Source organism: Natator depressus, chromosome 10, assembly GCF_965152275.1.
Source record: "Natator depressus isolate rNatDep1 chromosome 10, rNatDep2.hap1, whole genome shotgun sequence".
NCBI classification, from domain to species: domain Eukaryota; kingdom Metazoa; phylum Chordata; order Testudines; family Cheloniidae; genus Natator; species Natator depressus.
In genome coordinates, this window is record NC_134243.1 from 57812645 (window position 1) to 57953670 (window position 141026).

Sequence of the window (141026 nt, forward strand, 5' to 3'; positions counted from 1 at the left end):
CAGTATAGTCTAGTGGACAGAGCACTATTAAAAGATTAGCCCAGATTGCATTAACTGTATGAGACTCCAGTGAGGACCATGGAGAAGGAGGCACATGCTACATATTCTTTCAGTCTCCTGCTCGCTGCACCACAGAAGCACAAAGCTGAAAAGGCTCCTCTCACCTTTGTAAAGCATTCCACTGAACAAACAAGCACTGCAAGTCTTCCAGGGTCTTTCTGCTGACTCCTAGGAGATTCCATTTTGAATCAGGGGAGCAAACTGGGCCATGTTCTTCAGGGATAGCCTCTCACAGCACTTACTAGTGGCAGAATTGCAGGACTGCAATTTTCCATTGAAATTAATAGGAAACTGCAAAAAGCACCGTATGTTTGTTCTAGTTTATTTTTTTCTGCTCATTTCTGCTGCGGACTCGTCACTTTTTCTCTTTAGAAGTTGAGGCAGCTGGTATCCCCTTGTTTCCTGCTGGCCAAACCGTATTAGCTGGTTTGAGTGAGCATTCAATAAACAAAGCTCATGGGGGAGGAGGGAAGCATAGAAAAGCTAAGGGGATTAAATGGCTGAGACCAACAGGAGACAGAGGCCAACGAAGCTGGATTGTGGGGTCTTGTGGGCCTACTTCAAGGGCTTGAGAGAGATCTTGAGCAAACGGCCAGTCTTATTAAAGTGCTACTAGGAGATACCCTGGCTGCTACTAGCACACTGATCACGCTTGCTTATTCCTCCCGCCCGTTTGAATTAGTGGAAGTGTAATCTAAAAACTGCTATTTTTTTAAAAGTTAAAATACCCTTTTATATATCTTATAAAATACCCTTTTTTAATATCACGACTGGCCTCTGTTCTTCCTCCTCACACTGAACCAGTGCAAGTGCCCAGCCCATGGCTCCCACACATAGCTGTCACGCAACAAAGAGACAGAGTTGATGCTAATACTGTCCCTACTACATTCCAGTCTAGGTGTTACTTGCAGAGCGATGAGACGATATCACTACTAGGAATGTGCAAACATTACAGGCATAGATAGGCCCCTTAGGGTCATCCCTAAGCTCTGCTGCAATCAGTTTGATGATTAGAGTTTTAAGACAGTGCTATGGGTATACAAGGACCCTGCAGAGATCAGAAGCATATAAAATACCCCAGCTACTTCCAGACTAGGAATGTACAGAGTTACACAGTAATGTATTATATTGTGAAACAATTCCAACCAAAGGGAGCAGCATGACAGAAAGTGGGAGGATAATGAGCTTGAAGATGATGAAGAGAAAGACAGGAAGCTGGTGGAGGGGTCTGAGAAGTAGGCTGACAAGGTCTGAAGAATGGGAGAGGAAGATTATTTTAGCAATAGCATTTGAATAGATTGTTAATGAGACAGACAAGAAGGTAGGCCAAAGAGAAGGAGTCCAGAGAAAATAAGGCCAAAGTTAAGGCCTTTAGACTGGTAGGGTAACTCTTCCGGCCTGCTGCAGATTTAGAGCTCTTGGGTTAAAGTATATTTATCAGAGTTAAAAGCAGAGTCAGTGTTTCAATTAGGTAGGGCATTTCCACTCAGGAAATTCATAACCACAGCTTTCTCAATCAACTGAGAGGGAGAAAGTGTGATAACATTCTTTAAAGATTGCGCTAATGTACCAATGATCTCAGGAGCTGATTTTTTCCAGGTTGGTTTAAATTGAGGGACGAATGAACACTCTAAAGAGCATTTTCAGGCATCCTTTGGTTTTAAATCAGCAAAAGAAAGAAATAAGAGCTATTTTAAAAGGTCTTTAACATATGGACTTCCCATATCCTGACAGGAATATAACACTAAAAAACAAAAGAAAAATGCTAATGAACTACACAGGCTCCTTCTTCATTGGGCAGTTCATACCTACCTAGACCTATCCTTCATTCAGTGGCTACAGCTTTTTCATTGGAGTGAAGGTATTTGGAGTTACATTCTTTTAACTTAAAGGAACAAATTAAAACTTGAGCTGTGTCGAACCCCCAGCCAGTTCTGAGATTGTAGCTCAAATGGATTTCCATGACCCAATTTGCCATTTACAGTTAGCATGATTCTATACCCATTCAGTCTTGATTCCTTCAGAACCCATCTGTCAAAGGTGAAACCCAAAACAGAAACATGTGCACAACTCTGTTGATTTATTTTGCTAACAGTTGTTGACTATTTAATTCTTGAGCTTGGCTAAGCAACAACTAAAGGAGCCCATACCATTCTACCAGTACATCAAAGAGGAACAGGTACTATTTAGTGATACAAAGAGGATGAAAATCCTGGCCTCATTGAAATCAATGAGAATAATAATCAGGAGAAATGAGATGAATGTAAGAAACAGAATACTTAGGTTGAATATTCAGTGAGGAAATATTACCACACATCTGCACGAAAATACTCAAGGTACACACACAAATCTGTGTACACAGATGTGTATGCATTGGTCAGTTTAGGACCCAAGTGGGGAGATGTATGTAGAAACAGCAGATTGCATAAGACTGCATTGTGCATAAGTTAGGTACATATAAATATGAGGACATAGTTGTATGCATATAACTTTGATAATCTGGCCAATAGCGTAATGCCCACTTATCTGGGTGCACAACTTCCTTCTGTAAGTTCGAAAACGTTTATTTTTCACCATCCTGTACTTCTCAAGCCTGCAGCACCCACACACAAGAGAAATCTCACATATAAAGATGTTCCTGTGCTCAGCCAATATGTAAACTTTGTGACAGTGGGTTCCACAAGTGCTGTAAAAAGAGGTAGCGTTATGAAAACCATTGCCATCCTCCCTCTGAGTTAGTAGCATGCTCAGGTCCATGAACAAAAGCCCCTCTTTCCAGTGGAGTCCTCCCAAAACCACAAGGAGCATGGAAATATATCTTAAGTAATGCATCTTAAAATTTTCAGGGTATATTATAAACACAGCTGCGCAAACATTAGCATATGAAAAAAAGAATTTCAGCCAATTAGCACGCACTCCACCATTTAAAAGCCCCCCGGTGTCATTTTTGTTTCAGTAGGAAGAACTTAAATTTCAATTGTAACTACTCCAGAATTTTTCTTTCATGGTAATCTGCTTTTCCATAACTCTAATCTATTTTATTTTCATTGCAATAGATGTTTCTAAAATGTAACATCTGGCTAAAAACAAAGAGTCTGAGCACTGTTTGGCTTTGTCTTCTGTTTATGAACCCAAGGTGAAGTACATATCAAAAGGAGAAAAGTTGTCATTGGTTTAATTATACCTGCAAAGTAATTTTTTTCTGAGGTAGAAATATTGCACTAGTTTTCTGTGGGATTCAAAGGCACAACTCATCCTGAACAAATAACATAAAACATTGATTGATGTATATATACATTTTCACGCAGCATATTTATTTTCATACACTGCTGAATTCCGCTATTACAAATTAGGAAATATTTATTGTAAGTTCCTCTTTGAATAATATTTCATTCTGATTTCACTAGTAACATGTTGACATTTTATCAACAAGATTTTCACCATGTGTATGTTACGAAAGTCTTTTTAACAAAAACTATCATAGTTTATGAAAGATGTCTCCCTTGGTTGAGTGTTCAGAGTGGAAAGCAAATGATAAGGGGACTTTAAAAGGGTTTTAATAAATGTGTTTGTGGGAATGTTAATAAGAATGAATTAAACTGCAACTGTCAAATATTCTCTTTATTTAGGCAGTGCCTGGTCCATCTAAATGCTTTATTCAGAATATTTATGTAATTTCTGCTTAACTGTGGAATAAATTGATGCTAAAGGAATTAGAAAAATAAATATAAAAAGATTATGTGAAAATAGCATTGGCAGTTTGAAATAAATGGAAAAACTAAAGCGACAGCTGGCACTTTGCCCTTGCATCTAGTTCTATAGTTGATTTATTACAGTCTTGCAGAGATGGTAGCGATAGATGCCCTTTAATGGGATGTCAGTGCTTCCACTTCCAAAAATATGGAGAGCTATAAAACTTTACAGGTATCTAGAAAACACATTTTTTCCCTAGTGCATCAGGGATTGATCTACTGCAGTAGAAATATCCGAAAGCATCATGGGGTTTTAAATTAAGCCTGTTGAATCAAAAACACCACTTTATGCAGCACTTTGGTGTTCTTTAAAAGACTCCCGTTCCAGTTCTGACCAAGGTCAAGCATGTGATAGGATCACAAAAAAATGATAACGCTAACCTCTTCTTGTATGAGGATATCACCAGTGCTTGGCTGCAATGAATGTGTTTCCTCCATACACGCAGGATGTTTAAGGTTTTGAAGTTAAAACAAGCCTCATGTCTCGGATTAGAGATGCCACAAGAAAACTCAGCACTAGTAGAAAAATCTGATGGAGGCCTAGTAGAAGCAGTGGATGCCTTTATACTAGCCAGAGGCCCCGATAACTAAATAGAATGGTACTTTATGGCCATAAAGAAATCCTTTACTAATCTGGGGAGCTTTCCTTGCTGATTCTCAATGCCACTTTAGGCTTGGTCAGAGAAAGCTGCACTTCTTGGGCTCTGAAAACTGCTAGATGCTCAAGTCCAGATTCTTTCTAGAAGGGTGAGCTCCTCAGGAGAGACCGGGGAACTTTGTCTGAGATCCTGCACTGTATTCCTTCAGATCAGCTACTGACTTTCTTTTGCACTGCACCAAAGTCAGATTCTTCATTCTTGCTTTTGAGGCCCTAAATAATCTTGCCACACCCACCTCTCTGCTTTTATTTCTTCCTGCTCCCCCTCTACACTCCTCTGTGTTCCTCTCATTTTACTGCTCCCTTAGTCTCTGTCTCCCGCTTTGTTCCTTCAAGCCTACTGACCACTATATTATGTGAGTACAAAGCACCCATCTTCTGAAAATCAGGACCCTTTACAGTGTCTCAAACTGGACACCCAGAATAACTTGTCATTTTTGAAAATTTAGGCTGTCAGAATCTCCCCTTTTCCTGAAATACCCATTCTCCCTTTCTTGAACTATTGTCCCATGTCTTGCACAGGTTTGTCTTTGTCCTGTCTACTGTAAACTGTTTAAGGCAGAAAACGTCTTACCCTGTGATTGTTAAGGGCTATTTATATTTACAGTGCTCTACAAGTGGATCTTATTTATAAATAGTTACATAGAATAGCCTATTTGCTCCAGAAGATGCTGCAGCTACGTGAATATGAAAGCACATTGTTACCGTACAATGGGTGTGGGGCATGGTGAAGGAATCATATCCCTTATGAAATGCCACTTGACCTATGAGGAGAGCTACTAAACAGGCACCAGCAGACACAACAGTTGAGCCCGATTTGAAGACAGAGTAATTTTTCCACTTTTTTTCTTGTTCTCTGCTTGTGTACAAGCAGCTGTTCCTATTCATCATTTGAGAGCCCAGTGAGCATTTCGAAGAGATTGTTGAACCTTTTTCTAACTTGATGGAGGTCAGCTGGTGAGGATCTTTACCTGTAGAGCATTATTGATCAGGACATCGAATATGGATAATTTATCAGATGACCTCCAATTATAATATTCATTTCTATAAATGGACCTCAGGGCACACCTTCTGTATATAGAGACCACCACTTCAAAGGTAACAGACCATGTTTCCCTACCTTGCTTACCTATTCACATAAAATGCTAGAAGGCTACAGAAGCTTGTCTGGCAGAAAATGAAGACTACTTTATAGTGCCTTTCTCTCAACAGCTCGCTCCAGCCTCCACTGCACTGGGTCCCACATTCACCTCACACAGCCTGAGAAGTACAGTTTACTTTTAGATTTGCTCCACACTGGCTTCTTCTTTGCTGAGGTCATTCTGCGTCCACACTGATGGTATGAAATAAAGAAATCTTAGGAGGCAGCTGAAGCAGAGTTGTCTGGGCTGTTATGGAAAATAAGATCAGTGAGTCGGGGGTTCTTTTGATTGATCACAGCCCCTGGGTGTCTGAGCCCAATAAAGTCCTCTATTCCTCCTGATTTTTAGGGAATACCTACAAACATAGCTGGCCTCACATCTGTCCAGCATGCACAGCTTTGCACCATTCATAAACTATGCGCAGTGGCTGCATACAGCACTGACAAAGCGACACCTACCTCCCTGTACCACGGACGCATCTGTTCTGTCCTCTCTCACTCTGTTTATCTTGTGTTGTGTTTCAGGCCCTACAGATGCCTATATCTACAGTACAGTAAATAGGGCCCCTGCAGGTAGATCACTGCAGGAACAAACACATCTTTATTTTTCCTTAAAGGAAAAGTTCTTGGAGTGGTACTTTAAACTCCTGAGCAGCTAGTTAGCTCCACCTTCAAGACCCTGGCTGCTTCACCTACATAAACTGCTCTTGTCACAGCTCTGCAGAGCTTCCGTAGGAGAAAGAGTGAAGGGAACCACTGGAGCAGCCCTGGTTTAAAACATTACAAAATAAGAAAATAACTTCCTGGACTGGGCATGATGGGTCACATTCACCCACATGCATAGTGCCCACATAAGGCCCACATCCAGCAAAGTCCCTCTGAAACCCTTCCAACAGGCTTTGTGCAAGCTCGCTACATGAGGTGATCTTCCCCTTATTCACATATTGCTGTAAGCCACTAACATGGTGTTATTTCAGCATGGATTTCTCACCCAACGCTAGCTCATTCAAATGAATTAACAGTGAGCTTGGCCATTACCCCTAATAACACATATCAAACAGGCATACATCTCATACGTCCTGGCTCAGTTCTTTGCCATGATGTTTGCCCACCCTGAACAGTAGATTTACTTTCTCAATGTATTTCATCAAATGGTGGACGAACATCAAGCTGCTGGCCCTCTCTGGCTCCTCCAGTGGGACTGGGGATTGAGCTCATGGCCCCATTCTGGCTTCCTGGGTAGCTAAGGCAGTAGGAATCATAACTATACCACCATGAGCATATGACTTGTATGCAGCCACACAACTGAGTTTGCATGTTAGCCTGGATTCTGTCACAACACCTGCATTATATAGAAACACCAGCTGTCCACAAGAAAAGCCCGGGCTGGTTCATGAGGAAGAACTGAACAAGTGAAAGGAGGGGGATAAATCCTCTGGCAACATTAGTGGCAACCTTACAGCTTTCTACAGATAAAGCTGAGAAATTTTGGCTTAAGAAAATGGCTTTCTAGTGCTCCCCTGAAAGGGAGGGCTGGGCGGAGGCACTCCTGTCAGAACGAGGCCTCAATATTCTCCACAGCTTGCATGCTGAATTTCTTTGCTTTTCAGAGTTGCAATTCATGGTGGCCTTTTAACACTTGTCAATTTGCTTAATATACAGCACTTTAGGTGACCTTACTGTATTATTTTGATCATTAATAATAGTCATGCTTATTACTTTAGTGCTTAGGGGGCAATCAAGGTCAGGACCCCACTGTGCGATGCACCCTACAAATGCAGACCAGAAGACAGGCCCTGCACTGAGGAGTTAAGTAGACAGACAAAGGATAGAGGGGAAAGATATAACAGATACACAGAGCGATCAGTGTAATGGTGGCAAGTGTCACGCTCGTTCCACTAATTCGGGGGGGAGGAGGGCTAGGGAGGTGGGATTTAATTAAGAGAGAATGAGCTAAACAGAAAGACAAGGGATTGTCTTGCCTTCCCTACACTTACTACACAGAATACCTTGAATACGACAAATACTAAGGTTATCTAATTACAATACTTATTTAACCATCAGGGACATTTGTCAAGTTTGTAAGTGTAGCAACAGTATATTGCACAAGATGGGTGAAGTCCTGGTTCCTTTGGCGTGAATGATAGAACTCCCACTGATTTCAATGGAGCCAGGATTTCCCCTGTGAGTTCACAAGAGTGCAAATAGTGCTAAGCAGGATACAAACAGCGTATATCACAAACCCTTAAACTTGCACTTCCCCTCATTTGCATGTGGTGGTTTTATAGTGTTGCAGATCAAGACGCCACCACGGCGTTCTGGAGTTCGTTTAGCTCATGCAGCAATGAGGCACACTCACTGTTTGGTTTTCAACCAAAAACACTTCAGGGGTTGAAATTAGATAAAACCTCATAATTCCCCAAGTTTTTCCCCTCAGTCTCTATTGTAATTACCTGTTTGTTGCAGCTCAGTTAGCAATATTTTTCTCAGTTCCAAAAAGGTTTCAAACTCTGTTTCCTCAGCTTCAGTTACACACACAGTACAAGACCTGAAATTCTGTCTCCCTTATCGGTAGAGCTTAAACTGCTTCCCCCCGCAATATGTAAGCAATCTTTCAAACCTGTTTATGGATAGATTGCACCCCAGATAAATACAGCAGCATCTCCCAGTGTTAAACATGGGAGGGCTTCATTAATTTTCTTGGGGCAGCACACCTGATTGACATCAAATTCAGGCCCTCTGAGCCCCAGCTACATAGCAAAGAGAAGGAGAAGAATAATTCTGCCTATGGACTGTGTGGATGGGCAGAGCCTAGCCAGGAGCTGTGAGAAATCTCACACATGTTTGGTTTTCAGGGGTTCATGTGAACCTTTCCTTTGATTCTCGATTTTACGTGGTTTTGTCCTCCCTGAGTTTCACTTTGAGTTTGAGGTTTGAACAAAAAATTTAAAAGCTCAAATTGAAACTCAATTGAAACCACCACGTTTCATTTTCAAAACCATAAATGGGCTCCAGGTTGATTGAAAGGTGCAGATTAAGGAATTTAAGTGGAACCTTCAACAGCTCTGGGTTCATTTTTGAGTTTATAACAAAACTTGAAAGCAGGCAAGTTTCATGTGGTTCTGTCAGGAACATTTCACACAGCAGTTCTCTGGGCTTATTTTTGGCAGTGGGGGGACGAATTTTCTCCCCTCTCTTGCCAAAGATGTTGCAATCCCCTAATTTGCCAAATTATTTTCCTTTAAAATTTCTGCTCAGTGGATCTCCTCCTTGCTCTCTCTGGAACAGGAAAAGCATAAGACCTTGAGGCCACAGATCTTTAAAATTCAGCCCTCAGAACTCAGTTTTAGAACATCAGTGACTCCTTGCACATACTAACACGTCATGTTGTCATCGCCAAAGGTCTCATTGCAGAAGATGGCAATCAGTTGGGGGCAGAGTTGGAGACTGCCACTCAGAACAGGGTGCTACAGGGTGCCTGGTTTAGCATTCTCTAGGCACAGGAGATTCGTACGCTCAGAACAGGGAACAGCCTCCACAGCTGCAGAGCACAGGAGGCCCAGAGAACTTCCTAAGGCCAGCAGCTGTGGAAGGAAATTTTGGCTGGATTGATCCATTATTGTTGATGCACACGAGGCATGAAACTCATATTCAGGAAACGGTGCATAAGCTGGAAAGACTTGCTGACTTAAATCATATGTTTAGTTATGCAACTGTATAGAGTTGGACCTAGCTTTGATGTGGAAACTGTTATATCAGTATTGTTGGTATAAGTAAAAGCTTATGCCAGCCTTTCCACTGAAATCGTCCAGTACATATATACATACACACATAAATATACACACACACACACACTCTCCTCACAGCGGCCAGAGCAATTTCCCACATCATCTACATTAAGCCATTCGTCCAGTAGTCACTACTTGCAAAAGTTGTTACAACCATAACCTATGTAAAGTTAAAGATTTCTCCTTTTCATATTATGAATGAAGCAGACATGGTCCAGCATTTACTCTCACATGTAAACTATTTACCATTCCAGACTACCCACCAATCTGGCAGTCTGCCTAGCAACATAGCCAAAGTCTATCTTCCAGAGGTATCTTAGGTGAGCAACATGCAGATATCGAGACAGAACCAAAACTGTGCAGCATCTTTGCACTTTTCAGTACTTTTGTTTCAGTCATGAAGTGCAATGCTGGGGACCAGGAGATCTGTTACTACTCTGCTTCTGGCTTACTGTGATTTCTTGTGACACCTGGGCTAACTCACCTAATCTCTCTGTGCCTTGGTTTCTCCTTCTGTAAAACAGGAATAATCCTTACCAACTTCATAGGGGTTGTATGGTTTAATTAATTAAAGCCTGCAAACTACTTTAATATCCTCCGATGAAAAGTGGTATGGAAATTCAAAGCATTAATGGCATCAGCACAGACACTGGGAAGGGTGGGAGGATATTTGACCCACAGCTTTCAGCAGTGTCTTTTCCCCCCTTCATCTATGATGAAGAAATAAAATAAAGTCAGTTCCAGTCCTATATGAACTGCTGTGTGAAGCAGCAGACTCGACACTCTCCATTCCCTTCCCTGAGGAGCCACCCACCAGTTCATGAGCAGAGTTGCTCACCAGCTGAAAGACAGCAGTAGCACCAGACACCCAGCAGACAGCGCCAAGGAGGAAGAGCCAGCTTCCTTCCTGCTGGCTACAAAGGAAGGTGGAAGAAGAGTCCTCTCCTCACAACCCTACAGCACCTTGTCAGAGGCAAAGAACACCCATCAGACCCACTTCCAGTGAGGATGAGGAAGGAACTGCTGGGAAGATGACAGATACGCCCTATTGGGAGACTGTGAACTCCCCCCCACACAAAAAAAGAAAGGGGAGTGGGACAAAGAGCACTGGGGAGAGATGGGAACAGAGGACACTAATGGGGGAGACCCAATATTAGGTACCACGGGAGACAGGACGCCGGAGATGTCAGAACTCCAGGGAATGGGGATGCAGAGCACAGGGGAGGGCAGAGCACTATGGGAACAGCCGAGGGTCACCAAGCACGGGGAACTAACACAGGAAGGGACAGCGAACAGAGAGATCTTGGGATACAGCCCTGATACAGGGCACTGGATGACACTATAACAGAAAGATATCCACATGTGCACACACAGGTGCGTATGACTTTATGGTGTAAATATATACAAGGTGCTAAGGGGGGGCTTTTGGGAGGACAGGAACTGAGCTCAGCTGTGGAGGCAGTTCTTTGTATATTTGCGGTCAGAATTACTCCATTTGTTCACTGTCCCCCCAAACATTCTTTGTGGTTCCACCCACGGTTAGTGGGATCTGGAGCAATTTGACCCAAGGTCACCAGTTTGGCTCTATCCCCATCCCTAATGAACAAAGGCTGTTACAATCTGATGGTTTGGGGATGGCCAGTGGGAGGTGAATTTGGTGAGACAGGTGGTCTCAGCCCACTTCCCAGTGAACAAGTGTCCACATCACAAGAAACAAGCAAGCAAACACCACCAATGGACTAATTAGCAACCCTGCACAATTGCGAGCAAGGTGTAAACAAGCCATGGAGACTCAGCTATTGTTCATTCATAGAGGTGATTTCTCCAGGGTATGGTTGAGGGGACACATTGGCAGGGCAGTGTAGGGAAGCTTTCAGTGCTGCTGCCTTTGCTATACCTGTTCTGTGACAGAATAAGATTTCGTTTTCCAGAACTACCAATCCAGTTCTTCATCTCACCTTTCAAAACCTCTAAAGGGGAGTGGGAAAGAGAGAAATGTCCGAACCAAAGAACACAGAAACACACAGTGTCAAAAGAGGGTCGGAATCCAGCTGGATCACATGTGAAGGAAGGTACTATATTCAGGCAGTCCAGGAAACAATGGGACCCTTCCAGTCACTCACTCAAGCAAGTAAATATCAAAGCAAGAGCTCTCTCCTTCCCATTTAATATAAAATGTACATTTCTGAATATTTTTGCTTATCTCATAAAACTTAAAGTGGAATTAAATGCTTCTGTTAAGCAGGAAAAAAATTCTACCGAAAGGATTTCATTCCATGTCCTTCCTTTGCAATTGTGTAGTCCTGAGGGCCCAATCCTATTCCCAATGGAGTCAACAGGATGCTTGCCACTGACTTCACTGGGAATAGGATTGGGCCCCTTTTTTGTAGCAGAGAGTTAACTAAATGTAGTTGAAGCTATATTGTAGGAGACAGGAGTAAATCAAATTATGTGAAAACATTCCCACGGTTTTGATTTACTTCACAGAAAGAAGCAAAATATTAGACATCTTATATTACTTCACATTTGCCTTGGGGGCAGTATGTGAGGTAAACTTGCTGAAAATTCTAAAAATGTAGCAATAAGCCCTTTCCACCAAGTTCTGTATGATTGTTGCTTTATGGAGAATACATTTTTTCTTTTACAATGCCAAATTGTAATTTCTAATCCCATCTCTATTATAGACAGAGGCCAATAGATTTGACTGGTTTAGATTGCTACTCCTATGCAAAAGTGAAATTGTAAAAATAATTAAAATTGTAAACAGGACTTGCTTGAAGCAAGAATACTTGGAATGGTTGTAGTGTTGCTGACATCTACTGAGGAAAAGTGAAATAGCACCTCTTGAAGAGTTGATTAGAGGGAGGGAGTTGGACTCTGCTCTTGTTTTTCAAAAAATCTGCATTATATTATTTATCATCATGTATTTATTTAATATTTATACTCTGAGCACGCAGATGTATCAATCAGGATAAGGTCCCATATAAACACATACTAAGAAATGGCACTTACCCTGAAGAAATTACAATCTAAGTCCGTGATCCTGCAAATTGTTCTTGTGTGGGTACAGAAGTCTGAGTGCATGGAACAACTTAACTTGCAGGGAAAGGGCTTAAAAAGACTAGTGCAAATGAAGGCAGAATCTGGCCCTGAGAGCAAAAGAGTGAATGCCCATGCTGCACAGCTGATAATACCTGTAGAACATGATGGACATTCAAATATAATTTGCCTCATTGTGAAAAGGGAATTTCAGATAAACTACACCAGAAACTAAGAAGGATAAAAATATCCTCATTGTGAAAATGTTAATTCAAATAATGATACAAAGGGGACCTTTTGGGTAGAAGATAATTGTCTGCTGCTGTAACTGCTGCTCATGATGCATGATCATTAAATGCTTTCAGTCAATTCAGGAATGTAGTAATATTTTTGCTAGGATTATGCATCTCATAAAGTTCATTTTTCCCAGTCTGAACATGGAACAATTTAGTATTATCCATTATTACAGCGCTTATCTAGTTATGAATTTTATTTACCAAAAAATAAAACAAAAGGTCTATATATCTATCTCAGTATATGATAATGATTATGAACCCTTGTTTTAAAAAAATGACAGCTACATCATGCAAAGGTGTAATAGCTCTAAGAATTCTTTGAGAATCTTGATGACTGTGATCAAACTTGTGTATATCCCTTCTACTGGGCAAAATTCTCATCACTGAAGTTATTATAAATTTACAGGAGCATAGATGAAATTAGAATTTGATCCAGTAAGTGTTTGCAGAACAGAGTGACACAGTCACATTGTTAACAAAACAGCTTAATTAATTTACCTTTTATAACACACACACATGCACACACTAATTTGAATGTGTGATTATTACATTCATTAGGAAAAAACCTAACATTCAATAGGGCCAGGATTTCACTCACTGCCTCCAGTATATATTTCTCTATATGTGTAATTCTCTTTTGTTCCTGCATATTGTTTAATGGAAATATACATTAATGGAGATCCATATCCTGCATATCCTATTTGCATAAATGTATCACTCAGAGATTTTTAGTTATGCAGAACCAAATATTGCTTGCCTTTTTCACATATGTAGTTCCAGTGACTGATGGAAAGCCTCTTAAAGAAATATTATACATTTATACTCTTAAATCCATCCAATTTTAAAGGACAGCCCTTACATTCCAGAGCACCTAAGTATTTAGTGGAGTGAAATCCTACAGCCTGGCCTTTTAGCTTCTATAACATTCCAATATAATGTCTCAAATAAGAATTACATTGATTAAAAATTAAAGGAGGAGAAGGAGGAGGAAGACACAGCTGAGCAGCCCTTCATTATAAACTGAACAAAAATGACTTCCTTATTGAATTATAAATCAATTTCAAATTACCTAAAGAGAATGTTGAAACATTTGGCTTGTTAGAAATAACCCAGTTCCAAAGATGAGTCCCTGAAAGAGCTTGTTCTGGATTGGGCTCAGATTAATATCAACATTTTGGAGATTCTAATAACAAAAGACTGCCAGAAATATGTTATCTATCAAATGTACACAGAAGAAACATGTGAGAATATTAAGACCAGATGTCACAGATATCTTAGAAAATACTTATACTCTCTAAGTACTGCGCAAGGCTAGACGTATGAAAAGTTATACAAGATAAAATTAATGTAGCTTTTTTCAGATTCCTTCCAAATACCTATAAATTGTTATAGAACAATTTATGCTTGATGACACCATGGTGGAAAAAAAGGTTTGTATGTTTTCTTGCCAGTGGCTCTAACCCTTCAGAGTCCTGAGCGGCAACAGTTCAAATAAATAAATAAAGTCACCTTTCCTTGTCTGTTATTCAAAACATCAAGCTCTGTTTTAGAGAAAATGTATCAGACTGTTCAACTATCCATCACCATCCAGCTGTTTAAATTCTAATTCCTCCTCTAATGACCGGGAGACATTTTTTTTCTACATACCTAAGTGAAAGGGGCCCAGTAGAAGAGTGACTGCAAATCTTACTCAAAGTAATTAGTGCATTAAAAAAAAAAAAAAAAAGAGGCTAAAAACAAAAGGCCATTTAGATCAGGGTTTTGTGACACAAAATTGGATCACCAGAATGCATCAAGGGGTCGCAGTATTGGCTGGGCTCATCTCTCCACCCCAGGCATTGTAATCTGGTGCACGGGGTCATAGCACCACTCAGATTTAGTCAAGCTGCCCCTCCATCAGGGGCTAAATTTGAGTGAGTGGTGCTGCAATCCCATGTACCAGGTCACAGTGTCACTTACATAAATGTGGCCTGGCCAGCGTCGCCGTCCCCCAACAGGAAGGCTGGGCCAAACCTGAATAGCAGTGCAGCCTCGGAGGTCACAACACCAGGGGCAGAGAGCCAAGCCCAGCCAGGCCCACAGGACAGGAACCCCATCTTCCATATTCCGACACTGCAAGACAGTAAAATCACCAGAGTTGGCAGTACTGTATCTCTCATTGGAGGAGTTTTTTAAAGTCAATAACCAATAAATAAACCCAACACAACAACTTGGCATGCATGGATTTGAGCACATTCTTAAAATTAAACACATGAATCAAGGCCGAAAATATTACAAGTGAAAAAATATGCATCCTCTTCACAATTATAAGATGTGAAGGCACACATGGCATGTATTAATGGCTTAGTGTCTTCTTTTTGAATAATCTGATATCCAGTTTCTGTAGCAAGTGGAATAGGGTTTACATTGTTTTTTTAATTTCCTTTGTTTACTAATAAATGTCTTATTTACCTCATGGAATATAGCAGAGCAAGAAGGGATGCTTCAGTCTCCATCAGTGGAATGTGCTGATGGGAGTAGAAGGAGGTGCTGAGGTTTTATTTACTTATTTTGTTAGTATCTTTAGGCCCCAGGGCCCCATTCCTGCTCACCTTGGCTGAAATTCAGATCAGGGCTGTCAGCTTGGGAGAGCATAATACCTTCAGGTTATGGGCTATTTAGAAGTTTTTCTCAGCTCTCACTGAAATTTTTTCCTTGGCTCAGTTAGCCAGTGAAGGACCCAGTGGTTCCCCAGGTCCCTCCAGTCATTCCCTATTAATTCAGTTGCCACCTATGGTGTCAACTTCAGAGACTGCACCCTAAGAAAGAAGCTGTGCTTGAATGCCTCATGTGGGATATGATCCTGCAACCCTTCCTCACAGATATAGTCCTCCACTACGAGCCTTCCTGTGAGTAAAGGTGGCAGGACTTGGGTCCTTCGTGTTCCACAGATGTATTTCCCTCTCATGCTGGCATAAGTCCATTGACATCAGTGGACTTTCACTCATGTAAAACTGGTGTATAACATTCAGCCTCTTAGTTGGGTGCCTGATCCCAGGCAGCCCCAGGACATACATTATTACTATAAACATTTAATCACCATAGCTTTCTAGGTGACAATGCATGAATTTCATATCAAGTTCCATGATGAAGAGCAAATTGACTCAGTGCTCCTGAACCTCAGCAATAAAGCTACTTACTTAGACCTTGATTCAGCAAGGACCTTAAGCAAATACTTAACTTTAAGCACGTGAGCCGTCCCATTACTTATTCATGCCCCTAACATAGGTTAAGAGAACGCCAGCTAGACGAGATGCCCCAAAGATTGCCTTACTCAGGCATAGGCTGGTCTCTGGCAGTACTAAATTGCACAACATCATCAGAACCTTTTGGAGTTGCCCTTTCCTGCACCTTGATTTATCGACAGCTTTAGAATTAAAAAGAAAAGAAAAGATACTTTTCTGCTTGTTACGTTTCATATAATCAGACATATCAGACCGTAACCTCCTTCCCTTTGCAGGCGGACTCTGGCATCTGTGGAATGCCGTGGTCATATAAGGTTAGAACCTGAGCTGCTGTTCTCTTCTCCCCCAACTGAAGGACTTCAACTGACCCTCCATGTGCCTAGAACCAGGAATTGCATTTGGGAGCTGGAAGAGCTGCAAGTTGAGGTTACAGTCTATGTGATATCACCATTTGGATCCCCTCACAAATGCCAGAGTCCTCCAGCAAAAGGGGGGTCTGATATTTCTAATGAGAAAGAAGAAGCAGACAGGAAAAACATTTTTGTGGAAGAAAAGAGTGATACTTCATAAAAGAACACTAGTGGGCAAACCTTGTAATGTAAAACTTTGCAGATTCCCTTTATGATAATGGCAATAGACTTTATGGGTCAAATCCTCAGCTGGTGAAATGGGATACAGCTCAACTGAAGATCCAACTGAGGATCTGGCCCACTTTATTTTATATAAGAACTGTGGTATCTTAAGTATAATATCTGTTTACTACTATGATTTTATAAGACAAACATATTTTAAGTTGTATTTAAACACTGCAAAACTTTAGAACTGTCTCTTGTTAATACTGATGTAAATCAGGGATTTAATCAAGGTTAAGATTTTTTCTGCATCTTAACTTATACTATTGTATAATGACAGGTTTCAGAGTAGCAGCCGTGTTAGTCTGTATCCGCAAAAAGAAAAGGAGTACTTGTGGCACCTTAGAGACTAACAAATTTATTTGAGCATAAGCTTTCATGAGCTATTCACGAAAGCTTATGCTCAGACAAATTTGTTAGTCTCTAAGGTGCCACAAGTACTCCTTTTCTTTTTATACTGTATGTCAAGCAGCTTTTAAAAGGCATATATTGAATAGATTGCTGCGTATTTTTAAAATAGTTAATTAAAATTACACCCCTGCAAAACTTTAAATATCACTTTAGAAATGAAAAATAAAGACACCACATTTAGGAATGATTTAAAAATGTAAATATGCTGGTATTAAGTATCTAATATTCATCAGGCTAAAACCATAAAGCACCATTGAACGGACCTTCACTATACTACGTGGGAGTTTGCAAGTCAAAAGAGGGGTCAAGGCAACCAATATGAACACTTTTCACCTATATACAAAGAACGCATTAAAAGAAATGTAGGCATGTAAATTATTTGTGCTAAAAACAGCTTGAAGTGGGTTTTACTACTGTTTTCCATCAGCACTTTTCAGTGAGTTATCTTCCTTTTCTTCAGGAATGAGTAAATTAACACTTGGGGAGAATGCTATTAATAAATAAGAAAACTACCCAGAGAATCCAGTCCCTGTGGTGAGATTGGATGGCAAAGATGGCCAGGGTAACTCTGACAGTCAATTTTCAGAGTAGCAGCCGTGTTAGTCTGTATTCGCAAAAAGAAAAGGAGTACTAGTGGCACCTTAGAGACTAACCAATTTATTTGAGCATAAGCTTTCGTTAGCTACAGCTCACTTCATCAGATCTCTAAGGTGCCACTAGTACTCCTTTTCTTTTGACAGTCAATGCATTTCAAATTAAGGGCCTAGATGGCAGTCCTCATTGAAGTACAACTTCCGTTAATTTCAGTGGGAGTTACAAGACAGCATAATCAGGCCTTAAGTTTTTCCCCACATATAGAAGTGAAGAGTATTGGTGCCTCATAAGAGAGGAGTATTTTTCAAATATGGAATGAGACAGTGCAACATATATAGAATTATAGACATCAGTAATAGGAAACATTGGTTAGCTCCTCCAGTCCTACCCTTTACCAATGCAGAATTGTTCTCTATAGTGCATTTATTAGCACTTTGTCCAATTTAGTTTTAAATATCCTGCCTCTGCACAGGGGGCTGGACTGACCTCTCAAGGTCTCTTCCATTCTTACATTTCTATGATTCTATGAAAAATGGGACTTTCCCTTAGGAGACTATTCAACAGCTAACATACCTTAGAGTTAGGAAGTAATGCTTGATATTCAATCTATATTTTCCTTTTCCTAATTTCATCCTCTTGCTCTTATTTATTCCTCCTCACACCCCAAATACACCACTCTCAATACTTCCTTTCCCTCATCAGTGTTTATACAAGAGTGAAATAAATTACATTGCATCAGCTACAATGCTGACAGCTTATGGTGCACAGTTTTAGCAGTAAGAAATCAAGTATTCTAATAAATATAAGGTTTATAATTAATTTCCCCTACTTATAAGCTATAGATCAATTAGCAAGATATGAAATTGCAAGAGTGAAGCTTTTAGATTATCATACTTAAGGTTGATTTGTAGCTTTCTCTATACTTCCCTACCCATCATTTTTATAGTATATAGAAAAGGCCTAAAAAGTACAAATTGCATTTTGTTTAATTAACATGGAAATTTTAAACACAGATTCAGATGAGAATAACCAGGATAAGTTACTGGTTATTTTTAGGATATCAAAGCAGAAAATGTATTTTACAGATTTCAGAGTTGTGATAACATAGAATAAATTCTCTACATCGTACATACACCTGCAAACCTGCATCTCACTAATTCACTCCGCCCACCCCCCATGATTGGCACACACAAGACAGCAGACTTTTCCCTCTTTTCAGCACACTTTTGATGGCAGAGGGCCACTTTGGGCATCGCTACAATGCAGCTGAGAGGCATGATTCCCAGCATGGGTAGACAGACTAGCTAGCCATGCGAGCACAGACCATATTCTTAACACAATTACTTTTACAGAACTAAGCAAAATCAGAAAAGACCCTTTTAAAAAGATATTGGGAAACAGCTTTTTTTTTTTTTAAACTGTAATCTTCTTTCACCACTGTTTTAGTGGGCTGCATGGCTGGAATGAACTATAGTGCACGGCTCGGGTTTTCAGAAAAGGCCCTTCCACCCAAGGAAAAGTTCAGTTGCATTCTGCTTTAATAGCATTTGGCAAGCTTATGCTATTGTTTTTGTACAAACAGAAGTAAATTTGATATGAATAAAAAACTGCATTTAATGTGAATGAAACAAAAATCAAATTCTGTAACCTTCAAAAGAAATTATATACTTGAATGATTAACTATGATGTATTTATAAAACTAGAATAATTGAAAACAGGATTTTAAGGTGATTCATGTAGGCTGTGCTGAAATATTTATTATTGCAAGTCCAGAAGATCTGTCTGGGTTTTGTCACTGGAAATGTCTAAGCTCTGTGTCCAGATGTTTATTTAAGTTGCTCCCACATAGTTCTAATGTCAATTACCAGAGGTTATCAGAGAGCATCACTGTGTATCTTCCTTGACTAATATTCTCATTTCTTCTGCATCTTTGATGTTTTCTTTCATTAAAATTCCTGGCCTACAGCCACAAAAATCTGCTGTGCTAGCAAAAAAAATGGTCTGCCGGCATGACATATGATGATGCCCTATGTCTGTGCAAGGATAATATTTATCATCAGCTATCATTTAAGTAGTATTATAATCAGTACAGTGCCATTTTGGAACAGCTAAGATGAATAATATGAAACTAGGGGCTGAGAACTTATAACTAATATGAGACAACATAAGTCAGTAAAGAAAATATTATTTCACATAATGAGGATTTTGGGAATCCATATATTTATCTTTTTCCTTAAGTGGGAGGAAAAACCAACTGAAGACAAAGGCATTTCACACATAATTAGGAATAGATCTCATGGATCTGTAACTCCAGAAAACACAACTGCACCAAGAAGCTCTCCTGAGACATTTAGGAAACTGTGGAACTTTCATAGTAACCAGGAGGCAACAGAGCATTCATAATCTAACAGAGACTTGAACACGTCTGTCATCTTACACACAGACCTGAGGTCTTTCCTAAATTCAAATGAAAATATGAATAATTATTGTCTTGCAGGCTAACTGCTTTCTTTGAAAGCTCATTTATGCTCTTCATCCCCTTGGAGATCAGCAGTCTCCTTTGGCTCGTATTAGTTATGAATAGGGCCTTATCAAATTCACATCCGTGAAAAACACCTCACGGACCATGAAATCTGGTCTTTTGTGTACTATTACCCTATACTATACAGATCTCATAGGGGAGACCAGCGTTTCTCAAACTGGGGGTCCCGACCCAAAATCGGGCCATGGGGGTGTTGCAAGGTTATTATAGGGGAGTCATGTATTGCCACCCTTACTTCTGCACTGCCTTCAGAGCTGGGTGGCTAGAAAGTGGTGGCTGCTGGCCAGGCACCCAGCTCTGAAGGCAGCACTGTCAGCAGCAGTGCAGAAGTAAGGGTGGCAATGGGCGGCTGGAGAGTGGCAGCGGCTGGCCGAGCTCTGAAGGCAGCAGCACAGAAGTAAGGGTGGCAATACCATACCAGGCCATCCTTACTTCTGTGCTGCTGCTGGCAGTGGCTCTGCCTTCAGAGCTGGGCTCCTAATCAGCAGATGCCGCTTTCCAGCCGCCCAGCTTTGACGGCAACACTGCCACCAGCAGCAGGGCAGAAGTAAGGTAGGCAATACCACAACTCCCCTACAAGAACCTTGCAATCCTCCCACTTCCCTTTTTTGGGTCAGGACTCCTACAGTTACAACAGGGTGAAATTTTAGATTTAAATATCTGAAATAATGACATTTATGATTTTTAAAATCCTCTGACCATGAAATTGACCAAATGGGCTGTGAATTTGGAAGGGCCCTTGTTATGAAAAATGTATTACAATTAAGGCTGTCAAGCAATTTAAAAAAATTAAACACGCGATTAATCACGCTGTTAAACAATAATAGAATACCATTTATTTAAATATTTTTTGATGTTTTCTACATTTTCACATATATTGATTTCAATTACAACAGAATACAAAGTGTACAGTGTTCACTTTCTATTTATTTTGATTACAAATATTTGTACTGTAAAAATGATAAACAAAAGAAATAGTATTTTTCAATTGATCTATTACAAGTACTGTAGTACTCTCTCTTTACCCTGAAAGTGCAACTTACAAATGTTGAATTATGTACAAAAAAACCTGCATTCAAAAATAAAACAAACAATGTAAAACTTTAGAGCCTACAAATCCAATCAGTCCTACTTCTTGTTCAGCCAATTGCTCAGACAAACAAGTTCGTTTACATTTGCGGAAGATAATGTTGCCTGCTTCTTGTTTACGTCACCTGAAAGTGAGAACAGGCATTTGCATGGAACTGTTGTAACCGGGGGGCGTCACAAGATATTTACATGCCAGATACGCTAAAGATTCATATGTCCCTTGATGCTTCAACCACCATTCCAGAGGATATGCGTCCATGCTGATGACAGGTTCTGATCGATAACCATCCTAAGCAATACGGACCGATGCATGTTCATTTTAATCAGCTGAGTCAGATGCCACCAGCAGAAGATTGACTTTCTTTTTTGGTGGTTTGGGTTCTGTAGTTTCAACATCAGAGAGTTGCTCTTTTAAGACTTCTGAAAGCATGCTTCACACCTCAACCCTCTCAGATTTTGGAAGGCATTTCAGATTCTTAAATCTTGGGTCAAGTGCTGTAGCTATCTTCAGAAATTTCATATTGGTATCTTCTTTTCATTTTGTCAAATTTGCAGTGAAAGTGTTCTTAAAACAAACATGTACTGGGTCATCATCCGAGACTGCTTTAACATGAAATATATGGCAGAATGCAGGTAAAACAGAGCAGGAGACATACAATTCTCCTGTGTGCAGTCACAAATTTAATTAACCCCTTATTTTTTTTATTGAGCGTCATCAGCATGGAAGCATGTCCTCTGGAACGATGGCCAAAGCTTGAAGAGGCATATGAATCTTTAGCACATCTGGCACATAAATATCTTGTGACACTCGTAAATGTAAACAAACTTGTTTCTCTTAGTGATTGGCTGAGCAAGTAGGAGGACTGAGTGAACTTGTAGGCTCTAAAGTTTTACATTGTTTTCTTTTTGAGTGCAGTTATGTAACAAAAAAGCCTACATCTGTAAGTTGCACTTTCATGATAGAGACTGCACTACGGTACTTGTATGAGGTGAATTGAAAAATACTACTACTTTTGTTTACCATTTTTACAGGGCAAATATTTGTAATCAAAAATAATATAAAGTGAGCACTGTACACTTTGTCTAAGTCCCATTCAAATTCAACAGGATTTAGGCTCCTAAATCACTTCAGCACTTTTGAAAATTATATCCACAGTCCCTGTGACAAGGAGCTTACAATCCAAACCAAGTGACAACTGCAGGGCCAGGGATAACAATCACATATAATATTTTTTTGCTAAAAAAAGTTTGTAATAAAATATAGTCATCTGCCCCTCAATCTGGGCTCACCCACTTCACAATAGAAGCGGTATTGGAGCTCTACATGGTTACCACAGCACATCAGCTCAGCCCCTGGCTGCCACCAGCCTTCTGCAGTCTGGCTCAGACCCTCTCATCCCTGCCAGTCCTGGAAGGACAGAGCTTTACGCAGCTGCCACATACTCCCCCAGCAACTGGACGCTGTCTGTACAGGGAACCTGAACATCAAGCCTTAGTAGGCATACATTTCTCCTTACTCAGGCCTTTCACGCTGCACTTCCAGGGAGGACTCAGCAATGTATTATGAAAACAATCACCAACTCATAAATCTAAGTAACATTGTCATGGAATTGTGGGTTTCCTGCCACAGAATTTGAATTTGTGTCACAGATTAGATAGGGCCTGGGGTTTAAGATAGCAGTGGGGGAGATGGTAGAACTGCAGTTCAAATATTGGTGCAGCAGAGGAGATTATGTTATAACCAGCACGAGGCTAATCCTATCACTACTGGGCAGTCTTTTAAGTAAAAGATATCACTACCGTGAGGGTTTCTCTTAAAAGACATTTCTATGATCGACATCAAAAGAAAAGTATAAACAGAAATCTTTCAGCGAGATGGGCAGTCAGCAAAAGTATACAAAGGGAGTCTTATAAAGTGTTCATCTTTAGACTAAGACTAGACTTTGGATTGCAACAATTTAAGCCTGTTACAAATACACAATTATATTGGACACCTTGATCTAATAACTAACTACATTAATACCATCTGTGTACACAGAGAGGGAAGAAATATAAATATCTAAATTAAACATTATGGACTTCAATGACCTCAGTGATGACTTCAATGGATATGCACTGATTTACACTAGGTGATGACCCAGTCCATAATGTCAAATTTAAAATGTAAGCTGAAGGGATACTACTTAGTAGAAATTCCTGTAACTTCCCATGGTAAGAAATAACTCTCACCACATACTGGTATCAACTGCCAGTTGTATTTCACTGTTTTAATATGAGTGTTTCCATTTTCCTGGTGAATTTTCATCCTAAAGAGCCATGGTGGTTTCGGTAAAATCTTTTATTGGACCAACTTCTGTTGGTGAGACACAAGCTTTTGAGCTTACACAGAGCTCTTCTTCAGATCTGGGAAATGTACTCAGTGTCACAGCTAAATACAATGTGGAACAGATTGTTAGATTGTTGTAACAAGCCAGAAATCTAGTGTGTCTATTCAGTCCCTAATTTTTAGTATCTAGCAAAGTTATGCATTTAAGCTCCCAGGCTTGTCATTTGAAGGTGTAGTGCAGGTTTCCTCTGAGGACGAGGACTGAGAGGTCAGATGCAGAGTGATCGCTCTGTGAAAAGTGTTCACCCAAAGGTGATCACTCAAAATCTGGCCACTCAGACTCAGAGAATGAATCTGTAGGGGAGGAAGTCAGCCTGGTCATAGGATTTCAGCCAGGGACACACCACAGCACAAGAGCAGAAGCTGAGGAAGCAGATGTTGAGGGTAAACCAGGCTAGCAGTTGGCAGAACAGACCTTGTGATGGAAGAGAGAGGAGCAAAAGAGTCAAGGGTGGAGGAGAGTGAAACATGGAGAGAATCAACAACCATACTGACAAAAGACAGGGACAAGAGGACAAGGAGGAAAGGGCTGAAAGCAGATGAGAACTCATTAAAGCTGATGGACTGGATATTACAGAAAGGCCAAGACACAGGGCATGCTGGGGGAGCTCATGGGCAATGCTGAGACCAGATGATAGTCATGGGGGAAATCAGCTAGAGCGAGATCAGAGCAAGAGCACTGCTAGTTGAAGAGCTAGGCAAGTCAATGGCCTTTTTAGTGAATGAGAGAATTGAACCAGGGCTGCATGGTACAACAAAGAGATGAGGATGAGGAAACTTTCAGATAAGGGGTCCGGTGGGTCATCAGCGTGGAAGCTGAAGTCACTAGAGAGAGATAACAGGAGTCAAAATCAGAGAAGCAAGCTGATGGGGAGGAGTTGGGTGGATGGTAGATGACGGCAACACAGAGGGGAGAGGGAAGAGTCAGATGCAGGGTTGTTCAAAACACAGAGTGGGAAATAGCGAGAAGTTGGAAGCAGCAGGAACAGAAGAGGAGAAACTCAGCTCCCTCACCATGTCTGATCCAGGGCACGAAGTCAGAGAGAAGGACAGGCGTTTATGGCTATGTCTGCACTGCAGCTGTGAGGTGTGATTCCCAGTGCTGGTTGAGACTTGCGCTAGCTCAGCTCAAGCAGGTGCACTAAAAATAGCAGTGTGGATGTTGTGGCATGGGTGGCAGCTTCAGCTAGCTGCATGACCTTGGACCATGGGGGTCAGGTGAGCTTGGATCCGGGTGGATAGCCTGAGTTCTGGCCCAGGCTGCAACATCCACGCTGCTATTTTTAGCCACTTGCTGGAGAATGAGCTAGTGTGAGTTTGTCTACCTGCGCTGAAAATCCCAGCTGCAGTGTAGACATACTCTAAAAGAGAGGGCAGCTGCAGAGCCAGTGTCAGATGAAGGGATTCTAGTCTCTGTGAGGGACAAGAGCCTGGAGGGAACAAGATATGGAGTGGTCCTAGATGGCTGTGATCTTTTCAGAGATGGAGTGGGTGTTCCAGAAACAAGAAGAGGAGGAAAGGAGTAAGATAGATGGGAGGTTAGGAATGATTGACTAGAGGGGCAGAGGAAGTGGCATAGATGGGTGTGGGAGGTGGAGAGGATGAGGATGGAGGGAGGACCAGGGCTGGAGCAAATCTCACCAGAGATGAAGGGGAGGAGGTAGAGGAGTGTGTGGACGTGAGAACTGGATTGGTGCTGGGGGAAGAAGGCGAGCCTTTTGGGAGCTGCACAGCTGGGAGAGTCAGGGTGGGACAGTGGGGCTGAGGAGGATACTGGGACAGAAGCCTCTTCATAGTGGAAATACGTAATAGGGTGCAGCAACAGTACTTAAGCTGAGGACCTGAAGTGATGAATATTGTATCCAACTGAAACTGAAGGACTTTATATATGCAAAATCTAGTCTCCAGAGCATCCTTACTCTTAAGAGAGACCTGAGATCTACATTGACTAATAACTTGACATTTGGTGGCACTGAGCACCTGCCACTCCATTGACTTCAACTGAGGTTGCTAAGTTTTAACGTTCTGAAAAATCAGATGTTAAATGGTCAAGACTACGGGATGTCCCTCGTAAAAGATGAAAACTTCAACAGTATCCCTTAATAGCACAGTCAGACATTGATTCATGAATGAATGAATGCCACTTATGAGCTGCCAGCACTTCCTGCACCACCTGGCTTTGTCCTTGGGAGATTCTCTGCTTGCCCCTCCCAGTCAAGAACTGAGCTTAGAAGAGCAAACCAGATAGCAGTTTAAAGTGGTATGGTTGCAAGAATCACCAGTAACTAATGCATAAGAAGGTTTAAGATTAGTGTGGGTGGGACTTACATAATTAAACAGGAGCAAAATCCAAACTCTTCTGGCAAGCTTGCTCCTAAAACCCACAGGATCACAAATTAGACATACTTACACAGTTCCATCCCTTTAAACATGGGGCACTGAGGAGCAGAGTGTCTGCTATTCAATCTTTCAATATACAGGAAAGTTAGTTTATTGCAATTGTGTCAGAAAACTTGCAGGATTCCCAAACTTTTAAACAAATATAACCAATTTCCAGTCAGTTTGCATTCTAATATAATTTTTAAAACCTGAAGATTCAACATACGTTTTCCTAACCAGTTCAACTAAGTTATTTTTGTACTAAAGGTTAACTGTCACTAAACAGAATCAAATTTTAAAAGCATGCATAACAGAAGTCAAAATGCTGAAAGTTTTGGATCTAATCGGATGCTTCATTATTCCAGAATGTACAAAACAACTATTCTGACTACATCCTGCAAGCCAAGGCTTTTCTCCTTTTCGATTAGCATCCTCCAGTTCCCTAATACAGCAACACAATTTCAGAATTATCCTTTAGATCAGAGGTGGGCAAACTACGGCCACCGCAAGGCTGGCCCCCGGCCGCTCCCCGTTGTCTCCCCCTCCCCTGGAGTGATGCCACCGCACAGCGGCTTGCACCCGCCCACCTCCCAGGCTATCCAATAAGCCTGTCCTGCAGCTCTGAGCAGCATGGTAAGGGGCCAGGGGGGTTAGATAAGGTGCAGAAGGTCCCGGGGGGCAGTCAGGGGACATGAGGCGGTTGGATGGGGCGCAGGTTCAGGGAGGGGGGCGGTCAGGAGACAGGGAGCAGGGGGGGTTGGATGGGGGTGGGGTCCTGGGAGAGCGGGGGACAGGGAGCAGGGGAGGTTGGATAGGGGGTGGGGTCCTGGGGGGGGGCAGTTAGGGATGGGGGTCCTAGGAGGGGGCGGTCAGGGGACAAGGAATGGTGGGATGGATAGGTTGGGAGTCCCGGGGGGCCTGTCAGGGGGTGGGTGTGTCGATAGGGGGCGGGGCAGTCAGGGGATGGGGGGGTTGGATGGGGGTGGGGTCCCGGGGGTCGGTTATGGGAGGGGGTTCCCGGGAGGGGGCGGTCAGGGGACAAGGAGCTGGGGGGGGTTGGATGGATCAGAGGTTCTGAGGAGGGGAAGTCAGGGGGCAGGAAGAGGGAGGGGCGGATAGGGGTGGGGGCCAGGCTGTTTGGGGGGAACAGCCTTCCCTACCCAGCCCTCCATACCATTTCCCAACCCTGATGTGGCCCTTGGGCCAAAAAGTTTGCCCACCCCTGCTTTAGGCAATAACCTTGCTAGCTATGATTTAGCTTGTTACTTATGTTTGGAAGCTAGAAAGGAATCTGATGTTCAGGGTCACATATTTGAAGCACACAATGCTTGAGGCTTCAGAAACATGCATCTGTACACAAGACAGGTAGCTATGTATGATTTGCACAAAGCGTGTTTTATGGGTGTGAGCATACTTTTAAAAGTATGGCACTTCTATGGAAAGGCCCTTACGTTTCCAGGTGTCAATCATTCACAGCAGACTACACTATAGTATACTTAACGCTAGTGGACAAACGAAAGTCTTTTTACCTGCCATGGCTTGAGTTCTCCTACAACAGCTAATGCTATTCCCAATAACTAAGTCAGCAGCAGGGAACTGCATTCCTTATGCTGCAGAGGATCTTGGCAACCCAGATCTTGGCAAGGAAAATAAAGAATTTTCTATTATTTTTTATCTGAGCTGTATTTCTTTGCAATTAAGAAAAGCTTTTCACTGGCGCTCTCCACTGTCAAACGTCAGTTGAAGAAAAGAAAATGACGCTGTGTTTGAGAGATTTTTGTTCTTCAAGGGTTGGCTAGTTTGCATTACTGAAAAAAACACCCAAGACTTTATTTCTTCCAATGAAACTAGAGGAAGGATCTCTTCTATTAATTTCAGCAGACAATAGTATTCCAAAAGTTTAATCAATGTACAAAAATAGTATGAAGAAAAAGAACACTAAGGCCTTTAATAGAAAATATTAGTCTTCAAATTAATTAAATCTTTAGATTTGCTTAACAAGGGTCACCACAACTGGAGAGAATGTCCCTTAGAGCCTGAAGAGGATTTAAGTTATAACTCAGAGTTCTTATCTATTCACAATAGGTTTAAGGGTGGAAAAATATATTATTCCTTTTATGTTCATTTTCCCTCCAACTATAACCATCTTCTTGTAGACACTCTGTCACTGCTTGAACAGCTACTTTAGCTGAGTTATATAAAGCCCAATGGGCAATTTTCAGAGGCACTGAGCACACACTCTGCGTATGAAAATCAGGCCACAAACACCAATATCATTTGTACTCAAACTATTAATCCCTTCCCAGAGCTGCAGTGCCACATCTCCTCTAGCAAACACAGCAATCTACAAGGCCAAGAATCCTGGTTATCGAGTTTTTAAAAGGATAGCGCAAGAGATCAATTACACTGTCCATTGCCAGATATTTTCCTTTTTGAACTCAGTCTTCCAATGAATGGTAGTCTTCCTCATCCCTCACTTCTCTGTATTTCATTGAAGTTTCCCCCTCAGGTTCATACCTGACCATTTTAATATTCAACCTTTCTGCTAGCTTTTGTGCGGCAAGTTTTGCTTGCATTTCCTAAAAACAAACACACACAGGAAGGAAAGAGAGACAAGTTAAACTATAATTTGTTATTCATCCTGGATGTCAAAAATCTACTAGCTAAAAAATAGAAACATTACAGAGTAACTCGCATGATCACATTAAGTGTTAACCCAACTATTCCTAATATCTGCAAGAAACAGTGGACATTTCCTTAAATTTAAACAAAAAGATCTTTAATATTTTGATTTAGAAATGATTTCATTTTATTACTTGAGCAGCAGTTTCTCCATGCTGCAATTCTTACATAAGACCTGCTTCCACTTGAGCAAGATCAGGCTTATGTAGAGATGTTGCCTACCAGAGTCATGTGAGAAACAGAACTCCCAGCTCCAACAAAGACTGTGGCCTTTGGCAACTCCTATAATTTCTCCAGTTCTAATTTCTCCAGTTCCAATTTTTCCACCCCCCTGTAAAAAGTTCTTGTCTATTCACAATAGGTCTTAGGGCGGAAAAATATATTATTCCTTTAACATTCATTTTTCTTCCAACTAACACCATCTTCTTGTAGACACTCTGTTACTGCTTACTACAGTATGTTGAACAGCTACTTTAGCTGAGCTATTTACCTAACTCTCAGGAACGCTGAGATTATTCATTGGCAAGTGCTTGTAAAATATTAAGCAGCACCACATTGAAATTAAATAGCCCAACACCAATAAGTTTTTACTAGCTGTCCAGTTTTAAACGTTACCAGTCTGTCATCATATGGAATTCAATGCCAAAATCCAGTGCCACAGGAGATCTCTGTTCAAAATGAAATTTCCTTAACCTCCAGTGACTACAAAGAACTTGGTCATTGCCAGTCACAGTGCAAAGAAAATCAACGGTAATTACCTGCTCACATTTCAGATCTATAACACTGGATACTTCTTTTGCCTTTATTAGCATGAATGGGGCATCCAGCATACACTAGTGACTGGTATGCTCGTTACCGAGCGTACTTTTTGAGTTCAAAGCACAGAGGTGACAAGTGACACTGCAATGAATTGATCATTACTATATGCAAAGAATAATGCTAAATTTTATTTACTGCTTGATAAACAGCTCTGAAGACTGAATCTGAAAACACCACTGACAGAATCAAATAGAAAAATTAATCTGACCTTCTAAAGAGAGTCTGAGAGTCTCGACTAACATATGAAAGGCATACCCTTTATACCGTGGCTTTCCAGAATGGTCTCAGCAATATAATTACATTTTGCAGTCCAAACAGTAACACTGATTCATACCTCATATATTTCTTTTTGCTGTGTCTGAAGTGCTATTGATTCTTCTACAGATAACAGTTGGGTAGGTGCATGATGAAGTGGTGGCAGCCGGGCTGCTGTGATGTCATCCAGATGTTTCTTATCTCTAAGACGTCTTTCTTCTTCGGAAATTGAAGATCCAAGTCTCCTAGGTGAACGACTAGGTGAGGAATCATGAGATGAGCCACTCCACTCAGCTGGTAATCTAAAAAGAGATCAAATGTGAAGTTGCGACCCATATTTGCAATGTGAATTTAAGATGTAGTTTTTAATTCTAGAAATAGTCATTTCTGATACAGAAAGACTAAGAAAGAGACAGTATAAATCAGGTCATATTACAATGTACCACATAAGTGAACAATAAGTTGAACTTTCATAGTGCTTCTTCATGTAAAAAGGTAATTAATTGTCACGGCACTTTTACAAGGAAGGAAACTTTACCAATGAGAAAAAATTCATGGACAGGTTAAGTGACTTCCCCAAAGCCACACCATAAATCACTGCTTTCGCAAGGATTAGAATGGAAGAGTTCCCAGCTCAGCAATAAGTCCATTAGAATATGCTGCCTCTCTCAATCTACTGAACGCTATCTAGTTCAATTAACTTCGCTGAGGTTGAGGACATTCATTTTTTCACAGGAAATGCTCCAGCACATTGAAGGATCGTGCCCTACTTAAGTACAATCTCTCTCTACATACAGGTTTCTAATACTAACCATAAAATCACATACTACACAGACTCCTGGAGTCACTCTTTCCTGCCCTCCTCTGTGAATATCTGAAGTTTTTAATCAATGGAAAAAATGAACTAGTGATTTCATACAGCTTGTAATCTTCTAATGTAGTGATCTGCAGCTACAATAGGTTAATCTTTTCAATTATATGAAGGCACTATGATGATGCTCCATGATGCATATCAATTGTTTCCAGAATAGCACCTAGTAAAGGTGCAAAACGCTATCATGTCACCAACTTGTAGCAAATATTCTTTTCGGGGGGAAAAAATCTCTGCCAGAAGTTGTACTTCTAGTTCTATGTTTCTGTGTATTTTGTGCCCATAAAATAGCAATGGCTGGGAGTCAGGGAAACTTCAGGCAGTCACTGTTGAAGTTTCCAGACAATTTTGCCAATACAGAAATTAAAATTCAGAGTGATCCTGAAAAGCCACCTGCTATTACAGTTCAATTTTAGTCCTAAAGGAATATTTGCCAGTTAAGTAATAGCTTCGTAGCATGAACCAAAAAAACCTTTCAGGATTGATGATGATTATTTATTACTCGTGGAATCAGGAGACTAAGCGACACATTTTTTGATGATAACTTTTGAATCAGTATTTTAGCCCCAGTCTCCAGATGTGGGGGACTAGCACATTAAACTAGCATGACACTAAATGCCATACGTCTTTTTGATCCTCTAATTCTGTCAAAACAAAGCAAAAGCCAAAAGCATTTACAGTCGCCAATTTTATATAGATAATAGTTAGCCCTCCTATTTATGAGAAACTTCTATATTCTGCAATACTTACACGTTGGTTTTAAATTTATTTTTAGCTCTTGGGTTCTTAGCTCTTGATTCTAGAACTTCAATATAATGTGGCTTTTTTGATGCCACGGTGGGAAAACTTCCAAAGGGATTTTTCTTAAATTTAGCAATGTTCTGTTCTTTTTCTGATTTTCTTTCATTGTTATTCCCATCTCCAACTGCAACTCTTTCAAAGGCATCCACCAGCATGTCACCACTGCTGCCTGAAGCATCCACTGCACTTTCTGTTTCACCCAGAGAACTGTATTTAGGTATCTGCTGATCAATTTTCATCAGGCTGATTGTGGATGAATTTAAATTGGATTCACTTTCATGAGATTTTGCATGGTCTTCTATCATACTCTCTATTTGATCAAGTTTTTTATGGCCCTTTGAAGAAGCTGTACGTGTATCTCTTTTCTCGGTACATTCAGCTTCCTTGTCTTGCAAAACAGTTGTAGAAGTTTTGTTTACAAGAGTAGCAGAGTTTTCATAAACAGATGAGAAAACTTTATATGTTGATTTGTTCTCACTCAGGGCAACTCTTTGCTTGTTTGAATTAATCTCCTCTTGTTTTGTCTGAAACTCCAGTCTAACAACAGACAACAGTTCGGTTGTCCTCCTTAATTCTTCCTGCTGTGCTATGGCAAGCTTCAGCTTTTCAACAAAATCAGAGATCTTTTTACCTTTATCTGGAAGTCTATAAATAAATGTCCTAAAAATAAGAAAAATAGTTATGTGACAAGCCTCAGTCTTATTTCTGATATTCACATATGTAATATCAGATGGATAAAGTTAATAGTTTCATGAAAATATTAAAACATTGCTGGTTCCATGACATTAGAATTCTAATGTTTTCAGAATGTTTTAAGTTTGCATAAATGCATGACATCTGTAGTTTCATAAGTTCATGACAATAGCAGAAAAAAAGTAATCATTTTGCCAAACCAGTGAAGATTATTCTGAGCTGAAATAATGATTTGACAAATATTTTACGACGATTTCATTTAAAAGATCACAGAACTGGGAGGGGAAAATACAAGACTGAAGTGAACTGTGCTATGATTACTGAAGATATTTATCAATTGACTTTAGAACTGTGAATTTATAAAACGTGAGTATACTTCTAAAACTGTTGTCTTGACAGCCTTACCCAGAATAGTCTTCACAACTCTATTATGTTATCAAAGCTATCTGTAGCAAATTAATCACAGAAGTGTGTGCGTGTGAAATCCAACCTATAAAGTGATGTGATTCTGACACAAATGAGAAGCATTCACAACCAGTAAATTGGGTCCAAGAAAGTTTTACTAACTGATTTTATGGAAAAATCAAGTGAAGTATCAGTAAGTAGATCTCTTAGGTGTAGTCTACACTAGAAAAGGTTTGCTGGCAAACCCTCCTAGTGTATACACAACTTACACTGGCAAAAATCTGTTTTGCTAATATAGCTTATTTTGATATAAACTATAGTGGCAAAAAGCACTTCTATGCCAGTATAACTGCATCTTCACACGGGATGTTGCTGCTATAGAAATGTTGCAAAAAAACCACAATGCCCTGACCAACACCAGGAAAAGATTTCAGTGTAGACCAGACCTTAGAGAAGAGGGTTAAAATTGCACATTTGTGCAGGATGCATGTTTGTTCTAGTTCTTCCTTTTCCCCACTCTTTAGTTTTCCTTCACTGGAAGGAAAAAAAAATAAAAGATATGTCTTTATACTAAGTTAGCTACCTCACTGTACATTTTTTAGAGGGGACCAGGCACAGAAGTTTCTACCTCAGCATAGCTAGTTGTAATCAAAGCCCCACTGATTGGGGTTTACCTCAACTAGCTACACTGAGGTATAAAACTACTTGTGTCTTGTCTCCACTACAATTTTACATCAAACTTGCTATCTCAATGTGAAACAAGACATATCTTTTTTACAATGAAGACATAGCCTAAGTTTTAGACACCACCCCTCTATATTTCCCCCATAAATTGTGTTCCCCTCCCCACTTTGGCCTTTACTCATTAACTCTGTCTCTCACACACACTCTTTTTATTGAAAGAAGACTTGAAAGCCTCCTTAAAAACCACGTATTTCTGTAGATGACATATTATATTTGCAAATCATTAAAGCCCTGACCCCGCAAACATGTAAACACGTGGGGTGGTTTTACTCATGTGAGGAGCCCCACTGACTTTGAATAGAGTCACTCATGCTTAAGTGCTTGCAAGATCAGGCCCTACTAACGCAAAAGCATCACTTATTTATTGTTCTTCACTGGTTCTTGCTCCCAGACTCAAGATCTAAGTGATCACCATGTGTTGGGTCAGAAAGGAATTTTCCCTGAGGTTAAACTGGCAGTGACAAACTTTTTCACCTTCCTTTGCGGTGTGTGGGTGCAGGTTACTTGCTAGGATTAACTGGGTCTACCGAACAATCACTTTCCTGTCTTTGAGTGTTGATGTACCTCACTCCCACCTATTCTCTGCCTGTGGCACCTAACAGTCTAGTCTCCCGTAGACTGTAATACTTTGGTCATTGGGTTTAGCGTGTGGGTGCTGGGTGGCGTTGGTGGCCTGTAATATACAGGAATCAGACCAGATGACCCGGTCAGCCCTTCTGGCACTGAATTCTATGATTGTCTGATCCTGTATTGCTTGGACTCCCAAATCCTTCTGTCCTCTATCAGTGCACTCTCTGTGCTTGGCACAGCCCCCGTGAAGCGGCCCCTTCAATAGGGGAAAATTCTTACGGCTGTTGGGCCTGTTCTGCCCACCAAGTCCAGTCTGTGACCTGGTTGTTATCCCTCTCACAAGAACTCGGCTCCTGTCACTGTGGTATCCACCATCCAAAGTGACAGCAGACAGTGGGGGGGACAGGTGCTCCTGCAAAGTCACTGGCAAGATCAGGCTTCACTGTGTCATGTCTGCGTGCCTTGGAAATGGTGGTGGCTGTGGGTGAGTGAACAGGAGGAAGGCAGCTATGTGTGTGCGCACGCGTGTACGAGGGGGGGGGATGATAGCGGTGTGTTGGTCTTGCGGTAGTGGTACCTCTATTTGTGTGTGTGTGTGTTGGAGGTGGTGGAAGCTAGGGGACAGGACGCAGGGCAGCTCTGTGTGTGTGCGTGGTACGTGTGTGGGGGGGATGACAATACTGATGGGGTAGTGGTGTGTGTGTGTGTGCGTGCGTGCGTCTGTGTTTTAGGTGGTGGTGGTTGGGGGGGCAGGAGGCAGGTCAGCTCTGTGTGTGGAGCAGGGATGACAGCAATGTGTTGGGGTAGCAGTGCATATCTCCGTGTGTGGGGGCTGGGGGGGCCGGAAGCAGGGCAGCTCCGTCTGTGGGGCCAGGGGTGGGAATGAGAGCGGGGTGTTGGGGCAGCTCCGTGTGTGGGGCGGGGGGGGGGGAGAATGAGAGCGGGGTGTTGGGGCAGCTCCGTCCGTGGGGCGGGGGGGGGGGGGGAATGAGACCGGGGTGTTGGGGCAGCTCCGTCCGTGGGGCGGGGGAGGGGGGAATGTGAGCGAGGTGTTGGGGCAGCTCCGTGCGTGGGGCGGGGGAGGGGGGAATGAGAGCGGGGTGTTGGGGCAGCTCCGTGCGTGGGGGGAATGAGAGCGGGGTGTTGGGGCAGCTCCGTCCGTGGGGCGGGGGGGGGGAATGAGAGCGAGGTGTTGGGGCAGCTCCGTGCGTGGGGCAGGGGGGGAATGAGAGCGAGGTGCTGGGGCACCAGTGCATCTCTCGGTGTGTGCGGGGGGGGGGGGGATTAGGAGGCAGGGCACCGGGGGGGCGGGGATGGCAGCAGGGTGTTGGGTGGAACGTGCACGAGGGCAGCTGTGTGCGTACTGGGGGCGGGCAGCTGGTCCCCAGCGGGAAGCCGTTACGCCGGTTACCCGTCTCCGCCGCGCGGGCCCGTGGCCGGGGAAGGACGGGCTCAGCCCATCCCCGGGGTGGTAGCCGCGGGGCGCTATCCCGGGGTCTCGCTCCCGCCGGCCCCGCGCTCACCGAGCGGCCAGCAGCCTCTCCTGGCGCCTCAGCATCTCCTGCAGCTCTTGCAGGCTTCGGCCCCGCAGCTCCCCGCCTTCCCCTGGCGGCGATGACATGCTGCCAGCCGGCCGGGAATAGGCACCTGCCACTGCAGGGGGTTCCCCAGCGCCAGCTCCGCCAGCGGTTTCCGCCGCACACAGCAGGCCGCCATGTTACCGGAAGGGACGGTACGGCAGCAGAGTCAGACTTTGTTGAAAGGCGGAGGTGTGCACCACTGATCCCTGGGCCCTTAGCCGGTCGTCCCGCCCCTCTCTAGGTCCCGTTCTTCTACCAAGCGCACACCCACCCCAGGCCGGATGGGTCCCGCCCCCCCCCATCCGTCACGCCTCCATTTCCGTCCACACACTGTCACCCCACCCCACCCCCGTCTCTCCCGCGCCCCGATCCCAAACATGCTCAATCCCCCTCCTCTGCCCCTAAACCTCCGCCCACCTTCCCTCTGCCGGACCACTGACCAGACACCCCCCGCTCCATAAACCCCTGCATCCCCCACAGACATTATACCCCCATCAGTTCCCCCCCCCCGACGAGTCCCAGGCTCCTCCCTCCACACAACCCTTCTCCAAACCCTGATCACCTCCCGCTCTACATGACCCCTGCTGCATCCCATACACACAAATATACCAACTCATGACCAAACCTCACGCTCCTCCTCCCTCCATGCCCCCTTATCTCTACCCACAATGACTTTGGGGTCTAATATCCCACGGCCCTGCCAACTGCACTCCCACTTTGCACAGAACTCCACGCTCACCTTCCAGATAACCGTGTATACGGTCATACATTATAATGTTTTTCTCTACCATAGATAAAACTTTGTGAGGCACTGTGTCTTAAAAATAAACGGTGTCAAAGATGATGTTGGAGTTGCGGATACAGACTAACACAGCTGCTACTCTGAAACCAGTTGTGAATGCAATCCTCAGTCACCCAAGTGTGTTCTACCTGTTCAGACCAATGATGCGGCCAGCTTAGACTCTGCAATGTTTTCTCTACTGAGATCCTGATGTCTCATTAGATATTAATGCAGTGTTTTAATTCATTAGGGACAAATGCTATTCATTCCTCCCTCCATGACTGTAGGAACAAAGATGTAGAAGAATCAGTGTGGTGGTTTCACTGCTCCAAGGGCAGGATTAGGGTGGTTACTCAAGTCTGAATTGTGGGGACTTTTACAAAGTCCCTCCACCTCTCAAATTAGCTCCTGGTAATAGCTGAAAAAGCAAAAACGATGGGAAAGGACAGCATCTATACCCTTCGTTCAGCACCCTTAGCAGCCCGCATGTATCAAAGTGGAAAAGTTGTTCCTTTCGCTCCCCCAACCTTGGTGTTTCTGCGGTTAGAAAGCAGATGCCTCCAGCCAGATAGAAAATTTCCTCATTCCTGAAGCCAGTCATTTTGTTAAACTTTCTAGTAGTACTTTAAATAAACAAGAATAACAGAAAGTAGCTGTCTACCACCCCAAAAGCAACATTTATATAATGTTGTCATATTCACTCAATTATTGTGCAATGGGGCAACCCTTGTAAAGTGACTGGTGTAAAGAACAGATACCAGGATGAGACTCAAAATGGCAATTTTCAAATACATCTATATTCCCTCAAAATATTAACACAAGACAACCAGCAAAATAGGAGAAATGCACTCAAGACTACAGGGAGTGGGACTTAAACAGCAGGAACCAGGAAGAAAGGGTGGGTTAAGAGTAGAAGGAAGGGAATTGAATGAGGATGGTAGGGTGGCGCCAGTTTCCTATTTCAAGCTGAGTGGTGCAGATGTTTGAAAAGATCTGTGGCTTATGAACCACAGGTTGCTGACTTCTGCACTAAATAAATCAAGTGACCCAACTGAAGCAAAGGGCCCTCAGCCCATCAGAGTTCAACTCAAGATGGATCCCCATGTCACACAGTCTGCATTCTTGAACGTGGTTATTACGTTCATTGGAAGAAGCACATTTTGTAGTAAGCTGGATGAAAGAAAAAGTAGAGAACAGAAGCAGATACTTGTGTCTGGTGTTCAACAGTCAGTTTACTGAAAAAGTAGTGAGGGTCTAGATTTCTTACTAAAACTGATTTGCACTTTTCACTGGTAAAAAATCTAGCCACTTCCATTTGTTTAAATGGACATTATCTTTGAGCTGACCATAGGATCTTACTAGGACTCAAGATTTTTAATTGTCAGGGATTGCTCAAGTAAGGGTAAAGGTGGAGATTACAGGGATTTTTGCAAATTGACATTTTCTATTGACTATTTTTAGTTTGGCCACAAATTTACATTTTGAAAATACAGGTTTTTATAAAATGTAGTGACAATGAATACATTTCTACCTTTTTTAAAAAATTCCCAAGTGAGAACAGATGATTTGAAGTAAATAAACATTCCTCTTCACAATGCAAGAGCTAAACCTTGCAACACAAAAGAAACCAAAAGTGAAACTGACCCCATTGACTTTCATTGTCCAAACAGAGAAATGCAAAATCTAAACAAAGAACATAGATGAGACTTGTTATGTCAAACTTGTTTTAAAATATCTTTGTGGGTAATACACAAAGTAAATATAGAACTTCAGACTCTGTTGGTTTGCTTATTTTGTTTTTTCTCAACTGGTTGTTATGAGTGCCATGATCTTTATTAAACCCACTCCATCTAGTAGTAATAATAATAAAGCCATTAGCTGAATGGTGGTTCCCAGGTGGCAGATTTGGGTCTTTTAAAGTTTATCCCAATAGAGGCCGCTTGGTCCAAGTACTAGTAAAGAGACATTTCTCAGAGATTGTTAAAACAGTTGTTTTATGAACAGGATGAACTGAAGGCCAATCCCAGAGGGATTGAGAGAGGAAGCATGTTAAAATGACTATCCACCCCTTTGTTTGCTCAGCTGGAAGGTGAATGGAAAGGCTGAGGGCCAGGGGAAATGAGATTAATCAAGTCGGCAGCTACCCATTGGAAAAAAAAATACCATGATCAGGGTGAGAAAAACCCAACTAAGTGACTAGTGAGTGGATTGTATTAGTGCCTGCTGCCTCCAGCCCAGATCATCCCCTCCTGCAGAAAATCCTACAGGAGAAGGAAGAAATCTCTGTTTGCCCCATTTCTCCCTGATCATTCTGTCAGGGGAGGCAGGTTTTGCCTCTGACAAATAGGCAAGAATACTCCCCCTCCCCAATTTCGGTGATCCCAGGGAAGCTGTAATAGGCCAAATAAAGGCTCTATTCCCCTGCATCTGCTCTGAATTCTAGCCCCTCCTCTGGCCAACTCCCAAGCCCCAGTAACCCTTTAGACCTATAAGTGGAAGTTTTTTAACTTACTCTTCACACAGCCAGAGGCAGGATGATGCATATCCCTCAGCTCACCCCCTCCTGCCCTATATCTCCACCTCTTCTCCTTGTGCAAACCACAGAGGAAAAGGTGGCAATGTCATGGAAAGAGAATGCCCCCTTTTTCTGTAGGGGAACAGGGAGGCGCACATACAGAGGGTCCTTTTCATGCACAGGTCTACGCAGGATGATCTACAGCTCTATCACTATTATACTTTGAGTTGCTGCTGTGTAACTTCCGTTCAATCATTATTACATGCACAGAAAGGTAATAGCATTTACAATTTATATTTCTAACTCTGAACTGCAGCACCACCGTGCAACAGTAGGAGAAAAGGTGATGGGAATGAAATCTCATGTTGCAAATTACCAACATGAATCATCAGCGATGATGTGCTGGATACAAAACATGTGAGAGTTCCCCTATGGCATCACTCATAAGGACAATCACTCAGACTGTGACATTCACCTATCTTTAGCTAGCATCATTAGGAAGAATACTGAGTAGATGATGCCTGTATTAGGATAAGATTTAGAATTCCTTTTATGGTTTAAGTATGATCAGCAATTTAGGTGGAGGTCATCAAGTGATCCACCTATAGAAAAGAATGGGGGTGAATATACATTCCTGGTCAAATTTGATCTTGTCACTTATTCAGCAGAAGCCATTATGGATGCCTAGGCAGTGGAAAGCAGACGCTAATGCTCAAAGGTAGAAGTGGATCTGAAACACCCTCATCCTCCCAACCCCTACCCCTACCTCCCTGCTATGAACTGGCAGCCGGAGCAATTGCGGGGAAGGGGAAGGTCGTGCATTCTCAGGCCTTGCCAGCTGAGAGTACAGAGAACTGTTTTGCAGGAAGGAAACCCCCCAAACAGCCCTGTTTTGAAGACAAGTAGATCTCATCAGACAGAACGTGGTCAGCCTAATATAATCTAGGGACTTTGGCCACTTTTTCTACTGGGGTTCAGAAGTAACATATTTACATTGCACATCAGTAGGGTTGCCAATTTTGATATGATGAAATCTCCAGGAATACATCCAATGACAATCTTTAATTAAAGATTAATCTTTATTTCCTGGAGACTCCAGGCCAATCCTAGAGGGCTGGCAACCCTACACATCAATAGTATTTTCACAGCTTGTCTTGAAGAACATTCTCTTTGTATTAGAGCATGTTTTGCCTCCACATTAGAGGGGAATATTTCTTCCAGTCACCAACTGTTTTCTTGAACACTTTGTTCAGCACTCATATAAGGTGCTTATTATTTCACAGGATTGGTCCCTTTGTTTCTTATTGTAGTAGACTTTACTATGCTCCCCACTTTGGATATTGTCCCAAGAGAGGGTGCTATTAATAACAGCTGACCGAAGGCGATAGTCTGTTTTCTATCATGTCTGAAGTCAAATGCAATTTATTCCTCAATAGTATGAGAACAGTTGCTATGCAATTCAGCGTTATTTGTATGGCAAATATCTTGGAACCTACAAGAAGATCCAATTATAAGAAGAGCAGCAGAGAAGAAAATCCACTCTTCTGATAAATAAAATAGAATAAATGAGGTGACAGATGAGACAAGGATAGGAGAGAGGAATATTGCTCTTTATATAGGGAGATTAGGCTTTCAAGTAATTAGGCAATGTATCCAAAAGTATACTGTTTGACATATTATACAAGTCACTGGGGACATTCTGATAGAGATAGATGTTTGCATGTGTGAATTTTTAATACTTCTGGAAGGTACCAGAATGAAGCTTTCCATCCAAAGGATAGAAATAAGGATAGGAAAAAGGCCACAGGATTAAAGCTGGTCATTGTTTTTCAACTAAAAAGTTTTATTGGAAAAATGTGGATACATCAAAATTTTTGATTTACCAACTGGGAAGTTCTAAAAAAAAAAAATGAAAATCTTAATTTAAATTGATATTTCAAAGCAAAACTAAAAATGTTAAATTTTGACTCAAAATGCCATTGAATGCCATTGCCAAATTTCAGTTTTCCATTTATTTTTTTCTGGTATCTCCTACTTAAAAAAAATTAAAATAGATGTTTCCATTCTCTGCCCCTCCCCCCACTAGTGGTGTGTGTTCCTGCACTGATGATGGTGATATCTCCAGCACAGCCTATGGGTTTAGTAGAGGGCCAAATCCTACACTCCTAAGTTTCTACACTTTTTAACCTGCTTATCCACTCATAAAAACCCCCAATGTCAAAACCTCTCCAGCACATCAAGGATCTACAACCTATCCTGAAGGACGATCCCTCACTCTCACAGATCTTGGGAGACAGGCCAGTTCTTGCTTACAGACAGCCCCCCCAACCGGAAGCAAATACTCACCAGCAACCACACACCACACAACAAAACCACTAACCAAGGAACCTATCCTTGCAACAAAGCCCATTGCCAACTCTGTCCACATATCTATTCAGGGGACACCATCATAGGACCTAATCACATTGGGCACACTATCAGAGGCTCGTTCACCTGCAGATCTACCAATGTGATATATGCCATCATGTGCCACCAATGCCCCTCTGCCATGTACATTGGCCAAACTGGACAGTCTCTAGGTAAAAGAATAAATGAATCAGACGTCAAGAATTATAACATTCAAAAACCAGTCGGAGAACACTGGTTACTCACACCTTCTTGTCAACTGTTGGAAATGGGCCATCCTGATTATCACTACAAAAGGTTTTTTTTCTCCTGATGATAATAGCTCACCTTAACTGATCACTCTCGTTATAGTGGGTATGGCAACACCCATTTTTTCATGTTCTCTGTGTATATATCTTCCTACTGTATTTTCCACTGCATGCATCCGATGAAGTGGGTTTTAGCCCACGAAAGCTTATGCTCAAATAAATTTGTTAGTCTCTAAGGTGCCACAAGTACTCCTGTTCTTTTTAAGATTTTAGTAGTGCATTTTGGCAATTTACAGGAAAACCAGAGTCCACGTCTGAGATGCACACCAAAGCTATCAAAATTGCGCATACAAAAGGACATCTAAGACGGTATTAACTAAGCTATAACACTTTACAGAACTCATCTTAAGAAACCAAACTAATAACACTGCTCATCATTGATTAGTCACTGGTTCTAATCTTTGCTATTGCTTGCATATTTATAAGGCTCTTTGGATGCAACATATTATTTGCTTCATTTAAAATATGTTTTTAGAAGACAATATACACTCAATGTGTGTGATGAATAATGGAAATTTAAGTTATAAAAAATGGGCCAATTTATTCTAGTGGTATAATTCCAGTGAGGTCAATGGAGCATCCTCCCTGATGTACTTGGGAATCTGTCTTAATCTGTCCTTGCTTTAGACAACAGAACGGATAGTCATTTTTAGAACAGTTTTTTTGTGTTTGTTTGAGGGACAAGGGACCATTATGCCAGTTATTTTGTATACAAAACAAGTTCTCTTTTCTTTAATTAAGAGCCTCATCTATTTGATACTTAGCTCAAAGAGCAGTTTTCAGTCTTAAACAAGGGAGTGATTTCCTGTTCTCAAGAGTATCTGCCAAAGGAAACATTAACAAGAAATTCCAAGAGCCAAACAAATCACTTTCAAATTAATACATGTTTTGCACCTAGAAGGGTTTGTAGGATAAGTTGTTTCTATGATTTTTAATGGTAAGCTTATGCTATATTCAAATTAGTGTTGAGACACTAGAGTATAAAAATTCCTATAAAATACACAATATTTATTGCTGTTTATCCTTTTCAAATCCTACATACCATAGATATTAAAATGTACAATGTAACTATTATTTATACAGTGTATATGCAAACTGAATCCCCAAGTGCTTTCTTGATTTAAATACAAGACAGCTGACAACATGGTTTAAATTACAAAAGAATATGGGCTACAAACACTGTATTGTGATCTAAATAAAGTGATATAATTTACTCTTACATATTCAATGCACTTTATAGGACCTAGCTACATGGATCTCATTGACTATTTCCTAATTTCCAGTGCTGTAAGACACATTTATCCAAACCAGTGTTGACAAACAGGATATTGAAATATGAAAACATTTTTACAGTTTGACTTAGGTTCATATACTCAAAGGCCAGAAGGACCCACTGATCACCTAGTTTGACTCTTGACAGTGGAACTATGCTGATTTACACCAGCTCATGATCTGACCCTAAATCTTTAGCTGATCTCTGAATAACAAACTTTCTTCCCCCTCTCCCTCCTTCTCCACCTTCATCATCAAGACCACACAGTACCCATCAATCAAGTTTGAACAAAATTCAATTATAAAATCCTTGTCTGTTTTTAGTCAGTGATTTCTATGCAGCATATCAGATATCAAGATGTCCTTAACTAGGGCTGAAGAAACTATGTACTTCTCATTTAGTTTAGAAATTAATCCATATTTCAAATTATTCTTTAAATAATATATTTTTAAGAGGAAACTTCTACAAGGAAGACCCAAGACTCAGTTGCTCTGAAGCAAGCCCAGTGCAGTTTCACAGTCAGAGTGGTTGATTTTTTTGCTTTACTCAGAGTTAATGAGGCCTGTATGACATTTTCCAGAAGAGATTCCATTGAACCCTTTGAAAGCATAATGAATTTCCTTTTGATATTTATAATAAAATACTGCCCAACATTTCCCCCATTCTCTCACAATCTCCAAGCAAATGCCATTTGCTGAGAAACTCCCCAAAATGACTCTTGTTTCTGAACCTTTGCCTGTGTAACTTCATTGGGCTCCATTATGACTTAGGGGGGAAAAAGATTAACATCCTTTTTAACCATGCACCTTTCCCCCATCTTTTAATTCAGTCTTCATCCAGCCACCTGAAGTTTAAAGATTGCTCCCATATAATAAACCAGCCTCATCACGTGATCAAACTGCTTGTGGAGCCATCTTGCCATGTAAGATGTCAAGAGGTGCTTGTGTAATGAACTGTGACTGCGTACCCATGAGGACACCAGAATCACAAGTGCGGTTCAATTCAAAAATCCTCAACATCAAGAGCAGAAGCATCTATCCCTTGAACAAAGTAAAAACATAATGAGGGCCTATCAACGCTTGAAACACTACAGCGACATAGCTGCAGCGCTGTAGTATTTCAGTGTAGGCACTACCTGTGCGGATGGGAGGGGTTCTCCCATAGGCGATCCACTTCCCTGAGAGGGAGTAACTAGGTCGATGGAAGAATTCCATCAGCCTAGCACTGTCTACACTGGGGTTAGGTCAACTTAAATACATCTCTCAGGGGTGTGGATTATTCATACCCCTGAGTGACTTAGCTGGGTCGACATAACTTTTTAGTGTAAATCAGGCTAAGTTATGAAATAGTCTGAATGGTTGCTGCTATCAGCCACTAGAGGGAGTCATGATCACATGCACTAGGCAAGCCTACCATATATGCATTGGGTATAGAAAAATCAACCACCATTAGAAGAGTTCTGTGTAGCTCGAAAGCTTGTCTTTCACAAACCAAAGTTGGTCCAGTATAAGATATTACCTTACCCACCCTTTCTCTCACCATCATCTCTGGCACATATTAATGTATTTGAAGATCCTGCCAATAGTTTCATTTCTCATTTATAATTCTGATAAACTTCAAACTGGCTGTAAGATGGTGGAAGCCCAGTTCAGCCAGCTTAGTCTTTCAGAAACCACCAGGGCACCATGTCTCAGGCACCACAGTGTAGTTCAAGGAAAGATCCTCCACACAAGATTAAAACAACAGTTACCACTGATCTCAGGGTGTGAGTAGTTTCAGTGTACTTGCTACCTGGTCACAAGACAGTGCCTCTGGTTTGCAGTATAAATATAGCTCCTCATTTCAGGGGTCTATAGAAAGTAACCCATTTTAATAAAAAGTAGGGGGGCTTGTCCTCAGGCCCTTTCCCAGTGGAGTGATTTCTATGCCTTTTCACTATGAGAAACAGATTTATCCCTTCACTGGCATTAATGCGGAATCAGTATTTTAGGATTTTTTTTAAAAAAAAAAAACATTTAAGAGCTACTTCTATGGTAGCACAGATTAAAATAAAACACTTTAGATAAGCAGATATTATACAGATCTCCATCCAACTGTATTTGAAGTAATTTATACATTCCTTGATTTTTTTTTGTGTGGTGGGGGAGGAAACAAACACTTACTTTGAATTTTGAAGATAGTATAATAATACTGAACTTTGCTTTTTAGAAAATGAACACTTTCAGTGTTCAGAAGCTGAAGTCCAGGTTCACTAGGCCCTACCTCTGCAGATTCACACATACAGTGAGATCTACTGTGTATATGAACTTGCAGAACTGGTGCCTTAGTTGATATTCCATTCCATTGCTTTGGTCTCTTCGAACAATTAATGTTTCTGCAAGTGTTCCAAACTATCCACACCAATGCAGACACTTGTGATTCCATCCTGCAAAATGTGCTATTTTATTTGCCAGTTACAAAGTGCAATTTCAAGACAAACTTCTCTAACAAGCATCCAAAAACATGAAAAACTTGGGAGTAAGCAAGGCATTTATTACATGTAGATTATTGATAATTTTAATTAAAAACACGACCTCTTACTTTGTTTCTACAGCTGGTGCCAAAGTTTAAAATCTTGGGTTAAGGTTGGGGAACACATTCATTTTGTGAAACCCTGAGGCATGCCTATTGTCGTCCAGTAATAATATGAAATGCTGGAGCAACATTAAAGTAACAGTACATTTTTAAAAATAAAACGCAGCTGTGACTATAATATAAAGTTACTCTGTTTAAAAACTAATTTTAATAAAACCATAAGCAAACATTAAAAATAAAATTAGCATTGTTTTTTAAATTCTGGGATTATAAACAAGGTGTGAAAAATCATCTCTGTATTAAAATACTCGCAGGTAGAGCAGATGGAGTAATTTCTGCTGGTACATGGAAGCTGGGCATGAGATGTTAAGCCAGATTTTGAAGAAATGGTCTTCTGAATCAGAATTTGAATTATTCACATAATAATAGAATAATGCAGCTACTGCCCTTTGAAGGCAAAATTCTGCTCTGTAGTTATCATTCCTGTTTCTGGGGCAAAATGGACCAAGAACAAATCCAAATCCAAATGTAGGGCCTTGACTACAAGACTTGGTCCTGATTCTACAAACATTTATCACTGAATATAATTGCTTACAGTTAACTGTAGTAGAAACGGAGGTCTCAATCCAACAAAGCAGTGAAGCTTTAGTGCTTACTCCTGAGAGTAGTAAGCAATACGTTCACTAGCAAGTGTTTGTAGGATCAAGTTCTTTGATAGTTACCTAAGGTACACAGCTCCGCTGTAAACATTCTGCAAAAGAATGTTGGATACTGGTGAACCTTTTTTGGGCAAACAGAGCCCTTAGGACTGTAACAGGTGACCCATCCAAGAAGAAAAGAGGTGGCTTGCAAATCAACACCCTTTTGCAGGAGAATTATAGATTTTACACCTAATTATATTAGATTGAAAATAAAATAAATTACAGCTTCATTTTACAGAAAGATTTACAACACACAATCAGAAAAACTATACAACTGTACAACAGTCTTTCCTTCAATGTGTTTGAAATATGAAAAATTGCACTATACAGCTTCCTCTCAAGAAGCAATACAGATTGCATTTTCAATCTGCTCTTCTTCCAAAACCCCATGCAAAACACTAATGTCAGTAGCAACTTCAGATATGGAGCTACTAAAAAGCTGCACACAGAAAACGTTGAGCAAGACTCTCTGCGGCTGGTCTTCTCTGTGGCTGCTTAGCTTAATTCTTATCAGACGTCAAGCTGCACAAGGCACTTGCTTATTTGTAAGGAATGCATTGACTTGTGTGTTTAAGATGTATTATTCTTCACACTAAACTCCAGGACTCTCTTGAATGGGGTGTATGTCCTCACAGGTCTTGAAGTTTCAGGAGACCTTCTGCTGTCGATGTTTGTACTGCTAAGAGATGGAAAGACATTTTAACTGTCAAAGTCTGTGGGGTTCAACTTGTTTTGCTTGACATGTCAATTTGGGCAGCTAGACATAAACTTCACTGCAAAGAACTTGTGTCTTGAAGGTTCTTTTTGATACTAGCTCTAGAAGCTGTAATGCACATTAGATACACCCCAGATATCTTTTTAAATGTCACGAAGAACTCTTGGTAATCTTATGCCAGATAATAGCAAGTTTGGGATGTGAGCATCAACAAATCACATATTAGAATACATACCAACACAGGTGCTCTAATTTAGTATGCTTAAGTCTCCCTAAAGCCATAAAAACTAGTGACATGGAATTAAAAAATAAAATTGACTGTAAAAATGTAGTTTCATGAAAACTAAACTAGGTAGATGTCACAGATAAATTTAAAGAATGGGAGAAATCTGAGAGCTATGCAAAGGCTGCTTTGAGATCTAAAGGGGCCCCAAGAAGCACCACAAAGAAGGGTTTGTCAGCTTCATAGTGCCATTAAATTACACTCTAGGCTCAAAGTTGCCAAACAAGCTGAAAAACGGACATGGTAGTTTTTATATTATGAGGGCAAATTATATTATACAAGATAGTTTACTGATTTCATGTGCCTACTTGCATTCCTCAAAATTAAATATTTATTTTGCAGGGCTGTTAAAATGGATTATTGTACCGCTGGGTATTTTAAAAATGGCAACGCTATTGGGGTTTATTGTTCATGGACAATTACTACTTTTTATTTTAAGTGAGTTTTGAGCAAGTTCTATCCCCCTCCTGATGCAAGTGCACGGAGCCTTGGTTATAGAAGAACTAACATGGTTCCACTGGAGCATGTAAGAGAGAGAGTGTAGCCCATACAAATGGGCTGTGAAGACACCCTTCCCCTCAAAGAAAATAAAGCAGTTTAGGTGCAGGCTCAGGAGATAAAACAAAACTAAGCAGATCCAGTGGCGAATCCCCATGTAGGGCTGGGGGCATGTACAAGAACTACGGCAGCCTTCAAAGGAGCTCTACTTCTGAAGGTTGAGTAGTGGCAGGAGTTGCCACTTTTTCCTCCCACCCCTGAAGCTTGCATTAGTCAGGCTTGTAACAGGATTCACCTAGCTGCATGCACAGAGTCCAACAGTTAATATGTTAATAGTTATATTGTAATAGCTTTCAGAGGAGCTCTTACTGCAAACAGTGATCAACAATACGTTATTGCCTATATTAGGTTCCTGTAGTATCTCAAATAATATCTAGCAATTTTAAGCTAACACTGACTTTTTAAAATAGTGATGGACCATGAATGCTATGAATACACAACATTAGCCTAATCTGAATTATGGAGCAGCCAAATTCCAGTACTGCCTAACATACTGGATACTTTACGCAACCCAACTGAAGTGCTAAAGTTCTGCACCTATGTTCTGCTGCACTCACAGTAGGAAAACTTGAACACTATTTTTCCTATAGGTCACAAGAACAGTTCTTTGATATCCCCCCAAAAAGGTGGAACTCTAGGGGGCCTAGGTTTAACCCCCTGCTCATTTCACCCTTTTGTAGTTAAATACTCCAGGAGTCTCTACCATGCTCCATCATTTAAAGGAAAGAGACATGTTTGTTGTAGGTGTCAGAAATTAAGTCAATGGTAAATATCATTTCTATGCTACACACCACTCTGTATGCCATGAAGAAAAAGATCATTAAATAAAAGTACATTAACCATTAGGCTGCAGATAAGTTCTTGAGAAATTACTGTTGGTAGATATAAGTGCTGTTGTTCCAAATCCATATTCTGGATAGATTTATTGACAGTGATTTTCTGCGGAGAACCTTTCCAGTAAATTATCTGAAGCTCTGAATACCTGGATGGAAGATCACATCCTACTCCGATCTCTCTTGTTTCTACATTAGTCCTTGGCTGGGTTTCCATTAAGTAGTCCAACCTGTCTTGTAATTCTTTATTCTGGAAAAGAAGGATTTTCTGCATGACCTTTCAAGTTGCATTTTCCGAGAAGACAAATATGTTTTAATGATTTTAGCTCATTAGCATTGTATTTTCTCTTTTAAATTAATAAAGTCCAGCATAAGGCTTTCTTCATCAACATTCCAAAATTATTATTTAGAATACACAAAAATTTTGGAAAATAAAGTTACTGTGACCGTAAAACACAAGTCAATCAATGCCCTACATATAGAATGCTAGATTTTTTAAATGTCTCTATAGTGTAAATGCATAACTATGTTACAGAAGTTCAACATGAATGTGAAGATTATTTGTTTATTACATGCATTCATGATGATCCTGATGTTACAGATATTTCTGTTTCCATATTCAAGACCAGTTACTACATACAGTGAATTTACATAAAGAAAATATCAGACAGCATAGCTCCAACTCTAACAGTTCTTGTAAATCACATCAAAACAATTTTAACCCTTAAAAGAGTAAAGCTAATTTAAGTCCTTACCTCACATTCTAGGAAAGAGATTTTTTCTAGAAGCTGCATTATAAACAATTCCTTTTGCTTGATCTTTTTCTTTAGTATTTCGATCTATGAATGAAAAAAATCAGGAATATCTTAAGGCAAAGAGGTTAAAAAAAAAAAAAAAAGAAGAAACAAAAGACTATTCCACAAACCGAAACCAAAACTCACTGGATTTCAGTGTGCAGCCAATATTGTACTTTCTGTTCTAGAATGTGTATATATTCCAAAACAGTTTGAATTCAAAAGGGTCAGCTTGGGTGGTTTATACCATAATCACAGACATGCACTAACATGGCTTAATGCAGATGCCATGATCATACATGTGTACTAACATGGCTTCTGACACTTCATGCATTTTTAGTCTTTGGAAAGTAAACAAAAGTTTTCAAGTAACAACTAGCTGATATAAAAATATGTAAAAAAATAAAAAACTAAATTACAGGGTTCAGAGGACTCTGCTCTCAGATTTTAAGCTCACCCAAAACTTTTATTACATGGTGCTAATCTCTTGCCCTTTTTTGGCATTTATTTGGCATAGCATGAAAGATGGCCAGAGAAAGATGGACATGGCCAGGATGCCACAGAGCTCCCCAGTTGCAGTACCAGTCCCTTGGGGTCATTGGTAGATGGCTCAAGGCTGTTCTTAAACTGGGGGGCTGGTTTGCAGCATGTAGCCTCTGAAAGCCTCTATTGTCTCCACTTTTGTCCCCCTGCCAAGTTATGCTGATGCTGCTTGCCTGCAGCTGAGGTTCTGGCCCAGCATGTGCATTTCTGTCTCTTGTGAAGGAGTATTTTAAGAAACCTGTTAACTGATTGCTTAAGTGAGTTCCACTGAAGTCGATCTGTATGTTGTTTAGAACAGAACACTAGTATAACAGCTCAACACACAAAATGGAGTAGACAAGATTGAAGAGATGAACACTGAAGGCTTTGCAAAAGTACATTCTAAGAACCTAAAGGAGAAAAAGGGACGCTGCTTGTTGTGGGTGTGCGAATATGATGTAGTTTCAGGCACAGGAGAGAGATGCAGCACCAAGAGTGACAGAAAACAGCTCAGGTTACACCTACATTACAAAAACTACACTTTTCAAGAACAGTTTCAGGTTAACTAGTTGTGCCACTACAGTGGAACTGGTATAGCCTTAAAACGTTGTTTTAAAACTATACACAATACAACTAAGCCGTGCTAGCGGTGATGGTTTTTAGTATACATAAGCATAGGCTAGTACAAAGAGAGAATTTTGGAGGGAGGCTTGAGAGGAGCAGAAATGGACATTTTCCAGTACTTACTACATGTATGTAAGACGTGATACCTGAACACTTTACATAGAGTGCTGCAATGCAAAACCAATGCTACATTCAAAGTACATGAATTACTTGATTGTTCCAGATTTATATGTTGTATTAAAGGGCCATGGTCTAGTCAGACTTTAGACCTGAAATTTAGGTTATTAGTAATATACTAATATGTATTAGTAATAAATAACTTAATACACCAGACTGTACCCCTTTAAGAACAAAATGACACTACTCAGTTATTCATCCTATTAACAAATAAATATTTTAAAATTAGTTTTTAAGTTATTAATGGTATTTTCTAAACTGTTTAAGGATTCCTTAATGGTCTGCGTGAAGAGACGCTGACAAGTTTTATGTTACTAGAACCACTCCCCTAGATTATTAAAACGGAATTTTCTTTTAAATTTAGTTTTTATTTACTATATATACTTTGTTTACTTAATTTTTTTTTCCAGCCTGGACAATAATAATGAAGTCAGACTAACTTTCAGGTAAAGCTGGTAGAAATTTTTCAATGAAAAGATCTTGAGTGAAAAACAAAAACAAAAAAATTAGTGAAATTTTGATGGGCTTGGCTTTCAGCTTCTGAATGCTGTAATGTTTTGCTTCCACTGCCTGGAAATACTTAAGAACAACCTTTTCTAGTGGTTTTTTTGAAAGGTCACATTTCTGTTTACATCCCAACTATATTTTGGAATTTGAGTCAATGGTGCCTCTCTAATATAAAATACAATTGTTGGTATAAACATAGCTTTTAATCTAAAAATAATATATTTTAAAGGGTGCAGGTCATGTCCTAGGTGCAGAAAAAGGGAATAATAATAAAAAAGCCAATAATATTTACTGGATTCTGCACTCTGTATGAAGTTAAGTCATGTCAGGACTTAAACAGCTAAGTTCCAGTCCACCTTTACTGAATAATCAACCAACCATTTAAAAAAAAATCAGAAGATCACACTAACAACTGGATTCTGGTTTCACTGAAGTCAGGATGAATTCTGATGTTGGACTTCCATGGAAGCAGAATCAGACATCAAGTTAGAGTTTTAGCAAACCTAGGCCCCATTCCTGCCTACTTCTGCATGTAGGTATAACCTCCTGCTCATGGAGTACCCATTGACATAAGTGATTTTACTGTTATCCGTAGATGCTGGAATACAACATATGAAAAAAAAAAAAAAGTCATGCATGCAGATTCTTCTTTAGACCTGGTATACTAGTATACAACCTAGCACTGTGCAGATGAAGGAAGGGGAATGCTACAGGAGCTGCCACTCAGCAAACCTGGATATGCCATAGCACAAAAACCTGAACATTCACCCCCCACCCCAATTAAATTCAATAGTTTGGGCTGTGAGCCAAGAAAAATTTCATAAATGCCTATAACTGTTGCCACAAGAAAATTATAAAAATACTCATGAGCAATAAAAATAGGTATTTTCTATAAAATTCTCATTAAACTGAATGGATTTTATCCTGTCAGATTGCTGAATGGCTGTGACCTTTACATATAAAATTTTAAGGAAAAAAAAGTAAAAACTATTTATTCATAGAAGTGCTGTAAAATTTTATTTTAATTAATTAAATTTAAAAAACAGCCAATCAGAAGGCAACTGAAGTTCCAAATAATTCAATTTTCCACTTATAACTGTCACTGTGGTACACTGGAGAGATAAGGTGTTTGAGGTAATATCACTAATATGCATCAGAGTAAAACAAATTCCAAAAGCCTGTCCAGCTCTCTCTCCCTCTTAATTTCATCTCCCCCTCCTTTACTTTTTTTTTATTAAACTGTTTTTTGCTATTAAAAACCCCTTCTATGTAAAAGCTCTCCAGCATATCTGAAAATAATCAATAAAAAAAGTCTCAGAGAAAGAGGAAAAGAATCTGAAAAATTCAATTTAAATATTAAATACAATGGCCATCACTTTCACAAAATATCCATTGCAAACCAATATAAAAAAATTAATGAGTGCAAAAAACCCCAAAACAGTTCTAAAGAGAAAGACCTGGAAAAGGTTAGAGTAAAACACAGATGAATTAAAAAAAAGGCAAAGAATTTAAAACATAAGATTTGTGAAGACAATAATAAAAAGTAGTACAGCTAACATGGGTATTTATCTTAATAAAAGTGATGTGTCTAATTTGTATTTTTAATCATTTATTTTCAATACAAAGAGGTGGCAATTCAATTATTGAAAAAAGGCAAGTGTAAATTTCATACTGTAAACTTTTCAACTAGATGATAATGTTAAAATACACAGCAGTGAAGAAATGCTATGATCAACTCATCCATTTCTTTGCAAATTAGGGGTTTATTTTCAGTTCAAGCTGGTGCTCCTTCATCTGTCTTTCACTTTAAATAGCAGATTCTTCTCTGGCTAAAATATAGTTCCATTAGCATTGTCATTTAAAACTAGATTTTAAGTGATCTTTTCAGCTTTCATATCTTCATAGAAAAGTAATGTTTATAGCACCTGCAGACACTTGACAGCTATTGATCCTAGTCTTTAATTATTGCTATGTCTAACACTATAATTATAATTATAGTTCAGCCAGCGTTTTTGTTATAAGTGGGTTTAGTCTTCCACAATTTTGAAAGTGGAATATACTGACAGTATAAATTGTTTTCTTATGGTGGTATTTTGCATGAATATTCTGTTCCCCTGCCATGCACAGAAGGAAATCGTTTTGGTATCAGACATCTGTATGCGTAGTGAGAGCAGACTTTCAGGTTGAAACCAAGTACAGCTGTGTAATCAGAGGACAATTTTTCCCTTACTGAGGCAGATCCTGTTACTGGAGATATTACACAGTAGTTGTGCCAATTCTGATTTTTAAATTAATTTGGAAAACAAATGTTTTTATTTAGAGTAGTAAAATAATTAAACACCAATAAACATTTCTGAAAGCCAACTAGGGCCTTACACCTCTACCTTTTCATAACAGCTTATTTTACTGGTTCACAGAGTGTTTATAATTCAAAGCCTTTACACCATGAAAGTTAAAATTGAGCAAAGAAGATGGTTCAGTATCACACTGTCAGGTACAAGTAGATGTAGTCTGATTAAAATGGAATCTACGTATATATTCATATATATTCCACATCTACTCAGAGTTAACACTGTATATACAGATCTGAATGATCTGAAAATGGTCTAGGGAGATTATACCGAGAATAGCAATGAAAATGCTAGAATTAAAAGGAACATATTGAAATCCAGAACAGAACACTAAGATGGAAAGCCTGATGGATTCTTCCACCTCTCCCCAACATGGTATTGACTGATTTTCATTCAGCTGGTATTCTATGATTTGGCATCAGATTTACTGCATTTGTGTTCCAAGGCAGGAGCCACTAACGGCTCTGGAGTTCTGAACCATACACACCAACAGCAACATTTCTTGGCTCATTTTAACATGGCTTTATGGCTGCAGTGCAATTCTATTCATCCTTTTCTTCAGTTCCTTTGGAGGACTGTGCTAAAATTGTAATCTAGTAAGTATACAAGAGTGTAAGAAAAGCAAAGATTCCTATGGCCTAAAAGCGTATTTGTTTATATCAGTAAAAATAATATGGGGTAAGATCAATAGAGGATCTGGTTGGACCATGTGGATTACACTTGCAGTGAGTTGTTACACAAAATACCTGACTCCTCAAATCCTATAACACTGTTATTTTACATATTATATATAAGTGACACTTCATTCAATCCAAGATTTTAGCTATGTCGACTAAAATGATCCTAAATCCATTAGGGGTGAAACACACCCAGCAGTGGACAAGCCACAGACGTCTCTCCACTGTGCAGGGAGGAGGACAGAGGTGAAGAAAGACTTTGCACCCCCTGAATGTGGCAGAGCTATTCTCTGTGCCAAATGCACATAGGCCAGCATGGAGGATGAGCAGGAATGTAGCCAGTGAGCTTGCAGTTATTCTGACCCTTTGAAGGGGACAGTCAGGTTCTTGGCAACTGCTGCAGTCCAGGACCTGGAGGAGCCACCACAAAGGGGCTATAGAGCTGCTGAAGCCTTGTCCAGGAGCTGACAGTAGATTAGACCTCCACTAAGAGGCCATTCACTGCATCTTTGGATAAAAGGTGTTAAATTCCCACCCTATGGCCTTTCATGTTGGGAAAAGACATTAAGAAGCAATCAAACCTGATCGTATAAAAACTTTTAGGGTACTATGATACCCCTGATGAGGAGATGCTACATTTAAAGGAAACATGGGAAAGGAAGCAACAACTTTGGATGAGTATAAAAGATATATTAAATAAAGCATTAAATTAAACACAAAATATAGGTACAGTTCATTGATATAAGTAACATAGCATAAAGTGAAAGTGTGATCTTCACTATGTTAGGAATGTAACAAGGGTATTGGCTCAAATACGCATACTTTCTGGTAAAATGTTTTTAAAATAAACAGAAGGGATACTTCAATCTTCTATAGTGCTTTCCTTTTTGCAAAGAGCTAGACAAACATTAACTCATGGAATCTAATCTAAAACACACACAACATCCCAACACACAGAAAGAGATGGTCTCTGCCATGAGCACTGGCAGTGTAAAGCAGACACACACTATGTGGGGCAAAAGACCAAAAAGCCATGAAGTCAGAGTTTTCATGTAGGGATATCTTGCAGAAAGAAGTGGATTTTAAGCAGCCTGTTCAAGGCATAGGTGAATATGTATGGGGAGAGAAGGAGCATGACAAATTAAAGGTGATAATCAGGCTGAGAGCCTGACAGGAAGGATGGCAGAATTATCCACAATGAAAGATGTGGGTGAGAAGTGGAGCAGTTTGGGACAAAAAATAATCCTCCAACTCTTCTCAGACTCACTCCTGGATCCACTGCAGTCTGGCTTCTATCCTCTGCATTCCACTGAAAGTGTTATCACCATGGTCTAAAAGGACACCTTTCTGGCTAAGACTTAGAGCCTCTAATCCAGGGGTCGGCAACCTTTCAGAAGTGGTGTGCAGAGTCTTCATTTATTCACTCTAATTTAAGGTTTTTCGTGCCAGTAATACATTTTAATGTTTTTAGAAGGTCTCTTTCTATAAGTCTTTAATATAACACTAAACTATTGTTGTATGTAAAGTAAATAAGGTTTTTAAAATGTTTAAGAAGCTTCATTTAAAATTAAATTAAAATGCAGACCCCCCGGACCGGTGGCCAGGACCCAGGCAGTGTGAGTGCCACTGAAAATCAGCTCACATGCTGCCTTTGGCACGTGTGCCATAGGTTGGCTACCCCTGCTCTAATCCATTCTTATCCTTGATCTTTACTTAGCCTTCAGTACTGTTGGTCACTCCCTACTAGAAATCCTGTCCCCCCAGGTAGTTTTCATGGCATTGTCCTCTCACCATTCTCTTCCTCCTTCTCTGACTGCTATTTTGGTATATCCCATAGCCCCTCTCTGGGGGAGCCTCACAGGGCTCTAACCTAACACTCCCTTTACACCTTATCTCAGCTGTTCTTATCTTTTCTCACAGGTTCTACCAACATCTCTACATAGAGTCACAATTGTTCCTCTCTTCAGACCCATACTGACTATTTCTCTAACACTGTTATTTGTATTACAGTAGACCCTAGCGATCCTAATTAGAGCTGAAAGCCTCACTGGGTTAGGGGATGCACATCGTTCTGGATGGCTAGTCATCAGCTCAACTTTAAATATGGCCACCCTAAAGCCCTTTATTTTTCTTCAGTGCTCACCATCTTACCTCATTTTCTGTTGTCATTGAGCGCACCCCCATCCTCCCTGTCCTGCAATGTCATGGTCATCTTTCATTCTCAATCTCTCAGCACACATCCAGATCATCATCAAATCTTGTATTGTCTCTCTCTCCACAACACTTAGAAAATCCAACCCTTCCATTTCATCCCATCATTTAAGATACTTGACTATGCTCTTCTCTCTCACCTTGGATACAATGACCTCCTCAAATTCCCTTCCTTGCTAAAACAGACTATCAATCCTCTCTTTGAAAAACTGTTCCCCTGACATCTCCTGGCATAGTCACCCCAGTTTAAACCTTTCACTTTTTGTTTCAAAGCCCTACAAACCTTCATCCTGAACTACATCTTGGAACTCTACTTTGCTCTCTTGCATGTGAGCAAAGATGCTGGTTTTGACACCTACTTAATTTCTTTTACCCTCTCCTGTCCTCTTCTATACTGTCCTCTGTGCATGGAACAAACTCTCAAATTCAGAGCATCAGGCTCACACTCCTCTTCCCAATCTCTTTCGCAGACCCACTCTATCTGAAGCTCCAAACAAGATTGTTTCTTTTAAATTATTCTCAATCTAATACAACTCCTTCCCCTGGCTCTCCCAGAGTGTCCTGTCTGTACTGAAAAGTTAATATTAGTTTTATACAATTTGCTCTTGAGATGGTGAGACACATCTGAAAGGAAATAGCCAGAAATGAAAGGTTAATGGTAGAAAATTAGATTTGGGAGTCATCAGCATAAAGCTAGGACTCTGAACCCATAAGAGTGAATAAGATCATTAAAAGAAGAGGAGAAAGCAAAGGACACTGCCCTGGGACAAAGATGTAGGGAAGGAGCAGAAGAAAATCTGCCAAAAAAAAAATGCTGAAGGAGCGAACAGTGAAATTAGAGAAGAATCAGGAGAGTACAAAGAAATTCAAAGCCAAGGAAATGAGAAAGAGAATGACAAAAAAGAGAAAATATTTAAGAGAATGATAAAATCATGTCTATCTTTGCCTTTTTTAAAAAGGGGTTGTGTAAACGGCACAACCTTGACATATTGGTTTTTTGCTAAATATGATCCATTTCAGAGCTGGAGGCTTGAAAATGTGTATTGATTTATCAGGTTGGAGTAGATCCAGCAGTTATTTAAATTCACCCAAGATTTACCACACAATGATATCATCCAGTTGAAGTTATTTCTCAGTACATCACATTGTACATTTACATGAGTATTGTATATTATAAAAAAGACATTTATATTTTACTGTTCATCTGCCATTAGTGAATTTGACACCTGTAACATGGTGATACATGACAAACAAAAATGGACAAACCAGTTATAAACATGACTAAACTTATTACAAACACACAATGGACTAAACAATACAGGACAGACAAGACATCACAACATTGACTAGAATGCTCAGCCTTTGTCATCTTTTTAGGGAGACAGTTGCTGTACAGGAAAGACCAGATTTCATTCTAAAAGTCTAATGTTTCATTCAACTTTAATTTTTAAATAAGCCAAGTTTATTGTATTCTAGGCATTAGAGCTGAGATTTTTCCAAGGGGCTCTATCAAAAATCAATAAGAATGAGCATCTTATTCCCTTAGGCCCCATTAAAAACTCCAGACTCAGATAATATCTTCTACTTTTTTTTTTTTTAACGTCACAGTTTTCACACTCTCTCTCTCTCATATATATTATATACACACACATACATATACATACACATATACACACACATATCAGTAAAAACAGATTTAACATAGTTGTAGTAACAGATATTATTACTCAAACTAGGTTTAGAGTAAATTATTGCACTAATTTAAGGGACTTTCTAATCTGTCTAGTTCTAGTAATATTACACCAGTCTTTGATCTCAATCTACTGCTACAGTAGCTCTGAGGAATCACTGGTGTTCTACTGTGTAAGAAGTGTTTGTACAGTGTCTAGCATAACTGGGTACTGACCCCCCTGATTAGGAACTACCATAATACAATAATAACGTGGGTTTAAGTATGCTAGCTGGTTTGCTGCTCCAATCCAAGTTGCAGGCGTCAATGCTTTGCAAAGTGGACTCTATAGATGAAGCTGGACCAGAAATGACAGATTGCCTCTGCCACAAATACATGAATGAACGTTCCCACCAAAGATCTCTGGTGGTTCTATTTTTGTTGTCTGTAGAGGTCTAATACATTCCATGTAGGATATTGGACTGTATAGCTTTGTTTTTTAGATTCACTGAGGCATTCCACAAAAAGAAAAGGAGTACTTGTGGCATCTTAGAGACTAACAAATTTATCTGAGCATAAGCATTATGATTCTCTGCCATTTATGCTTTGAAGTTGCTCTTCTTAAGCCATGTTCCCATATGGCTTTTCTTTCTACATGTGGGCTCCTTTGTTGAAAAATATAGAGATGTTGTATCCCACACAAGTATAGAGTTTTGTTAGTAAAAATACAGCATCCCAGTTTGGATGGCGATTCCACAGTCCATGTTTCAGTGTTGCTTCTTTTACAGTTTTAAAAGTATTTTCATATTAAAACTGGCAATACCATATAATATGCCTGGAGTTTCTGAAATGTCTTGAGTAAGCAGTTTTCAGCTGGTCATATAGCGTTTTTTGTCAGGATTCCTTCTCTTTTCCATTTGTTCAATATAATGTGTATCTTCATTATTTGGGTTAGGATTCACTCCTTAGCAGATGGTATACAAATATTCTCTCTTTCATGCCAATATCTGCTACAATAAAAAAAGGATATAGCTTCTTTTTCTTATGTCTGGCCGCCACTTATCTTCCAATGAATCTGAGACTAAATGTGGAGAACAGCTCGTGTGCCATGACCTGGAGACAGTTCAATTCAGTAGGTTAGGGGAATGTCATTCTAAATTTCTATTCTGTAGATAATTTCTTGCCAAGTAAAAAAACCCCTTCTTTCCCCTTTAAATCTCTCTCTCTCCCAAAATGCTCAGTTTCAAATTTCAAATTCAATCCTCTCTCAGTGATGAAATGCTTTATTATGTCAAATAAAGTCCCTTGTGTAATGAAAATGTGATCTTGTTTTTACAGCATAATACTCAAAAGCAAAGGAAAGAAACTTCAAATCTTTTAAATGTCACCAGGCTGAAATTTAGCACATAGTCACTCAGCCTAGATGAATACTTTTGTTTGTTTAAAAAAACCCTAAAAATAATTTGATTTAAATTTTTGTGTTTCATTTTAAGTTCTTTTAACTTGTTGTTTTTCTTAACAAAGTCCCTGCAAAAGGTTTTTGGGGGACGGAGGCAATTACAGCTATCCTCCACCATGGCAAGAGAAGGAAAAGATCACTTTAAAGATTTCACCCATGTCCATGCATTTAAGTAGACAAAAAAAGTGAGGCAAAGGTTTGGCAGCAACACCATTACCAGGTCAGAAAGCACTGCTATCATCTTGCCTCAGGTCTCATAAGTCTGCATCTGCCTGTCCAGTTCTGTATCATCTTATTGGTGGCTGATCTCTCCAGTGAAAGTGTTTTGAAGAAAACATTTCTGCCCACTTCAATGTAACAGTTCTGCCTAAGAGTTTCACCATCTTTGACTTTCTTTCACTGCATTAGGCATTAGCCTGTCTGGTTAATAACCAAGTGGTTACTTTAAGATGTATACATAGGGAGAGCAAGAAGCAGACTATTGATAGTCTCTCAATTTCTCCCATATTAATGCTCACTTCGATTTATCCACTGAGATCCAGATGATCCACCTTCTCTGACACTTCCTTTCCTAAAAGAACCTGCACTGTAAACTTCCTAAAGTTGGCACAATTTCTTCTTAAAAATATAAATATGCCATGCCACCAGACATTGAGATTCTCCACCTACCATGGTGGTGGGGTCTTTCACATGCAGCCATTGGCATGGTAAGTAAAAAGGAAGTACAGTATATTGTGTAACAGGGCAGGGACAGATGACTATAGGAAAGTAATAAGAAACAGGTACATTAGCTCTAGGCTAAACAAATCCCTGTTACCATGGTAACCAAATGGCAGTTGCTCCAGGTTAATCAAGACACCTGGCTAATTAAGATCCTTCTAGAAAGCAGTGGAGACAGCTAGGTTGATTGGGACACATGAAGCCAATCAAGGGCTCACTGGAACTAGTTAAAGGCCTCGCAGTTAGTCAGTTAGAGGTGTATGTCAGGAGTAGTAGTAGGAAGTTGTGCTGCTGGAGAAACTGGGCAGGACCAACCCGATCAGGCACAAGGAAGGGGGCCCTGAGTTAAGGATGAAGTAGATGTTGAGGAAGTGGGGGCTGCTGTGGGGGAAGTGGCCCAGGGAACTGTACTTGTCCTGTTTCAAAAAGTCAGCTACAAATAGCTGCTACTATTAGGGTCACTGGGCTGGAGCCTGGAATAGAGAGTGGGCCCAGGCTCCCTCCCCCACCCCCACTCTCCCCGATTAATCACAGAGAGACAGTGACTGTGCGAGGGAAGGTTGCTTCTTCCCACCTCCCTTGCTGACTTATGATGAAAACGGCTGAGTAGGCTCTGACCCTTGCCTCTAGAGAGAGAAGGGCTATGAGGAAGGTCAGAGTTAGCCTCTGAGGCTAGCATAAATCTGCCTGGAAGCGTGGGACCCACTGAGACAAGGTTGGAGCTTTGTCACAATTGGGAACACATTTATTTAACAAGTAAGTTCTGCTTTGAGAAAATCTGTCAGTGTTAAATCATCTGCGGTTCTTCCCTACTTATAACACCAGACTTTATCATGCAACAACAACAGCTGGCAAGAAAGTTCTCTAACCAACTATTCTCTTTGTGTCTCACACAATAAAGAAACCCTATGAGGCTGCAAAATGGCTTTGTGTGGGGTCTAATGCAAAGAGATGTTGAAGGTCACAGATTCCAGTCAATTTCCATTTCATCTCTAATTTAAACATTTATTTTCCTCTGGCAGTTAGTTTCTGTCCTGAAATTACAACTAGTTTGTCTAGCTCAAGCTGACTAAACTTTTACTATAGCATGTAAGATGAGGGTTTCTTTTAAAATAGGGAGAACTTTGGCGAAAACACTCCTGGCATGTCGAACGCAGAAGGTTGATCTTGGGCTTGATTTTTGGTCCCATTGAAGGCAATGGCAAAACTACCATTGAATTCAATGCCAGCAAGATTGGGGCCTCTGTGAAGAGCAGGGTTTAATAGCATTATTTTAAAGTGACTCCTTCTGCATCAACTCTTAGTCACTCTGTTCATCTGTCCTCACTGCCTCCTACATCCATGCTTCACTTTGGACTGCTCCTTTTGGACATGTCTAGACTAGGGTTGACCACAACCTGCTAACACTTTTTTTAAAATGCTGGACACTGTCTACACTTGTGTTTAAAAACATATTAGTGAAAGTGTACTAGCTAGCATATTTCCTAATCTAGACAGTGTCTCCTTCAGCCCCTTCTAGTTTCATGCAACCCTTCTTGCTTGTAGCATCCCCTTAATTATTGTTTGCCACGTGCCCTCAGTCTCCTCCTATAACAGAACTGAAGATCCACCTATTATGTGGAGCACTCTAGCCATAAAAACTCATTTCCAGTCTGTGTTTGCTCAGTTTTGGATACTTCTGTATAGAACCTGTATTTGCTTCTAAATTATATAGACTCTCTGGGGCAGGGTCTCTTATTTATTTGGCACCTTCTACACATGGGATACATGAAATATATGGGATTTCACACAAACTCTTGGTACAAAGAAAGGTAAGGGCTAGCACAAAGCTGCCTCTATATAGGAATAAGTATTGCACTACAATGGAGCTAGGCTGAAAAACTGTTAAAAGGAAATATGTTAACTTTTTCATACAGGAAAATCTTATGGCAAAGGGAACAGGAATTGGGAAAATAGGCAAAGAAACTGGGTAGACGGGTCTAAGTTTTGATATTTGCTTCTCAAGGTCCCTCAAATCCTGGTGTGCACAGTGAAAACAGATCCCCACGGGGTTGACAGATCTGGTCCCAGGTGCCCCAAAGTTGGAGTGCAGTCTTGCCACCAGAGCTATATCCTATTAGAACCTATAGGAATTGGATCAGGCAGTGTCAAGGTTCTTTCCCCACTCTGAACTCTAGGGTACAGATGTGGGGACCTGCATGAAAAACCCCCTAAGCTTATTTTTACCAGCTTAGGTTAAAACTTCCCCAAGGTACAAACGTATTTTACCTTTTATTGCTGCCACCACCAAGTGTCTAACAAATATATAATAGGGAAAGAGCCCACTTGGAAACGTCTTTCCCCCCAAAATCCTCCCCAAACCCTACACCCCCTTTCCTGGGGAAGGCTTGATAAAAATCCTCACCAATTTGCATAGGTGAACACAGACCCAAACCCTTGGATCTTAAAAACAATGAAGAAGCAATCAGGTTCTTAAAAGAAGAATTTTAACTGAAGAAAAAGTAAAAAGAATCACCTCTGTAAAATCAGGATGGTAAATACCTTACAGGGTAATCAGATTCAAAAGATAGAGAATCCCTCTAGGCAAAACCTTAAGTTACAAAAAGACACAAAAACAGGAATATACATTCCATTCAGCACAGCTTATTTTATCAGCCATTTAAACAAAACAGAATCTAACGCATATCTAGCTAGATTACTGACTGAGTTCTAAGATTCCATTCCTTTTCTGTTCCTGGCAAAAGCAACACACAGACAGAGAGAGCCTTTGTTTCTCCCCCCTCCAGCTTTGAAAGTATCTTGTCTCCTCATTGGTCATTTTGGTCAGGTGCCAGCGAGGTTATCCTAGCTTCTTAACCTTTTACACATGACAGGGTTTTTCTTCTGGCCAGGAGGGATTTTAAAGGTGTTTACCCTTCCCTTTATATTTATGATAGGCAGAGATGATGCACTGCCTGTCTGACTAAACAGTACAGTCTCCTGGGATTTAACGATCATCCAGTTGGGACGGTACCATATTAAGATACTTATATGGCCCCCATTTCCCTGGTGTCTGAGCGCCCAACAAACTTTAATGTATTAATCCTCACAGAATCCGGTGATACTGTTGTAATAAAGATGTTCAATTCAGACCTCAACTATCCCTCATTTTAAAGAACGCCATTGATCTTAGCCTCTCGCCACTTATATTCCATACAGATTGTTGCTCCTTCACTTTTATTGCTGAAAATAATTTATATCAGAATAAATAATAAAAACTGAGTTTACAGTGTTATTTATACTGAAAGAATGAATCTCATAGCATTTAAGTCTACATTTAGGTTTTAACAGGTTGAGAGGTAACTAACAAAAGCTTATTCTGTAATCAAGCAAGCAGATGCTTACCTGAGCTTCTCACTTAGCTCTGTAGTTTAAAGCTTCTTGTTAAAAAAAAGCAAACGTTTTGCTTCACCTCATACAAGCATTGTTGATATTTCTAAATTTATACACCACATATTTCTGTTCTGGGGTTCCTAGAGTAACCTGTTTTCTCAAAGCCAGACCACAGTGATGCCAAACTGCATTATAAAATAATTTCCTACTTGTAAAATACTGTCACTCTTTTTCAATGATACTATTTAAAAGGATGTCGTCATTCTTCATAAGATGAACACATCCCTATGAACAGTAGGATGGGTTTTTGTTTTTGAATAGAGACAAGCCATGAATGTACTGCAATAATGATTAATAAGGTACCTTAATAAATTCTACCTCCCCAAGTTACAAGCTATTTCCTTTTGCATTATCTAAATAATTTAAAAGACTAACAGAAGGGGCAGTTCTGGGTATACTCTGTTGAACACTGAGTATACCCAAGTCTCTGAAGCTTACTTAACTGTGGAGCTCTAAAATCTCCCATGTTTAGGAGATACATGAAGCCATCATTTAATTTACTTTCAAATCAGTGGTGCCACTGTCTTCACAGACACCATTTCCAGGAGTACAGATTCCTTCACCCCACCAAAAGCAGAAATTCTGGTGTTGACATGAGTGTTAGCAGCACTCATTCACTTACGCAATGAATCCACTCCAAGAAATTCCGTTTGAAGCTTTGATTTCAGAATGGACATAAAAGCATGACCATCTATTGTGCTTTATCCATAGGTAAATCAAGTATTAAAGGGCGTGCACAAGCAAGGGGGGGGGGAACATTAACACTCACCTCTTCCCCATCATGGACTGTTCCTTTTTTGAAGGAGCTCTAGTTTCTATCATATATAAAAGACTGCTTTACTCTAGCCTTTTGAATAAATATAACCATTTGAATACACAGTTAAAAAAAAAAAAAAAGGCAGGCTGACATCAATTTAGATGTAGCCTGAAACAGAGTACTTCAGAATGCTGGGGAAAGCATAAATTAACCCATCCTCATGCAGTTAAGGAAACAGGGTTCCCAAACCCATTGCAGTATGATCATCATCTGCTGCAGAATCCATTATGAACTGCAGAAAGTAGAGAATGCAGTGCTAATTGTGCTCTGGGATCTGCACAGAACCCTGACTGTAATGGAACTCTATGTGGGCACAGCAATCCACACACACAGAGTTCATTGTAAGTTCAGGGCCCAAGCTTGTATTTGGCATTATCTGATCTGATGAGGGTTGACCAATCACAAACCCCTACCTTGAGAATGCCAAAAATGGTTAGTGGTGAAAAAGGAGAAAGAAGAAAGGGAAGTTAGTTCACCTTAAAAGAAAATGAAAAAGAAGGTGCCTCTGAAAAGGTCCATGAAGCTCATGATGAAATTGATTAACAAAGATGCCAATAGTTTCTTGTAGTTTTACATTCCTTATGGCTGTGTGACAATATGAATTTTCCCCAATTGCCATAATTAAAAAAAAAAAAAAAAACTATTCAAGGCACCAGCCTTTTATCTTAACTAAGTGGAGACTTGCACAAGGGCCAAGAAATGACTTGATAGGTGTCATATGACTTTCTATTCTCTAGGATGATGACAGTGATTAAGTTATACATATGAGCAGAAAGCTTGTTTTAAAGCTTTAGCAGTGATACAAAAAGGTATTCCAAGATGAATATACTCTTCTATATTATAAGGATCCAACCAGACAAACTCACCCTTCGGTTATTTTACTGAAGTTTATGAAGTTACACTAGGAATGAATTTGGTCCAATATTTTTGTATGCTTTTGCCAAAACACTCAATATGGAAAAACTGTAGTTGAAGAACCTCTAGTGAGCCAAGTAGGTACAACTATGTTGAGGCAAATTCCTAACAAGTTGCACCCATGCAATTTAGTACATATTTTGCAATAAAGAGCAAAAATTATCTCATCCTATTTAGCATTTCTTCACAAATATTCCTGGAATCACCTTGCCTGCCCTGCATGTCATGGCTGAAGAGAGAATTCTCGTAGTTTTGTGAAAGAAGAATCTGCAGGGTACTAGTTTGCTTATCTACACTGAAATGAAATTCTAGTAATAATTCTTAATATGTTCTGCCAGAAATCCATTAAATAAATGAGCACTGGAGAGAGAGAAAATGAATCCTGTCTATGCTGTGGTAGAAAGGTTTTAACAACAAGTTTGGAGTGGTTGGTTGACGTGTAGGTGGTGAAGCCATGAGTTAGGCAGGTCATCCAAGCGAAAGTGCCAATAAAACCTTTATACCACAGTGTTATGCACTCAGTATATGCCACAAATGTTACACCCAGAAATAGATATTTTTGTATCCCTCTGCCTCCTCATTTTCTTGCTACATATTTTTGTATCCCTCTGCCTGTAAAACTAGGCTCCCTTAATATTAAAATGTACAATTATTAAATGTACAGGAGAGGAAAATTACAACCAATAATTAAAACACCTCTAAAAATGGCCTAAAATATATCTTTTCCAAGTTTAACACTATCATGATTTTAAAATCAAACATCAAGACTAGAGTGGGTTGGAAATTTTCCAAATTTGCAATTTTGTCAAAATTTTTACTCCAAATACATTTTTGTGAAAATTGCATCAGAACCAGCTTTAGTTAGGGGCATTCAAGATTAGAATCAAGTGCTGCAGGGCTCAGCTGGTATAAATCATCATAGGCCCATGGAAATCAACCAAGGCTCATTCCACAGGGAATCATTTCCTCTTTCCAGTGGCAAAAAATCTTCCTGAAAAAGCACAAGATCAAATCCGCACAGACACACCCCTGGATACCCGACCTGGGATATTCTATCTACTACCCAAGATCCATAAACCTGGAAATCCTGGGCGCCCCCATCATCTCAGGCATTGGCACCCTGACAGCAGGATTGTCTGGCTATGTAGACTCCCTCCTCAGGCCCTACGCTACCAGCACTCCCAGCTACCTTCGAGACACCACTGACTTCCTGAGGAAACTACAATCCATCGGTGGTGATCTTCCTGATAACACCATCCTGGCCACTATGGATGTAGAAGCCCTCTACACCAACATTCCACACAAAGATGGACTACAAGCCGTCAAGAACACTATCCCCGATAATGTCACGGCTAACCTGGTGGCTGAACTTTGTGACTTTGTCCTTACCCATAACTACTTTGCATTTGGGGACAATGTATACCTTCAGATCAGCGGCACTGCTATGGGTACCCGCATGGCCCCACAGTATGCCAACATTTTTATGGCTGACTTAGAACAACGCTTCCTCAGCTCTCGTCCCCTAACGCCCCTACTCTACTTGCGCTATATTGATGGACATCTTCATCATCTGGACCCATGGAAAAGAAGCCCTTGAGGAATTCCACCATGATTTCAACAATTTCCATCCCACCATCAACCTCAGCCTGGTCCAGTCCACACAAGAGATCCACTTCCTGGACACTACAGTGCTAATAAACGATGGTCACATAACCACCACCCTATACCGGAAACCTACTGACCGCTATTCCTACCTACATGCCTCCAGCTTTCACCCTGACCACACCACACGATCCATCGTCTACAGCCAAGCTCTGCGATACAACCGCATTTGCTCCAACCCCTCAGACAGAGAAACACCTACAGGATCTCTATCAAGCATTCTTACAACTACAATACCCACCTGCGGAAGTGAAGAAACAGATTGATAGAGCCAGAAGAGTTCCCAGAAGTCACCTACTACAGGACAGGCCTAACCAAGAAAATAACAGAACGCCACTAGCTGTCACCTTCAACCCCCAACTAAAACCCCTCCAACGCATTATTAAGGATCTACAACCTATCCTGAAGGATGACCCAACACTCTCACAAATCTTGGGAGACAGGCCAGTCCTTGCCTACAGACAGCCCCCCAACCTGAAGCAAATACTCACCAACAACAGAACCACTAACCCAGGAACCTATCCTTGCAACAAAGCCCGTTGCCAACTGTGCCCACATATCTATTCAGGGGACACCATCACAGGGCCTAATCACATCAGCCACACTATCAGAGGCTCCTTCACCTGCACATCCACCAATGTGATATATGCCATCATGTGCCAGCAATGCCCCTCTGCCATGTACATTGGTCAAACTGGACAGTCTCTACGTAAAAGAATAAATGGACACAAATCAGATGTCAAGAATTATAACATTCATAAACCAGTCGGAGAACACTTCAATCTCTCTGGTCACGCAATCACAGACATGAAGGTCGCTATCTTACAACAAAAAAAACTTCAAATCCAGACTCCAGCGAGAAACTGCTGAATTGGAATTCATTTGCAAATTGGATACTATTAATTTAGGCTTAAATAGAGACTGGGAGTGGCTAAGTCATTATGCAAGGTAGCCTATTTCCCCTTGTTTTTTCCTACCCCACTTCCCCCAGATGTTCTGGTTAAACTTGGATTTATGCTGGAAATGGCCCACCTTGATTATCATACACATTGTAGGGAGAGTGGTCACTTTGGATAAGCTATTACCAGCAGGAGAGTGGGGTGGGAGGAGGTATTGTTTCATGGTCTCTGTGTATATAATGTCTTCTGCAGTTTCCACAGTATGCATCCGATGAAGTGAGCTGTAGCTCACAAAAGCTTATGCTCAAATAAATTGGTTAGTCTCTAAGGTGCCACAAGTACTCCTTTTCTTTTTGCGAATACAGACTAACACGGCTGTTACTCTGAAAAAAATCTTCCATACCTAGTCCTGTGAAATATTGGACCTTACACGTGTCACTGCTCAAGGACTGAACACTATCCACATTTCAGGGAAGGAGGGGACCCATTTATTTAGCAGCATGTTTTTTTAAAATGACAGCTTTTTGAAACTACTTTGAGGTTTGGAAGGTTAGAAGTAATCTGAGAAAAAGAGGAAATCGGTGAGAAGAGCACACGTGAAGCACTCAAAGGCACATGATAAATGCAAATGAGCATATTGCTCTACAATTTAGCACACAAGTATCACCACACCACATGCAGTGTATACATACGTATGCATATGTATGTTGTATATTAATGCCTTTTATTTGAAGATTTGAATGTAACATCAAAATATAAAAAATTCTATGTTTGATGTGAGGAAATTTTCAGACATTTAAAATTATGACTTGACAGCTGGCTAACATTCCAAGAACATGGGCAACACGTCCCTATCCAGAAACTTATGTAATCAGTGTGTGTCAACTCCTGATTAAAAAAAAAAAAACAAAAAACAAAAAACACACTTTTCTTCCCCCCCCCCCCCCCAAAAAAAAAAAGAGAGTGCTTAGTGCTGCTGCTAAAAACAAAAAACAAACAAACAAAAAACGTTAAAATGACTGTTCTCATCTTTGGAACTAGGAAAACAAACCAGGATACAGAAATTTTCATAGCAAAGCAGTAATACCACAATGCTGAATTAAGGGAAGAATTCCTATTCAGATCAGCAACAGCATCCATAATAATTCTCCACCATGATGAATGTTTGTCCAAATCTAATTGAAGGTGAATCTTCAGAGTCCTCCCTGACTACAATTTTTGGGCACAACACACTAGTGCAATTTGGCTCCCCTGTGTCACTCCAATTTAAAACCCAATTTCATGTCCAAAACCCTGTGCCATATCAGCCCAGCCTGCCCTGCCTGGACTCTAGCTGGCCTGGCTGCTGGAACAGCACTGGGGCACAGGCCGCTGGTAAATGAGAGCGGAATTCACATGGAAGACTGCTTTACCTTCCACTGGAGACCAACCCAGCCCCACGTGGTTCCAGGATTAGAGAAGTATAAGGGTAGATTAAAGCCACCTCTTCTGCACAGTATCTTTCATAGATATATTACTAAAAGCAAATAATCCTTCATCTTTTTCATTCCACAGACCACTTGTTTAGAGAAGGAACCAACCTCCTCACCCATCCACCCACCCACTCCACATCCCCAACCCCAACTATTTGTGTGCATCACGTCTCCATTACTCACTGCTTAATTCTGAAAGAGTTTCATTCCATGGACCACCAGGAAGGGATCCAGAGCTACCACTGATACAGACTATAGCCCGAGAACCACTGGTATAAACCATTTTAACTTCCTCTTTCTGCTTTGCAATATACAGATGCATAGCTCATCCACTATTGATGCTGTAAGCAACATGGTGTAAGAAGGTAACAGGCTAAATAAAGCAGCAAGCAACATGCAGAGCTTTTGGTAGTGGAACAGGCAGAAGGACTTAGAAGAGAGCTCCCTCCTGGGCTATGTATTCAGCTTTATGGTGTACAGTGTTAAAACCTTCAAAAAGTTGTTTATGGAATGTATTGTTTTACTAGAGCTCACCTCTTCAACCATATGTTTGACTTTCTTCTGTTGGCAATGGACCATGTCATCCAGATGTTTGATTCGTTCTCTAAGACCAGCTGCAACATCTTCCAGATGCTGTGACCTGGTATAAGTTATAAGAACTAAGTAAATATGTAGGAAGCCATGCAATGTAAATAAAAGAATAACCAAACAAAACAAAAATAATAAACACAACGCCAAAGTAGATCAAGAAAAGGAACCTCATTAAATAAGCCAAATTCCACTGACAAATGTCATTTCCTATATTTGTCTAAAGTTCATTTTTATGGTTATCTGTTTGGTCATTAGTCATTGTCAGACACCACCCACTTAGTTCACCTTTACCTTACATATCAGAGCTGCCAATATTTAGAGAAGTTTCACAAGGGATACTTGTTCAAACAGAATGATGATCTGGGATCTTCTAGACAATCAGCCCTGGAGAGCTGCATGCACATTATGGTTTGTTTTAGCACTTACAAACCGTTATCTGATTAATCCTCACTTCATCACCAAGAGGCAGATGTTACCAAGGAAAAAAAGTAAGAGTTTACAGACTGTGCTCACTGAGCTGTCCTACAGTTCAACATAGGATGTGGTACAGAAATTACTTTTTTTAAAATGTTGTGAATATACATACTAGAGAAAGAGATAATTAAGATATTGATTGCAAGGATCCTAGCAGCCTGATTTTGGGTGCTCAGCACTTCTGAAAAAAAGAGTCTGGCCTTTGTCTTTTATATCTATTTTAAAAAAGCATAGCAGATATGCATGAAACTATATGGACCTAAAAACTGATTTCTCAGCAATGCAATGTACTCTACCTAATCCATCATGATTGCACTCAACTTCTCTCATAAATAAACCTGAGAAGGATGAGTTTTTGCAAAATAAATTCTCTTGCAGTTTTCCTACATAAAATAAGGCAAATATAATTTGGGAAGGAATTATCCAGCTGGAACATATTACAACCAAAGTTAATATAACAGATTCAGGTTTGAAAATTTTTTAACAATGCTAGAAATCTCAGTAAGGAGTAAAATCTCACCTCTGTCGGTCTGAATGGATTTGAGATTTTGCTCCAGATATCTGGATTTCATGTTGTGCCAGTTGTTTTTGTAGCTGGTGGCGTTCCTAAACAAGAAAATGTTATTTCTCCACTTCTTCACATTGTAAATTTAAGTACATTTTATTGTGATTTAAAAAGGCCCATAATATGTTAAACAAAAACAGAAGCTGATTCAGCTACAAATTATTACTATATTACAGATGGAGCATGTATTTCCTACAGCCAAGGAGCACAGAATGGAAAAAACAAGGCTTGAATAAAGAGAACCCTGAATTCTCAGCTGAGCACAAGATAAATGGCAATGTTTTCAGTCTTCAGCGCCAGTGTCAAGGGGCAGCTTTGCTTGCAATTTTGTAGGTAAGTGAGACTCTGAAGGATAAAGACGTGTGAGCTGAAATGCAACTCTGAAAGAACATTATCTTTCTGACCCACAAAGGGACTCCATCCCTCTAAAATTCTTACAGATCGAAGATATGATTACATTTAAGGTCTTGGATGCAGAGCTTAAATGAACCACATGACCACTGTTGATAAAATGAATATCAAATTTTCCATATTGTTCCTCCAAAAGGATCTCCTGATCCAATGTATTTTGGCAGAGATAGGAGGTGTCTCCCTATTTTTCTCCCAAAATGTCCCTACTTATCCTGTTCAAATGTTACCCAGCATGAGTGCTGAGAGGATCTGTGCACATGTAGGGTCTGATCCTGCTTCACAAGTCAAGGCGAGTTTTGCCTTTCATGTCAATGAGACCAGGATTGGGGCCTTAGATAACAGCCAAATATTTAAACAGCAACACAAGCAGAACAGCAGGAGTTTAGAGCTGACTGCATAAATTAATTAACAAAAAGTAAAGTTCACATGCATTTCCTAACACCAAGGATCATAATGTACCACTTTACTCATTGAATACCACCTTTATCACTATGAATAACGCCACTAAATGCAGTGGGACGACTTGTAGAGTAAGGAATTACAATCTGGCCCAAAAGTGATTTATCCAACATTACTGCTAACTGATAGCTTCATTTATTTTAATTAATGTCACAGCTAGATCTTAAACTGAGAAGAGTCCACCTAAATAGTTATAATCCAGTCAATGCACTTTTGTTAGTTGGGCAAAGAGGACATTAATATACTACATATAGTTTAAACAAGGGTTAGTAATCCCATCTAGCCAGCAAGTGTGGGTGGCGATATTTGTTTCTCTGTATTAGCAAATAATTAGTAGTTAGATTTAAATTGAAGCTAAAGCACACCAAGACCGTGGTTTTTAAGAATTGAGTTTTATTATGTTTTAGGATTAAAATAACCAAAACCCTACGTTCTTGTCACCACTCAGGATTTCTAGTGAGTCCTTACTTCTGCATTTCTGTCTTTTAGACAGTAAGTTCTTTGGCAGGGATTGTATTTATTTTCATATATTGAACAATGCCAGACATGCTAAAGGCACTAAACAAATAATATTGCAGACTCCATTACTGAATATAATGGAATCACTGATCATTTCAGATTAATAATTACAATGAAATTTCCCTTAGTTGACACTGGGGGAATAAACCTGTTTCAGACATCAGGGAACTTCCAACAGACAAGGTTCAGATAATAACTGTATGTGTAAGTAGAGGCACTGCTCTACTACTAGACTTACATTAGAACAATTATCTCAAAACCAGTGTGAGTTTTGCCCGGGAACGAAGTCCATAAAATAGAAGAAGGCAGGGCAGGAGATATAAGGAAATGACAGAAACTGCTACAACAGAAACTGCTACAACTTGTTCTACAGCAGTGCTGCTAACGTCACAAGAGATAAGTATCTGGCAGCATTTCTGCTTTGAGGGAGTTACAAGGCAATTGTAAAAATATGCTCAAGGCTGCAGCATGGTAGACCATATTTGAGCCAAGGAGAGAAACATTTGACAACATTGTGTGCAGAGAAGTAAGGAAGAACCATTTTATATATCAGAGGTAGACTAACAACTGACTGACTGACTGACTGACTATCTGGGGTCACTGTCAGAGTATTTTGAAAAATAATCAAAAATACGTTATGTGCATGGAAACATAGATGGTTGTTACATGCACAGAAAGTTTGACATCAAAATTCAAAAGGAATCTTAGTCTGAAGTCTTAAGAGTTTCATCCTGATGTACAGGAACGCTGAGGTGCAATTCCAGTTAAAACTAATTACAATAATAGGTTTTTCCCCGATGCATTTAGATAAAAATGTTTTCATATATATGCATTTGTTGCCCAGGTCAGCGGTACATTTATAAGATTTTATGTCTAATCACTAAAGGACCATAAAGGATCCAGAAAAACTTGTACAGGCTATTAGGAGATAAAATGTGTTTTTTTAAACTGTTCTTTCAAAATAAAGATTGGCCCCATGTGTGTCTCAGCTCCAAAGCAGCCCTGAAAGTTTTTGCAAGTAACAGCTTCCACAAACAGCAGAGTGGGCAAAGGGTGCCAACTTGCCATGGTGTGTCCTCAGCAATCCAAGTGCTAAGAGCATGGACGGATGCAATAAAGGGTTTTTGATTTTATTAACAGGAAGAAGATAGAAGTGGTGAGTGGGATAGAGGCCATTGGAGGAGAGGGATGTTGTTGACTCACAGGGGACTGAAGAAACAGGTGCACTCCTATACAAGTCTTGCATTTCTGCTAAAAAGAGCATAGATATTGGCACCCATACTTTAACATTTGTGAGCAGAGAACGTTACCTCTTCCATGCGCTGAATGAACCGATCCAGCTCTCCAATCCTCTCGTCTTTGTCCTGTATACTTGTCTCTGTAATTTGCATCTTCTTATTTGCCTCCTCAATGGCCTTCAGAAGTCTATTTGTTTCTGCCTTTGAACAAACAAGTTTATGTTCATATCCACAAACAATCAATAAAATTGATGAATGAAAAGTAAGGAGCTGATTTCTGTGCTATACAATGGGGTTGGTTTTTTTTAAAAGTAGACTCAATAAAGCCAATAAAGTTAGGTGCCCAAGAACTGAGACTTTTTGCAAACCAAACATCTAGCTATAGCATCGAATATGAGTTTTGTGGCACATAAAATGTGGGTGATCAAAATAGTGGCGTTACATCCCTGTATTAAAAGGCTTCTCAGCAATTAGCTTTAAAAACAAAAAAGGTTTGCACACCACATGAATATTTGTTCTCCCCTCAGTGGATACACACGTACTCAGTAATGAGAGAAGAAAATGTACTATTCCCAAGAACAGTATGTTTAGTTCCCAAAGCCTGTCACTTTTAACTGCATTTATATCTGTATCACATTAAGGCTGGAGAGCTTGACTTCAGTTTCTGTGGCGATCAGTGAGTGGTGTTAGATAACCTTGTTATTGACCAGAAATATACAAAACATGATCAGAGGAAGCTTTTGGAAGGAAAAAAAAAATATTCTCAGGATTTCTCTACTGAAATTTATTTTTTTCCCCTCTTGAGATTTCACTAAGTCAGAGGATTTGTACTTTTCCATTTTCTTAGACCAGGAGTAGAAAAACCATCCACTTTTTTCATTTTCATTTTGAAATTTAAATTTTTACTGTCCATTATGTTTAGACGCCCTATTCTTCAGCTTTAAAGCTCTAGTGACTATGAAAGTTTAAAAGTTGCTGTGACAAGACATGAAATGAAAAGAAACTGGGGTACAAATAAATTTAAGACTTCAAATTAAATTATATTGACAAATGTAAGGACTGTACTTCAAACACTGAACTGAAGAACACTGTTACAGACTGGCTGTACATACTATTAGAGTTTCTTTCTCAGCTATATGTTTCTGTTCTTCTTGTTGTAGTTTTTCTTCATACTGGCTGTACAGTCTTCTGGTCATCTCTCTCATTACATCAGCATTGGCTTCTTGAGAGCATTCTACCTATAGGAGTGAACAAAAGAGAACTTCTACAGCTGAACCCTCTCTCGGTGCACCATTGCTGGAGACAAGAAAAATGGAGCTCAAACCAACCAAAAGGTAGAGATGTAACTGATGTTGATAGTTAGAGCCTTCCCTTAGCATTGTTACAAAATATACTCTACTATTAGGCCTGATTTACACCAAGTCCACATTACAGCACTCTGGCAGTGTAAAAGGGCCTTTCAAATGGGTGTAAGTTACAATTACACCAACTTTAGAGCCCCTTCACACTGCCAGAGTTAACGTGCCATTAAAGTAACTGAGAATCAGGCCTGACTCTTTATTAAGTTCTCTCATGACACCCTCTCACACACTTGAAGTTTGCTCCCACGTATGACGATTAATTCAAAATTCTCTAATTTTACAGGAGTATAGCTTAGAAATGAGCCTGAACCAAAACCCATATCCAAATGTCCATGCACTTTGCACTGATCAAAATCCAGATCCAATATTTACAGTTTTGAGCCCATCTGCGCTGTGGACTGAAATAAAAGCTAAATAAAACAAAACTAAACTAAATAGCTTTGCTAGGACTTGATTCTCCTCTTACTTGCTCTGCTGCAAATCTGGAGTGACACCATTAAAGTCATGGGAGTTACCCTGATCTAAGTGAGAGGAGAATTTAGGCCTACAAAACTATTAACTTAGTGTTATTTACATTGGTGTTAATCATGGTAATAAGAAAAGAATCAGGCACATAGTGTTTAATGCTGGAACTCTAGTGCTTCTGGTTACAGAAGATCTCTGTTTTGAGCATCTGGGTTATCTTGTTTCAAGGACTGCAAGATTTATCAAACCCTTATACTGTCTTACTCAGTGGGAACAAACTGTTCAAATGTTATTGCTCTGCATAAAAATAAAAAGATATTTTGTCTTCTGAAGAGGGACAGATCTCTCGGAAGGATTCCATTTGCATTGTAACTGCCTTCTGTGGCATCTGACCCAGATCTCTACATTAGGACAGAGAGCAAGTTTCTGCCAATGCAATCAAAAGGAACAGGAATTAAATAAACTTTAATTAAAGTATATGCTGAACCCCCAGAGTTACAGTAATGTGGTTAGAAATGACAAACTAGGAAAGCAGAGTTGCAACAGTTCAACCCTAACCTCCCTAAAAAGCGTCAAAGTGGAGTATAATTTCCCGTGCCACCTCTCCCACCTTCCTTTGTTTACAATTTGGGTGGCCACTGCAATAACTAACAACGTTCTCAAGTGAGAATATAAAAGAAATTATTCTAACAGAGAGGAACATACCTGACTGGCAGTAATAAGGGTAGTTGGTACTTTTTGCCTTTTCACAGCCAACCCCCACAATACCAAATTCTCTTATGTGCCCCCCCCACCCCCAAATTAAAAATCAGATCCTGTAGATGTTTCTGCATATGACTTAACAAGCAACTTTCACTATGCCAGCATGTGCTTAACTTTTAGCACTTGCTCACATTCCATTGATGCCAACTTGCTTGACGTTAACTACATGCTTAAGTGCTTCACTGAATTAGGGCCTACAGGCTGAATTCCGCCCTCAGTTTCTACACATAGCTTTCCCTCACTTCATGTTTGGGCCAGGACGTGTCCTCAAGATTAGAATAAACTACAAATTTCTGTTTTGAAATCCTGATTTCTTTTCCTCTATGCTCTTCCTCTGATTATCCTTTCCTTTTTTTTATTCCCTACAGACCACAGCAGATGCAAGCACAAAAACCTTGTAAAACTATTGTTGAAAGGAAATTAGAACATAAAAATACATTAGTAAGCTGGTACCCTCCCTCTTTAGTGTGATGGATCTGGGCCATCTATCATTATGCACCAGTGTAGGATACAAGAGCCCCCAAGATAATCATCTGTTTCTGACTTTTTAAAATGTCAGTAAATCAGTGAAAAAAGAAGAGGAGTACTTGTGGTACCTTAGAGACTAACCAATTTATTTGAGCATAAGCTTTCGTGAGCTACTACAGCTCACTTCATCAGATGAAGTGAGCTGTAGCTCACGAAAGCTTATGCTCAAATAAATTGGTTAGTCTCTAAGGTGCCACAAGTACTCCTTTTCTTTTTGCGAATACAGACTAACACAGCTGTTACTCTGAAACCTGTCAGTAAATCAGTGGTCACCTAATTTCATGGAAGGGATTTAATGTATTTTTAAAAATATTTCTGATACTGCACGATTGTTCCAAGTTATTTGAAATGCTGTTAACTGCTCTGATATGATTTAATGGAAGCTTCCAAATGCAAGACAGTGGGACTCATAAAAAAGGCCCATATGATAGCTCCAGCTTGCATTTCATTCCCTTGTGCTTACCTGAAAACCTGTCCCACAACTAACTTCTCTTTTCAGGGTAATTTGCTCTTAGGGTGCACCTCTGTTGCCCAATAAATACTGTACATGTGAACAAAACATAACAGATTTCTGATGAAAAATTGTGAAAGGTACAGTACTGGCTGTCAATAACACTCCATGCATGGTCGGTGAAGAACTCTACACAAATGTGGCCAAATCTCTTTTTCCAAGAAATTAATCTCATTGCCTCAGCAATGTCCTTATTGTACAATATGAATAAGGGGAGTTTACATACCGTACCTTTAGTTTCAGTAACTGATTTTCAACTTGGGCTGTTTCCAGCTGTTTTTGCTTTTCTTTCAGTTTTTCCATGGACTGCTCATGTGTGTGTTTTAAATTCCTTATTTGATCCCTTATATCTGTGTTCTCCAAACTAACATCCACTAAAGTTTTCTAAAATGAACACAACGAAATGAACACAATTTGCAGTAACAATAATTAATAAATAATAATAATAAATAATAATAATAATAATAATAAAAATCATAATTCAACCAACCTACCACAAGAGACTTTTTGCAATATTTAGAATATTTTAGAGTTTACTGTTTTGTTGACATAGTGTTAACATTAGTTAATAGCTTTGGCTCTTTAAAATTATGGTTTCCAATTATTTGCTTTGCGAAAAAAATCTCTCCATAGGAGCATCTTCATTAAAATGCAGTCCCAGAGAGCTGTGATCAAGAGGAAGAGACACACATGCATTACAGTGCAAACACCACTTCCATTTTATACTGTAATACAACTGAAGTGAAATGTTGGATTTCCCCCTCCATTCTTCCCCTTTCCAAATGCCAAATTTTAAGATAATAAACCTGAAAACACTGAAGTTTGACACTGGGAGGCAGGAGAGTCAAGGAGGCTAGCTGGGATGGATGCCAAGCTGAAAACATTTTTATAAACAAGAAAAATGATCTTTGTATGTTTACAAGAGTGGCTACTCAATATTTGTAAAATTAAAAAAAAAATCATTGAAATTTCCATCAATAGAAAACAACAATGGGACAAAATCATGTGATGTGTCATTGATTTGTAAAATATGGAAAGAGTCTCAGTTTCACCTTTAATTTTCCATTAAGCAAAGGCTAATGGCTTTCATCAGCTGCAATGGAGTGAAACAACACTTTACTGTATATTAAAGGATAGCCTTTTAGCCAGCAAAACTCCTGGATTTTTCTTAACTTCATCATTTTTCTGTTTTAAATGTTCTTAGTCACATTTGATGGCTAAGATCCGAATGTGTATCTAACCATCATCCATCCCTCGTGTATACTGTTAAACTGATGGCACAAGAGGGAGTCTAGGATGGTGGCTGATGGATCAGGCCATTCTGTTTGATAGAGCTATTAACGGCATACCTGCAACTCAATTGATGCTGATGTCAAGGAGCTGTTCATTTCACTGAAGCTATCCAAGGCTGCAGCCTGCACTTGCATATGACTCTGTAAGGATTCCTTTTCAACATTTGTTATCTAAACAGATTAAGAAAAAGATATAAAAAACAATCCTCACATTTTAAAATTCTTTCAAAAGGATGACAGCTGCCGCCAATTTAGCACTGGAGAGACAAGAGATTAAAACAATGGGATTAAGAGTTTGAATCTCTAGGTAAACTTTTCTCTAGTGGAAATCCTGTTAACCAAAACTTCATTTTAAAAGCTTAAATTTTGGCCTTGGAAACAAGCTATGCTGAGATATAGAAGCAGTTTTTCAGTGTCTTCTCATGGTGTGTGCCATCATGCACATTAATCACAACAAGGACTCAGGCTCTAACTCTTGTGGTCACAAAAAGAGAACTTCCCTCTGCACAAAGATGAATTTCTTCTACCAAGTTTAGCTAGAGGAAATTCATCCCTTTTAGTGCTTAATTGGGGCTTACCCGGTGCATGGGCCTTGTGCTGACCCTGTGCACAGAGGCAAGTTTCACCCAATAAGAACTCCTGCAGAGTTTCTCACCTTGAAGTTGTACTTTGCATATTTTTAAATTTTGCCAGTTTTCAAAAAGAAAAGATTCTGGTTTATAAAAAATATTTGTGTGTCTAGAAACTGCTGTGAGGATCTCCATGAAAGATCAGAATTGCAAATGCATATAAGAGCATTCCAGCTGGTGAAACAACACTCGTACTCATTTACTGTTATTTAGATAGCATGGTAAATTTTCACAATACTTTAGAGTAGCTAAAATATACAGACCCCCAAATTGACAAAGTCCCTGCCCCAAACACAAACACACACAAACAGATACAGGACAGCTGTTTATTAGCTGTCTGTGTCTTCAGTGCACAACCGAACAGATAGGAGTAGGAGGATGTTTGGTAGCTGTTTACTGGGAAAGCTGCTGTAGGCACATGGGGTGGAGTGCAAGAGGACATACAGTCAGGAGCAGGTGAAGGGAAGAAATGGAGAAGCTTAGAGAGAGGCGTGGCTGGAGTGCAGGGAGCACGACAGTGTAGGAGGAGACGAGACCAGGAACTCAGGGAAGCAAGTAAAAAGCTTTGAAGATAAGAAGCATGAGCTTAAATGTGAGAGTGATCAGTGGGGAGGAGCCAACACAAACATATATATGTGTGACGGGCTGGATCACAGAAACCCCCTTGGGGCTGCCACCTGATGTGCCAAGACTACTTCTGCCCCTGCCTTCCGTGTCAGCTTGGGACTCCAGAACCCTGACTGGCTGTGCCAGACATGCTTGCAAGCAACAAACACAGACCCAGGTCTGAATTATGTCCCACAAACTGCAAGCTTAACTGAGAGCAGCTTACAGAAGCGTGCCTGTCTCTAACACTCAGATGCCCAACTCCCAATGGGGTCCAAACCCCAAATAAATCCGTTTTACCCTGTATAAATTGTTCACCCTCTATAACACTGATAGAGAGATATGCACAGCTGTTTGGCCCCACCCCAGGTATTAATACATACTCTGGATTAATAAATAAGTAAAAAGTGATTTTATTAAATATAGAAAGTAGGATTTAAGTGGTTCTAAGTAGCAGACAGACAGAACAAAGTGAATTACCAAGCAAAATAAAACAAAACACACAAGTCTAAGCCTAGTACAGTAACAAAACTGAATACAGCTAAAATCTCAGCCCCAGAGATGTTTCAGTATGTTTCTTTCACAGACTGGACACCTTCCTAGTCTGGACACAATCCTTTCCCCGGTACAGCCCTTGTTCCAGCTCAGGTGGTAGCTAGGGGATTTCTCATGATGGCCGCCCCGTTTGTTCTGTTCCATCCACTTATATATCTTTTGCATAAGGCGGGAATCCTTTGTCCCTCTGGGTTCCCACCCCTCCTTATCAATGGAAAAGCACGAGGTTAAAGATGGATTCTAGTTCAGGTGACATGATCACATCACTGTAAGACTTCATTACTCACTTGCCAGCACACACGTATACAGGAAGACTTACAAGTAAAACAGAGCCATCTACAGTCAATTGTCCTGTTTAATGGGAGCCATTAAGATTCCAAACCACCATTAATGGCCCACACTTTGCATAACTACAATAGGGCTTCAGAGTTATATTTCATATTTCTCGTTTCAGAAACAAGAGTGATACATTTATAGAAATAGGATGACCACTCATTAGATTGTAAGCTTTGTAATGATACGTTACAAGAGACCTTTTGCATGAAGCATATGCCAGTTACATTATATTCACACTCATTAGCATATTTTTATAAAAGCATTTAGGGTGCAACATCACATTATGAAATATAGAAGAAAAGATAAACCAACCAACCTTAAGGTGTCTAAGAACATAAAGGAAGATACACCAGACCAAACAGTGCCAATGATTATGAACCAAGGTCTAAACTTATCATGCACACAAGCAAACAAGGTCTACCTCTAGATAAAATACACAAGCATCGTGGACCAATCTTCATCAGTATTTAACAATTAGCATTTACTAGCCAAGCCATGCACCAACTGAGAGAGCATACAGGAGAAGGCAGTGCTCAAGGCTCACTTCATAGAGGTGTCTACACATGTAAAAAGTGATCAAAGAAAGACTCGTTTGGACAAATTGCAGAAGAAAGGTTAGATGGGGAGGACCTAGAAGAAAGGTTCAGTGACCAAGGGCAGGATTTCACCTGTGCACAGGCAAGAGTTTTAGCAATAGGGATAAAAGTGAGGGGCAGTTTTTGGAGATGCTACAGACAGAGAGAAAGAATTTATGGCAAGGGCCCAGAGGTGATGGGAGCAGAAATAAAAGGATTCTAAAATGTTGCCAAGTATGAGAGCCTGGGTGTCTGGGAAGACGGTGGGGCTGTCAAAAGCAACAGATAAGATGGAGAAAAGGAGGCTTAGGGATAAGAAGTTTAGTCTGGGGAATGTAAGATGGTGGTTAAACACCCAGAAGGCAATACTGAAGAGACACTGGACTACACACTTAACTATCACTCTGTCATTCCCTTGAAATGCCACACACAATTCATTTGACTGAGCCAGGATTGCATGACCTGAAAAGAGCTACATGTTACTGCTCTTCCTAACTACTCAATTTATGGCATTGGGATCTATTGACAAGCTACCATTACCTGAAAAATGATCCTATAATCATTAACTAGAAGGGGGAAGCTCAGCACAGGATAGATGGAATTCCATAGTGCATCTGGCACACTTTACAGAGACAAAAATGGTGTGTGCCAAGAGTGCCTTGGGCCTTGAACAGCCCTTTATATTATTGTAGAAGTCCAAATAAACAAATAAATAAATTCATCCAATAATAGATCCCAGAGACATTTACATTTCTCCCATATTTCAGGCCAAATCCTGATCTCTTTGAGGTCAAAGCAAAAACTCCCATTGGCTTCAAGGGGATCTAGTTTAGTCCTTATGGCAGCATTTGGGACACAGTTCTCTGATCTTTAGCTACTTTTTGGACTCAGCTTCCCTTCTACAGGACACAGAAACTGATGGAAAAAAGATTAAGTGAAAGAGAAGCAAGTATTCATATTTTCAGACACTCCCAAGTATCAGGAAGTAGTCCAACAATGTACTAAGGAATGATGATTTTTTTTCCCCTTCAAATTTTTAAGTTTGCTTCCAAACCTATAGAGATCATGATGCACACTCTAGGATAATGACTTGCAGAAGCTAAAGGCTCCATCAAGATAGCATTAGAGCACATATTTAAGTCCCACTAACTTAAAGTTAAGCATATGCTTAAGTGTTATCCTTATTAACAAGGCTTTTCTGAATCAGGGCCATAGAAAGTAATATTGCAATTGGCATCTATAGCATAATTGTTGAACCAACCAGTTTTTTGAACTAAAGAACTCAGTTTGTATGGATTCAGGTAAGAGCAATTTTTAAAGTGCGTGTGAGGAAAAAAAAAGGGGGGGGGGAACAATTTTCCTGACACCTTCACTATTATTGCTGCAGTGGAACATGGAGAGGCTTCAGCAGAGAACTGAGGCTGCAGCACTTTTAGGGCAATCAAATATATTTAAGTTACAAAGGCTGGAATTTAGTTTACTGGAATGACCTGTTGAGTTGCAAACGTGACCTCCAGTAAGCAATAGACGACAGATTCTTGTATAACCCCAAGTGAGTTAATTTGCCAGCCCACAGAATAGTAGCTTTCTATGATAAACACCATCCTCCAGTCAGTATTAGAATATTAATCGTACATAATCACACAAGCAATGTAATTAACAGTAGGCTTTATTTACAAAAAGCAGGTAATGGGGGTAATCTGTCATGCTCCTTTACATGACCAGACCTGAAGAAGAGCTCAGCATAAGCTTAAAAGCTTCTCTCTCTCTCTCACCAACAGAAGTTGGACCAATAAAAGTCATTACCTCACCCACTTGACTCTCTAATGATCCTTTACAGACAGAAAAAGCCTCTGCCCTGTTTTCATTTTGCTTGAAAAATACAAAGTACTGAAGGTATGAAAAATAATGAACTTAAATGGCTCTAAAACATGATTTGTTTCATGCCACATGCAGTCTTTCATAAAAAATGTTTGTAGGTAACCTTGTTTGGTTCACCTCTTATGACATCATTACAAATAAATGTGAACTTACTGTCAATTCATTAGTCAGTTGCTGTATTTTCCGTTTCATTTCACCATACTCTCCATACATTTTCTTTCTTACTTTTTCCAAAGTTGCTCTCACCTGTAGTCAGACAAATTATAAGCCTTTGTTATTCAGTCTTTATTACAAATATAATTTAGATTAGAAACCAGACAACTATGTTCTCCAAAGACCAAGATCACCTACAGTATCACCATTACTAAGCCAATGCTTGCTCACTGTGACATTGGTATCCAAGACACAACTGTGTAGTAGCTGAGGGTTTATTTACCTTTTAAGGCCCCCTCTCTGTATAAACACTGATTTGCATGAATTTAGAAACATAATTTTATCACTAGATTCCAAAAAATAGGCTATTCACCAATTTGATTTTAATACAAAAATTAAACGTAATTTAAAATAACTGCAGGTATAAATTGTTATTTCCTATATGTATTTTTAACACTGGAAACAAAACTGAGTTAGCTACGTTAATCAAACATGAACAGAAGCAACTTTTTAGCTTAAGATTAACTAGTGTTTACAACGGACACAACTAAATATATAAATGTTCTCTTACATGCTACCTTCCAGACACATAGTTAGAGGTCGCCCTTTTCACTCAGTCATGATTACCTACCAGACTGATTAGGTACAGTACAACAGTGAGCATAGTTGGGCCTATGCACAGCTGGAGTCAGGTCAGGAGGCACCGAGAGGTGGCTGCATTCGTGCGTACGTATGTAATAAAGGGGTTCTCAGGACAAATTTTTGGTGGCCTCAGAGTGCGGCCACCAACTCTTGCTGATGGTCGGTCTCACACTTTTTCCTAAAATACTTAATTAGCTTTAGGAAAAACAAATAAACATGCACATACACATGTCCAAATCATTGTAATTTATTTATTGCTAGCTAGTAAGTCTGTTGTGAAAAGTGATATTAAACATACAAGTATCACTTTTCACAGCAGACTTACTTAGCCCTGCCAAGCCTGGGGACAAATTAAGCCCTGGATGTGGGGCCAGGGGAGGCAACAGGGGACTAGAGCCTGAAGCCCTGCTGCCAGAGCTTCCTGCTGCTCAGCCAGAGCCCAGGACTGGAGCCCAAAGCCCGGTGGCCAGAGCCTGCCACTCCAGGGCTGAACCCCAAAGCCTGAGCCCCATCACCCCTGGGAAGGTGGGGAACTCACTGGGTGCCTGCTCCTCCAGCATTGTGCCCCAGGTTTCTCCAGAGGGGGGCGGGGCCCAATCCCTGTTGGTGGCCCCAGCATCAACACCAAGACAGGGCATCCAGGAGCAAAAGGGAGGGAGAGGGGGCGCTACTCCCTCCCTCCCTTCTCCCCCCCCCCCCTCAGAGGCTGTGGCCACAAGAAATGTCCCTTGTGGTTGCATTTGGCCACGGTGGCCGCATCTGAGAAACACTGCTTTAGGGGGGTGCACTCTCAGAAAGGGGTTTGTGCTGCATGGCCATGCCCCAAACCATATAGTCCTGCCCCCTTTGGAACATGCGCAGCTGAAAGCACCAGGAGCTCTCTCTCCTTCCCCTGCCACACACCATTCCTTGTGCTCAAGAAATAACTCAGTAGAGTCTCTCCCCACTAGTACACCTACCCAGAGAGCTATAATTTTTAGTCTACTTTAAGTTTAAATATGCATATATGTAGTGAAAACAGACTAACACCTTGTTGTGCTGCAAAGATGCAAGTCATTGGGAGGAGGGGGGAGCAAAGCTTTTGAACTGGTTTAGTTGAATGCAGCTTTACATGGAGAGAGAGCGGATCACACCTTCCCCCAACCTCTATACACAGCACTGCCAGAATCAAAGCCTAAAAATTTGTTCTTGTCAGACTTTTATATTAGATAGATAGACCGACCCACCAACCTTTGGCTTTTTTTGAGAATCTGTTCAGACAACACTACTGCCATCCTTTTGATTGGAGGACATACTCTTCATTCTAATACTTGTCTGGACCGAAGGCTTTGATCCAAATAATAAGTGTGCATTTACATAGTATCATACTTCAATTGGCACAAAATGACTGGGGAGGGTGTGGGAAGGGATCTGAAGTTTTAAACAGGATATGTCTGTGAGCTGGTATACCGTGTGAGGGGAAAAAAAACAAAAACAAAACAAAAAAAAACACACAATGATGATGACAGCACTAGGGCAAACCAAGCCAACCCAGCAAATCCAAAGACATGCTGTACAATTGTCCAATCAAAGTTCTTTGAGGCAGCATCTGTCTCTGTTCTGTGTATGTACAGTACCTGGCACAATGGAGTCTGGGTCCAAGATTGGAGCTCCTAGGTCAGTGGTCTCCAACCTTTTTATGCCCAAGATCGCTTTTTGAATCCAAGTGCAACCCAGGATCTACCATGCCCCTTCCTGAGGCCCCACCCCTTCCCACTCACTCCATCGCTCGCTGTCCCCCACACTCACTCACTTTCACCGGGCTGGGGTAGGCGTTCAGGAGGAGGCAAGGGATGCACGCTCTAGGAGGAAGTTTCAGAGGAGGAGGGGGCTCCGAGCTGGGGCAGAGTGTTGGGGTGCAGGAGGCAGTACAGGGTGCTGGCTCTGGGAGGGGGGGTCAGGGCTGGGGTGCAGGCAGGGGTTTGGGGTGCTGGTTCTGGGAGGGGGCTCAGGGTGAGGCTTGGGGTGCAGGAGGGAGGTTCGGAGTACAGGAGGGGGTATGTGGGGCTGGCTTCGGAACAGGGCTCAGGGCTGGGGATTGGGGTGCAGCCTCCTGCCAGGCACCACTTACCTCCGGCGGCTCCCAGTCAGTGGCAAGTGCAGCGAGGCTAAGGCAGGCTCCCTGCCTACCCTGGGCCCACACCGCTTCCTGAAGGGGCCAACGCACCGCTGCAGCCACTGGGCGGGGGGGGGGGAAGGGGGCACATGGCTCCATGTGCTGTCCCTCTCTGCAAGCACCACCCCCGCAGCTCTCCCAGCCAATGGGAGCTGTGGGGACGGTGCTTGCAGTCAGGAGCAGCTCGCAGAGGGAGAACCCTACCCCCTGCCCCTGGGACAGCGCTGGCCGCTTCTGGGGGCAGCGTGGGGCCAGAGTAGGGAGTCTGCCTTAGTGGCAGCCACATTGCGCCGCCAGAGATTCTCCAAGATCGACTAGTTGATCACAATCAATCGGTTGGTGACCACTGCCCTAGGTGCTACTGCAATAACAATACCACCACCATTTTGGCTCCCATCATTGTAGCATTTAAATATCAAGGCAGTGAACTGATAATGGATCAGCTCTGCTCACTTGCCACTGGCCTGCATCCTGTGTAGTCATTTACACCAGTCAGAATGAGAGCATTTTCACTCACTTTTCACTGGTGTAAATGACCATACAAGGGACAGGTCAATGGTGAATTGAGCCCAGAATATTACAAAAAGGGCAAGTTTCCTCAACTACAAGAAGCCACTTGGTAAGAGAGAGTCAATGATCCCTGACTATTAGAAAATGGCCTATTAGCATAAGAAGAAACAGCCTGCAAGGGCCTGTAAGCAAAAACAAGCAGATATTAGGAATCAACGTTATTACATCCCCTTAAATTGTTAGCCTGACTCACAGTGATTCTCTCTTTTATATGAAAGTTGATCTCTTGAACTTGAAATCAGTATAGCATCATCTGCACTGGCCAGCTTCTGTAAACTGGCTTCATGGGTGGAATGGAGTAAAGAGAGAAGGACGGATTATTTGCTTTGTGCTAATTAGCAGAATTACTAACTAAACCTAGAGGGTCAAAGATCAACAGGTGAAATATTTAGCTCCAGCATGATTTGGCACAGTCTTACCAAAGCCACTGAATTTACCCTTCTATTTCAGGAGAGCTGTTACTTATAGTTAGCTATAGACATGTTAGTTTCTCTTATTATCCAATACTATCTGTACAGTAAAATTTGTGCAAGAGGCCACTGTTATTAGGCAACCCCTTACCCTGAAGCTGCCCCAAAGCATCCTTAAATGCATTTGCTACTTTACCATTTTTAGTAACCCACCCAGAACTGGAGAAGATGGGTTTGATCAGTCTTTCAAGGGCAGCTTAAACAATTTTCTATGTATTTGATTTCAGATTATAAGGGCTTTGGAACAGGGACCCTATGAGTTGTTTGGCAGCTTACTTGCTGAACAGAAGCAGGACTGTAGTGCTCTGGTCAGTGTATGTATTAGGTATTCCCCTCGTACCCAACCCACAGAGGATGAGAGTCTGTTACAGTCCCCTGCTACAGAACAGAGGTTTTTTTACTCAGGTTGTAGAGACTCAACAAACAACAACATTGTAGAAAGGATATTTGAGAACATTTTTTAAAATTAAAAAAATATATAACTCACATCTTTAATGTAATTCATCTCTTCTTTCAGCTGATGAGCTGACCACCCATAAACCACCATTTCTTTCTTATGGTTATTGTCAGTCCTGTGCACGACACCATACACCATGCCATCAGAGAACTTCCCTGTAGACGTTCCATTCGGTACATGGTAGGGTTGCTATTTAAAAACAAAAAACCAAAACACCTTTTACCCTAAATAATACTAAACACAAAAACAAATTCAGAACAGCAAAAGAGCATGCTACAGACCTGCAAAGAAGGATACAGAAATTCCTTAGGTCTTATATACTTGCATCATCAAGGAAGGATAGAAGTTTCATTAGTCTTAACAGAAATTATATGTGTATGTACAACTAGAGGACAGGTTTCAGAGTAACAGCCGTGTTAGTCTGTATTCGCAAAAAGAAAAGGAGTACTTGTGGCATCTTAGAGACTAACCAATTTATTTGAGCATAAGCTTTCGTGAGCTACAGCTCACTTCATCAGATGCATTCTGTGGAAAGCGTAGAAGATATTTTATACACACAAAGCATGAAAAAATACCTCCCCCCACCCCACTCTCCTGATGGTAATAGCTTATCTAAAGTGATCACTCTCCTTACAATGTGTATGATAATCAAGGTGGGCCATTTCCAGCACAAATCCAGGGTTTAACAAGAACGTCTGAGGAGGGTGGGGGGTAGAAAAAAAACAAGGGGAAATAGGTTACCTTGCATAATGACTTAGCCATTCCCAGTCTCTATTCAAGCCTAAGTTAATTGTATCCAATTTGCAAATGAATTCCAATTCAAACAGTTTCTCGCTGGAGTCTGGATTTGAAGTTTTTTTGTTGTAATATCACAACTTTCATGTCTGTAATCGCATGACCAGAGAGATTGAAGTGTTCTCCGACTGGTTTATGAATGTTATAATTCTTGACATCTGATTTGTGTCCATTTATTCTTTTACGTAGAGACTGTCCAGTTTGACCAATGTACATGGCAGAGGGGCATTGCTGGCACATGATGGCATATATCACATTGGTGGATGTGCAGGTGAACGAGCCAAGCCATTACCCTCTGATCCCACTGAGAGTTACCGGAACATGAACAAGAGGCTGCTCGGCAGCTCTCCAACACCACTTTCTACAAGCCATTACCCTCTGATCCCACTGAGAGTTACCAAAAGAAACTACAGCATTTGCTCAAGAAACTCCCTGAAAAAGCACAAGATCAAATCTGCACAGACACACCCCTGGATACCCGACCTGGGATATTCTATCTACTACCCAAGATCCATAAACCTGGAAATCCTGGGCGCCCCATCATCTCAGGCATTGGCACCCTGACAGCAGGATTGTCTGGCTATGTAGACTCCCTCCTCAGGCCCTACACTACCAGCACTCCCAGCTACCTTCGAGACACCACTGACTTCCTGGGGAAACTACAATCCATCGGTGATCTTCCTGATAACACCATCCTGGCCACTATGGATGTAGAAGCCCTCTACACCAACATTCCACACAAAGATGGACTACAAGCAGTCAAGAACACTATCCCCGATAATGTCACGGCTAACCTGGTGGCTGAACTTTGTGACTTTGTCCTTACCCATAACTATTTTACATTTGGGGACAATGTATACCTTCTGATCAGCGGCACTGCTATGGGTACCCACATGGCCCCACAGTATGCCAACATTTTTATGGCTGACTTAGAACAACGCTTCCTCAGCTCTCGTCCCCTAATGCCCCTACTCTACTTGCGCTATATTGATGACATCTTCATCATCTGGACCCATGGAAGAGAAGCCCTTGAGGAATTCCACCATGGTTTCAACAATTTCCATCCCACCATCAACCTCAGCCTGGTCCAGTCCACACAAGAGATCCACTTCCTGGACACTACAGTGCTAATAAACGATGGTCACATAAACACCACCCTATACCGGAAACCTACTGACCGCTATTCCTACCTACATGCCTCCAGCTTTCACCCTGACCACACCACACGATCCATCGTCTACAGCCAAGCTCTGCGATACAACCGCATTTGCTCCAACCCCTCAGACAGAGACAAACACCTACAGGATCTCTATCAAGCATTCTTACAACTACAATACCCACCTGCGGAAGTGAAGAAACAGATTGATAGAGCCAGAAGAGTTCCCAGAAGTCACCTACTACAGGACAGGCCTAACCAAGAAAATAACAGAACGCCACTAGCCGTCACCTTCAGCCCCCAACTAAAACCCCTCCAATGCATTATTAAGGATCTACAACCTATCCTGAAGGACGACCCAACACTCTCACAAATCTTGGGAGACAGGCCAGTCCTTGCCTACAGACAGCCCCCCAACCTGAAGCAAATACTCACCAACAACCACATACCACACAACAGAACCACTAACCCAGGAACCTATCCTTGCAACAAAGCCCGTTGCCAACTGTGCCCACATATCTATTCAGGGGACACCATCACAGGGCCTAATCACATCAGCCACACTATCAGAGGCTCGTTCACCTGCACATCCACCAATGTGATATATGCCATCATGTGCCAGCAATGCCCCTCTGCCATGTACATTGGTCAAACTGGACAGTCTCTACGTAAAAGAATAAATGGACACAAATCAGATGTCAAGAATTATAACATTCATAAACCAGTCGGAGAACACTTCAATCTCTCTGGTCACGCGATTACAGACATGAAGGTCGCTATCTTACAACAAAAAAAAACTTCAAATCCAGACTCCAGCGAGAAACTGCTGAATTGGAATTCATTTGCAAATTGGATACTATTAATTTAGGCTTAAATAGAGACTGGGAGTGGCTAAGTCATTATGCAAGGTAGCCTATTTCCCCTTGTTTTTTCCTACCCCACCCCCCAGATGTTCTGGTTAAACTTGGATTTATGCTGGAAATGGCCCACCTTGATTATCATACACATTGTAGGGAGAGTGGTCAGTTTGGATGAGCTATTGCCAGCAGGAGAGTGAGTCTGTGTGTGTATGGGGTTGGGGGGGTGAGAAAACCTGGATTTGTGCTGGAAATGGCCCACCTTGATTATCATACACATTGTAAGGAGAGTGATCACTTTAGATAAGCTATTACCAGCAGGAGAGTGGGGTGGGGGGTGGTATTTTTTCATGCTTTGTGTGTATAAAAAGATCTTCTACACTTTCCACAGTATGCATCCGATGAAGTGAGCTGTAGCTCACGAAAGCTTATGCTCAAATAAATTGGTTAGTCTCTAAGGTGCCACAGGTACTCCTTTTCTTTTAACTAGAGGACAACAGACTGGATTTCTGGGTGAGAGAGAGTAACGAGGTTATTAAAAAAATTACTTGTTAATGAATTTGAGTAAGTCAATGTCTTGATCAGGAATTTATATATATATATGGTTGGGTTTGGAGGCTAGGGATAAGTAGATGTGTAGGCACAGCCCATAACAGCTGTTTTCCTTTGCCTGGAGCTGCTCTCAACTTTTGTTTATAATTTACTTTCAAAATATTTCTTTTTGCACCCTTTAAAATAAAAATATCCTGGAGGAAAATCCAGGAGACATGATATATAAGATGTTTTATTGCTCATTTTAAAACTTTTTCATGAAGAAATACATGATAGATGCAGTTTTTACAACTCTCTTATGTAATGTCAGTGCAAGTCTAAATATTTTGCACTATTATTCTTAAACTTTTATGAATAAATGTGGGTCATCTATACATATGAACCCTGATTTAACGTAGTTCTCAGGAAACATCTGAAATTGAAACTTTCAATTAAAAAAATATATAAACTGTATTTAGGACATGGATTTTAGATTACAGTGGTTTGATATTTAGTGCTCAAAAAAAATCAGGACTTACTTGTACTATATTTTGTTTATATTTTAAGCAGTCCAGTTCACGTCTGAAGCCTTTTTTTTTTTTTAAAAAAAAGCTGGCATACTCCCATGGAACCCCAATACTTCAGTTCAGGTTCTGTTTCTCCTGCAGGATTTAGTAACATCAGTACTGCAAGACTTGAAGTAGGGCAATGAGCTGCATGGTATTTGCACATATTTGTGTAGGTGTTAGGTATGTTATCAATTCTTGTAAGGGGGACACAGAACTCTGAACTCAGGACCCGGTAGGTAAAAGTATAGAGGAAGTTAAACTAAAAAAATATATATGCATGTGTGTGCGCCTCAATTTAAGAGGGACACCGTGTCCCCAATTCAGGCTCTCGACACCTCTGAAAAAAATTAGATACAAGGTATCACAAATTGGGCACCCAAAACTGAAGTGCACAAAATCAGTGAACACTGCTGAAAATAGAAAAGGAGTACTTGTGGCACCTTAGAGACTAACCAATTTATTTGAGCATGAGCTTTCGTGAGCTACAGCTCACTTCATCAGATGCATACTGTGGAAACTGCAGAAGACATTATACACACACAGACCATGAAACAATAGCTCCTCCCACCCCACTCTCCTGCTGGTAATAGCTTATCTAAAGTGAGCATCAAGTTGGGCCATTTCCAGCACAAATCCAGGTTCTCTCACCCTCCGCCCCCCCCCCCCACAAACTCACTCTCCTGCTGGTAATAGCCCATCCAAAGTGACCACTCTCTTCACAATGTGTATGATAATCAAGGTGGGCCATTTCCTGCACAAATCCAGGTTCTCTCACCCCCTCACTGCCCTCCAAAAACCACACAGACAAACTCACTCTCCTGCTGGTAATAGCTTATCCAAAGTGACCACTCTCCTTACAACGTGCATGAAAATCAAGGTGGGACATTTCCAGCATAAATCCAAGTTTAAACCAGAACGTCTGGGGGGGGGGGGGGTAGGAAAAAACAAGGGGAAATAGGCTACCTTGCATAATGACTTAGCCACTTCTCTATTTAAGCCTAAATTAATAGTATCCAATTTGCAAATGAATTCCAATTCAGCAGTTTCTCGCTGGAGTCTGGATTTGAAGTTTTTTTGTTGTAAGATAGCGACCTTCATGTCTGTGATTGCGTGACCAGAGAGATTGAAGTGTTCTCCGACTGGTTTATGAATGTTATAATTCTTGACATCTGATTTGTGTCCATTTATTCTTTTACGTAGAGACTGTCCAGTTTGACCAATGTACATGGCAGAGGGGCATTGCTGGCACATGATGGCATATATCACATTGGTGGATGTGCAGGTGAACGAGCCTCTGATAGTGTGGCTGATGTGATTAGGCCCTGTGATGGTGTCCCCTGAATAGATATGTGGGCACAGTTGGCAACGGGTGACGGCTAGTGGCGTTCTGTTATTTTCTTTGTTAGGCCTGTCCTGTAGTAGGTGACTCCCACCATCAACCTCAGCCTGGTCCAGTCCACACAAGAGATCCACTTCCTGGACACTACAGTGCTAATAAACGATGGTCACATAAACACCACCCTATACCGGAAACCTACTGACCGCTATTCCTACCTACATGCCTCCAGCTTTCACCCTGACCACACCACACGATCCATCGTCTACAGCCAAGCTCTGCGATACAACCGCATTTGCTCCAACCCCTCAGACAGAGACAAACACCTACAGGATCTCTATCAAGCATTCTTACAACTACAATACCCACCTGCGGAAGTGAAGAAACAGATTGATAGAGCCAGAAGAGTTCCCAGAAGTCACCTACTACAGGACAGGCCTAACCAAGAAAATAACAGAACGCCACTAGCCGTCACCTTCAGCCCCCAACTAAAACCCCTCCAACGCATTATTAAGGATCTACAACCTATCCTGAAGGATGACCCAACACTCTCACAAATCTTGGGAGATAGGCCAGTCCTTGCCTACAGACAGCCCCCCAACCTGAAGCAAATACTCACCAACAACCACATACCACACAACAGAACCACTAACCCAGGAACCTATCCTTGCAACAAAGCCCGTTGCCAACTGTGCCCACATATCTATTCAGGGGACACCATCACAGGGCCTAATCACATCACTGCTGAATTGGAATTCATTTGAAAATTGGATACAATTAATTTAGGCTTAAATAGAGACTGGGAGTGGCTAAGTCATTATGCAAGGTAGCCTATTTCCCCTTGTTTTTTCCTACCCCCCCCCCCCCCCAAACGTTCTGGTTAAACTTGCATTTATGCTGGAAATGGCCCACCTTGATTGTCATGCACATTGTGGGGAGAGTGCTCAGTTTGGATGAGCTATTGCCAGCAGGAGAGTGAGTTTGTGTGTGTGTTGGGGGGCGGAGGGTGAGAAAACCTGGATTTGTGCTGGAAGTGGCCCAACTTGATGCTCACTTTAGATAAGCTATTACCAGCAGGAGAGTGGGGTGGGAGGAGCTATTGTTTCATGGTCTCTGTGTGTATATAATGTCTTCTGCAGTTTCCACAGTATGCATCCGATGAAGTGAGCTGTAGCTCACGAAAGCTCATGCTCAAATAAATTGGTTAGTCTCTAAGGTGCCACAAGTACTCCTTTTCTTTTTGCGAATACAGACTAACACGGCTGTTACTCTGAAAACTGCTGAAAATATGGCTGAAAAATATTTATGCATCTGCTTAAGTCTATGCACATGAACAGTCCCATTAAACTCAGCACATAATGTAAATGTTTGCAAGATTGACAAAACATACATTTTCAGTTTTTTCCCCCCTCTCTATATACTTAGCAGGACCTGGTAGATTTGGGAACATTCCTGAACGTTGCCCTTAGTCCCTCAGATAAAGATTTTGTAACCAAACAAATATTCCCATTCAACAATAAGAGCTTTTAAAGCTTTTAGGTGTTGAAACCTATTAAGTTTTTAACACCTCCACCACATTTCAACAGTCTAAATATTCTCCTTCCCCGTCAACTGACAGATGAGAACGCTGCAGCTCAATTTTCAGTCTCTTATGATGTCACATCCCACTAGCTCTCCAGTTCTTCAGATAACACAGAGAAATAAAGACCGACCCAGCATGCTCTTTCTAGTGTAAAAAAGCTAAAATGCTGGTGGGGGATGAAGAACAAAGGGGATTATTGGAGTTCACCTTTAAAGTATTAACATTAAAGGAACCAAAAATACATCTCCTGGAACTATTCACTCCACAAGACAATGAGCTGGCAACTGTAGTACATAATCAATTTCTACTGTATTCTGAGACACAGTACATGAGTTAATCTCTCTGTTTAGAGATTGTTTTTAAAGGATACCTTGTACTGATTTGGAGCAAGCTAGTTTGTCTACTTTAGATAATCACACACTACATTAGCTGTGTACGTATCTGGGAAAAACAACATTTACCATACAAATGAAAAAAGGAAATATTGCTGTAGCTTTGACATTTAAAAAAAAATACATAATTGTGAAATATTTCCAAGCTTCTGTTACACTGATATTTTCTCCCCAATATCATATACAAATATCACCCAACCCCCTCCCACCACATTAAAAGAACATTAAAGTTACAAGATCGAGCCCTCGAAAGTTAGGAAGTTCCAGAAATAAGGTTGCCTGTGTAACCTTAATTCATAGACTTTGTGCATAAGCATTATGATACATTCTCTAATTACATGCTCACATGCTTCTTTTTTCAACAGGACCTCTACCTCATTCATTGCACAAGATGGACCTGCTCAGGGGATGAATCAGGATTGTGTAGTAAAGGTGGCTGTTGTCTAGAAGACCACTGCCTCATTTATTGTACAAGTTAGAAGGTCTGTTAATAAGGCATGGCAGGAAGAGAAGGATGGTCTTATGCTAACAGCAGTTGAATGGTGCCCTGGACAACTGGATTCTATTCCTACCTCTGGCACACAAAGTTCTGGTGTGATGCTGGGCAAGACACTTAAAAACAAAAACAAAAAACACCACACCAAACATTTTATGGGTAGTCATTACTTGTGTGTTCCTCATTTTCTGAGTGCCCAGCTTGAGACCCTGGGGTCTGATGTGCAGAACACTCACACTCTGATTTGCTAAACTCTCACAGTTGCAACTGAAGTCAAGAGGAGCTGTTATTTGAAACTATCAAGTGCTGTATCATGCTAAGCACCTGAAAAAAATCGGGTCTTAGACATCTCAAATTGAGCATTGCATCACTACCAGTCCCAGTCTCTTTGCCCAGACATTCCCAGTTCCTCCCTCCCAACTCTTCCCACCCTATATTTTTGCCCCAATCACCCCCCTCCCTGGCTCTTTGTAGCAATCTCTTTGCCCAGCCAGCCCCAATTCTCCCATGCACATCCTTGCTCCTTCTCATATCTCAGTTCCCCCACGCACATCCTGGCTCCTTCTCATATCTCTTCCCCCACCCCATCCCCCACTCATTCACCCCCAACTGCTTTTCAGTCCCAGTCTCCTCCTTCAACCACCTCCTGTCTCCCCCCTCCTCTAAGCACTGGGTCTGATCTCAGTGTTGTCATTCCTCCCCAAATGGCTCCCAGACCCCCATTTTATTTCACCAGCTCCCAGTCCCAGCCTCCTTGCCAAACAAGTCTCAGCCTCCTCTTTCTCCCAACCCCAGCCTCCCTACCATCTCTGGCTCCCAATCCCAGTCCCACCCCACAACTCCCAGTCAGTTTCTCTCTCCCCCTTTCCTCCTCTTGTCCCAGGAAATCTCCCTGTCCTAACTACTCCTTTCCCTCTTCCCTGGTCCAGGTCTTCTCCCTTCTGTATTCCTCCTCCATGCGGTCTAACCTCATTCTGAGAAATGACTGAAACTTATGAAAAATTCAGAAAGCATTTGACAAGGTCCTCATCAAATGTTCTTCAGCAAATTAAGGAGTCACGGGATAAGAGGAAAGGTCCTCTCATAGATCCCTCACTGGCTAAAAGATAGGGAAAAATGGGTGGGAATAAACAGTCAGTTTTCACAGTGGAAAGAGGTAAATAGCAGGGTCCCCCCCAAGGACCTGTACTGGGATCAGCACTGTTCAACAATGACCTGGAAAAGGTGGTAAGAGTGAGGTGGTAAAGTCTGCCAACAATACAAAATTACCTTATATAGAAGCTGTTCCATCACCCTAAATCACTTTTGTTGCCCTTCTCCATACTTTTTCCAATTCTAATACACCTTGTTTGAGATATGGTGTCCAGAACTGCATGCAGTATTCAAGGTGTGGGCATACCATGGATTTATACAGTGACATTATGGTATTTTCTGTCTTATCTATCCATTTCCTAATGGTTCCAAACACTATGAGCTTTTTTGACTGCAGATGGACACTGAGTAGATGCTTTCAGAGAACTACGCACGAGGACGCCAAGATCTCTTTTTTGAGTGGTAACAGCCAATTTAGAACCCATCATTTTGTATGTATAGTTGAGATTTTGCATTTTCAACATTACATTTAATCATTTTGTTGCCCCATCACCCAGTTTTGTCAGATCCCTTTGTAACACTTCACAGTCTGCTTTGGATGTATCTGTCTTCAATAAGATCATAAGAACAGCCATACTGGGTCAGATCAATGGTCCATCTAGCCCAGTATCCTGTCTTCTGACAGTGGCCAATGTTCTTATGTTCTATAAAATCATGAATGGTGTGGAGAAAGTTAATAAGGAAATGTGATGTACTCTTTTATATAACACAAGAGCCAGCCATTGAAATTAATAGGCAGCAGATTTAAAAAACCACCATCAGAAACTATTTCTTGACACAAAGCACAGTCAACCTGTAGAAATCATTACCAGGGAATGTTGTGAAGGCCAAAAGTACAACTGGTTTCAAAAAAAAAAAAAAGAATGAGATAAATTCATGGAGTATAGGTCCATCAATGGCTATTAGCCAAGATGATCACGGACACAACCCTATGCTCTGGATGTCTCTAAACCTCTGACTTGCAAGAAGTTGGAACTGGACAACAGAGGATGCATCACTCAATAAATTATCCTGTTCTGTTCATGCCCTCTGAAGCATCTGGCCCTGGCCACTGTCAGAAGACAGGATAATGGGCTACATGGACAACTGATCTGATCCTGTATGGCCCTACTTATGTAAATTCAGCGTGCGGTAAACACCCAGAGCATGGAAAATTTCAACCCAAATGGCTGAAGTTTCACAAACTTGTAAGCAACTGTAAAAAGAGTCTTATAATGGGAAATGTTGGGCAACCTTAATAAAAAATGGTGCTAACAACCTCATCTACTATACAAACGCACATGCACTTTCAGTGCAACTATCAACATACAATTCCACGCTTTAATAAAATAAAATACAAAAATCATCATCACAGGCATATTTTTGTATCCCAATAATCAAAGCTACATAATCACATACTACTCTACCCATCATTAAAAAAACATTTACTTTGCTGAAAACACAAAGAAAGCAAGCTTGTTTTACAGGAACTGGGTGAGACATGATTTAAGACTAGCTTTACATTTCCTGGGTTATACAATTCGTTTGGTAGTTTCATATCAACTCCACCCTTAAATAATTACTTGCATTAGAGCATTAAAGAATAATTTCCGTCTCCCAGACGCCCAAGACAATAATCATTTCAATTGTGGCAAATTACTTCAGAAAGTAATATGCTTCTAAGGACCTGAACATTATCCATGGAACAGCTACTGCCTAGCAAGTATAGCTTTCAAAGTCATACAACTGGTTTATCATCATTTTAATGGAGCTGTAGTATCTGAACTTGTTCAGCCCCAGCAACAAACTTCTACTGGGTCTCCAAAATGTTACAGGACTCATTTAAAAATCTTGCTTATAGGCATTAACATGGAGATTAGGCAGGGAGCTATACAAATGACTGATTTTTTCGAGTTTGCTGGCAGTTCCAAAAAGACAGAATTGTTTAACAAACTGAAAAGTTAAAAAAAAAATTGCTCTGAATTTTAAGATTTGTTTTAAAAATTAAATAAAAATGAGGATCTTTATATGAAATGTCACTTTGAATAGAAAAAGTGAAAATATTTTGTTTTGAAAGCGTGGAAACAAAGTGTTTAGATTTTTTCTTCCTTGTTTTCAACAGAAACAATTCAGCAAATTCAACACAAAATCATGAAATGTTTGGGTTGACCCAAATGTCCATTTTTGCTGAAAAATCTTTTCTGGCAAAGATCTAGTAGATTCAAACTAACCAAGATCCGTATCCATCCAAACCACATGGTCCCCCAAATACACTTATTTCCCATTACACACACAGGAGAGTAGATTTACATTTACAGGACAATGGAATTATACATATTACACAACCACTGCTTACACCTCTAACCATGCCTTTTGTTATCACCACCTGCTCCAGGAATTGTGCCTCCTTTCAGGCTGTTCTGTAAGTTTAGAACAGTGTCCCAAGCTTCCTCCCTCTCTCTCCTCTCTTACAAAAGAGAGAGTTTAAAAATTCCTCTAGTTTGAAAAGCATTCCACATCTAATAAGCACATGATGTACATTTGTTCTCTGCTTTACACTGTATTGTTTTGGTTTATGTAGTTCCTTCGTATCGTGAACTCCCAAGGACAAGGTTCGGTTAGAGTTTTGGTACAGGTTTCAGAGTAGCAGCGGTGTTAGTCTGTATTCGCAAAAAGAAAAGGAGTACTTGTGGCACCTTAGAGACTAACCAATTTATTTGAGCATAAGCTGTTAGTCTCTAAGGTACCACAAATACTCCTTTAGTTTTGGTACAGTTTTCCCATTGTTCAATGCTATATAAAATTGACAGCACTATCTATGTTACTTTCCCTTTTACTGTCATTTTTCTCATCTTTTCCCTCCTTCCCTCCACTCAAATCTCTTTCCACCCCTGCCTCTCTCAACTCCCCCAGAGAAGTTGGTAGTTCTATCATTTAAAGTTTATTTTTTTAAAACTATTTGTAGCAGGGTATAAGGGCACTACCTGGCCATGGTGCACTAGGGTGTTAATCACAATTCAGCTGCCTGTTTCACTTGCACAGCTACTCAGGGGAAGGGCTAGTGAAGTGGCCGCCTGAAAGGCAGAAGGAGAAGAATTCCTTGGGGAAGTGCAGGCTCACACTCAGGGGTCAGAGAATGTCTTACCGATTATCTTGACTTATTTTACATTCTCGCTATAAAACACTTACCACCTTACAAAAGAGGATCTTGCTGACTGCAACTGTTTTTTCTCATGTTATTCCACCAGCATGCACCTGACATTACCCACCTCTTCCAATTTGCGTTCTCTGAGCACTTACTTACCGCCCCCACCTCTGGTCAGTGTTTCCCCATCAATATTTTATCGGTTTTCTCCTTTTCTTTCTTGTTCCCCTATCAAACCCCCTCCCTACCATATTCTCTTTCTCCCAAATCCCCAGGGTCTCCCTCTCCCCAACCCAGCATCATGGAGCGCTAGAGCCTTCACAGACAGTAAAATCTGTTTAAATACATGTTTACAGCCACACCTTTTCCGCATTCCAATACAGAGGGGAGCCAGGCTGGTAGATCGTCTCCCCCTGCTCATGTATTCAGTGATAAAGGGGTGGAAATGGTAATCACCACCTCTCTCTGCTGCATGGTCAATGGTGAGGCAAGTGATAGATCTCTCAGTTGGGGATATTAAAAAAGGTCAGTGTGTGTCTTCAAAATGTTCAGGACCAGATGAGCACTGGTTAGGATCATTGCATTCAGCTGCTGAGCTTACTAAGTAAAGTTGTCAATGCTGGTGGACTTTAAAGCCAAGATCCAGCCTAACCACCCCCATTTCTGGTCAAAACCATCACACTACTGCTAGAGAAATGTAAAGGAAACAGTTTTAGCTACCACGACATTGCCACACACTCATCACTGTGATATCAGAGCACTCCCTGAGCAGACACTATAGAAAAAGCACTGCATTTTATTTTAAAACTATTCTAACATGCGAGCTGCTGACTTGAAATTACAGGCTTATTTTGAGTGATTTCTGAGTCTGTGCTGCAATGTAAGTTAGTAGTGAGAATATACCATTTGCGTACACAGCAAATGCTACATGAATCTACAGTAGCTTCCAGGGATGTGCTTTGACTTGATGTGCAGTAGCACAGACACAATACATGGGGTGATGTCTAATAACGATCTTCTTTTCTTTGAGATATGCTATTTATTATTCAGTTCCTTGCACTATTTTAAATAGACACAGACACCTGAGATGTTGCAAAATTCCTGCTAATTACCAGGTGTCCTGTTTATCTCTCAACCCAAATAATAGACTGTTTTTATGGTGGCTCTGCTTCATACCAAACTGCCTAAGGTACAATAAAGTTCTACTCAGAACATAAAGTGCTGCTTTTTGCTTCCTCTTTTATAGGCAGGCATGATGCCTATTAATTTACATGTACAATAAGAAACACATGCCAAGGAGAGCTTTTCCCCCAGTCAATATCCAATATTCCATTTTAAAATCAAATCAAAAAAAGATATGTTCTAGACTTTCTTATCACTTCAGATTCCTCCTAAACGAGAGCTCAGGGTACATTCTAGGCATCCTTTTAACAAAAGCAGTAAACCCATCTAATTTAATGATTAAGACACATCTTGGTGTGTTAGGTTGAGAACCACTGATCCAATTTACCATTGTGGGCCGCATCCAATACTACCTATATGGCCCTGAGGATGTCACATGGGCCACAGTTGTGTGCTGACTGGACCACAGGTTGAGAACCACTGGTTTGGATACACAACAGTGGATTCATGTAGGGGTGTGGGTGCGTTTAATAAGAACTTAAAAGTTTTAGCAAAACCTAATTGTTAATTACCTGTAATATCTCAAATCAATTCCTTTGGCATCTACTAAAAGTAGTTAAAATAGGTTTCTTATTTCTTCCTATTCCCAGAGCTATCAGAGAGTATCTGCTATATCAGTTCTGTCTCCCTTTTGTTTAGAATACAAGTTACCAATGATATAGACAGTGATAAATGTTCACACAGTTGATTAACTTACAGATTTCCTGTAAAGAAGAATAGCATCTTTATTATATCTATTCCATCAGCCAAAATTGCTCTTCTGTGATAGATTATTATTTTTTTATATTACTTTGGTGTTCATGAAACTCATATTACATTCAGCCTCCTTTGCAGATGCTACATTATATTTTTAAATGCATTATGGATATGGAAATGTGTCAATACATATCTATACAAGCATTATTTCTTGAAATACAGCATATATGAAATACAGACTGAAAGAAATACACCAGTTAACTTCTATGATTCTATAACATTGCCAGGAACTTTAGAAAATTCAAAGAGTATCACAATTAGCAAAAACTATCACATATCTATCTACCAGTGCAGTAGCTGGTTTTATAATATATACTGTAGCCTAGTAGTACCAAGCTGTTATATACTGCTTGTCATCAGTAGATCTCAAAGTGCTTCACAAAACCTACTTTAGTGGTGCTCAACCCTAGAGAGACTATTTTTCAGCCAAAGGAGGTGCAGAAAACCCCAAAATACTCAGAGACACATTATGAGATGACATTAGTGCAACTGAAAACCACTTCTTACTAAAGGAGTATCAGGTAGAGAAGACTGTAACCCAGTGCCATACCATGGTATTTTTATAACTCTTTGGCACTCCCTTTGACACAATACTGCTCTTATCCTTCTCAAGCAGCTGGTAGAGATGGGAAGGGATCCTGGGAATTATCCATTTGCTCATCTGTTGCCTTGTCACATGGAAAGCATTCTGCTGATGCAACTGTTGTGTTTGCTCTTAGACTCCACAAGAGTTACATGTGGTTCAACAGTCAGGTGGAGCTTCGTAGATCAGAGTTGGGCAGTGCCACAGGGCATGCTACCTCACCCTCTCTCTTTGCAAGCAGTCCTCACACACTCTTACTTAAGTTCACCACAGCATATAATATTTGTCTCATGCAGTTTCATGTCCCATCACCATAAGGCTTTTCCCAATCTTCAGTGTACTCCTTGACAGAGGGATGATGGTCTCACTTTTGAGATCCTGAGCTTCTTTGCCCTTCCTTCCAGCCTTTGCCCCTCTCTTCCTGTTTTTTTTTTTTTTTTTTAAATGTCCCAGCTGATGAGCTGAATCACCTTGTTAGTTGTTTAGTCATCCAGTCCCTAACCAATTATCTCCTCAATTTGGGGATCTTTGCAAGGTGCATTGAAAGATGAGTCAGCCTTAAACTATTCACAGTAACAGGTTCTTAGGCCTTCTCCTCATTGCATTGTTAGCTTGAGCTGCAACTTGAGTTTTGCACCTAACCTGACTCCAGTCCATGCAAAAATCTCTAGCTCAATTTAAATGGTGTTTGAAGCTCATGCTAGTTAGAATGGGAATGCAGTATCTTGAATTACAACAGCTCATCAACTACTAATCCAATCACTCTGGGCATGTCTACACTGCAATTTAAGCCTAGGCTCAATCTAACCTCCACCTTTGTATCCACACTGCAAATGTGCTAACCTAGGGCTCTTTCCCAGGGTCCCAAGCAATGTTCTCTCTATTTTTTTCCATCCATCTGCAGAAAAATTTTGTTATGTGCACCGAGGTGATGTACGCCACCAGTAGAAACAAAAATCCTAGATATAATATATATTTTTTAAAAGTTACCATAGGGATAATTACTCCAGCCAGGATAGGTTAGGCATTTTAGATCTCACTACTCAAAGAATTAAATTTAAGTGTAAGAGAGAAATAGAAATTATGAAATGCATAGACCAGTCAAAAAACTAAAACAACATTTTGAAAGAGTAAAATTACACACACACACAGTGTGTGTATGCTGGCTGCTCGGGAAGTTTCTGAGAGACACCGTGCACTGTCTCTTTAAGGCACTCACTGAAAGCTCTTCTGTTCCTGAGCCCTGTCTCTCCACCCTGCCTCTGCAGAGATGGGGGACATGGGCAAGAGAGAGGGAGAGCACGCGTTCACACGCACACTGGCTGCTGGGGAAGTCTCTGAGACACCGTGTGCTGTCTCTTTAAGGCACTCACTCCACCCAGAAGGCTCGTTCAGACCTCAGCAGCTCTCTCCTGCTCAAAAGTCCTGAGCCCTGTCCCCTCTGTCCTGCTCTGTGGTGATGGGGTACAGGGGTGGGGGACAGGAACACCCTGACATCAGCACCCTCCTTCCCCCCACTCTGCACAGCCAGCAGGAGGGTCCCAGGAGCAGCTGCAGGAGCAACATGGCTGCAAAACAGCAGCAGAGAGGGGCACCTGAACACATGCTGCCAGATGTGTGCGGCTCTGCTAATCAAGTGCACGGCACTTGAATCACTCCTGGGAGGCCATGCGGCCACGCAGCTTAGAGGGTACATAGGCCAAGACCCTTCAGGGCTGGAGGGTCTGAGCCCATATTAAGTTGGGACCTAGGATCCGAGCCCCATGGCTTCAGCTTGATGTGGGTCCTAGAAGTGCTCCTGCGTATCCCAGAGTTCCTGGCAGCAGAGGAGCAGCGGTGCAGGCAGCCAGAAGTGCCATTACTGTCTGGCCGAGCACGCTACCCCTTTCAGCTCCTCCCGCAGCAGCGACTCTGGCTCCTCCTCACTGCTGTGTGGAGCTTGCCCAGAGCAGGGAGCAAAGTTGACAGGGAGGAGGTGGCTCCCTGTCACTAGGATGTTGGATTAAAAATGCAATGTAGATGGTTGAGACCAGGATTCCCTGTCACAGGTCAGTTGAGTTAAGTCCCACTAACCCTTGGTGTACATTACTGTGTACACATAGCCTCTGTGAGGGTGTTATTTTGCAGTGTGATCTCTCTCAGTAGGCTTGAGTGGAGCAAGTTGAGTGTTCTAACTGAAGCTAACTAATGCAGTAAAGACAAGCCCTTTTGCCTTCTATGACAAGATAACTGGCTCTGCGGATGAGGGGAAAGCGGTGGACGTGTTGTTCCTTGACTTTAGCAAAGCTTTTGACATGGTCTCCCACAGTATTCTTGCCAGCAAGTTAAAGAAGTATGGGCTGGATGAATGGACTATAAGGTGGATAGAAAGTTGGCTAGATTGTCGGGCTCAACGGGTAGTGATCAATAGCTCCATGTCTAGTTGGCAACTGGTATCAAGTGGAGTGCCCCAAGGGTCGGTCGGTCCTCGGGCCAGTTTTGTTCAATATCTTCATAAATGATCTGGAGGATGGTGTGGATTGCACCCTCAGCAAGTTTGCAGATGACACTAAACTGGGAGGAGAGGTAGATACACTGGAGGGTAGGGATAGGATACAGAGGGCCCTAGACAAATTAGAGGATTGGGCCAAAAGAAATCTGATAAGGTTCAACAGGGACAAGCGCAGAGTCCTGCACTTAGGACGGAAGAATCCCATGCACCGCTACAGACTAGGGACTGAATGGCTTGGCAGCAGTTCTGCAGAAAAGGACCGAGTGGTTATAGTGGACGAGAAGCTGGATATGAGTCAGTGTGCCCTTGTTGCCAAGAAGGCCAATGGCATTTTGGGATGTATATGTAGGGCATTGCCAGCAGATCGAGGGACATGATCATTCCCCTCTATTCGACATTGGTGAGGCCTCAGCTGGAGTACTGTGTCCAATTTTGGGCCCCACACTACAAGAAGGATGTGGAAAAATTGGAGAGAGTCCAGCAGAGGGCAACAAAAATGATTAGGGGACTGGAACACATGACTTATGAGGAGAGGCTGAGGGAACTGGGATTAGTCAGTCTGCGGAAGAGAAGAATGAGGGGGGATTTGATAGCTGCTTTCAACTACCTGAAAGAGGGTTCCAAAGAGGATGGTTCTAGACTATTCTCAGTGGTAGCAGAGGACAGAACAAGGAGTAATGGTCTCAAGTTGCAATGGGGGAGGTTTAGTTTGGACATTAGGCAAAACTTTTTCAGTAGGAGGGTGATGAAACACTGGAATGCGTTACCTAGGGAAGTGGTGGAATATCCTTCCTTAGATATTTTTAAGGTCAGGCTTGCCAAAGCCCTGGCTGGGATGATTTAGTTGGGGATTGGTCCTGTTTTGAGCAGGGGGTTGGACTAGATGACCTCCTGAGGTCCTTTCCAACCCTGATATTCTATGGTTCTATGATGCTACAGCGTGGAACAAAGATGGGTATAAAATTCAGTAAGTGCTCAAAATAAAATTCTTAGATTAAGGCCTCGTCTACACTATAGAGTTTTGTCAACAAAAAAGTCTGTCGACAATCAAAAAGCGTTACAACATCATCGCTATTGCATGTTCACACTATGCTCCCTCTGTCTGCAGAGCGCATCCACAGTTGGTGCTCTAGCATCGACAGTGCACTGCGGGCAGCTATCCCCTTCTGCAGCTAGGACTTGTGGGAAGGCGGAGTGGATCGCAACACATCATGGGGGCAGGTTCAACATCCCATGATGCATTATTTTCTGTCCCAGCATTCCAGGGTCTTCCGACTACATTTTGTGACATTTTTCCAATGGCCTCTGTTTACTGAGCACCTGCCATCTCTGTGTGAAAGGATGGATCCTGCACTGCTCCTGTTGTTGTCACTGTTATGAACATATAGTGGATGGTCATGCATTATATCTTAAGCTCTCAATCTGAACAGGAATCAGAGTTGCCTGACCTGCTGTATGCCATGGAAAGAAACACCAGATGAACTTTTGGCATTCACGGAGCAGCTGCACACAGTGGACGGTTGCTTTTGGGCTCAGGAAACAAGCACTGAGTGGTGGAAGTGCATTGTTATGCAGGCCTGGGATGATGAGCAGTGACTGCAGAACTTTTGGATGCGCAAAGCCACCTTCCTGGAACTCTGTGTGGAGCTCACCCCAGCCCTGCCGTGCAAGGATACCAAAACGAGAGCTGCCCTCTTGGTGGAGAAGTGAATGGTGATCACAGCGTGGAAGCTGGTGACTCCTCTCTACCACCATTCGGTCACGAATCAGTTTGGAGTTGGAAAGTCGACCGTGGGTGCCACGTTAACACGTGTGAACAGGGCCATTAATCACATCCTGCTACGAAGTACTGTGACTCTTGGCAATGTGTATGAACTAGTGGATGGCTCTGCAGCAATGGAATTCCTTAACTGGAGGGGCGATAGATGGAACGCATATTCCAATTTTGGCCCCGGACCATCTAGCAACAGAGTGCATGAATAGAAACTGGTACTTCTCTATAGTATTGCAGGCTCTTGTGGATCACCATGGGCATTTCACTGACATCAACGTGGGCTGGTCCGGGAAGGTGCTTGACGCATGTATCTTCAGGAACACTGGCCTGTACAGAAAGCTGCAAGCAGGGACTTTCTTTCCAGACCAGAAGATTTGGAGGGTGGGGGACAGGGATGTTGAAATGCCCACAGTGATCCTGGAAGATCCAGCATACCCCTGACTCCCAAGGATCATGAAGCCTTACAAGGGAAACCTGGACAGCAGGCAGGAGCACTTCAACAGGCTGAGTAGGTGCAGAATGACCGTGGAATATACATTTGGCAGATTAAAAGTGCACTGGTGATGCCTTTATGGCAGTTTATGGGAATGTTTTCCTCACTTAGATCTAGTCATAGCTGCCTGCTACATAATCTTTGTGAGGAGAAGGGTGAAAAGTTTGACCAGGGATAGAGCACAGAGGCAGATTGCCTGACTGCTGATTTTGAGCAGCCTGATACCAGGGCTATTAGAGGGGCACAACAGAAGGCAATTTGAATCAGGGAGGCTTTGAGGAAACATTCTGATAATGAGAACCAGTAATGTATATTTCTGTTCAGTAATCTGTTCATTATTTTGAATTTTCTTACTTTGCCTAACACTTGCGATGTTTCCCGAATGGGATTTACCGTAAGCAAATGATTAAACAACTACATGCATATGTTTTACTACCAGCAGCTATCTCTAAGTGTGGAACACAAATAAAGAGTGGTTATCTTTCAGAGAGAGTTTGTTTTGATTAAATATCAATTAACACATACAAAAGGCTTGGTGGGAAGGGAGTTAGCAATGCAAGACAGTGGATGCTCTCATAGCTGTGCTTAAGTCCAGCTCTCATTTTGGAAGCTGTCCAAAGAAGTGGAGTGAACAGGATACTGAGATGTTTCAAAAAGTTGGAAGGAATGTGTGGGAGGAGTTTGGGAAGGGCGTGGAAAACAGTTCGGTATTGGCGGGGGGGGGGACAGGGACAAGCATGCATCTGTTCTAACTGAATTGTGATGAGGAATGTCAGCATCTCTGTTTGCTCCTCCATGACTTTTATCATCTGCTCATGGGCCTTTTGAATGCGCTCCACACGGTCTTTTCTATCCCATCTTTCCATTTTTCTCCCTCCATTCTCTTTTTTCTGCCTCAGACAGTTGGAGCACCTCACAGAACATGTTCTCCTTGCTCCACCTTGGTCACTTCCTTATCTGATGGAGGTGCTCCGCCAGTGTGTAGGTGGTTCCCCTGAATGCCACATCTGCAGAAGCACCAGAAACAATAATATACAGAAGCATGATTGTTAGTGCATGCACAGCACTGCATCATGACATTAAAATACACCTCTTTTCACATATGAATTGTTTCTCACTGTCCCCTGGCAAGCAACAGCTCGGTGGATACACTAAACATGGTGAGTTTGGCCTGGGGGCGGGCGGTTGGGCGTTCAAGATGGGGCAAAGGGTCTACTTTTTTTTTTTTTTTTAAAAACGGGATCACTGGAGGCAACTAGGGAAAATATTGTAAATTCTGCCACCATTTTCCACAGGTGGGGATCACTGAAGCAGATATCTCACTCCTGGCGGTAAGAAAGAATGCAAGAGTGCATCTACTTCACGCATTCAGCTTCAGACCTGGATCCTATGCTGCTTGCCTGTGTGCCGCTTTGGTCCCTGCACCAGTGATTGTCGATTGGCCCAGGAAAGTTTCTTACAACAGAGGAAGGAACAAAGCAGCTCTGCCAAGGAACCTTCGACAGAGGATTGGCGAGTGCCTCCAGGAAAGTGTCCTAGCGATCTCTCTGGAGGATTCCTATGAAATCTTGGTGTGCATCAACACACTGTTCCATCACACTGCTTAGCTGCACAGGGGAATGTGAACCATGCTCAAACACAGCTAGTCTTGTACATTTCTATCCCTTCACCCACTTCTACCGGATACAGAACAAAGGACACCTATATGTCAAATAACCGAGTGGCATCAGCTCAAAAAGATCACTTACCAGGGGTCTGCTCTCCAGCATCTGGCTCGCCAGAGATGGACTGCTGAGACTGGCTAGACACCTCCTGTGAGGAGAAGAGTTCCCGATTCGCAGCACCACCGGACGACTCTGCCTTGGGCTCCACATCATCCTCCAAGTCCACCTGTAGGGTCCATGACTTTGTCCTCAGGGTTAGGTCCACTGTCCACCACCTCTAGCCCCCTCCAAGTATCCACAGGGCTCTTGGCAGTGGAGATGGGGTCCCCGCGAGGATGGCATCCAGCTCCTTATAGAAGCACCAGGTCTTCAGCACAACACTTGAGCAACCGTTTGCCTTCCTTGCCTTATGGTACACCTGCCTCAGCACCTTTATCTTCGCTTGGAACTGCACAGTGTCCTGATCGTAGCAGCCCTTATCGCACAAACCATATGAAACCTGCCCATAGGTGTCAAAATTCCTTCAGCTGGAGCAGAGCTGGGACTGGACAGCCTCCTCTCCCCATATACTCAGCAGATCCAAATGCTCCACTGTGGTCCAAGTGGGAGACTACTTGCCCCGTGGAGTCGCCATAGTCAGCGGAGAGAATGCAATGTGAGCTCTCTACGCTGAGCAAACAGGAAGTGGAATTTCAAAAATGGCCTTTAAAGATGGAGGGGTGGATGCTTGTTTACCTAGGTGCAGGACAGCGGAGTTTGAACTGCTGACCTGAACGGTCAGGATGGGCATTGTGGGACCTCCCAGAGGCCAATTACAGTGACATAACGAAGTGCTGTGTCTACGCTGACATTTTGTCAATAAAAACTTTGCCGCAAAAAGCTCCATGCCTCTCATCGAGATGGTTTTATTTTGTTGCCAAAACAGGAGAATTTGGTCAGCAAGAGTGGCATTGTAGTATGTACACCTCTCCTATTTTGTCGACAAAAGCTGCCTTTTGCCAACAAAAATCTGTAGCGTAAACAAGGTCTTACTTTCATATCCAACATTAGCATTTTTCTGAATGTTTTTTGACAATATCCAGTATTTAAAGACAATACAACATTGTTATCAAACAGCTTTGCTGTCCAGTGACTGTCATGCGGTTCCTTTCGGTTCTTGGTATAGCTGTATTTGCATACTTTAATTGTTAAATGCAAGCCTGCAAACTGAACAGTCACCTAACCCTTGTCTCTATTATCCCCATTTATAAGAGGCTAAGGTTTCCTGTCTCGCAAAGGCGTTCTGAGGATTAGTTAATGTTTGTAAGACACTTTAAGAGTAAAGGTAATTTTATTAACGTTGAGTCAGTCAAATATGGGTGGATCAGCTCAGATATCTGATCACAATATCTTGAGAGATATAAAAGTATTTTATCATTCTGCAAATAAAATTAAAAAAAAGAATAAATAGAGCTCTTTGTGCATTCCCAGTTAATATGCAACCAGGTAGGGTTTATACAAGCAATGCATTACAGTGACAATAAAATCCATCAGTAATAAATTACAAAATTTTCTTAAAGATCTTAGGTGAGAACTGATTCACAGTCAGTAACTTTTTGCAGTTGTTTGTTTATATGGTGATATGCATTTATCTATCTACAATGGCCACAGGATACAATCTGATGGCATTGGGGGGTAAAATGCTCCACATGTTTTTGAATATTTAATTGCAATGCCCACTGCCAACTAGATATATACTCTTGTACATACTCCTGAATATCAGCAATTATTATTGACAAGAATTACTTACCTTTGGAAAACTATCAGACTGTTATAACAATGCAATAAGATCATACAGCCGGTAGATAATTCTGAATTTAAACTAATATAAATCATGTAACAATATGTAGAAAGAATCCAGTGTCTTGGGAATATGTAAACAAACTTACCACTTTGCATTCTAGACTGTACAGAGGATTAATACAGTTGCTCCCCCTTAATACATTCTCTGGTATAAAACTACCAGGCTCAACTTATGTTAAATTTGCAATTTGAATTTATAGTTGTAGAGGGAGGAGGTGGGAAATCTCATTTGCTTCCTTTAAATTCAAGGCCTCACAGTAAAAAAGACTGTCAGAAATAAAAACTGTCTCAGCTCTGATCATTCATGGGCCTCTGACACTTCTTTTCATTATTGTGTCCCCACATAGTACAGTCAACATATATCCTCCTTAAAAACAAACTAAGACTACTCTTAATGTGGGTGGACCCTACATCCATTGCCCTAATTAATTAGCAGGAATTCCTTGGGTATCAGATACAAATGAGGAGAGGATTTAAAGTGACAAAAAGTATTCCACATGCTATAACTACTCAGTTTAAATATTATGGGTTTGATTCTAATTTACACTAAACTATCTTCAAGTGAGTATAAGTCACATTTATAGCCACTTTAAAACCCCTTTAACAGCACCACAGTGATGTCAAGGGGCCTTAGTATAAATAAGAATCCAAGCCTGTATCTTTGCACAACAGATATTTGATAAACACCTCAATTTTGAACAAAATTGAAAATAGAGAAAACATTTGTCTCTTGCTAAGTCAGGCTACAGAGCTGTAACTCACGAAAGCTTATGCTCAAATAAATTTGTTAGTCTCTAAGGTGCCACAAGTACTCCTTTTCTTTTTGCAAATACAGACTAACACGGCTGCTACTCTGAAACCAGGCTAAAGTTATGTTAGTTTAGAGATACTATTAAGTAGTTGTGTTTTGAGGGGATCTGAGCACCACATCACAATTCAAACATTGTTCTGCTAATGTCCTGTTTCGGTTTGGTTTATTAAAAAGTGTTCATGTGGTCAAATAGTAAAAGATGCCCAGCTTTCCTTTTTAATCCTGGCTTAAGACAAGATAAACATATTTATGGCACTAAAAATCTGGCACCAGGTGCTTTTTTTAAAAAGGTGTTTACATGCCTAAATAACTGTAAAAATCTGGTCCTTAAAGCTTGGTCTTGCACCCCTAAACTCACAAAGTTTTGCCACTGCTTCTGTAGGAACAGAACTGGACCCTTTGTCTCTTTCTCACCGCACTGCTCTCATACCATTTTCTTCCCAGAAGAACCTTGATTTCCTTCTTTTGTATTTTCCCCATCAGTATTGGTCTATCTCCTCTGTGTAATATAGTTAACAACTTACACTTCACTTCCCCCCCCTCCCACAAAAGTCATATGAAGGCCAGTTCAAACACACATTTTTAAGACACCAATCTTGCAAAAAACTTAAGCATATGCAGAACTTTACACAAACAAGTAGTCCCACTGAAACCAATGGGGACCATTCATACGTTTAAGACTTTGCAGGATCAAACCCTAAGATGGTAAACTATTCGGGACAAGGACCTTGCCTTTGCAGGCATTTGTATGGTGCCTAACACAATGGGGCCCTGATCTTGATTTGGGCTTCTGTTACAAATATTAAATAATAAAATCTTGCAAGTACCTCAACTGCCCATCACCTAGAGCCTCTGTGTTGCAAAACTGTTCTAACCCTTATACCTCCAGGCACAATTTTGCTGCCACCAACTTCAGAGCTCAGTCATACCTCAGTTTTGAACACAGTATAACTTTTATGTGAAATGTCAACTTTCTTTTCTTAAATTTGCAAAGATGTTGAAATTCCCATCAATGTTAATCTTATTTCTGTGGAAGGGATGAAACAAACACATTCTGATTGTTACTGATTGCATGCTGGTAAATGCCAGCCTACACACAATGCACTTACTTTTTTTGTTCTTTCCGGTTTATTTGCTCCTTGTTCAGAAAATGAGCCTTCATCAGGTGGCACTGTTAGGCGTAATCTACAGACATTCATCTAGAAAAGAAACAAAGGTTTTCTTTCAGTTTTAAGAATGCTAAGAAAGGTCATTTTAACAGACCCCTCTACAAAATAAGATGCACTAGTTTTTGAGTTTTCATCCATGCCACAAACAATGGAAAAAGTTACTTTCTAATGGCTGGGTTCTTTAGCTGGCAAGAACTAATTCAAGGAGAACATTACATACCTGAAATAATAACATGCTGTTGACTGAAATGGGGTTTTGCTATGTTCACCCAAATGACATTGGGGATTGAAATACACTAACACTGAAAATAGTTTTCTTCAGTTTCTCTGCCTTGGATTGAAATTTGGCACATCTTTGATCTTTAAAATGGGAGATTCAGTATCTGAAAACACAAAATGCTTTCTAGAACAGACCCTGTTTTTATGTCGAGGACATACCAATAGCTTGATCCTGGAAACACTCATGAGTTTAGTTCCACTGAATTCAATGAGATTAATTACATCGGTAAATTATGCACATGGCCAAAAGTTCATAAACTCTTTCATAAAAAAGTGTAATCAAGGTCCCTCTTCCTACGTGACCTTGGAAGAGCCACTTCCTCGTTGGTGAAATGGGGTTAATAATACTATTTCCCCAACACATTGTTTCCCTTTGTTGTCTGTTTAGATTGTAAGCTCTTTGAGGCAGGGACTGTCTTTTATTACAAGTTTGTTCAGTGCCTAGCATGACAGGGCCCCAGTCTTGGCTGGAGCCTTTAGGTGCTACAATAAAAAGCAATAATGATTTCTAAGCAATAGATACCAACTATTGAAATACAAAACACATTCTGTCCAAACAAAAATCCCAGACTTGCTCTGACATCTCCTTGTGGATGTCTAGCTCTTAAATTCCCCTCCCCCCAAAAATCCCTCCCTCCCGCTTTCTCAGCCACTATGGACACCATTACCGTCCTACCTGTCACGCAGGCCTGTAATGTGGGTATCATCTTGGACTCTGACCTCTATGTCTAATTCTTCACAATTCTTTGTGCATAACAGGTCTAAGCTATGGCCTTTCCTATCCATCCACACAGCTAAAATGTTCATCCAGGCCCTCATGCCTCAATTATTACATCCTTTTCTCCAGCATTGAAAAATGCAATCCTGTTTCACTCATATTCACTGAAATTGCTACTGCACAGATCATTTTCTCAGCCTGTTGCTTTGACCAGTTCATCCCTCTATTAACTCCCCTTGCTCTGTCACTTTGAACACAAGCTACTGGTCTTCACTTTCAAGGCCCTTTAGATCCATTTAGATCAGTGATACTCAGACCTCAGTGGTTCAGGAGCCAAATTAGTGACCAACATTACCCAAAAGACACCATCGCATGAATTCTTTGTTTCATTTACTATAGTGCTATATATTCATATTTCAACAGTATGACGGGAAATATTTAGTTTTTACTCAGCAAAAATAACTCACCACGTATTATTTTATCAACTACAATTGTTTAACAACATAGTAAAAACATCCAGATTGGTTAATAATTAAATCACAGTGTTTTAATATCATGTGCTGCAAAGAGCTGCAGGAGACACATTAAAGAGCCACTTGTGGCTCACAAGCGAGCCTCAGTCTGAGTATCACTGATTTAGATCTTTAGATCCATTTGCAAAACAATTTTAAACACAAAAAGAGCTCAATGCCATTAATCAGCATTCATTATCAAACCTACAACAACAAGCCAAAGTGCATGTGATGGAGGAAGTTACGTTTGGTAACGAAACATTTTAATTTCCAGTTTCCAAAGGAATAAACAATGTGATTTATTTTTAAATGATGAATACAACCTTGACTGTGTCCACGTACACTGGCTTTTGACACTGATTAGGTGGTATCTGTAACTGTCATTAGAAGAGAATTCCAGATTCTTCCTTTCAGCCATTATAAACAGAGAACTTTAAGGCACTTCCTGTTTATAAGTTAATAACCGTACCCTACACTACTAAACTCCTTGACTTTTGAGTTTATTGGCACAAAATATGACTATCAGGAAGCCCATATACACCTCTTATCACCCCCTTTCCCCCACCCATCCTCTTAATTTTTACTTTCCACTGTTCTTTCCTCCCATCAATTTAGCAAGGCTCTTCTCCCTAATACATATTTGTTTACAGGCATGAACCAGAAGGGAGAGGTGGGCAGTCTTCCAATATAAGCAAACAAAGACAAACATTTATGATTGTTCTTGTGGAGACAAGCACCTTCCTGACCCGTAGGATGGCAAGGGAACACAAGGGAATTTAGGGGATTGCAAGGGAAGGTGATGAAAGAAAGAAGGCCAAATCTTGCTCCCAGTGATTTCAGACCAGACAGAATTGAATACAGTCTCCCTTTCAGTGATTTTCTTTGATTTTAGGTATTTTTCTTGTTCACTGACAAGAGAACGATAAACAGAAGCATACACCATCTTTGAAGCAGGCAAAGAGCATGGTATTCAACAAAGAAGCCAGTCAGCAGTTGATTTAAATATTCACAGTACAATTATTTGTCAGTAATCATACTGAAATTATACAAGTCCCCATACGCTGACTGGTGAACAGTGACTGTCTGCCAGAGTACAGGGAATGAGATTCACATGCTATTTGGTTACTGCACCCAAACAATAATTATGCAGACCCACGATCAGAGTGCAGGAAACTGAATAACTGGGAAGAGTAATAAATTAGGGTTAGCAATTGCACAGCATCCCCAGCTCTTTGACTGGTTCTTTCATTGGTTCTTTGGTTGGCTGAGACCACTGATATTTATATTTTTCCTTTCTCCTCTTTCTTTTTCTTTAAGTTTAAAAAAAATTCAAGGAAGCACCCTTTTCATACTTCATTCTCTATTATCCCCCCAAAACATTACTGTATTTATATTACCATAACGCCTAGGAGCCCTTCTTTTCTCTGCCCTTTATTTCCCCATCCCCTCAGGCGCATAGCAGTACGCATATGCACACACACTCCAGAATATCATATTTTCATCAGTATTTCTGCTATGAGTACTGCAAGCAACAAAGTGAAACAAACTTTACTGTTTCACATTTCAGCTTGCAATGCTCACAGAATACTAAAGGCCAGACTGTTGTAGAGTTCATCAGTTGACAAGACTGGGATCCTCCATCAAATTCTACAGACCCTTTAGGAGACATAGATGAAGAAACTGCACGTCATCACCCTGCAGAAATGGAATTTTACCAAACAGGACTGTACCCACACTTTCACAATCACCATATATTCCCAATTAAATCAGAACCCATGCACCAATCCCAACGTCTCTGCAAATGCCACAGAAAACAAGCACACATTTTCAAACAGAACCAGTCACTAGCCTTTTGGACGAACACCAGCCTGAGGGTTTGTCTCAAGGGGCACATGAAAGAAGTAGCTTCATGATGCCATAAAACAGATTGGGCATATACTCACACAACCTCACTTGGGATTCCAGAATCTCTGATGCCACAAAGCATTGAACCAACTCTCCCATTCAATTTTAATAGAAAATGTAATTGAAAGATTTTTTTTCCCCCCCACACAAGCTACATATACATGCGGCCAGATCCTCAGCTGATGTTGCCTCTTGGGGAGGTAGCGTTTTGCATTGTTTGTTCACAAATTTATTGGTCAAATGAAGGAACAATTGTAATGGGCTCCAGAGGGAATCAACCCCAGCACTCTTTAGCTGTGGGGATGGTTGCAGAAATTCCTCAGAAAAAGACGGGGTACCTCAGATACAGACTAGGGAGAGACTGAACTAAGTGCTGGGTGAAGGGCGGAGAAATAGGACTGAGCTGAAGGTGGAGAAGAAATGGACAGAAACACTGGGGTTATGTGGAAAGACCCTTTCAGTTGCTATAACAAGTACTGTGTTGCTGTAGAGCTTATAGCATAGACGTACCGGTACTCTGAGTAAGCAGCCAAGTTATGGACTGGAAGCATTCGCCCATCTACCTCCATGTCATCATAGACTATCAGGGTTGAAAGGGACCTCAGGAGGTCATCTAGTCCAACCCCCTGCTCAAAACAGGACCAATCCCCAATTTTTGACCCAGATCCCTAAATGGCCCCCTCAAGGATTGAACTCACAACCCTGGGTTTAGCAGGCTAATGTTCAAATCACTGAGCTATCCCTCACAACAGGTTAGAATGAAATTGACCGTATCATGCTATTACTGAACTCCTGGTAGATGTAGGGGTATAACTTTGGTTTTATAAAGAGTCAGAAACAATCTAAAAAAAATCCATAACTTGTAAACTTTATAATTTGCAGTGACCACAGTTTTAGCAAACTACTCAACAAAGAAAGTAATCCCAATGTGCCCACTGCTTACTCTGTGATAACCACCAACCTATGAGCAATATTCCCAGAGCTACGCTGGACGTCACCTGTGAGACTGATGCACACACAGGGAAGCAAAGACAGGTTCACTACAGCTCTTAACATTAGTTTGCCAAATGGAATGGAAGTTAATAATTGGAGACATGCTTATATCATGCAGGATATCACCAAAGATAGTTTGTTGCAATATAGCACTTAAAAAGAAAATACTGAAGGTAAGTTTAAAATTTTAGACTATATTAAAAAAAATAATAGGGCCCCACTTCCACAATCCTTATTCACACTGAGCAGCACGCTCCTTGAATAAGCAGGGTCTGCTTTACACAAGTAAGAGTAACAGACTCAAACCCTGAATGATTATTTTGACAAATGTTCTGCAGACTTATTTTTTTAAGCAAAATACTAGTGAAATATGTGGAGCCAGAATGCCAGCAATAGGGTTAGAATGACCAAAATGATATTTTTCTAGCAAAATAATATTTGTCTATTGATAATCTGTCCTACCTAAGATCTCCATATTGCTCCCACTGGAGTAAGACGCTCAATATTGACCCAACTACTGAAAATGACAAAATTCCCACTGACTTTAGAGGGTGTGGGATCAAAAAGCCGGAGAGGTTATTGGTTATGCCAATAAAGATACAATTGCTTCTGACACTCAAGTGGTTTGGGGACTGGAATTTTGTCGAGTAATTCCCTGCTGCTTGCCTCCATAGACTTTTTTTTGATCTTTGCTCAACGGGTGAAGCTTAAGAACCACTCACTCTGCATAGGGTCTGAAGTTATTCTAAACTTCTGAAGACAAGACAAGAAACAAGTCTTTAGTTTCAGTCAGTGCAGAAAGATTAATCTGGTGATAAGGGACAACTGACAGACAATATGTGGAAAAAATGTAATTATAGCCACCTTTAGATTCATCTCTAAAACAACATGATTAATGGACACTTTTCCTGTGATTGCCAGTAGATGGGACTATGACATCTTGTGTTGGGTGTAATTTTACTTCATTTGTTATTCCAAGTGTTTTCATTCCCTTGTTTGAATAGCCATGTTTGGGAGCTAACATTTCACTACAAAAGAGAGTTTTACTTGCAAATTAATTCCGTTGTTGCCACTAGAAAAAGGGACTGCATTCTTACAAATTACCAGAACTACATATTTTTACTTTGTCCTGGAATGTAGGCTAGAGTAGATTAAGTTAAAAAAAAAAAAAAAGAAACTTGTATTCTAAAATATACTCTCAATATTAACCTGTTTAGAAGAAAAATATCAAACATGAAATTTATTATGAATAATGAGGATGGGAATCACTTTATTCTTAAGAATTAGGAAGTAAGGCCATATTATACTATGTAATTCTTCACTAAAATATCTTATTTCCTTATTATTACTATAATAATAACAATAATAATAATAATTGCAGTTTCCAACGCTTTCTAATTTTCCGGTTTAATAACTTCGCTTCTCACCCACCATGAGTCTAAGTTTGTATACTCCTTATATTTGTGATGAAGAGTGAAGTCAGAGAGTTAACTGGCTCCTAGCATACAAAGGCAGATGACTTTGCTACAGCAACTTCACCAGTCTCACTGGTTACTATATGCAACAGGTGTCATGATAACATTCCTTACTGGTTTTGTGTTCTCTGATGAACAGGTGGGTGTTGCTGTTAGATGAACAGAGATAACTATTAGGTATTTCAAAAGAACAGCTCTGTGTTAGCTTGAAAGCTTGTCTCTCTCATCAACAGAAGTAGGTCCATTAAAAAGATACCAGCTTTGTCTGCACTAGCACTTGTCAGCAAAACTTTTGTTGATCACGGGTGTGAAAAAATACCCCCCCGAATGACATAATTTTCACTGTCAAAAGCATCAGTGAGGACAGCGCTATGTCAATGGGAGAGTGTCTACCGCTAATATAGCTACCGCCACTCGTTGGGGTGGTTTAATTATGCCAGCAGGAGAGATCTCTCCCATCAGCATAGAGTGGCTACACAAGAGACTTTACAGCAGCACAGCTGCAGCGGTACAGCTGTGCCGCTGTAAGGTCTGTAGTGTAGACATAGCCATTACCTCACCCACCTTGTCTCTCTAAAAAGATTAGTCACACAACAACACTGGTTTGTAATGACAGGCTTATCACCTGATCCTTGTTGATTTATTGCCACTACAGCAGGTAAAGAATGTGTGTCCTCTCATGATAACAGCATATGTTGTTATAGTACTGAAAAAGCTATTTAAAGTAGGGTGGGTGTAGGAACATTCTTGTCACTATATCTGCCAAAATTTTAACAACATTTAGAAGACTTGCCAAGCAGATTCTTACATCATCATTACTGATCTTATCTTGATTATGAAAGATTCCAAAATATTTAAATATTGTTCTATTTAAAAGGCTCATGGGTTTAAAGCAACACCCACTAGCTACAGCATCTAAGGCATTAATTTAAGCATCCTTAATCTGTTGTCATCTGCATGTGAAAGTCCTTGATTCTTTAAATCCAGCTGGATGTTTGTAAACAACTGCACACCTCCTCTCCTGGAAAAACTGGAGGCACAATATTATGACTAGTAAAAGAAAACCTCATTGTAGAGCCCACAAAATTTGATCCTGTTTTCAGTAGATAATTCGATTGGAACAGAAACAAACATGAAGCGCAGATTGGGGCTGGGGGCGGGGGGGAAGAAGTCTGCCAAAATACATAGAGGGAAAGTTTTTGCTCTAAACTAATTAGTGAAGATTTTTAAAAAAAACCACAACAACCAAAACATTATTTTGCAGTATCCTGCAATATTTTCTTTGAACTGTTCTTCTTTGAAATTGTGCATCTTGATGTCAAGTGTGTTCTCTCTCTAGAGTAGAAACATTAATTCTGAAAAAACATAACATAAAAAAAAAAAAAGCACAGGTCCAGATCCGCAAAGGGAGTTATACCCCTAAATACCTTTGAGGATCTGGGGCACAGTGTTTCTCTTGAGACCAATACGCTTTCTTTTACAGCTCTAGTCTTTGCCATGCAATAAAATATATTTTGGCACATTTTTCTTCTAGTCAAAAGGGAAATCATTAGTAAACTACATCTTCCTGTACACATGTATAGCTAGAGGGCAAACACTGCTGGACAAATATATGTTCTGCCCTTTAAAAACAATCCTTATTAAAGTATGTACATTAAACCAAGTCAGACTTCTTTCTGTCATCCGATAAAGTGAGCTGTAGCTCACGAAAGCTTATACTCAAATAAATTTGTTATTCTCTAAGGTGCCACAAGTACTCCTTTTCTTTCTGCTCTGTTCTGTAGCCTTTGTCTAACCTTGCTGGCTACGCGGAGTAGAAATGGGGAACTAGACATTTGCCCTACATTGTAAAAGCTCCTTTAGCGAATGGGGGAGAAGAAAAGACTCATGGATTCTGCCACACTCTCCACAGAGCAGAATGCCCGTAGTCTCTCCGCTCCTCCGAGCCAGCGCTGGCCGAGCCCGGTGTTGATAACCGGACCCCGCACACTCGGGCTCACGGCTACCATTGGAGAGTGCGGCGGACTTGGGCAGCCGCTCGTGGCGGGATGAGGGTGAAACAGCAGAACGTGCCCTAAGCCAAGGCGAGTTTCGGGAACCAGCACCCACCCCTGCCCGAAAGCCCAGCTCAGACCAGCGGGGAGCAGCCCCCGCACGCAAGCCCCAGGCGGAGCCTGGCCCACACGGTGCCCGCGCAGAGTTATCCCGCAGGACTCTCTGGGGTCCCGCGCGAGGAGCGGCCCCAGGCCTGGCTTCACCCCTGGCTCGGGGTCCGCAGCACCGCGCGGGAAGCAGCCCGGGGGGACCCAGCGCCCCCCGCGGCCGAGCTGGGCAGGCTGAGAGGCCGCTCCCGGGTGACTCACCCGCTTCTCGCTGGGGTGGCTGCCGCCGGCGGGCGGCCTGGGGACCGTGGTGGTGACGGTGAGCGCGGAGCTGTAGCGCAGCATCCTCCTTCGCCGCCTTCCCCCTCAGTGACTGGGGCCGGGCCCAGCCGCCCCGCTCCGGCCGGGGCCAGCAGGTGCGGCTCCAGCCAACGCCCCGGGGAGGGGCCGCCGCGCCCGCCGGGCGAGCACGGTGCTCCCCGGACTCGTCAGGCAACCCGCGTTTTATCGCTCGCCCGGCGTCTTGCCAGCAGCGCAGCGGGGCGGCCCCTGTGTGCCCGGCCTGTTCGCGGGCGGGGCGGTGGGGAGGTGCGCGGGGCATGGGTGCGTACAGCAGGTGCGTGCACGGGTGCGACGGGGCATGGGTGGGTGTGTGCATGCACAGCAGGTGTGTGCACTAGGCATGGGTGGGTGTGTGTACAGGAGGTGTGTGCACTGGGTAGTTGTGGGTGTATGTACAGCTCTACAGCAGGCGTGTGCAGTTGGCATTTGTGGGGGGGTGTGTGCACACAGCAGGTGTGTGCGTCGGGTATTTGTGTGGGGGGGTGCACACAGCAGATGTGTGCGTCGGGTATTTGTGTGGGGGGGGTGCGTGTAGGGCATTTGTGGATGTGTGCATACACAGCAGGTGTGCACACTGGGTAGCGTGGTTGTGTGCATGCTCGGCAGGTGTGCACACTGGGTATTTGTTGGTGTGTTCACAGCATGGGTGCGCACTGGGTATTGGTCAGTGTGTGCACGCACGGCAGGTGTGTGCACTGGGTATTTGTGGGTGGGTGCTTTGTCTGTTAGTTATTACTTGTATTTCAGTAGAATCTAGAAGCTCCACTCATGGACCTAGCATGGATTTATATCCTATTTGTGTACAGTGATTGTTCATAGTGCATAAGTATTTGTATGCATAGCATATGGAAGCATAGTGTATGTATGCAGAGTGAGTGCTTGTGTGTATGAATGTGGATATTGTGAATGCACAGTATATAAATACATATGCATCGTGTGCCTGTTTGAATATATATAGTGTGCATATACTTGCATGTATTGTATTTATTTGTGACAGATAGCCAAGCATTCCATCTTTTACACTTAGCATTCTGTCTTTTACACTTAGTGAACAGTATAAAACATAGCTGTTTACTTGTAGTGTTGTAGGTGTGTTGGGCCCAGGATCCAGGGGGCAAGGGGGGGGGCGGGAAGGTAGGCGAGGTAATTTTTTTTAATTGAACCAACATCTGTTGGTAAAAGAGATGCTTTGGAGCTCCACAGAACTCTTCTTTTGTTTCTTTCACCAATAGAAGTTGACCCATTAAAAAATATTACCTCATCCAGTTTTTGTGTTTCATTAATTATTTATGGAGTCCCATAAAATGATATAGCATTTTACAGACAAATAAGATATGGCCCATTCCCCAAAGAGTTTAGATTCTAACAAAGGAGGCGAGGGGAGAGAAAGAGACAATAATAAGGTTTATATATCTATAGTGGGTTGTTGTTAATTACAGGTTATGGGTTAGTTTGGTCTTTAAAGCTTATTTAGCTTAAAGTCTTTGATTCTTGTTTTTCCTGTTTCATCTTACTTCCTTCTTTCTTATTCTCCCTCTCTTTGCTTCTGAGAATAGAACTGAAGCAATTATATAGCCTGGACAAACACAGACGTTAACTGTCAATAGTATGGTGCACAGCAAATGAGACAAGGGAACTGCAAAACCCCTGTCTCATTCACCATGTAACTTTGTGTATGTATACACACACAGTTACTTTCTTAGGCTCTGTGTGTCTGCCTTATGCAGTGTAATCATGGTAATAGGATGTCACACCTGAGGGGCAAAAGTTGTAGAAAAATATACCATATTTGAGATGTATGTAATAATATAATTAAGGATATCATTATTAGCTTTGGTGTTCTCTGATTTCAGGAATGCTAAAGAAGTGGAACTAATCTGAAATGGAAAAAGGAAAACTTTGCAGTGAACTATCAAGTTTTCACCCCTTCTACCTCGAGTGTCCCCCTGCCCACCATCACCCTTTCCTAGCACAATATAGAGAGCCATCTGCAGAGTTGGGATCCATGTGGACGGAAAGGAGTTTCACAGGCTTTTGATAAGGAGTAGTGAAGGTCTCAGGTTGGTAGTAGTGGGCTAGGGAGGACCCATCCCATTCTCCCCCCATCCTCACACAAATTCCCTGAAAAAGGTACTATAACTTCTGCAGACTCCCTCCAGAATGGGAAGCTCTCTTCAAGGTGATCAGGGGACCTATGCTGTCAGGGAGGGGGACCTACAAGGCCTCCATATAAATGGCCTTGGTCTCCTGTGGATAAGCAGGTTTGAAGGCCTGACCAATGGCTCTTCCCACACAGGAAGGAAGTAAAACTTCCTTCTCTGACTAATGAGGGGACAACTGCAATGAAATCCTTCCAGCTCGCCTCCCTTGGGCATTTCTGCAGGGATGGGCAATCCAGCCTTCAATTAACAAAGGCAGAGTTTACGATGCTGTGAAGTGTACATGTCTACATGTAGGCATTTTAAAGGGATGGATTCTTCTTCCGCAAAGCAGCACCACCCATATTTCAGGAAAGAAAGGTCAATCGCTGGCAAGGTGTAAAGGAAGCAAGCTGTGGAAGGAGGAGTGATTGTTTGGCAATGCCTTGTCAAATGGAATGATAATGCTGTAGGATTCATGAAGAATCACAGGTTTCCACATCAAGGCATGGACTCATACATGGGTTATGAAGCCAAACAAAATCCCATTTTTTATTGCTACACACAGGGCTAGTCTACACTAGACTTGCTGCAGCTGTACCGATATAGCTGCTCCACTGAAGCACGACTAGAGCAGACGCTCTATGCCGATGGGAGACAGTTTTCCCATCAGCATAATTACTCCACCTCTCCCAGTGGCGGTAGCTACGTCAACGGGGAGCTTCTCCCACTGTCCACTCCAGCGCTTAGGTCTGTGTAACTTACGTCACTTTTCCACACCCCGAGTGACTTAAGTTATACTGAAGTAAGTGCCAGTATGTACAAGCCCAGAGAGTGAAGTGTTATACTTAAGCTTCTGAAGAGCCTTCACTTGCCAGTGAGATTAAAGGATATGCAGCCTTCATTGTCCCTTACCCATGAATTCCATTTACAGCAAAGACTATCAAATGAACAGAATCATGGAAGGTATTTAGGACCCCAATTCAACAAGATATTTAAGCATGTAAGAAGCCCCACTGACTTCAAATGTAATAGTGGAAAGCATTTCTGTATATGTATTTCAGTTTGCTGGGTTCTCACTACCCCTTCTCTACCTTATTGAAGTTATTTTCAGTTACTGTAGGGTTCAATCTAAAAAGGAACCCCTGGGGTTAATTGCTATTTATATGAAAATATTAATGAGAATATGGAATTGTGTAGCAGGATTGCATTGATTTCTCATTATCTACTGTACTCTAATAATTACACAGCACCTTTAAACTTACACAGCACCTTTCTGCTGAGGTTCTTGGAGTGCTTTATAAGCATTAATAAAGGTTCAAAACATTCCTGTTAGATAGGTGAAGAATAATAACACAATGATATTGTAGTGAGTGATTTCTTGTGTAAGAGGTAGGAACCACAAAAGAGAATGTCCCACAGAGGGTTAGTCACTCAAAGCCTCAGCTGGAGTGGGTCTGAGCACCTGCAACTCACCTAACCAAACAGAAAACAATGCCAATAGAAATGGGATTCAGCTGCATTTGTGCATACATGTAATTGTACGCACTTTCGCAGTGTGTGTTTGTAGGACTACTCAGAGCAATAAACATTGTATCAGGCAGATAATGTTTTCAGGATCAGGTCCTTAATGATCATTCTTGAGCAACACGCAGTCTAACAAGAACTACAGCCAAGGTTTTAAAGCATAACGAGTGTATTTGGTTGCCCAACATGTGATACCTTAAAGAGACCCAATTATCAGAAAGTGCTTAGCATACATCCTCTGAAAAATAATCAAGCGGCTTTAAAGTTCTCAGGCCACTAAAGATTTTAATTTGGGGAAGATTTTGCTATTGGATATTAGCTCTCTCTCTCTCTTTCTGTATATATCAATTGTACATGCACACAGAGCACTGGTTAGGTAGATTTAATAAAATTTAACAGTGTAATTTATAGATATAGAAGTGTGTGTATATATACATACATACACACACAACTTCATCCATCACTGGTATGTGGCCACCTCATGGGTGCAATGTGGTCAAAAAGCATAATGCTATAAGTTCTTAGGGCTTCAAGTTTTATGTTATATCCAGAAGATGAAATCTCCAGTGGCACGTGTGACACCCTGGCACCCCAATATTCACCGCTGTCACGTAATTAGGATATGTTTTGTACAAAGTATGCCTTGTGAGGTATCATTCTAAAAGTCTTGATCTGCAAGTCATTAATATCTTGTTGTATTGTATGTGCTATCAGCTAGGTGACGTTATGAAGTTTGGCTATGTATGTGTTACTGAAACATGTTGTGAGGTTGAAAACACCCACAAGCAGCCTTTCACATACAACAGTAAAAAGGCCAAGCGATATTAATGGCTTATTGAGGAAATGCACACAAGCACAAGGATGACCCAGGAACGGTGTACAGTAGAAACCTCTCAAAGATAGCACTATACAATGGGAAAAGAGCTTTTCAGCAAGTGGGAAGAAGATATAAAAGGGGGAAATGACATCATGCTGGGACCTCACTCTTCCTACAACACCACACCTGGAAAAACTTGAGGAACAAAGACTGAACAGGGGGGAAGTGATGGTCCCTAAAGGGATTTCTAGCTGTGTATGAAAACCTGGGAAACCCAAGCTGCAAAGCAAAGGCAGCTTGTGCCTTAAGAATCTGCCAGCCTGTTTATCACTCAGGTAGGATATGAATTAGCAAATTCTCACCCTATCTAGTACATTAAGCTCAGTTTGCGGTTTTGTTTATTTACTCAGTAATCTGCTTTGATCAGTTTGCTATCACTTAAAATCTATCCTTTTGTAGTTAATAAACTTATTTTATGTTATAATCTAAACCAGTGAGCTTTGACTGGAGTGCTTGGGGAAAATCTCTGCTTGGTTCCCACAAGTTCTCTGTTCATTGAGGGGGTTCTCTTCACATTGAGGGGGAAGTGGACTGGGTATTAAACCAATATACTGGCCAGATTTGACCAGGGCAGGACAGTACTGCTTTGGGGTCCCAGGCTGGGAAGCTGGTGGTTAGAGAGCCTGTGTGTAACTGCAGCTGGGTGTGTTCCTGCCTGTATGAATGCTGGTGAAAGTGCAGGCTGGAGGGCTTTGCAGTTTGTCGCAGCAGTACAGTGTGAGAGGGAGCCCAGGCTGGTGGGTCCAGGGTGCTCAGTGGTACCCTAGTTCCAGGTGGCACCCTGGGAGGAACCCATCACAGCACGGTGCCCCATTCCACCACACTGTGGCATTGTTTCAGTACCGACTCAACAGGAAGAGTAACACCTGCAGACTAACCATCTCTACTTCCTCTTCCTGTAGCATTTAGATTATCCATGTAGATCTCTCCTCTAAGTAAACCAGGCCTGACAACCTGCTTAACTGTAGGAAGTGAAAAGGTCACAGCCGACAGTGATAAGTTGAAGAGTACAATGCAATGATAGAAGATACTGAAGTATAAAACTGGCACAAAATAAATGAGTAATAGATTTATTCCCATAAGCATACACAAAAGAGAGGTGGAAGGACAGTTTAGAAGTAGGGCTGTCAAGCGATTAAAAAAAAATTGTGATTAATTGCACTGTTAATAATAGAATACCATTTATTTAAATATTTTTGGATGTTTTCTACATTTTCAAATATATTGATTTCAATTACAACACAGAATACAGTGCTCACTTTATTTTTGATTACAAATATTTGCACTGTAAAAAACAAAAGAAATTTTATATTTCAATTCACCTAATACAAGTACTGAAGTGCAAACTTACAAATGTAGAATTATGTACAAAAAATTACTGCATTCAGAAAACAAAACAATGTAAAACTTTAGAACCCACAAGTCCTACTATTCAGTTCTACTTCAGCCAATTGCTCAGACAAACAAGTTTGGTTACAATTTGTAGGAAATAATGCTCCCCACGTCTTGTTTACAATGTCACCTGAAAGTGAGAACAGGTGTTCGCATGGCACTTTTGTAGCTGGCATCGCAAGATATTTACGTGCCAGATACGCTAAAGATTCATATGTCCCTTCATGCTTCAACCACCATTCCATAATACATGCGTCCATGTTGATGACGGGTTCTGCTCAGAAACGATCCAAAGCAGAGTGGACCGAGCATGCTCATTTTCATCATCTGAGTCAGATGCCACCAGCAGAAAGTTGATTTTCTTTTTTGGTGGTTTGGGTTCTATAGTTTCCGCATTGGAGTGTTGCTCTTTTAAGACTTCTGAAAGCATTCTCCACATCTCATCCCTCTCAGATTTTGGAAGGCACTTCAGATTCTTAAACCTTAGGTCGAGTGCTGTAGCTGTCTTTAGAAATCTCACATGGGTACCTTCTTTGTATTTTGTCAAATTTGCTGTGGAAGTGAGACTGCTATAACATGAAATATATGGCAGAATGCGGGTAAAACAGAACTGGAGACATACAATTCTCCCCCAAGGAGTTCAGTCACAAATTTCATTAACGCATGCTTTTTTTAAACAAGCATCATCAGCATGGAAGCATGTCCTCTGGAATGGTGGCTGAAGCACGAAGGGATGTATGAATTTTTAGCATATCTGGCACATAAATACCTGGCAACTCCGGCTACAAAAGTGCCATGCAAATGCCTGTTCTCACTTTCAGGTGACATTGTAAAGAAGAAGTGGGCAGCATTACCTCCTGCAAATGTAAACAAACTTGCTTCTCTTAGCAATTGGCTGAACAAGAAGTAGAACTGAGTGGACTTGTAGGCTCTAAAGTTTGACTTTGTTTTGTTTTTTAGTGCAGTTATGTAACAAAAAAAAAATCTACATTTGTAAGTTGTACTTTCATGATAAAGAGATTGCACTAAAGTACTTGTATGAGGTGAATTGAAAAATACTATTTCTTTTGTTTACCATTTTACAGTGCAAATATTTGTAATAAAAATAATATGAAGTGAGCACTGTATGTTTTGTATTCAGTGTTGTAATAGAAATCAATATATTTGAAAATGTAGAAAGACATCCAAAAATATTTAATAAATTTCAATTGGTATTATTATTTAACAGTGCGATTAATTGCAATTAATTTTTTTAATCGCAGTTAATTTTTTTGAGTTAATCGCATGAGTTAACTGTGATTAATCAACAGCCTTATTTAGAAGAATGCATGTCATTTTAAAAATGAATCACATGAATAGCAACATTACTGAACAAGGGGCAGGACTCATGACTGCTGTGCAACTGAGCAAATTAAGACACGTAGAGGAACAGAAAACAATAGACACGCCCATCACTACTACTACAGTTAAATTGTGGTATACTCCCTAGATGCGGTATCAAAGCTGCTCTTATCCCCCCAGCCCTCCCTCTATTCCCCCTTACACTAGTAATGAATGCGTCTGGCATTTGTGCTATATAAGCAAATTGGCCTTAGACAGCAAGAGAATCTGGCCCATTGTTTTACTCTCTTTTTATACACCAAAAAGAACTAAATAGTCCTACGAGAGAAACTCACTACCGTATAATGAGCCATATTCACCTTGGTGTAAGTCCCCTGATATCACAAGAGTCCCATCGGAATAAGCTTGGCCAAGTGATTCTAGAAGAAAACCTAGCAGGAATTCCCATCTTTATCAGAGATTCAAGGAAAATTCCTAAGCAGGCCACAAGACCAAGATTTCCCTGGCTTCCCCAATAAATAAATCACTGCAATAATAGAAAGAGGAACATGGTTAGTCATAGCTTAATTTATTATCTCATTGGACTTAACTGGTGTGCAGTAATAGGAGGGCAGTTCACCAGGGGATTGTTTGGGTTCTGCCTTATTTTGGCATTTCAGGGAGAAACACCTACGAGTAGCTTTGTCTGGAGAAGCATTACCTAGAAATACTTTCCATTGCAAGGGTTTTGCCTAGTGAGGCATTTACTTCCCCCATACACTATAACACAACCCAGTTTCAAAGTTGTACTTAGCAGAGATATGAGGAGTCTCACATAACAGATACAAATGCGCCCAAGCTTTGGAGAAGTTTGGATCTGTATCGGGGATTTCAGTTCATCTCATTACATAGATGGGGCTTAGCCCCCAAATTCATAACTGGACTTCCACAAAATTAAGGTGAGGTTGGTGCATTGGTTTTGGTCTCCCTCAAAAATATTTTCAAAGTTTGTGTTTGATTGCAATATAATCTGAAGCATGGTCAGAAGGGAGACTAAATAATCAACAAATAATTTACCAATAGCGCAATTTGAGTGAGTAAACAAGTTACATGGGGAAATGCACCTTTAATGAGAGATCCAGGAAATGAGATCACACCCCCAAATACTTTGAAACTTTGCCATGTGTTTTACCCGTAAACCTGATCAGCCACTCCCAGGATTTCCAATGCATCATCCTTGCTTGTCCATCTGCTCAGCACAGGGGTTAGGTTTATTTCTCTTTCACCTACCTCTTTCAGCATTACAGCACATCACCAATTAGCAGGAAGTCAATTGAGGGTAGAACCACCCTGCTTCTGAGTCCAGGTAACATAGTACAAGACCCAGTCATTCACCTTCAAGCCATATACCACACTTTGGGGTCCAGCCAACATCAGCCATCAAACCAGTAGGATAGGATTTCTAACATACATAGGCTTGGAGATGCCACAAGATCCAGATAAGCCTGAGGCTTGCATAGGTAAAATATTACTTTCTGGAAATGACACAGGGTTTGTCTACATGGGGAGATTGACCAAAACAGCTGTTGTGGAATAAGCTATTGCTTTTATTCTGGACTAATTAATGAAAGAGTAATTATTCTGGTCAATTTCCACATGTAAACAAGGCCTCAGGAACAAACAAAGAAGGCCTGATCTAAAGCCTATTGAAATAAGTGGAAAGACTGCCATTGACTTCTACAGGCTTTAGATCATGTCCTCAATTTGTTCCCAGCCCTCCCAACCACCAAGCTTCTTCCTTCATCTGACATTCCAAAACGTCATTATAATGGAGATACAGGGTAAGTGAGTCCATGAGAAAGTGCACGGAATCTAAGTGTAACACGGAAACAACAGCAAACATTCAAAACAGTATCAAGTGCTGACCAGGGCATCTAAAAGATAACGCTATCCAGAGTTGACCCTAGACCAAATGGTGCCCCAGGCGAGGAGCGTCTTTGCACCTCCCCCCTCCATTTGTTCAACATTTGGATACCATGTGAGATTCTACGAAGATGCAGAACATTCTAGGAAGTTAGTAAAAAATGAAGCCACATACAGAATACGTGAAACATGTTGCTTCAAACATTCTATTTTCCCTTTTGTCACTAACAACATGAACAGCACCCCGAGCCCAGAACCCCTCAAGCCCAGCACCCAAGGCAGTCACCTGGGTCACCTGCCCCTAAATCCAGCCCTGACACTATCCAATGACAATTCCTAAAATTCAGACTTCATACCTTCTTCTTCAACAGTCAAGAGAAATCCACTCCTTACTCCTTCTCACACCTTTGCTCCACTCAAGTCTCTGACCTAACAGCTCCTGCTGTATGAATATCCCATTCTCATCTTTGTGGTTATCCATACAGCCTCTTATGATCACAACTATCTTCTCATTTTACAAGATTTATGCTAAAGTTAACATTTTCTGTAGCATTAACTGGGAACTCAATCTAAGCAACAACAACAAAAAAGCATTGAATTCCCTCCCCCACTTTACCAATTTCCCGTATAGACCTTTTTGCTATCATCATTCCACTATGTTTGGGTATTTTGTTATGTTCTTGAGCTCTTCAGATTCAAAGCTCTGTTGGGTAGGGACACCAGGGCTTTGTAGGGTGCTCTTACCTATATAAAACCATGTGCCCGAGAAACTTTTTAGAGAGCAGTTGGATCAAGTTTAGCAAGGTATCTTGTTGGACCTAATTAGGGTGGAGTAATAGGAGGGCAGATCACCTGTGCATTGTTTGGGCCAAGACCTCATTTTGGTCTCTTGAAGAAACAGAACTAAGACTGGTTTTGGCTAGAGACGGATTCTCTAAAGCACTGTATCTTGCAGGAGTTTTGCCTGAATGGGGATCCATTGCCCACCGGGCTTTTCCCCCTAGTAGAAGGGGTACAGTGGTATAATTGCTTTTTATGATTTGTGATGTAGGCTTTGGTACAAATTAAACATTGACACATAGAAGGGTCAGAGACTTGGGACTGCTGTATTTACCCCAAGCCACAGGTGCTGCCATATATAAATAATAACTGAAAAACTTCCCCATTAGCTTTGTCTGACTCATGTGGCTGTAACTCAAATTCATATTCATGGCAATTTTGTGGACAAGAAAGTAGACCCAAAACCTAATATTGTGTTTCAGTTTGAATAGAGATGTTGTACATTTATTTTACAACCACGTTGTTATAAGAGAGAGCAGTAAAAACAGATCAGAGAGAGGTGTTTAAAATAATGAATGGCTTAGAAAAGACCTGTCTGGAACTCCTATTTTCCCTTCACCATAATACAAGACCAAGGGGATATCTGATAATGTTAAAAGGCAGTTGGTCAGCTTCTGGTCTCATTTGCATTGATATAAGTCTGGTAATGGTCAAGAAGTCAAGGGAGTTACTCAGGATTTATCTGAGTGTAGCTGTGATCAGAATCTGGCTCCATAGATTTAAAATTTGAAAAAAGGAATTATTTGAATGCAATATATAATTAACCTGTGGAACCCTAGGTTATTACTGAGGCAAAGAACTTCAAAGAGAGGTAAGCCACACCCATATGAAATTAGGCTATGGTCAGATAAAAGGATTTGTTTGCTAGGATGAAAATGACCAGGGCTAGGGTCAGAGAGAGATTTCCAGTAGTACAGTATTACACAATTGGCATGAGACGTGATGTGGGAGATGGAGAGGAGGGTTTGTCTTCCTATGATGAATCATTGGTAATTGGCACCTGTTGCAAACAGGATCCTGATCAGTGGACTATCGCTCTGTTCCATCCAGGCAACTCCCCTATAATTTAGAAAAATACTAATGCAGTAACACAGGGCAATCCTGCTCCATTTGATTTCAATAGTAAAAATCCCATTGACCATCATGGGAGCTGGATTGGGCCTCTAGTGGTAGGTATTTTGAGATAAAATCTAAACTAGAGAGATAGGAAACACCTGGTGTTTGTTTTATTTCTAGTTTATTATTTGAGTAAATATTTGGGGAGACAATGAGCACTTTAAAAACCCCCTTTCAATTAACTGTTTTGTGGTAAATCACTTGTTTATGTTAAATCATTTGGGGTGCAAAGTTCAGCAGAAAATTCTGACTGCAAATTTGACAACGAGCTCTTGTAAAGAAGGTAGGGCATGTTTCTGTCCTGGTTATTACGATAAGCTGTCTTCAGATTAGTGGAGGGGCATCATGCAGTTTGTTAGTGTTTTGGTTTTCATATGCTGCTGTATAGTTTCAGAATTCAGATGAATTAAAAGAATAGACAGAAATTCACCCTTATGGAATATTCCTGTAGAACTGAACAGAGAAGGAGAAACTCTGGAACACTTTGCAGAATTTAATTGAAGATTATTTCCCTGCTATAGAATTCTACTGTATGAGAAGCCTATAGAAAGGCTCTTTGACATAAAAGAGCATGCATAGCTGCTCCATAGATAAGGCTGAAGCTATCTTCCCAATCAAAGGCTGATTTTTAACAGGTCTTCCTTGTTAAAACTTCCACAAAAAATATCCAACCCCCTGGAATTCTATTTGCCACCTCACGTCCTAAGGAAGTTGGTAACACACAGAAAGGAGATGAGAAGACTTCAAAAATATCCCTTTTGTTCACATTTTCAAACTTTCCTCCCTTTTGGGGCTCATGATGGGTTGGATCCTCCTCTGTGGTGCAGCTAATGCATGTCAGTGTAATGTGGTCTGATTTAACCAGCCAATTTCCAAATGCCTCAGTGTAATGGTGACATGGAGCTGATGTAGCATGGAAAAGAGGGAGTGGTCAAGACATCCTCATATTATACGGATCCTCAGGGTTTTGGCTCCCTGTGCCCACTGCAAACTGGCATAAATCACAGCAGTCTTTAGGCTGGCTTAATGCAGAGCAGGGGGACCATATCTGCATGTTGCAGTGCCAGGGAGCTTATAAGGTTTCCCATGATCTAGGAATTTGATTGGTTTACGGGGAGTAAGGAGAAAGAACTGAATTAATACACTGACTTTTCACCTTTGGGACTGTCTGGCTGAGACAGTAACTGAACAGTTGACAATGACATCCGAGCCTGGGATTTTTAAAGGAGCCCTTGGGAGTTAGGGACCTAACTCCACATGAAGTTCAATGGGAGTTGGGCACTAATGACCTTAGGCTACTTTCTTTTTATGGATCTGTCTACACAGTAGCTTGAGGGTGCTTCCCAGTGTGTGTGGACAGACCTGCACTAACTCTACTGGAAGGAACACACTCCAGACAACAGCATGGCCATGGCAGCACTGGCCATGGCTTGGGCTAGCTGCCTGCCCGGGGGTACGTATTCAGACAGCGTGTCCAAGTTGCTGCGGCTACACTGCTACGTTTGCCGTGCTAGCTCAAGCAGAGATAGCGCATGTTTGGCTCCCCCATTGGGAAGCACCCTCCCAGCTGCTGTGTGGATGTAGCCTATGACACGTAGATGCCCCCATCACTGCAGTATCTCTGCACTTCCCAACTTTAATGGATTTATCCTCACAACATCCCTGTGAAGCAGGGCAGTGCTCCCATGCCCATGTTACAGTTCTGATGGCCTGTCTGAGGCCAGGCCCAGGAAGGCAATGAATGATTCACTGTTCCCAAAGCCTGCTGTGAGAGCACTCTAACCCATGCGGGGAGTCAAGTCGGACGGGGGGTTATCCCCATATAAAATTAAAGTGCCATTAGCAACCTGATGGAAATAATATTCCCCTCATATTTCCATAGTGAGAGTGGAGTTCAGCCTGGTGCAGAGTGGCAGCACATGACCCTCTGCTCAGTATGAATGATTTAGTAGTTGTAGCACTGTGGTAGCACCTAGAGGATCCAGTTGAGGTGAGGACCCAATGTGCTAGGTGCTGTAAGAACACCTATCAGTTCTGTCCTTCCCCTGAATGATCTAATAAACAACACAGACGAAGGCGTGGTCCATTTATTCCCTTCCTTTCCAGCTGTAATACTGGAAAGTAAGGGAATAAATGCGAGAGAGATGAATGTCTTTGTTTTGGGGTACTTTACCTGCAATTCAATTTTCCAGACTCTAGCAGCCAACAGACAGGATTAAGGTCAAATAATTATGAAGCAACGCTCTCTGCTACCACCTACTGGATAAATTGCAATACTGACATTGATTTCAACAGGACCAGGCTTAGGCCGAAGGTCCAGAACTAAAGTCTAATGAAATATAACTAACACAAAAAGGAAGTAAACAGAGGGCATTAATGGAGGAATGAATTAGCCTAAAATATCCAGCTTAATCTGAAACTAACATTTACTTCTTTCCTTTGATATTTATGGATATTTTATTTTAAGGCTTTGTTCATTAAGGCTTTGTGATAAGTGCATCTTCAATTAGAAATATCTCACATTAACACTTCCAGAGTTTGCATGTTTACTAGAGCTGGGTGAAATTTTTCATTCATATTTTTTTTTAAATGAAAAATGACCTTTTTTCAAAACTAAAAACTTTCATGAAGTTTGTGTATTCATCCTCAGCTGCTAGGAAAATACACGTGCCATAAACAAAAAGTGCAGGAGACCACATTGCTGAAGAGGCAAGAAAGAGAAAATAAATATATTTTGGAATCGATCCTCCACTTTGTAAGGAAAATGCTGTTCAGAGTAACAATTCGTAGACTTACTTCACAGTATGAGGGGAGGTAACTGGGCAGGAGGGTGAGGCTTAAGATAAAGAGCTATGCACAAAACACTCTCTTCCATCATGCAGGGATTTTGTACCAGTCACAGATCTGGGGCTGGCTCTTAGTTTATTTTTCCATATTTAACTGGCTGGCAATCAGGAGGGCAAGAGGTCTCTGTGTAAGGAAGGTGATGACTGAGGAGCCAAAAACCTAGAGTTGTGCCCTAGAGGGACCAGGGCTGGGGAATACAAGTGCATTTGCCCTGAACTGTGACAGAGTGCTCTAAGAAACTCCTCCACTCTCAGTGTGAAAGCCTGAGAGGAAAGATGGGCTTTGCAGCATGTTTGGAGGGTTAACAAATCTGAGCTTTGGCTTTGTGTCTCTCTCTCCATTCTTTACTTCTAGGCTCATTAATCACTGAGCTCTGCCCTGAGTGAGGTCCTTCCTTCTGCGCAAGAGCAGAATCCCAAACTCAGCTAATGTCATGCTAGCATCTATTGGAATCAATGCAAGTTCAATGGCACCAAGATTGAAGCCTTGGTCAGCAAGGCTGTACATGACATGTACATTATGTCTGATGAATCAGCTTACCTATTTGCGCTGGAACATAGTTCCTTACCCAGCTTCTTAAGCACTCCTTCAACTTGTGTGGAATCACCTCTTTTATCACAGAAACACTTTGGGCTGGGCATTTCCTGGCAGTGAATGGCTGGTTTTGCCTCAAGCACTGTACTCCCCCAGCCAGTGAGGAAATATCTTCCCTGCAGGTCATTATTGCTTTACTCCTGAGGGCATTCTGCACCAAAAAATTAAAAATTCTGGGCACAATATTTAAAAATTCTGAAAAATTCTGCAAGTTTTGTCAATAAATAAAGGCAGGGGCTCCAGCATGGCAATGCACAAAGATAGGAGATCAGCCTGCAGCCTCCCCACACCCCATCCCCGGGGACATGGACTCAGTGGTGAGGCTGCACCTGACAGCACAAGGCCGGGGCCAGCCCCAGAATCACCCTGGGAACCTGCCCCTCTGCACCAGGTGTGGGGCAGGCAGGATCCAAATGTGGAGGGGCTCAGTGTGGGGGGATCCAGGTGTGAGGTGAGAGGATTCTGTGAGAGACAATTTTGGTGCAGGCAGCTCAGTGGGGGGGGTCTAGGTGGGGGGTGGGATTTGGCTGCAGAGAGGCTTATGGGGGTGTGTGTCCAGGTGTAGAGGCAATGGGACTCTTCAGGGGCTTCCAGGTGAAAGTGGTTGGGGCTCAGTGGAGGGGTCTGAGTGCTGGCATCTCAGCAGTGGCATCTGGGTGCTGGGGGAGTGGGTCTGGGTGAAACTAATTGGGGTCAGGGCATGGGGGTCTGGATGTGGGGGCTCAGGGTGGTGCATGGGTGTGGGGATCATCAGAGTTGGAGTTTGAGTGCAGAGAGCTCAGTGGGGGTCCAGAGGCAGGGGGTCTGGGTGCAGGGAGCACCAGATGCAGGGTTGAGGTTCAGTAGGGTGGGGTTCAGGTATGGGGGGCTTGGGAGGTTCTGGGTATACAGGGTGAAGCTTGCGGGGGTGTCTGGGTATGGGAGGTCTGGATGCATGAGGGCTGGGTGGATGGGGGAGCAGCTTCCCATAGAGTGACCCCTCCCCTCCCCAGCAGCTGAGGAGCAATGGGGGCAGGAAGCAGGGGAGGATGCTGAGCTTCCTGCAGCTGGGGGAGGTTTCGAGGGGTGGGTCTGACACAGCTTCAGCCACTCCTTGCAGGGGAAGAGGAAGTCCCATCCTCTTCTGCCTCCAGCGCAGCCACGATTAGCAGCTAATCCCAGCTCAAGGTAGGAATCAAAGGCTGGGTTGTCACCAGCCTTGCAGTGATTTACCTCTCCACCGGCTGCTCCAGGTGCCTGAAACGATGTACCTGCACAGCTAGGGAGTGGTGTGTGACTCCTCTTGCAGCTTCCCTGTCAGAAAGTCATTTTTCTCCAGGGAAGCAAAGAAATATGCGGGGGACATGAATTCTGCACACGTACACTGGTGCAGAATTCCCCCAGTAGTATTGCTTTAGCCGATTCATGGTGACCAACCACCATAGTTTAGTTCAATGGATTTCATTAACATCAACCACTTAAGCTGGGTTGCTTCGCTCTCAACTGAGGGTTGACAGTAGGGTGACCAGGTGTCCAATTTTCGACTGGAACATCTAGTCTAAAAGGGATTCTGGTGGCTCTGGTCAGCACCGCTGACTGTCTGGTTGGTGGTGCCACACAGCGGGGCTGGCAGCCTCCCTGCTATCCTCCGCACCATGTGGCTCCTGGGAAGCAGCCGGCATGTTCCCCCCCCGCCCCAGCTCCTATGCTAGGGGCAGCCAGGGGCTCCGCACACTTCCCCCCACCCCAAGTGCCGCCCCCGCAGCTCCCATTGGCCTGGAACCATGGCCAATGGGAGCTGCGGGGGTGGCTCCTACACACAGGGCAGCATGTGGAGCTACTTTGCCGTGCCTCCATGTAGGAGCCAGAGCGGGGACATGCCGCTGCTTCTGGGAGCTGCTTGAAGTAAGCACCACCTGGAGCCTGCACCCCTGACCCCCTCCTGGGCCCTCCAAACCCCTCGTTTTCAGTCCAGAGCACCCTCTTGTACCCCAAACCCTCATCCCCAGCCCCACCCCACCCGGAGTCCTCACCCTACCCCCATACCATAACTCCCTGCCCCAGCCAAGATCCTCCTCCCGCACTCTGACCTCCAGGAATGGTAGGAGGGAGAACAGCAAAATAAAGACAATGGATTCCAAGAAGGCCAATTTTAGGAAACTCAGGCAGTTGGTAGGTAAGTTCCCATGGGAAGCAACTCTAGTGGGAAAACCAACTGAAGACAGTTGGCAATTTTTAGAAAAGACATTATTAAGGGCACAAGAGGAAACTATCCCAATGCATAGGAAAGATAGGAAGTATGGCAAGAGACCATCCTGGCTTAACCAGGAGATCTTCAATGATCTAAAAATCAAAAAAGAGTCCTACAAAAAGTGGAAACTAGGTCAAATTACAAAGGATGAATATAAACAAATAACACAAGTATGTAGGGACAAAATTAGAAAGGTCAAGGCACAAAAGGAGATCAAACTAGCTAGACACATAAAGGGTAACAAGAAAACATTCTACATATACATTAGAAGCAAGAGAAAGACCTAGGACAAGGAAGGCCCGTTACTCAATGTGGGGGGGGGAAGAGAATAACAGAAAATGTGGAAATGGCAGAGTTGCTTAATGACTTCTTAGTTCGATTTTCACCAAGAAGGTTGGTGGTGATTGGATGTCTAACATAGTGAATACCAGTGAAAATGAGGTAGGATCAGAAAAGGCTAAAATAGGGAGAGAACAAGTTAAACATAATTAGATGTCTTCAAGTCACCAAGGCCTGAATAAATGCATCCTAGAATACTCAAGGAGCTGATTGAGGAGATATCTGAGCCATTAGCGATTATCTTTGAAAAGTCATGGAAGACGGGAGAGCTTCCAGAAGTCTGGAAAAGGTGACTTTAATTTTCCTGATATCTGCTGGGAGAGCAATACAGCGGTGCATAGACAATCCAGGAAGTTTTTGGAAAGCGTAGGGGACAATTTCCTGGCGCAAGTGCTAGGGGAGCCAACTAGGGGGGGCGCTTTTCTTGAGCTGCTGCTCACAAACCGGGTAGAATTAGTGGGGGAAGCAAAAGTGGATGGGAATCTGGGAGGCAGTGACCATGAGTTGGTTGAGTTCAGGATCCTGACGCAGGGAAGAAAGGTAAGCAGCAGGATACGGACCCTGGACTTCAGGAAAGCAGACTTCGACTCCCTCAGGGAACAGATGGCCAGGATCCCCTGGGGGACTAACATGAAGGGGAAGGGAGTCCAGGAGAGCTGGCTGTATTTCAAGGAATCTCTGTTGAGGTTACAGGGACAAACCATCCCGATGAGTCGAAAGAATAGTAAACATGGCAAGCGACCAGCTTGGCTTAATGGTGAAATCCTAGCGGATCTTAAACATAAAAAAGAAGCTTACAAGAAGTGGAAGGTATGACCAGGGAAGAGTATAAAAATATTGCTCGGGCATGTAGGAAAGATAGCAGGAGGGCCAAATCGCACCTGGAGCTGCAGCTAGCAAGAGATGTCAAGAGTAACAAGAAGGGTTTCTTCAGGTATGTTGGCAACAAGAAGAAAGCCAAGGAAAGTGTGGGCCCCTTACTGAATGAGGGAGGCAACCTAGTGACAGAGGATGTGGAAAAAGCTAATGTACTCAATGCTTTTTTTGCCTCTGTTTTCACTAACAAGGTCAGCTCCCAGACTGCTGCACTGGGCATCACAAAATGGGGAAGAGATGGCCAGCCCTCTGTGGAGATAGAGGTGGTTAGGGACTATTTAGAAAAGCTGGACGTGCACAAGTCCATGGGGCCGGATGAGTTGCATCCGAGAGTGCTGAAGGAATTGGCGGCTGTGATTGCAGAGCCCTTGGCCATTATCTTTGAAAACTCGTGGCGAACGGGGGAAGTCCCGGATGACTGGAAAAAGGCTAATGTAGTGCCAATCTTTAAAAAAGGGAAGAAGGAGGATCCTGGGAACTACAGGCCAGTCAGCCTCACCTCAGTCCCTGGAAAAATCATGGAGCAGGTCCTCAAAGAATCAATCCTGAAGCACTTACATGAGAGGAAAGTGATCAGGAACAGTCAGCATGGATTCACCAAGGGAAGGTCATGCCTGACTAATCTAATCGCCTTTTATGATGAGATTACTGGTTCTGTGGATGAAGGGAAAGCAGTGGATGTATTGTTTCTTGACTTTAGCAAAGCTTTTGACACGGTCTCCCACAGTATTCTTGTCAGCAAGTTAAGGAAGTATGGGCTGGATGAATGCACTATAAGGTGGGTAGAAAGCTGGCTAGATTGTCGGGCTCAACGGGTAGTGATCAATGGCTCCATGTCTAGTTGGCAGCCGGTGTCAAGTGGAGTGCCCCAGGGGTCAGTCCTGGGGCCGGTTTTGTTCAATATCTTCATAAATGATCTGGAGGATGGTGTGGATTGCACTCTCAGCAAATTTGCGGATGATACTAAACTGGGAGGAGTGGTAGATACGCTGGAGGGGAGGGATAGGATACAGAAGGACCTAGACAAATTGGAGGATTGGGCCAAAAGAAATCTGATGAGGTTCAATAAGGATAAGTGCAGGGTCCTACACTTAGGATGGAAGAATCCAATGCACCGCTACAGACTAGGGACCGAATGGCTAGGCAGCAGTTCTGCGGAAAAGGACCTAGGGGTGACAGTGGACGAGAAGCTGGATATGAGTCAACAGTGTGCCCTTGTTGCCAAGAAGGCCAATGGCATTTTGGGATGTATAAGTAGGGGCATAGCGAGCAGATCGAGGGACGTGATCGTTCCCCTCTATTCGACACTGGTGAGGCCTCATCTGGAGTACTGTGTCCAGTTTTGGGCCCCACACTACAAGAAGGATGTGGATAAATTGGAGAGAGTCCAGCGAAGGGCAACAAAAACGATTAGGGGTCTAGAGCACATGACTTATGAGGAGAGGCTGAGGGAGCTGGGATTGTTTAGTCTGCAGAAGAGAAGAATGAGGGGGGATTTGATAGCTGCTTTCAACTACCTGAAAGGGGGTTCCAAAGAGGATGGCTCTAGACTGTTCTCAATGGTAGCAGATGACAGAACGAGGAGTAATGGTCTCAAGTTGCAATGGGGGAGGTTTAGATTGGATATTAGGAAAAACTTTTTCACTAAGAGGGTGGTGAAACACTGGAATGCGTTACCTAGGGAGGTGGTAGAATCTCCTTCCTTAGAGGTTTTTAAGGTCAGGCTTGACAAAGCCCTGGCTGGGATGATTTAACTGGGAATTGGTCCTGCTTCGAGCAGGGGGTTGGACTAGATGACCTTCTGGGGTCCCTTCCAACCCTGTTATTCTATGATTCTATGATTCTATGAAAAGGGCAAATATAGTGCCCATCTATATAAAGGGAAATAAGGACAACCGAGGGAATTACAGACCAGTCAGCTTAACTTCTGTACCTGGAAAGATAATGAAGCAAATAATTAAGAAATCAATTTGCAAAACATCTAGAAGATAATAAGGTGATAAGTAACATTCAGCATGGATTTGTCAAGAACAAATTATGTCAAACCAACCGGATAGCTTTCTTTGACAGGGTAACAAGCCTTGTGGCTAGTGGTAGATGTGGTATGTCTTGACTTTAAGTAAAGCTCTTGATACTGTCTCACATGACCTTCTCATAAACAAACTAGGGAAATGCAACCTAGATGGAGCTTCTATAAGGTGGGTGCAAAACTGGTTGGAAAACCATTCCCAGAGAGTAGTTATCAGTGGTTCACAGTCATGCTGGAAGGACTTAACGAGTGGGGTCCCACAGGGATCAGTTCTGGGTCCGGTTCTGTTCAATATCTTCATCAATAATTTAGATAATGGCATACAGAGTACACTTATAAAGTTTGCAGATGATACCAAGCTGGGAGGGGTTGCAAGTGCTTTGGAAGACAGGATTAAAAATTCAAAATGATAAAACTGGAGAAATA

General features: G+C 41.4%; 1 protein-coding gene across 1 annotated transcript; it reads right to left on the reverse strand.

Moving 5' to 3' along the window:
- Positions 1 to 27146: 27146 nt before the first annotated feature.
- On the reverse strand, positions 27147 to 120658 carry MYZAP (myocardial zonula adherens protein). The gene is made up of 15 exons (XM_074966257.1): positions 120472 to 120658; positions 112167 to 112256; positions 87502 to 87660; positions 83178 to 83270; positions 78500 to 78613; positions 77382 to 77534; positions 74636 to 74761; positions 73596 to 73724; positions 70852 to 70937; positions 69801 to 69906; positions 49114 to 49197; positions 48508 to 48608; positions 31369 to 32079; positions 29827 to 30049; positions 27147 to 28570 (listed from the first exon to the last, which is right to left on the reverse strand). Exons 1-15 carry the CDS (start codon positions 120553 to 120555, stop codon positions 28430 to 28432), a joined length of 2400 nt encoding a protein of 799 aa, XP_074822358.1. The 5' UTR covers positions 120556 to 120658; the 3' UTR covers positions 27147 to 28429.
- Between the last annotated feature and the right edge of the window lie 20368 nt (positions 120659 to 141026).

Coding starts and splice junctions, on each gene's coding strand:
- MYZAP (XM_074966257.1), bottom strand. CDS start 120,555: ATGCTGCGCTACAGCTCCGCGCTCACCGTCACCACCACGGTCCCCAGG. Junction 112,257..120,471: donor GCCACCCCAGCGAGAAGCGG/GTGAGTCACCCG, acceptor TTTCTTTTCTAG/ATGAATGTCTGTAGATTACG. Junction 49,198..69,800: donor TCAAACATATGGTTGAAGAG/GTGAGCTCTAGT, acceptor TTTCATTCATAG/ATCGAAATACTAAAGAAAAA.